The following is a 133,824-nucleotide window of genomic DNA, read 5'->3' as shown; positions in this document are numbered from 1 at the left end:
TGAGTTTGAACTCTGCGCTGGGCTCCATGCTGACAGCTCAGAGCCTGGAACCTGCTTCAGATTCTGTGTCTCCCTCTCTCTCTGCCCTTCCCCAACTTGTGTTCTGTCTCTCAGTCTCTCTCTCTCTCAAAAATAAACGTTAAAAAAAATAACAAACAAATAAATAACTAATAAAATCTTTAAAAAAAAAAAAGATTCAAGCAGGAACAAATTCATTCTACCAAATGGAAGCGACAAAAGAAACTGCATCAGCCAGAGACTGCAGGTATAGGGCATTTGCATATAAGATACAAAAAGGTATTTTCTATAAAAAATAACTGATGCAGACTCATTTTTGAATAAAAACAAGCAAAGATATTAAGTATTCTCTGATGGGGAGCAAACAAGCAGCCAGTCCAGAAAAATCAGAGCTGATATGAGAATCCACATTTGACTTTTTTGGTTTGCTGAATCTACAAGTTTTCATTATTGAAGGTAGATCCAGTTATTTTTTCTTTCCTTCATGAAGACCCTAGTTGAACCACCCCCTTGACACGCGCGTGCGCTAATGCATTTACTCATTGAAACCCCACTTCAACTTAACGATAAATGAAGGCCATCTCCCCACATTGCCAGGGGTGCCGCACCCCACCCTCCCCAGTCGTTTGAGACATGCACATAGTATACCCACCACAGAAGAAAAACAGAAATTCCTAACATAAAACTTCATCCTGTCTTACCTACTGAGGCCACGTGCTGGACTACATGCTCTCTACATGTCTTCCAATTCTAAAAATTTACTCCAACAAAACTGTGCACACAAATAGTTGCTCCAAAACTTTCATAAATGATGCAGCATGTAGCTGGAGGTGTAGTAGTTTGTTAGGCTTCAGGACTCCAAATCTCCATAGCTACCAGATGGATTATTGTGCCTGCACACTATTAATTATGTAATGTGAAGGATATTTTTAAATTGAGATATATTTACCCTATTTCATACATATATATTTTAAAAATATATATGTATATATAATATTTAATATATATATAAAACAAGTCACAGACTGGCAGAAAAATATTTCCAAGTTATAGCTAGTAAAGGATTTGTATATAAAATATATACAAAGAAATCTTACAACTCACTAATAAGAAAACAAGACAATTTTTTTAAAAGTAGGCTCCACACCCAATGTGGGGCTTGAACTCATGACCCTGAGATCACAAGTCACATGCTCACGAGCTGCATGCTCTACCGACTAAGCAAGCCAGGCGCCTCAACCCAATGTTTAAAGTAGGCAAAATAAGGGTGCTGGGCTGGCTCAGTAGGTAGAGTATGCAATGGTTTCATTCTCAATTTTTTTTTTTTTAAATTCTAGTTAGTTAACATATAGTGTAGTATTGATTTCAGGAGTAGAACTCAATGATTCATCACATATATAACAGCCAGTGTTCATCATAAGTGCCCTCCTTAACACCCATCAACCATTTAGCCCACCCTCGCACCTCATTCCATTAACCCTCAATTTGTTCTCTGTTGTTAAGAGTTTCTCTCTCTCTCTCTCTCTCTCTCTCTCTCTCTCTCTCTTTCACTCTCTCTCTCAAAGAGAATCTCAAGCAGGCTCCACACCCAGCAGAGTCCTACACTAAACTAACTGAGATACTCAGGTGTCTCTCATTAAGAGTCTCTCATGGTTTGTTTATTTGTTTGTTTGTCTTTAAAGAACTTCTTTAAAAGATTTTATTTTTAAGTAATCTCTACACCCAACATAGGGCTTAAACTCACAACCCCAAGATGGAGTCACATGGTCTTCCAAATGAGCCAGCCAGAAGCTACCCTCTCCCCCAACCCACCCTATGCAACCCTTGACCTTGGGTTCATTGAGCTGAAGCCTCACGTTGGGCTTAGAGATTACTTTTAAAAAAATTAAAAGTTAAAAAAATAGGCAAAGTGTTGAATAAACATTTCACCAAAGATGACATACAACTGGTAGACAAGCATATAAAAGGATGCAGAGTCAATAATATCAGTAGTCATTAGGAACACACAAAAACCACATTGAGACTCTAGACCCATTAGAATGGCAATAATCAAAATGGATTAATAATTACAAATGTGGAACCTTCTCAGGGGGGAACCCTCAACATCGATGGTAGGTGGTATAATGGTGTGGCTACTTTGGAAAACAATTTGGTAGTTTCTCAAAAGTTAAACATAAATTTACCACATGATCAAGAGAGCTCACTCCTAGGTATATATACCCAAGAAAAATAAAAACATAGATTCACACAAGGACGCACAAATGTTCACCACAGAATTATTCACAATAGCTATAAAGTGAAATTGAATGAGTAAACAAAATTAGTATGTCCATAGACAGGGGTACTATTTAGTAAAAAAAAAAAAAAAAAGAGAGAGAGAGAGAGAGAGAAAGAAAAAAAATGATGAACTCCTGATACATGTTACAACACATATATATGTCAAAAATGTTATGTTATATGAAAGAAGTCAGACTTGGGGCGCCTGAGTGGCTCAGTCAGTTAAGTGTCTGACTTCAGCTTAGGTCATGATCTCGTGGCTCGTGAGTTTGAGCCCCATGTCAGGCTCTGCGTTGACAGTGTGGAGCCTGCACGGGACTCTCTCTCTTGCTCTGGCTCTTTCTCTTGCTCTCCCTCTGTCCCTTCCCCGCTCATGCTTTCTGTCTTTCAAAATAAATAAATAAACTTAAAAAAAAAAAGCCAGACTTAACAACTACATATTTTATGATTTCATTTATATGGAAGGTTCATAACAGGCAATTTTATAGACTCAGGAGATTAGGTTGCCTGAAGCTGGGGGTGGGAATGGGGAATGACTAAAACTGGCCACGATAGATCTTTTTGAGGTGATGGGAATGTACTAAAACTGGATTGTGGTGATAACTGCACAACACTGTCAATTTACCAAATCATGAATTTTACACTTAAAATGGGTGAATTTTATGGTATGTAAATTATACCTCAAAAAAAAAAAAACATTTAAAAATTACATAGACGAAATTATCACTATGCTATGGAAGAAGCTTTCATAGAGTGTTACAGGATTTACAGCACAATGAGGCTGATAGTTTTATTAGTGGTTCCCAACCATTCCCAGGCCGAGAATCCCTTTTTAAAATGAAAAACAGGGGCGCCTGGGTGGCTCAGTCGGTTAAGTGTCGGACTTCAGCTCAGGTCATGATCTCGCTGTCCATGAGTTTGAGCCCCGCATCAGGCTCTGTGCTGACAGCTCAGAGCCTGGAGCCTGTTTTGGATTCTGTGTCTCCCTCTCTCTCTGACCCTCCCCCATTCATGCTCTGTCTCTCTCTGTCTCAAATGTTAAAAAAAAAATTTTTTTTAATAAATAAATAAAATGAAAAACAGTGACAGCCTTATGTATTCTAATTGAACCTTTAGTATAAATCGAGGAAATACATAGTTTCAAGAATACTGTGAACTCAGTAATAATTTGAATTTGCATTAACTAATCACGTCTACTGCATATAAAAACAGGAGACAGATATGCAAGACATATTATTATTCAGTCTACTAACAATGCTGAGTGTACATGTGGAATTCATGGGCTTCGTGCATAATGGCGGAGTCAGAGACCCCATAGTTGAAACTCCCTCAAAATTTTTTTGCCACCCGATGCAGCACTGAACAAAAAAAGCAAAAATACTACTTTAAGTTCAATTCCATGGCGTGTGTGGTCCCCTCTGCAGTCAGTTTACAGCTGGGAAGAACAGGATTGACTTCTGGACCGGAGGCTTGTCCCATGTGTGGGCAAAATGCACTTGACAAGTGGGTCCCAGAAAGAGAGGAAGTCATATGAATGGAAAAATACAGAAAAGTTGACTGGTCGGATGCTTTGTCCAAACAAATAACAGAGCTGCTTTGGGATTCCTGTTTTGTCTCCAGTCTAGCCCCCAGGGTCTGTTTCGTTGCAACCGATATGTCACCACACTTCTACAGTACTAACCCCGTATTCATGACCGTGACCATGCAGAGACAGCATGCCCCCACGCAGCTTCTCTCCTCTGGGATTTTCATTTGCTGGAGGATATCCTCTCAACTTTACTGACCGTAGCACAGCATCATTCGGTATTTCTGGAACCACTGACTGAGGACTTCCCATGTTTAAATCAATCACTTAACAGGATCTGGAATGTACTGTTTTCAATGCCAAGAAATGGATTCCAAAATCGTTTCCAAATTATTTATAAGAAACACTTGTTTGTTTCAGTAAGTCTTGTTTTTGTCACTGTCCACTGGCAGGCCACTCACGCTGCACCTGCCTTGTTCTGCTGGCAGTCACGAGTGTTGCAAAGGTGAGAAACATAGGAGAAACTTATTTTTAAACAGTGTGTAACTAACTGTTCAGTTGCACTTCCAAATACTATGTTCAGTATGCTTTGGGGTGACGCATAATAAATACACTCTTCTTCCTGTGTTACCAGATGTTCTGGACACTCTGTAGTTGTATTAATTATGTTTTTTCCCCCCAGAATAACAATTGGATCTATTGCTTTAGAGTACTTCCCCAGAAAACATACTGAGTATACTATTTGAAAGTGTAAATAACAGGGTTTAAAAGTCAGCTTATCGTCTGTTTCCTGAGTTTGCGGACATGTTGTAATGTCCGCTGCTGAGAGACATCAGTTTCGTCCCATAGGAGAACATCTTCCTAACCTCACCTGGTCCTGGCAATTTCCTCAGGGCCAATTCATTTCCTATATTGGTCATTTAGGTCGTTGTTCCCCATGTTACCATGATTTTTCTTTATTGTGTTAAAAGAAAAAAACTCTCTTAGAGATTAAAGAAAATATTTTCCACAAATAAATCTGGGACTAGATTAAAATAAAAAGTAGATAAAAATAAAAATAACAAGGTCACCTGGGTGGCTCAGTTGGTTGAGCGTCCGACTTTTGACTTTGTCTCAGGTCATGATAAATAAAATAAACATTTTAACAAAAGTAGAATAAATAAGGTCATAATTACACAAAATTTATTTGTAATTTAAACATGCAAATTTATAATTTAAATAAAACTTCAGTGTAATGGAATATGCCTTTCCAATTAACATTCTTTTTCTTTTTTTAATTTATCATTGAGAGTGAGAGAGAGAGAGAGAGAGAGAGCACAGCTGGGGAGGGGCAGAGAGAGAGGGAGAGAAGAGAATCCCAAGCAAACTCTGTGCTGTCAGCACAGAGCCCGACTGGGGGCTCAATCAATCCCCCAGACTGTGACATCGTGACTTGAGCCAAAATCAACAGTCAGATGCTCAACCAACTGAGCCACCCAGGTGCCCCTAACTTTCTACTTTTAATTCATTATGTAATTTTAAAATATAAAATTTTTGATCATTTGATTATCGAAGTTTCTCAGAAAGTTTCTCTGTGTGATATTATAGTTAGCATTATGCCATTACTGAGTTTTATTTATTTTGTTTTATGTTTATTTATTTTGAGAGAGAGGGAGAGACAATGAGAGAGACTTAGCATATGCCGGGGAGGGCAGAGAGGGAGAGAGAATCCCGAGCAGGTACAGTGCTGTCAGTGCAGAGCCCTATAGGGGGGCTCCAACTCACGAACCGTGACATCATGACCAGAGCCGAAGTCAAGAGGCAGGTGCTTAATCAACTGAGCCACCCAGCGTCCCCTACTCAGTTTTAACAAAGAAATGAAAGGCCATTTGTAAACTTGTTACTGTCAGAAATATTATTTCTAAAGCCTGTCATTGCACATGTTTGTGTATGTTGTCACTGAAGGGTCTACCCCTTGCAAGCATTAAAAACAGCCAATAGCAGTTCTGACGCTTCTTGTACAAATGCTTTCATGGGGGGGGGGGGGGGGGGTTGCTTCTTCTCTTTCAGTGCAATAGAATTCTGAATCAAGCTTTTTTTTTTTTTTCTTTTTCCTAATCCAAGAATTTCCAGCTTACCTACTTCTCACCCCAACACAGCCTCTTAGGATAATTTAAAAGAAAATCTCAAAACCAAAATTTATAATATTTATAAACATCATGAATGAGCACCTACTCTACCCAGGAGCTTCATGGATACTATATTTAACACTTCTGGAAATTTTATACTGTAGAAGTCACTATCCTTATTTTACAAATAGGTAACGTACACATAAGGTAATGTCACAAAAGTAAGGCAGTTGGTCCAGGGTCATACAACTAGTAACAGGCGAGGTTGGGATTCAAACATCCTTCTGCCTCCAAGTCACTCTGCTTCCTACTCCCCTGAAGTTAAGATTTATGTTGCTTTACTTCAAGACATGGTTTTGACAACATTATACTATTAAGTGCTTTTAATTTAGTGTTATAATTGTATTCAAATTCAGGTAATGTTTACATACAATAAGTGTTGAATTTTACATTTCTATTTGGGAACTTATGTATAAATAGAATTATATTTGACTATTTTTGAACTTAGGTATAAATAGAATTACAGAATATATAATCTCATTGTGTTTGGACTCTTCTGCTCATCATATCTGTGAGGTTCATCAATGGACAACGTCTACCTTTTAAAATGTTAATTACAGGGGCGCCTGGGTGGCGCAGTCGGTTAAGCCTCCGACTTCAGCCAGGTCACGATCTCGCTGTCCGTGAGTTCGAGCCCCGCATTGGGCTCTGGGCTGATGGCTCGGAGCCTGGAGCCTATTTCCGATTCTGTGTCTCCCTCTCTCTCTGCCCCTCCCCCGTTCATGATCTGTCTCTCTCTGTCCCAAAAATAAATAAACGTTGAAAAAAAAAAAATGTTAAAAAAAAAAAAATGTTAATTACAACTTAATGTTAATTTTGAGTTCAAAGACATTTGATTCCCTTTAAAATAATGAAAAAACTTGGGGTGCCTGGCTGGCTCAGTCGGTAGGAGCATGTAACTCTTGATCTTGGGGGTGTAAGTTCAAGCCCCATGTTGGGTGTAGAGATTACTTAAAAAAAAGTCTTCAAAAAACATACTGAAAAAATCTAAGTAGTATTTAAGAATTTAAATATTTAATAATAAAATTTAATTTATATACTTCATATTAATATTTCTAGAGGTTACAGAAACTTCTAAACCAAATTTTGATGAAATATTGTATCACTTAATCAACTCTGAACACCGAGGTACTATTTATATTTTTACATTGAATATATATCTTAAAATCCTCCATATTAGTACAAGTACTAACTATACATTTTATGATAATGCACATTTTGCCTTTGGAAGAAACCAATTTTAAGAGTATAAAAATTTTTAACTTTTAAGACTATATAGACATAAAAGGTACAACCTCATGTATAATTATTATGTAGTGATATCTTTTTTTTCAATGTTTATTTATTTTTGAGACAGAGAGAGACAGAGCATGAGCCAGGAATGGGCAGAGAGAGAGGGAGACACAGAATCTGAAGCAGGCTCCAGGCTCTGAGCTGTGAGCACAGATGCTCGGCTCGAACCCACGAACTGTGAGATCATGACCTGAGCCAAAGCTTAACCAACTAAGCCACCCAGGGCCCCTGTAGTGACCTCTCTTGAAAGCTTGGTGCTTTAATTCCTTAAAAAGTCTTATGTAAGAGGTTTGGGATAGCATAATCATTTCCATCTGTATAATTACTAACAAAAGTGTAGGACTCATTAGTAGAGAGCGGAGTATGTAATCCCAATACACATCCCTGACTCCAAAAGGGTTGCCAATAAAAACCATGAAAGATGGTCTTCCAGCATCACTATTCCACGCAAATCTGAACAGCGTGAGTGACAAAATTCTAAGCCACAGCTATATGGAAGATATCTACACCTTTGTATTAAAAAATAATGTAGCTTTTGAACAGGGTAATCATTCAGTATACAACTAATGTTACAGGGGAAGGAAAAGACTAGAAAGAGGGAGATAGTAAGGGACAGAGGTGGGTTCAAGTTAGTGATGTTACAAACTTCACTTAAGGAAAAAAAAAGTTTAGGGACATGGAGTATGGGTAATTTTGGATAAATGTGGTTGAAATAATACAGGCTTTGGAGCCATATAGACTTGGTTTGAATCTTAAGTTTATTACTTATTATGTTTTTGACTGTGGCAAGTTAACCTCTGAACTTAGTTTTGCCACCTGAGAAGCTGAGAACACCTAACTCAGAACACTGTTGTTTATCTTACATGATAAAATACGTACACATGTACCAAGTACATATAAAAACTTTCTTTTTCTTCTCCTCATAATTATTAATGTACTAAAAGATAATCACTGCAACCTACTGGATAATTCTAATGCAAGATAATCCCAATACAACCTACCGGATATATTCAGAATTGCTTGCAAACACCTATATTCTTTCCATAACGCAAGTAGGTCTCACAATAAAGTGACATCACCTACTTAGAAAGATTACAGGTATTATGACTCAGATGTGGAAATGTCACAGAAAGGAGTAGTATAAAAAAGTGATTTGAACTCAAGGGCATCAGCAATGAGCACTCGCCAGTGATGCCTAGGACCCAATGGTTCTCTAGAAAGAAAGCTCAGGATTGTCTGAAATAATGGAATACGAAAGCATAGCAGAGGACTGTCAGCACAGCCCTGGAACAGTAATAGTATGGAAAACAGTGGAATTATCCAGTCAGCAACTCACAAACTATCCGTATGCATACTAACCCTAATATCCAGAAGGGTTTCTGGGATCAGATGATTGTATAGGTTCAAAACCTAGGCCTGATGCTTTTTGGTTGTGTGCCAAATTACTTTGCCTCGATTTCTCATCTGTAAAATGTGGACAGTGATTGTTAGCACTACACAGAGCCATGATGAACATTTGATGAGCTTATCATGGAGAGGGTTTAGTTTTGAACGGTACCAGGATACATTCCACACTTAATCCACATGCCTCTTGCCTTCCAGGAGGACACCCTTTCTTGGTTCTCCTTCTGCTTCTCTGGTCACTCCTTAGTCTCTGAAGCTGGCCACAGCCAGGGCACAAGCGAAGGAGTCCTAGCAGAGAACAGCTGCTGAGAGGCTTAGAGCCAGGCAGAGATGACAGAGGTCACACAGTGCTGGAGTCTGAGCTTACCCGCATTAAGATCGCAGGAAATACATTTCCAAAAATAAAGGCCATACTTGAGGAATAAGAAGATAGGAATAAGGAATTCTAGAAATAAGTGCGAACGGAAACAGACCACCCCAGTAAAGCCTACACCCAAGTTCTGATAGGACTAGGTTGATGTGACCAGTAATTTGTTTTTTAGAGGAAGCCTCTATAACATACCATCCACAATTTCTAGCATACAATAAAAATTACTAGATGTGCAAAGCAGGAGAAAGTGTCCAATAATCAAGATAAAAGAAATGAAAGTAAAAAAGGGTTTCTAAATAACTGTGATGAATATGTCAAAGAAAAAAAGAGGAAAAGATATGCAAGATAGGTAACATGAAACACTTCAACAGTTACAATCAGTAAAAAAAGAATTGAATGGACATTTTAGAACTACAAAATCCAGTATCTTGAAATTAACAATTTACTAGCTGGGTTTAAAAGCACACTCAACACCTTAATCCTATTTATTTAGAAGAGAATTAATGAATGACAAGAAAGGCTAACAGAAAACATACAAACTGGGGGCACTCAGCTGGCTCAGTCAGTAGAGTATGTGACTCTTAATCTTGGGGTCTTGAGTTCAAGCCCCACATTGGGTGTACAGCTTACTTAAAAAAAATAATTAAGAAAAATTTAGAAAGGAAAACCTACAAATTGATTTTTTTCCAAATTTAAGGACAGTGACCAACAGATTTGAAGAACTAAGAAAACCTTAAGGCACGAACCAAATTTCATAGTCAAATGGCTGAAAACCAAAGATAAAAAAGAAACCTCTCAAAAGCAGGTTTCACATGATCGGGCCATCCATTACCTCCCTGATGGCTTATGACTCTCCAACTTAATCCTTTCTTTCCTTCCTTGCTGTCCCTTGAACAAATCTGGCAAAATCTTGCCAGATTGTGGCTGTCTCCTCTGCCTGGGACATTCTTCCCCAATGTGTCACTCTGGGCACCTCACTTAACAATCACAGCCCACTTCCCACCCACTTGTACACCCATCCCTAGGCTATCCAAGCTCTTAGAGTCCCAATCACTCAAGCATTCCTTATTTTTTCCCACAGCACTTTCCACCTTCTAATATAATTTACTTCCTACGTTTATTGCTAATTGTCTGTCTCTACCCACTAAAAAGTCGTCTCTGAAATGATAAAGATCTTTGTTTTGTTCATTGTTGTTCCCCACGTATCTTGAACAGGGCCCTGCACACATAGGTGCTCAACAATTATTTGTTGAACGAATGAATGCCATTATTATATTGTCATTATTCTAAGCCTTTTTAGTCACCAAGTAAGTTCATGCCATGTCCTCCATCTAATACAGTTTTCTCTATTTACCTTTGGAACTGCTTTTGAAATGTGATTAAGACTGGTACAGTAGCTCAGTAGTTAAAAAACAGACCCTGAAGCCAGGTAACATGGATTTGCAACTAACAGGATTCCATATATATACATTCTGCATTCTCTCTCTCTCTCTTTCTGTCTATATATATATGTATACACACACACACACACACACACACACATACATATGGAATTTTTATATATATTACATTATATTTATATACATGCAACTTGCAGAATGTAGGCAAACAACTAAATTGCTTTCTCCATTATTAATAATTACTAATCCATTACCAATTTATTTCTACATATAATCAAACAGTAGCAATAATAGCATCAATTGCATAGTGTTCTTATAGGTTCTAGGCATTTCACATATTAATGCATTTAATCCTTCTATCAACCTCATGAAAACCAAGGCACAGAAAGATTAACTAGTTTGTACCATGACATACAGCTTAGTAAATGATACAGCAGGATTTAGACCCATGCTGAGTTCCAATGAAAAGAAATCTTTAGATTGTACAAAATACTTCCTAAACAATATAAATGAACTAAATGTAACAATTAAATTTATGTTTGCTTAAAAAAAACAAGGCAAAACCTTTCTTACCACTAAAGACAGAAATGCAGATATTAGGATATGTCACTAGGTGATGCTCTTTGTTAAATTTCTCTCCTAAGAAGGTAATCTGAGGATTTATAACTTATTCAGATGGGAAAGAATTTATGCTAGGTCTAATAATTAATTTAGTTGGCTCTTTAACCACAAAAGTTACCTCAGCCAGAAAATAATTTTGTATGCAAAAAGGTAAGCCCCACAAAATTATGGGAAACTTTCTGCAAAATTGTAACCTTAGAATACTGAGACTTCCTCACCACGAATACGGTATCTCTTTCTCCAGCATGAATATGGTATCTCTTTCCACTTATTTTTTCTCTTCCTCCATTTATGTCTCCATTTTCCTCAACGTTTTAATAAGATTTTATATTTTTAAACAAAAAAATCCATTAAAAATGGGAAGAGGGTTTGAATAGACATTTTTCCAAAGAAGACACACAGATGGCCAAGAGACGCATAAAAAGATGCTCGACATCACTAACCATGCACCATGACTTTGATGCAAATCAAAGCCACAATGAGACATCATCTCATACCCTGTCAGAAGGACTATCCTCAAAAAGACAAACAGCAAGGTGAGGATGTGGAGAAAAGGGAACTCTTGTGTACTGTTCATGGGAACATCAGTTGGTGCAACCACTATGCAATCGTATGAAGTTTCCTCAAAAACTAAAAAAATAGAAACACCATATGATCCAGTAATTCCACTACTGGGTATTTACCCAAAACACTAATTTGAAAAGATATATGCTCCCCTATGTTTATTGCAGTATTATTGACAATAGCCAAGATGTGGAAGCAACCTAAATGTTCATCCATAGATGAATGGACAAAAAGATGTGGGGGGTGTGTGTGTGTGTGCGTGTGTGTGTGTGTGTAACATATACATGCATACATATACATATAAATTATAAAATTAATAAGACAAAGACATATTACACACTTATCAAACTGACAGAAATGTAAAGATCAAGTGTTAGTTAAAAAGGATACAGAGCACTGGAACTCTAATAGATTGCTGTGGGAAAAGCAGATAACAATTCTTCTGGAAAGATAGCTTGGCATTATACAGTAATCCTGAAGATGTACATAGCTGGATGGCCTGTACCGCTACTAAATATACATCTAATGGAAATTTATACCAAGAAACACATGTAACAATGGTCACAGCAGTATTATTTGTACTAGGAAAATTTTAAAATAACTCAAATGTCCCTCAGCATTAGAGAGGATAAATAAATTGTAGTATGTTAAGACGATGGAATAAAACACAGTATTGCAAAATGAACAAATTAAAGCTCTTACAACAATATGGATCAATTTCACATCCATGTTCTTTATTTCATTATAAAGAGATACAAAATAACATGCATGTATAAGTCTGTTCATATAAAGTTCAAATCCAATGTCTGCCACTTATTTTCAAATGGTTCAGGAAATAAAATATTTATCTAATACCTAATGAGATATAATGAAAATGTAACCAATCAATTGTGAATCTACGGGAAGAATACACAAGGTTTCATTGTAGTAGTTTAATGTTTTCCTTGGGTTTGAGATTTTTCAAAATAAAAAGATAAAAAAAGACTAAAAATCAGACAAAACTAATTTATATTGTTTAAAAGTAGTTTCTTCATCTGGATGACAGATGTTATGACTTTTCTTATAATTATTTATTAAATTACACATATGTATTTTATATATTTTTTCTGTATGTATATTTCACAAAAGAAGAAAGGTTAAAAAATGTGATCCAGTATATAAAAATACTTTCAAGAAAAACTGCTTAAATACACTTATTAAACATTATTACAAAAAATAAATAACAAGTCTTTTATAAGCAAACTTTAAGTAAAGGGACTTTGTTATGTGGGTCATTTACTTGGGATCAATCTATCAAAAGGTGCTGAGGACCAATTTTTGAAGCTTGCACTATAGTTATATCATCTGATTTTTCCATGAGATAGTTCTTACACAAGTAACAATTCTGAATCTTGTTTAGTTTGATATTAGGTAGCACATTCTTCTAAATAATTCCCTTGAACTGCAATATGATAACCTAATATTCACTTTGGCAGGTACTCTGGCATATGCTACTTAAAAGTGTATTATAAGAGGGGCGCCTGGGTGGCTGAGTCAGTTGGTGAAGTGTCTGATTTCAGCTCAGGTCATGATCTCATAGTTTGTGAGTTCGAGCCCCGTGTCGGGCTCTATTCTGACAGCTCAGAGCCTGGAGTCTGCTTCAGATTCTGTGTGTCCCTCTCTCTTTGCCCTCCCCAATTTGTGCTCTGTCTCTCCCTGTCTCAAAAATAAACATTAAAAAACTTTTTTAAAAAATGTATTGTAAGAAAACACTAAATGAAAGTTTCATAATTATCCAAGTATCATGCACATAAGTTATATAGTCCATGTGTGAATTTTGCCTGTTTTCTATATAGGTTTTTGCTATTTTTCTCATTAGGATTTCACAGTATTTTTGTGTAAAACCCTCAAAAGTCAAAAGTTGTTCGGAATTTCATGTTTTCAAACTGACTTTGAATATATTAATCCCCTTGATTGTCTTTTGTGTCATCTAAATCAATATCAAAATCTAAATCATCATCACTTTCTTCTTCATTTCTTCTGCAACTTCTAGGGTTGGAACGTAGATTACATTCAGGATTTTCTGTGTTTTCTGGTTCTTTATTAAACCTAAAATTGAAAAAAAAAATTAAAATTTCTATTTATTTCTCAGGCTTTCATTATTTAACTATAGAGTGACAAGAACTTTATACTACATTTCCTGATTAGGAGGAGCCTAAAAAAATAAGTATAGAGTAAAAAATCCTTGAAGACTAATTCAGTCAAGATCCAACCAATTATAATATTGTTGTCAACAAAATAGCCTCAAAGAAATTAATATATGATGTCCACTAAAGAAAAGCAGTTATATAATGAATGAATTCTTCTGTGATGAGTGATGAATGTAAGCCTTATGGATAAATATTTCCATTTCCTAAAAATATAAAGTTTTATTTTTACTGTAATGATAGAAAATTTTAATAAATAATTAAGACTTTTTTCCTGTTAGGTAGAAGGAAAGAATCTAAACTGGTGTGATAGACTGCACCTTAAGACTCTTAGAGCTACTGAATGTTTCCTTGAAAGAAAATCCATTTATCAATTACTAAAAGAGTAAATCCCAGACATGAAAAAAAAAATACTCACGGAATAACAATGTCTTCTTTCTTTCCACATTTTGCACAAACTTCAAGTTCACAGGCACATGGTCTACACATTATGTGATAAGAATCTTTCACTGCTTTTTGTAAACATTTAACACTACAAGTGGGAAAAAAATCAAGTATTATTTTTTACTAATTTCCTAAGATTTATCTGCTGAAATGAGGGGGTGTAGCTAAATGCATAAGTGAAAAGCCTAAAAATCAAAACTCCTATATTTCAATCTCACTTATCTTATGTCAATTTAGATTAATTATATAGCATTTCTAAATAACAGTTTGTTATTTTTTAAGTAAGCTCTAGGCTCAAAGTGAGGCTTGAATTCATGTCCTTGAGATCAAAATTACATACTCTACCTACTGAGCCAGCTAGGCACCCTAGATTTATCTTCTTTCTTAAAGCTTTTAAAAATGTCATCTGCACGGGCACCTGGATGGCTCAGTCTAAGAGCCTGAGACTCTTGATCTCTCAGGGTTGTAAGTTTGAGGCCCACATTGGGTGTAGAGATACTTAAATAAATTTTTAAAAATGTCATCTGCAAATAGTGACAGTTTTACTTCTTCCTTTCCTATTTGGATGCCTTTTATTTCTTTTTCTTGCCTAATTACTCTGGCTATGACTTCTAGTACTATGTTGAATAAAAGTGGCAAGAAAAGGTATCTTCATCTTGTTCCTGATCTTAGAGGAAAAGCTTCCAGCTTTTCTCTATTGAGTCTAATGTTAGTTATGGGTTTATCATATACAACCTTTATTACATTGAGGTATGTTTCCTCTACCCAGTTTGTTGAGAGTTTTTATCATAAACAGATGTTGAATTTTGTCAAATGCTTTTTCTGTATTTACTGAGATGAACATATTTTTACCTTTCATTTTATTAATGTAGTATATCACACTGATTCACAGATGTCAAACTACCCCTGCATCCCTAGAATAAGTTCCACTTGATCATGTTGTATGATCCTTTTCATGTATCATTGAATTTGGTCTGCTAATATTTTGTTGAGAATTTTTGCATCTGTGTGCATCAGGGATACAGGCCAGCAATTTTCTTTTCTTCTGACATCCCTGTCTGGTTTTGTTATCAGAGTGATATTGGCCTCATAAAATGAGTTTGGAAGTGTTCTCTTCTCTTCTATATTTTGGAATAGTTTGAGAAGAATTGGTGTTAATTCTTTAAATGTTGGCAGAATTCACCAGTAAAACTGTCTGGTCTTGGACTTTTGTTTTGGGAGAGACTTTTGATTATTAATTCAATCTCCTTACTAGTAATCAGTCTGTTAAGATTTTCTATTTCTTTAAGATTCAGTCTTGAAAGGTTGTATGTTTCTAGGAATTTATCCATTTCTTATAGGTTTTCCAACTTGTTGGCATACATTTGTTCATGTAGTCTCTTAGGATCTTTTGTATTTCTGTGGTATCAATTGTAACTTCTGTTTTACTTCCGATTTTATTTGAGTCCTTTCTCTTTTCTAGTGGGTGAGTTGAGCTCAGGATTTGTCAATTTTGTTTATCTTTTCAAAGAAACAGTTCTTAGTTTTATTGATCTTTCCTATTGTCTTTTTACTTTCTATTTCACTTTTTTTCTGCTCTGTTCTTTGTTATCTCCTTCCTTCTACTAAGTTTGGCTCATTTGTTCTTCTTTTTCTAGTTCCTTGAGATGTAAAATTAGGTTAAGTTTTCTTATTTCTTGATGTAAACATTTATTGCTATGAACGTCCCTCTTATAACTACTGCTATATCTCATATGTTATGGTGTGTTCTCTTTCCATTTTCATTTGATCAAGGTGTTTTGTTTTGTTTTCTCTTTCTATTTCTTCTTTGACCCATTGGTTGTTCAGTAGTTGTTTACTTTCCACAAATTACTGAGGTTTACACTTTTGTTCTTGTAATTTATTTCTACTTTTATACTGCTGTGGTTGAAAAAGGTACTTGATATGATTTCACTCTTCTTAAAATTTTAAGATTTGTTTGGTGGCCTAACATAGGATCTATCCTGAAGAGTGTTCCACATGTACTTGAGAAGAAAAGTGTATTCTGTTGTTTTTAGGTGGAATGTTCTGTACATATCTGTATAATATTGTAAAAATGTCCACACTACCCAAAGCAACCTACACATTCAATGCAATGCCTACCAAAGTTCCAAAGACATTTCTCACAAAAATAAAATAATCCTAAAATGTAAATGGAGCCACAAAAGACCTCAAAGAGTCAAAGCAATCCTGAGAAAGAACAAAGCTAAAGGCATCACACTTCTTGACTTCAAACTATATTACAAAGCTACAGTAATCAAAACAGTATGGTGTGGACATAAAAACAAATGCATAAATCAGTAGAACAGAGTTGACAGCCCAGAAATAAAAGCACATATATATGGTCAATTAATTTACAACAAAGGAGGCGCACCTGGGTGGCTCAGTTTGTTAAGCGTCAGACTTCAGCTCAGGTCATGACCTCATGATTCATGGATTTGAGCCCCACATCAGGCTCTGTGCTGATGGCTCAGAGCCTGGAGCCTGTTTCGGATTCAGTGTCTCCCTCTCTCTCTCTGCCCTTCCCCCATTCACACTCTGTCTCTTTCTCTCAAAAATAAATAAACATTAAAAAAAATTTTTTTTAATTTACAACAAAGGAGCCAAGAACAAACAATACTCTACACACACACATACATACATACATAAGAAATGAAAATATACATGCATACAAAAACTTGTACATGAATGTTGACAGCAACATTATTTGTTAATAGCCAAAAGAATGGAAACAATCTAAATGTCCATCAAGTAATGAATGGCTAAATAAGATGCATAGCTCTACAGTGGAGTACTTAGTAATAAAAAACAATTAAGTACTGATAAATGTTACCACATGCTTGAAAAAATTATGCTAGGAAGCCAGCCACAAAACACTGCATGTTATATGATTCTGTTTATATGAAATGTTCAAAACAGGCAAAGTGATCGAGCCAGAAAGCAACAGTAGGGGTGTTTGGGGGGGAAGATGCAGATTGACTACCAATGGGCATGGGGTTTCTTTCTGAGATGATGAAAATGTTCAAAATTGGTTGTGGTGATGATTGCACAACTCTATCATATACTAAAAGCAACTGAATTGTACACTTCAAATGGGTGAAGTGGATGGTGTGTGAGTTAAATTTTCATAAAGGTATTTTTAAAAGTCAAACGGAAGTGTTAGAAATAAAATCTTGGAATGAAAGACAAAAGACAGCAGAAATACACTTTAAACAGAAACATATAGACAGTTAAAAGTAGGACAAGGAAAAAAAACATGCAACTACTAATCAACAGAAAACTGGAGGGGCACCTGGGTGGCTCAGTCAGTTAAGCCTCTGACTCTTGATTTTGGCTCACGTCATGATCTCAAGGTTTGTGAGACTGAGCTTTGCATCGGGCTCTGTGCGACAGAGCAGGGCCTGCTTGGGATTCTTGCTCCTCTCTCTCTGCCTCTCCCCTGCTTGCATTCTCTCTCTTCCCTCTCTCTCAAAATAAATAAACATATAAAAAAAAAAACCAGAAAGCCGTAGTCAATATATTACTATCAAAATATACTTCAAAGAAAATTGCCAGGTATAAAAATGGTTATTACATGACAATAAAGGGATCAATTTTTTAAAAGCACCCAATAATCAGGGTGCCTGAGTGGCTCAGTCGGTTAAGCAACTGACGTTGGCTCAGGTCAGGATCTCACAGTTCGTGAGTTCGATCCCAATCTGTGCTGACAGCCCGGAGCATGGAGCCTGCTTCGGATTCTGTGTCTCCCTCTCTCTCTGTCCCTCCCCTGTTCGTTCTCTGTCTCTCAAAAAAAAATAAACACTAAAAACAAAATTTAATAAAAACACACACACACATAATAATCTTAAATGTTTAGGCACCTAACAACAGGGTGTTAAAATAAATGAGGCAAACTATTGATAAAAAGAGAAATAGAAAAATACACAAGTATAATTAGGGACTTCAACACTTTTCTGTAATTGATGGAACAAGTATGCAAAAAAATCAATGAAGTTATAGAACACCTGGTTGATAGAAGCCTATATCAACCAAATTAACATTTATAGAACACTCCACCCAACAAGAGCAATAAATTCTCTTTAAATACACGTCGTGGAGCGTGCTCCAAGACAGACCATATTCTCAGCCATAAATTAAAAAAAATTAAAACAAATTAAAAAATTTTTTAACCTGAAATTTGTTCTTTTACCATAATGAAATTAATCAGTACACAGAAAAACATCTGCAAAATACCCTTATATCCAGAAATTAAACAAAACATTCCTAAATAACATGCAGTCAAAGAGGAAGTCATGAGGGAAATTAGAAAATATTTTGACTGAATGACAATGAAAACACAGCATTGAAATTTATAGAACAAAGCTAAAATATTCTTCAGAAATTTATATAATTAAATATTTATATTAAACAAGAAGAACTATCTGAACTTCTACTTTAAGAAAGCAGGGAGGGGGGCACCTGGGAAAAAGTGTAAACTCAAAGCAAACAAATGGAAGGAAGCAATGTCAATACAAACCAAAATCAATGAAATTGGGGGGTGCCTGGCTGGCTCAGTCAGCAGACCATGTTAACTCTTGACCTTGGGGTCCTGACTTCAGGCCCCACACTGGAAGTAGAGTTTACTTTTTTAAAAAAATCAATAAAATTGAAAACAGAAAGATAGAGAAAATCGATAAAACCAAAAGGAGATGCTTTTAAAAAATTAATATAATTCATAAACACATGGCCAGACTGACGATGATAAAAGAAAGGAGACAAATTACCAATATCAGGAATGAAAGAAGGGACAGCACTAGGTAAATCTAACAGATATTAAAAGAACAGTAAGAGAATTTGGCGAACACCTCGATGCACATAAATCCAACAACCTCTACTGATACAGACACATTTCTGAAAAGGCATACTATCAAAACAAGAAATAGCACTAATTTAAAAAAAAAACTAATTACACAAGTCCTTTCAGAAAACAAAATAGGAAGGAAAAGTTCTCAACACATGTGATGAGGCCCTAATATTGTGATAACACAAAGACAAAATTACAGACTGGTATTTCTAATGAACATAGATGTAAAAATCTATAACAAAATGTTAGCAAATGAAATTTATCAAATTTCGGAAAGGGTATACATCATGACCAAGTAGGCTTTATCCAAGGGCACGCAAGGTTGATTCAATATTAAAATCAATGAAGGGGCGCCTGGGTGGCTCAGTCGGTTAAGTATCGACTTCAGCCCAGGTCATGACCTTGTGGTTAGTGAGTTCAAGCCCCGCATCTGGCACTATGCTGACAGATGGAGCCTGGTGCCTGCTTCTGATTCTGTCTCCCTCTCTCTCTGCCCCTGCTCCTGCCCCGCTCACACTCTCTCTCAAAAATAAAAATAAACAGTAAAAAAATATATTAAAATCAATTCATATAATTCACTGAATTGATGTTCTAAGGAAGAAAACCCATTTATTGATCTCAATAGACGCAGAAAAAGCATTAAAGTAACATCAATGCATGATAAAAACTCTCAGCAAACTATAAAGGAAACTTCTTCAAACTGATAAAAAGCATCTACAAAGAAATTACAGCTAACATCATATTTAATGATGAAAGAATGAATATCTTCCTTATAAGATCAGGAACAGGGAAAGAATACAGGCCCTCATCATTCCTTTTCAAAAATATACTGGGGGTCCTAAGCAGTGCAATAAAGGCAAAAAAGAAATACAGTAGCATACAGATTGGAAAGCAAGAAATAAAACTGTCTTTATTTTTTTTAAATCATTGTCTATATAGAAAATCCCAAAGAATTAACTAAAGAAGTATTAGAAATAAAAAGTGAGGGAGCGCCTGGCTGGCTCAGTCGGTATAGAATGTGACTCTTGATCTCTGGGTTTTGAGTTTGAGTCCCACATTGGGTGTAAAGATTACTTAAAAATAAAATCTTTTTAAAAAGTAAATAAATAAAACATGAGTTTATTAAAGTTATAGTATATATGGTCAGTAAACAAAAATAAACTCTGTGTTCTAGCAATGACCAATGTCTTTCTGTAGAAATTGACAGACTGATTCTAAGAGTTATAAGAAAACGGCAAAAAAAAACTATAACTGACAAAATAATTTTGAAAAAGAAAACCAGGTGGGAAGACTCATGATTGGATTTCAAGACTTACCGAAACACTGCAGTAATCAAGTTAGTGTGGTATTGGTGAAAGGATAGACACATGGATCAATGGGACAAAACAGAATCTAGAAATAGATCCACACATATGCAATCAATTGATTTTCAGCACAGTACAAAGGGAATTCAATGGAGAAAAAATAGTCCTTTCAACAAATGATGCTATAACAACTGGATATTCATAAAATTAATAGGAAATGGTTCATAAGTCCAAATATAAAATCAAGAATCATACAACTTCTAAAAGAAAACACAGGAGAAAATATTTGTGAGCCTAAGCCAGGCAAAGATTTGTTAACTACAACAAAATCATGATCAAAAATTCCTGATAAGGGGCACCTGGGTGGCTCAGTCAGTTGAGTGTCCCACTCTTGATTTTTGGTTAGGTCATGATCCAAGAGTCATGAGATGGAGCCTGCATCGGGCTCCACACTGAGTGTGGAACCTGCTTGGGATTCTCTCTCTCCCTTTCTCTCTGCCTTTCCCCTGCTTGAGCTTGCTCTCACTCTCTCTCTCAAAATAAATAACTGACTGTAATGGCACTGGGTTCAGAAATCAGGCCCTCTCTATTTTACCTATTCTTTTTTTTTTTTTTTAATGTTTATTTATTTTTGAGAGAGAAAGAGAAAGAGACAGAGCATGAGCAGGGGAGGGGCAGAGAGAGAGGGAGACACAGAATCCAAAGCAGGCTCCAGGCTCAGAGACCAACACGGGATTCGAACTCACGAACCACAAAACCACAACCTGAGCTGAAGCTGGATGCTTAACCAACTGAGCCACCCTGGCACCTCTTACCTATTCTTTCAATACCTGTATTCTTCTCAGGCACAGGATGGCTGTACATGTCATTAGGATGGCTGCCGATCTTAAGACTCCTGTATAAGGTTTCTTCCTAAATAACCAAGCATGATCCCTCAGTGAGCATAAAATCCAAGATACATCTGACCATGTGCTTTCCAAAAGGGACCAGTCAAAACCATGACCTAGTTGGGGCACTCACACAACAGCGGACCACTCCCTTGGGACTGGGTCATGGACAAAGCTCATGAGAAAGTTGCCCAGATTAAATAGAAGTTCCATACTTTCGTTTTTTTCATGTCTCAGATTTGTCCTTACCCATGGGCTGTTCGGTGTTCTTTGTCCTACTCTCAAGGGCGTCTAGCTTAGATATATGACACTCATTATGATATAAAATAACTGCCTCTTCTTAACAAAAGCCAGGACCTTCACCTCATCCATTTATATTAGATCTAGAGTCTTAGAAAAGGGATTATTATTGGTCGCCAAATACATCGACTCCTCCAAAACGGAAAGAGGCAGCCCCAATCTCTGTGGCGATGCAGTCCATTCACCAGCACCTATTGCAGTCTAGAATGCAATAAAGAAGCAAAGGAAGGTTGACATCCCTTCTCAAGAAGTACAAAGGTGTCAGAGTGGTCAAGAAGAGGACACTGGCTGCCACTCTGAATCCCAGAACAATATTCTGGGCAATAATCCCAGGCAATATTCCTGATGAGAATATTCTGTCATTCAGAAGCAAAGGGGGATTTTGGTAATGGACTCCTACTCAGTTAATGTACTCTCCTCATTTTTGTAGGAATTAAATATGGAATCAACTTTCCTCAGTCCCAGAGGACTCTCCCTTGAGCTGTCTCCTAACACATTAGAGTCAATTTGGACAACAGGATTTCTAATCTACCTGGGAAAAGGCCTAAAAAGGAAGCAAGAACTGCTGATTTCCAGACTAAATGCAACCTCAGTATTGGGAAGACTTCTCCTGTCTTCCAAGGAAACCCATGTTGATTGAAAGGAAGGATAGGCAGGGGTTCCTTCTTTGGAAGGCATGCTAGGTCAAAGAGGTCAGCAGGCTGGAGATGCCCACCTCCAGGGACAACGGTTCCAGGGAAATGTCCCCAGGGCCCAGACTATCCAAAGCAATGCTCTTGGGGATCAGCAGGGATGCCTCTAGCCCAGGAGGCTGTCACTATCTTTCCCATCCTCGATCCCATCCAACACTCCCTTGGGATACATCTTGAGAAACTGGAACCAGTTTGACCCTGACACCTTGGATGCTTCCTTCCCAAGTCTGCTTACTTTTGAACATAGTTGGCCTCAATATAAACTAGAGGATGGGGAAATCTGACCGGAAAAATAGACCAAAACCCCATATGGTCAGCTCTTCATGGCCCTGTATCTGGTCTGTCCTGATTCCTTTAGAGGGCATGAGAACACCCATCTTCTCACCCTCTACTCTTCAATCCACCATCGGCTCACCTGCCTCAGGCCCTTCTACTTCTGTTAATCTGCCACATCACCTGTGTTCTGTCCTGTTCCCTACGAGCTCCCACTTCTTTCCTGTAAACAGGTTGCTGCCAAGATCCTGTACATGCCTCCCTCTGTTTTTCCTGAGTTACTCGCCTCCTCTTTGTTTGCTTCCTCTTCCATGTGTCAGATCTGGAATATACTTTGAGAGGACCAGACAAATGTTGCCTGACTCTTGTTGTATGTGAGGTGTTTTTTTTTTTTTTTTTTTTTTCCCTCGTTCATCTCCCTGGTTAATGGCAGCGATAACTGGAGCCAACTGTCTGGTTAGTCTACCTCCAGACAGGAGCTTTAAAGGAATATTCCCAAGCAGCTGCTGACATTCCTTTTGTTTCAGGGAGGTTCCCTGTCTTCTCCAGCCCTTCAGGGACTGCCTATTTTCACGTTTTGTTGTGAGAAAGAAAAAACGCATCTGTTCACCTGTCTGAGCTGATGAGCTTCAGGACCAGGAGTCCTCTTTCCGTGCCATCTGGGCTTTTACACACCTCCAGCCTTGCTGGCGGCACCTCATCTCTTCTGCCTCCACCTCCCCCTCCACCTGTTTCTGCACCACCAGCTTATACAAGGGGCTCCTACACCATTTTCACTGTCCCTGGTGCCACTGGCTCCCACTTCTCCTGCCCTCGGTATCAAGGAGTGAAAGGCACTCCAACCTGCTGGGCCACCTCCGCATGAAATTCAAACGGGAGCGCCTTCCCAGTCAACATGAAGAGATCCAGGGACCCCTCCCTGGGCTGAAACCACCCACTTTACACAGGCTCCCTAGGTAAAGAGGGGCCGTGGGGAACAAATAGACTAACTTTTCAGTGGGCCCAGGTGCAACATGTTCAGTATTTAGACTAAATTTGTTACTTTAAATAAGACAGACATATCTTTAAAGTTATCAGCTTTAAATATAATACTTTAATTCTATCAAGGTTTACCGAAGGTCAAATAAGCTCCTGTTATCACTGTAGCAATCTGTCAGCAAAAAGAGGACTTAAAATCTGGCTGTCTCAAAATTTTCGAGGGGCGCCTGGGGTGGCTCTGTCAGCTAAGCGTCCAACTCTTGATTTGGGCTCAGGTCATGATCTCACGGTTCGTGAGTTCGAGCCCCATGTCAGACTCCACACTCCTATCGCAGAGCCTGCTTGGGATTCTCTCTCTGCTACTCTCTGCCCCGAGCGCCTGCTCGCTCTCTCTCCCTCTCTCTCAAAATAAATAAACTTTAAAATAATAAAAACAGGTAGGTTAAATACATAAAAAAGGTTTATTGCTTTCAAAATATTTGGTAACCTAAAACTTTGAAGGTTTGCTAAGTGAGATGATAAATAGGATTGAATCGACTGGATATCTAAATCTTTTCCAAAAGATATGGACTGCTAAAGCTTTGTTTACCAAACACAGGTTTATCTGCTTTGCCTTCTTGTTGCAGAGAAACTGAAGACACTTGGGCCTGTCGGGAAACATGCTTTATGCTGTATTGAAAGACTGTACTATGGAAAAATATGTTTTTAGAAATTATGAAATGTATTTATAAATTTGCCTATCTAAAGAATGCTGGTGTAACAGTTCACAATCAGTTACTCTTTCATTTCATTGGAAACTAAGGTTTCTAACAGTTAAAATTCTGTTAAATATAATTAAGGATAATGGAATAAGGAAAGTAATTCTGTAGGAGATATATGGGAAAGACAGAAGGAATGGAAATACATTTTGTTGAGGGAAAATGAAAGTACTTTTGTCCTAAAATGAGGCTGGTTATTTGGAGAGAAATGGCTTATGATAAAATTTGAATGAAAAGGAAAGTTGTAGAAGGTTTGTGAAGAGATATCTTTGGAAAAGAACTTCATTGAGTGGTCAGGACTAAGGTTGAAGTGAATGGATTTTAAAAGTACACTGGTATAAGACTGAAATTCTGCTTCTCTCTCTGTTAAAAAGACAAAAAAATTTCAGATTGTTGGTCTGCTCTTGATAAGAAATTGTAAACAGTTTCTTTTTCTTTATCTGTCCAGAAAAACAAAGCTACGTTTTGTCTTTTTCAGGTCTTTGATTACTTAAGGGAATTGAAACTTCTAAATAATAAGGGAGCTAAGGTTTGCTAACAATTGTGTAACCTTCTGTAGAATCTCCTATTGCCAGCTTTGGTAAATATATCATTAAATATTAAATTTTATAATGACCTGTAATCCTATTTAGGCACGTGCTTTAAAACTTTGTGAGGTTACAGCAATTGCACTATTAGGTATTTATCCAAGGGATACAGGTGTGCTGTTTCGAAGGGGCACAGGCACCCCTACGTTTATAGCAACACCATCAACAATAGCCAAAGTATGGAAAGAGCCCAAATGTCCATCAGTGGATGAATGGATAAAGAAGATGTGGTATATCTATACAATGGAGTATTACTCAGCAATCAAACAGAATGAAATCTTGCCATGTGCAACTACATGGATGAAACTAGAGGGTATTTATGCTACGCAAAATTAGTCAATCAGAGAAAGACAAATACCATAATGACTTCACTAATATGAGGACTTTAAGAGAAAATAGATGAACATAAGGGAAGAGAAGCAAAATAATATAAAAACAGGGAGGGGTACAAAACATAAGAGACTCTTAAATATGGAGAACAGGGGCGCCTGGGTGGCGCAGTCGGTTAAGCGTCCAACTTCAGCCAGGTCACGATCTCGCGGTCCGTGAGTTCAAGCCCCGCGTTGGGCTCTGGGCTGATGGCTCAGAGCCTGGAGCCTGTTTCCGATTCTGTGTCTCCCTCTCTCTCTGCCCCTCCCCCGTTCATGCTCTGTCTCCCTCTGTCCCAAAAATAAATAAACGTTGAAAAAAAAAAAATTATGGAGAACAAACAGAGGGTTACTGGAGGGGGTGTGGGAGGGGGGATGGGCTAAATGGGTAAGGGGCATTAAGGAATCTACCCCTGAAATTACTGTTGCACTATATGCTAACTAAGCTGGATGTAAATTGAAAAAATAAATTAATTAAAAATTAAAAATAAATAAATAAAAGCTTTCTAACGTTAACAAACTTCCTGAGATTTAAATGGTAAATGAAGTCTTTTTGACTAATTAGACTTATTTATTTGGTATGTTGCTTGGAAAGCACTGTCAAGCTTATAATGATAAACTTTCTTAGGTTATGTTATATGGGTAAATGCTAAAACTATTCTAGAAAATATATAAAATTCCTTAAGTTTTAATATGTTTAGCACAAGGTCATTGCTTGATATTCTGATTTTTGAAGTGTTATGTGTCACAGAAGTAACTGGATTTCCTAGTCAGCTACATTACAATGAACTCTCACATCAGATCTTCATTTTTTTTATGAGTGAATTTTATTTTTTCATTTATTTTGAGAGAGAGAGAGGGTACCAGCAAGAGGAGGGGCAGAGTGGGGCGCCTGGGTGGCGCAGTCGGTTAAGCGTCTGACTTCAGCCAGGTCACGATCTCGCGGTCCGTGAGTTCGAGCCCCGCGTCGGGCTCTGGGCTGATGGCTCAGAGCCTGGAGCCTGTTTCCGATTCTGTGTCTCCCTTTCTCTCTGCCCCTCCCCCGTTCATGATCTGTTTCTCTCTGTCCCAAAAATAAATAAACGTTGAAAAAAAAAAATTTAAAAAAAAAAAAAAAAAAAAAAAAAAAAAAAAAAAAAGAGGAGGGGCAGAGAGACAGAGAGAGGAAGAGAGAGAATTGCAAGCAGGCTCCATGCTGTCAGCTCAGAGCCCAACCCGGAGCTCGATCCCACAAACTCTGAGATCATGACCTGCACTCAAATCAAGACTAGGATGCCCAAATGACTGAGCCACCCAGGCGCCCCTCATATCAGATCTTTAACCACATCCATTTCTGAGCTTTTTTGGTTATTTATAGTTATTGTTCTGATGCTCTTGCAAAATGTGTTTCATCTTCAAAGAGACTTATGAAAAGGAATATGACAAATACAGGTATTTGATATCTTTAGGATAAAACTAAACTGTGTAAGAATTTCCAGAACTAATAGGAAAGCTGCATTCAAACAGAACAAAAATAACATGGGGCTGAATGAACTAAGGAAGATGATTATCGTTTTTATGACTTTTGTTTGAAATATTGCTTGTTCTCTAATGTTTGCTCTCCTAGATTTAAGGAAACTTTCTCTTAAAATATCCATGGTTTACAGAAATATGATAAAGTATTCCCTTGTGAACAAATTGAAGCATTCAACTTTTCTCTTTACCTGAACCCTCTGAAATTCAGAAACTCAGTTGAGTTCTCTTTCTTCCATAGCCTATAGTTATTTGCATAAGTTCAATGAGAATCTGTTCTTGTAATGGGACACCACTGAAAACATTGGTTATTTTACCACCAAAGCTTTAACCAGAACGTCATATTTGAGAGAGACATGCATAGACTCAGATATGATGAGACAGCTTTAAGGAATTAAGGCTGACTTTATGGAGCCAATGGAACCTTGGAAATGTTGGTTTGATACCCTGCTTACAGAGTTCCCAGCAGCCTTACCAGGTGAATAAAGAAGGTCAATTCCTGGCAGTTGTAGGAACTTCAGGATATTTGGGGACCTCAAGGAATATACCCTAATCTACAGGTATTGCAGCAGTCTGATGACAAACACTTGGCTTGGCTCTGGCCTCAAGAGGCTCCTACAAGTTTCAATAACGCATCCTTAGAGGCATCTGGGTAGCTCAGTCAGTTAAGCATCCGACTGTTGGTTTCAGCTCACGTCACGATCTCATGGTTCGTGGGATGGATCCACACGTTGGGCTCTGTGCTTTCAGGGCAGAATTCTTGGAATTCTCTTTCTCTGTCTCTGCACCTCTCCTGCTCATGCTCCCCGCCCCCAAATAAATAAAGTTTAAAAAATGCATCCTGATGATATCCATAGATTCTAGTTGTTTTTGTTTATTTGGTTGTTTGTTTCTTTTTTTAAAATAGGCTTCACATCCAGTGTGGAGCCCAATGTAGGCCTTGAACTTATGACCCTGAGATCAAGACTGGGACACTTAATGGACTAAGTCCCCAGGTGCCCCACAGATTCTAGTTTTGATCAATTTCTTTAAATGTTTGTTATTTGCCTAAGCTAGACAACTTGAGACTGCCATAATATCTCATATACAGATAATCTTCCTGCTTGTTACTCTGAGGGGATAATAAAAGGGACCCCATGTTGTTCATACGACAAACATATGATTACACAGCTGGACAATGGGATGGACTCCCCAATAACTGTGTAAGTCAGTTGTCACCTTGATCAGTTCCTTGGGGCTAGGATAACAAAATTGCTCTTTAAAAGTCAGAGCACACCCCACTCCATGGGGTTAATTAACTATGAACTTGTACAAATAATGGATAGCCTCACCTTGCTTTTAACTGGATTGGAGAATGCACTGGGGAATGCCCTTATCTCCCAGGACACGTCCTCTCCCACTTGCCAATGAATCCTCATAATTAGAATATTGTTAAGACTAGACATCAGGCAAAGAAGGATTCTTAATGGTTTTATCCCTTAGCCATACTTGTGCTGGAAGCCACCACTATTGATGTAAAAGTGAGAAATAGAGGCTTTAGCCAAGCATATAGCAGCCACCTTTAACCCAACTCAACACACAAGTCACCCATAAATTCAAAAAGTGGCCTCCAAAACTTAATGTCCCTTGACATCCTGACTGCAAGATAAAGGGGAAGTTATTATGCTAATATTGAGATTAAATGTTGTGTGTGTGTGTGTGTGTGTGTGTGTGTATGTGTATATATATATATATATATATATATATATATATATATATATATCCCAGATGACTCTGCTAATGTATCCCAAGTTTTAGCAGATATACACATCCAAATTAAGGTAATGTCTCACTCCTAGCCCTATCAATGTTTGGTTAAATTCTTGGTTGGGAATGGGACTACAGTCTATCTTAAAGGGTCTTCTTATCACACTTTTTTCTTTAAGGTTTTATTCTTAAGTAATCTCTATACCAATTGTGGGGCTTGAATTCACAACCCAGAGTTAAAGTCACATGCTCTACCTACTGAGCCAGCCAGGCACCCCACACTTCTTATTTTTATTGTAATATTAATCCTAGTGTGTTGTCTCTTTTGCTTTATTCTCTCCTATTGTCGAGGTACAGGTAAAACTTTCTAACTCCTTCACCCAGCTGACAGATGATCCTTACTACACAAAACAGTCCTTCCTCAATATCCGCTCTGGACTCTACAGCAATGGGCTTCCATAATAGTTACTTGTAGGGACAGAGAGCAACCAGTTCAGTCCATTAGTAGGGACATCTCTACGGCCCCTGTCGGCTTAAAGAAGTTACAGCACATGGGCCGTTCGGCCTTCAACAGCCTTAAAGATTTTAGGACTGAAAATTGGTCAGGGAGGAAATGATGAGGGATAGAAGCAGAAAAATGTTCACTGTTAGCCCCAAAGGCTGACTTCTAGCCTGCATAGTTTTGATAAGGATCAAATAAGTGCTGGTTGCTACATTCTTAAAGGGTCTTGTAACTGCCTGTGTATCTTATATCTCACCAATAGTTGATATTGAACTGAATGATAAATACCAGAGAAATCTTGCAAACGTACTTTTACGAGTACAAATTCAAAGAAGATATTTATGATCTAATACTCCCTGCACGTTCCACCCCCCTTGAGTACTAAGCGTGTAACCACCAGCTTCATACAACAAAAGTGCAGTTCTTTGTGCCCACGGGTCCTGACCGCTGACCCCGTGCTACTTAAATAAACCTGTTAAGTTGCAGCATACAATGTCTCAAGAATTCTTTCTTGGCCATTGTGTTCAATGACCCCGGAACAGATGGGAGTGACTACCCAGTTTTGGGCGGTGATGGAACTGTCCTATATCTTAATTGTGGTACTAGTCTCACAACTGTATTCATTTCTCAAAATTATCAAACTGTTGTTAGAAACATAAAAACAGGCCCAAATTGGACCAGCTTATGCTAAGCCCCAAGTCACCAAACCAAGACTTAGTTCACTTTCAGCTCTGCCAGAAAGGGAATCCCACACCCATCAGGCATCTCCCAATCAGCACCAGTTAGGTCATCTGCCCAACAGCCCCCAGCCAGCCTCCAGGAGAGGTGCCTGCAGTAACCAACTGGCTTTTTTGTTTAGTAGAATCTCCTTGTTCCCACTCCCTTCTGCCTATAAATGCCTATCGATTTGTGTATCTCCTTGGAGCTGCTTTCTATCTGCTAGACTGTATGCTGCCCAATTCATGAATCAATGACCAAAGCTAGTAAGATCATTAAAATTCACTCAATTGAATTTTGTTCTTTAATACTGTATTGCATACACATCATACCTTCAGGGACTTGACTGAGAAAAATAATTTAGAATTAAAAAAAAAAAAAAACTAAAAAAAAAAACCCTCTTTGATATACAATCTAAGTGAAAATAATTATTACAATTTTCTTGTTAAATTATTTGTATGTTTGTATTTTGGTTTTCCAAAAAGCTTTACTTAATTATTCTGCAATAAAAAAACAGATTTTAAAAATGTGGACCATTAGAACACACATGGATAAAGTTCTAACAATCCAAATGGATTAGGAAAAAGTTTCAGGTTTTCTTTTGGCTTCAATTTTATTTTTAAGGTTTAAAATAATCTAAAGAAAGTCCTTCTTGGTTAGGTTCATCAGAAGCTTCAAGGAAATTAGAATGTTTTCATTTCTATGGATGTGTTGTTTCATACGGAGGAGTCCTGGGGTGAGCCAATCCTTAAGTATTCAAATTGCTAATTCAGGGATAAAACTGTATTTACAGAACTGTTAAATGTTAAAATTTACATGTAAAATAGGCTTGACAATAGGATATCCTGTTTTGGAAGCTGGAGTCAAAAGATCCCAGAATCTACATTCTCTAACCCACTGAGTCCCCAAAACAGTGACTCTTAACACTGACTCGAACACCTGCATAGCTTATTAAAATGCAGATGTATGGGTTACAGCCATTATTTACATACTCAGAATCTTGGGGATGGGTCCCAAGAATCTGTTAAGCTCTTCAAGAAATTCTTATGCACATTACCACTTGAGAACTCTTGACCAGATAAAAGTAATATGGCCTAGACGTGGGGCTTTGCCAGGGCTCCTACTGATGGCTGAGACCCTAATGGCCGATTCAAAGAAAAGAAGGAATTCTATTGCTGAAAGCAATTATGCTCTTTTCAAATTTAAATCCATTCTGAAAAACAGTCAGGTTTTTATTAGGCTAATAACTCTGTGACTATAAATAGACCCATCTTTTAAGGAGACACACAAGTTTAAAATGTTTCCTTTCTATAAATGTGAAATGTTTGTGCAAATGTAATATAAATTTATACACTTACACTTACAACCTTCCAGTTTCCCTTGCACGTAAGTACCTTTGTGTGCCTTCTCTTTCAAATCTCTTAATCCAGGCTGTAGGAGTAGAATAAAAGATGGTCTGAAAGTAATTGAGTTTCTGCATTTTTTTTTTCACCTCAAGACTGCATTTGTGTAACCAAAGAATGTTGATTTTAACAATGAAGGGTTTTGATATTATTTTAATGATAAGAGACACACATTCCAAGCTGCTATAAAATTTGTGAAGTATTTTGAAACATCTTTTAAAATGGCTGAAAATGATTTAATCACTCCTGAGTGTATTTTCTTATAAAATACACAGTAAAGAAAAACTTTAAATTTAACCTAAATACAAATTTTACCTATTTTCGCTTGAAAATGGCTCTATTTTAAATATTTTGTGAGCCCAACACTAAAAGAACTTCAGAGATGTTAAAATAAGGGTTTTGCCTTCTTTTTACTTCTCCATGGAATATAATTCCCAGAAACATTCAAACAATCTTGACCATGCATATATCACAATTAAGCATTTCAGTGGAAACCACGGTCAAAAACACAGGTCACTCTATAAACCATGTTTACTGACAAAGGAGACAGTAGTATACTTAAAAAAAAAAAAAGTTGCCATACTTACTTTTTTACAATGAAACACACAAAAGGAAAGAATAAATAATTAAAAGCTAAAATATATAGTACATATTTAAGGGTGAAAATCAGGACAAAATTTGAAGTTTTCGAAGAACTGCTACAAATACTATTTTGAAAATAGCGCTGACTTGGGAAGCAGGAGACCTAGACTCTAGCCCAGCTCTGACATGCCCTTGTCATATAATCTTTGAAAGCCACTTTGAGTCTCATTCTTCATAATGGATACTAAAACTACTGACACCTTAGCATGAACAAAGAGAGGGGCACCAAATTGTACTAGTAATCACTCTATTTGTAAACTCCTAAAACTCAGTTAAAAAAACAAAAATAAAAACTCAGTCTTTTTTAGTGACATTGTTGTGATATTCACATGATTTTTTATATTGTATAATAAAACATACCAACGTTCGGAAGATCGGTATAACTGAGTGGAATAATATTTTCCAAATTCATTATGTTACAAAATCACACGTAGGGATGGGGGCACCTGGCTGGCTCAGTGGGCAGAACGTGTGACTCTTGATAGGATTTCTACAATTATCTTGAAAAAGCTATTAAAATGTACTTTTAATCCTTTAAGATGTACTCTTTCTTCTACTAGCCAGAAGAAATTTGTAAAAATGTATAACAATGCCACTTGTCTCACTAATATTTTTGTTTCAAAAGTTATTTTTCATAAAAATTATTAATCCTTAATGGGCACATGTTGTTTATATTCATATTATTTATTAAATAATTATGTTAAAAATTTGAGTTCTCATAGCTAACACAATAAATCTTAATAAATACAACCCATATAAACCAAGCTTTCTCAGGTCCTGAGTAATTTTTAAGAGTTACAGAGCGGTCCTGAAACAAAAGGTTTCAGAACCACTGATCTAGACAAGAAATACCAAGGGAAAAAGAATTGAGCTTATATTTCTAGTACTTGCTAGAAGTAAAAGGCTTATTTTACCTTGCCACAACTTCTCTAGGATTGCTTTCATTTCCTGGTTATATTATTACACATTAACCTTTATCATAATTCAGCTCCACTTGTAATACCCTGGCATGTGATGCCTAGGTGCTTTCATAAACAATGAGCTATGGTACTCCACCCTTAGTGTACCAATCATAGAAACTTAACATTGACAGAATTCCATAAAGCCACACTTCCTGCCGTGACTCTAAGTAATCTGCTACGTAGAAAGTTTCTGAAACTATATTAAGGAATTACGTCATATGATATAATTAGAAAATGCTTTTAAGGAAACAGTATCTCCAAATTCTAAGAATTTCGAGTAGAAAAAGTTACAATTCACTTCCTTGTGTCCCTAAATGATGTGTTTGAAAATAAGTGCGGGGGCACCTGAGTGGCTAAGTTGGTTAAGCACCCAACTTCGGCTAAGGTTACGATGTCAACAGTTAATGAGTTCGAACCCTGGCATCAGGCTCTCTGCTGTCAGTGCAGGGCCTCCTTCAGATCCTTGGTTGGTCTCCCTCTCTCTCTCTGTCCCTCCCCAACTTGCACTCTCTCTCTCTCTCTCTCTCTCTCTCAAAAATAAAAAAAATTTAAAAACTAAAAATAAAAAATAAGTGGAGAGATTCTATCTCTTCTCACCAACGTAGATTTGATTAGAACAATGCTTTTTTTTTTAATTTGAGAGAGAGCACGTCAACAGGGGAGAGGGGCAGAGGCAGGGAGTGGGGGGACAGAGAGAGAGACAGAGACAGAGAGACAAAGAGAGAGAGAGAGAGAGAGAGAGAATTTTAAGCAGGCTCCACAGTCAGAAGCTCCACTGACCTGAGCCAAAACCATGAGGAGGAGGTTCAATTGACTGAGCCACCCAGTGGCCCCTAAATTTGCTTCAAACAATTCTTAGAAGAGTACAAAGCATTCACCCTCTGACCAAGAGTAAATTTAGAAAAAAAGAGAAAATGGAAATTATTACACTTTAGAGCAGGCAATTTTCCATCAAAGTTTGCTGTATCAGTCAATATTAATGTCAAAAAGTAGGTTTCATGAACAGGTGAACAACTGGTGACAGTCATGAAAACTCTCCACTTGACATTTAAATATTAAGGACCGAGGTTCTGGGCAAGAATAAAGCCAGGGTTTATAGTCACCATACACTTCGATATCCCATGAAAAGCAACCTGAGACCAAAACTCCACTCTAGGACATTTTAATACTCCTGGAATGTGGTTCCACAACTCTCATATCACTGATTAACCATCAGAGCCTCAACCTATTATAAGAAATGCTGGAGCTGAAGAATAGAAGCAAAGAACCCTAACTATATAGCTAATTGTCACACATTGATAACATGAAGGGACTGATAATACTGTAGTATGTAACAATGTTTAGTCTTTTTAAAATTTTGTTTATTTTTTTTTTTAAGTAAACTTCACTCCCAAGGTGGGGCTTGAACTCATGACCCTGAGATCAGAGTTGAATGGCTCTACCCACTGAGCCAGTCAGCCACCCCTATGTTTTGTTTTGTTTTTCTTTAAGTAATCTCTATGCCCAATGTGGGGCTGGAACTCACAATCCCAAACCTGAGTCTCACACTCCTCTGACTGAGTGTGAACCAGCCAGCTGTCCCTGAACAAATGACAATCTACGTGGAACCCAAAGACAATACTACATATAGAGACAGCTTGAGATTATCCGCATTATCTGTCAAAGGGAACATGGGATTCTTGTTCATTTTCCCTCCATTCTCTGGTGACTTCCTCACAGGGTTTCCTATAAGCATGGTTTACAGCAATCTGTTACCTTTAATTCCTATCTTTTCTAGATCTATCTCTCCTGTTTTCATTTTATTATTCCTCTGCAGTCTCACCATGTATCTCTCACCTTTTACTTATAACTAGCCTTCTCACAATCTGCCCAAGAATTATTTGTGGGCCTGTCTCTCCTAATAGATCAAAAACTCCCTGGTGTTGGAGATTCATTTCGGTATCTTCTAGAGTATATAGCCCAGTGCCTTACATGTGAAAGGTGCTATTTAAAAAAAACTGCAAACAAATGTTGGCAAAGATACAGAGAAAATGGAATCCTTGGGCACTGTTGGTAAGACTGTAAAATGGTGCAGTCACTATTAAAAAAAAAGTATGAAGATTAAAACAATTAAATTAGACCATTAAAAGTAGGACTACCAAATGATCCAGCAATCCCACTTGAAAGCAGCGTCTGGAAGAGGTATTTGCATGATAAGGCTCATAGCAGTATTCACAACAGCCAAGAGGTAGAAGCAACTTAAGTGTCCGTCAACAGGTGAATGAAAAACAAAATGTAGTGATACACACACATACACCAACATTCAATGGAATATTACCCAGCCTTAAAAAAGAAGGGAATTCTGTTTCATGTTATAACAAGGAGCCTGGAGAACATTACTCAGAGATAAGCCAGTCACAAGAGGACAAACACTGTTATGATTCCATGTATACGAGGTATTTCAAGTAGTCAAATTCACAGCGACAGAAACTAGAAGGATGGCTACCAAGAGCCGAAGGAGCGGGGGCAGGAGAGGGAGGAAAGAGGATCATTGTTAAATAGGTGTAGAGTTCAAACTTGCAAGACGAAATGTTTTGGATATCTGCTGCACAGCAGTGGGAACACGCTTCACGCTACTGAGCTGTGCGCTCACAAATGGTTAAAACAGTAAATTTTACGTTATTTGTTTTTTACACCACCACAAAAATAGGTAGATAGATAACTTTAAAAAGAACAGCCCTGCTGTACAAGATTATCTTGAAGGTCTTAGTTTGGCTAATTTGGTCAGAAAAAAAGCTTGGTGGCAAAGAGGAAGCAAGCATATGGTGAGAGGAGCAAGCCAACAGGGTGGCTTGACCCGCCTAGGAGCCTCTCCTCCTCCCCTCTTTCCCCCAAACAGGGTTACTTTTTGTTTTCTCCCACAGTTTAGAGAACCTCATCCCCACCCCCACTCCCTCACCCACTACAGGAGCCATACAAAAGCAGAACTTCCTGGGGACAAAACTCCACTTAGCCTCCTGCTGCTGGAGACTCAACTCCTCCTGGCAGGAGCCCTTGAAACATTTATGTGAAATAAGCCTTTTTTAAAATACTAGTTTATCCAAACTCTGGGCCAAGGAACACATTTGAATAGAGGTGACATAGAGGAGAATTCACTTATTTAATGCAATGAAATATGAAGAGTTAAGGGCTACAGTGAGGCAATAAATCTTAAAAGTTATCAATTAGATAATTTCTGCTAAAAACCTAGATGTGAGAACCAGGGGTAGTGACTTCCATTTAAAAGCAAACAGCGTTTTAAGCACCCACGTGTCTGAAACTTTTAGACCAAGACATCCCTAGAGCAATGCTGGGTGCAAGGCATGTTACACCCGTTCTTCCCCTCCTCACTTAAAATATTTTTTAGGATGAAATACACTTTTAAAATATTTGATTTTTAAGGAATCGCTACACCCAAATCTTCTAGTCAGACAGTCAAAAACGACTCCAAACATTGCCAAATATCCCCTGGGGGGTAAAATCCTCCCCTCCCGGTTGAGAACTGCTAATACAGAGGACTTAGTCCACTTCTTTTTTTTTTTTAATTTTTTTTTAATGTTTATCTTTATTTTTGACAGAGAGAGACAGAGCATGAGCGGGGGAGAGGCAGAGAGAGAGGGAGACACAGAATGTGAAGCAGGCTCCAGACTCTGAGCTGGCAGCACAGAGTCCGACGTGGGGCTTGAACTCATGAACCGTGAGATCACAACTCGAGCCGAAGTCAGATGCTTGACTGACTGAGCCACCCAGGCGCCCCATAACTCAGTCCACTTCTAAAGTCAGACCCCAATTTGTTGTGGCCTGTTGTTGTTTTATACCAGCTTCTCCCCGGCTCTTCGGTTACTATGGTAACGTTAAACATAAGCTCACACTATATTCTTGGTAAACTTTTCTGTTATGAAGAGAAAAGAGGCAGGCTACAGATTCTAACAAAAATATGGGTATTTACCTATAAGGCTTCTAAATTAATGGTTGAAAAAGGCTTCTTGGTTACCTGAAGCACAAGGTGTAAGAAGTTTCTAGATACTAACATAGGCTTTTCAGTGCCTGAACATAAAATCTATTTGTCTAGATGCTGGCTGGCCCACTTAATAGAGCATGCAATTTCTGATCTCAGGGTCCTGAGTTCAAGCCCCACGTTGGATATAGAGCTTACTTAAAAATAAATGAATGAATGAATGAGTAAATAAAGTTTTATACGTTGTAGTCAGCAGTGGATAACATCCATAAACAAGATAGGTAACTATAAAAATTAATACAGCTTTGGGCTCAGATGAAGGGAAGAGGACTTTCTGAATGAATAATACAAGAATGAGAAATCACTGTAGGAGAACAGGATAACATGGCTTTGGAATGGAATCAATTTGCATTTGAATCTGAACTTTCTGATCTTGGGTAAAACATTGAATCCCTCTGAGCCCAGAAAATAGGAGGGAAAAAAAAAGCCTCTTTTGTTTCTTATCTTGAGGAAGGGGATAGTCTTTTACCTATCTGTATTTCCACTATACCTGGAAAATAATGTCAAGAAATGAATTTTAAGTAAAAAATGTCAAGACTCCTTTCTTCTTTAAGAAATCATTTAATATTTGTAAGACCTCTTGCCCTTCCAATAAGTCAGCTCCACACCAAGGTTATTTAAAGGATTCGTGAACGACTTGGGACTGACCAGGCATGGTAATGAATAGGTTTCTTTTTCAAAAGTCAAAAACAGGGCCCTTGAACAATGAGGTTTTATACAAAAAGATTTAGACTCGTCCTCACCCACAATTCTTACATTTGTAAGTAATCTTTAAGCCTAATAAGAATTCTACCATTTGGGTATCACGGGAGATGTTGGTAGAGCACCATAGAAGCCCTCCACCAGAGAGTAGCAGGTACTGGCCTTAAGATCAAAATACAAGCCAAAAGGAGTGGGGGATCCTTCCACAGAATCGCCTTAACCTCCGATTGGCATAAAACAGGGTAGTGGTTAATCTTAACATTACAGAGAAGAAAAGCTGTGAAAAGCTGAGCATTCTCTTTATGAGCCTTTCACTTTATTTCTATAAAGACCTGAAGATCTGAGCATTCAATGATAGTTAAAATTACCTTACATCAAAGGGTAGTACCAGTATGTTAACATCACACTAACAGGCAACCTGCAATTTATCCCCTCATCCCATTCCCCTCCAGCAAATACACAGTTTCAACTCTTCCCTCTTCTAGCTCTGGTGAGGACATCTAGTCTTTTCTGAAAAGTCTCGAGGAACAGCCCAGGGTCGTTTTCAGTAATTAGGAGAAACTGTCATAAAGAACATGCTTATAAAAGTCCCATAGCATATCACCTCACTGAAAAGGAAAAGGAAACATGAAACATTTTCTGCCAAGTACAAATATAATACAATTTTTGCTTCCATCATCAAAATAGATAACCTGGAGGAGTTTAGATGTCTAACTCTTTTTTGGGTCTAAAATTTGGGGTTAGATACCATGGGCAATGGAAATTCGCTAACTGTGTGTGGTTTTGGTAATTTACAAGTATAATGAATGAGATAAAAGGGCTTCGATTTTCCCAAAATTCAGAACACTACTTCATTCCAAAAGAGATGTCACCTATAAATAGCCTCCCTCTTCTTAAATTTTATGTTTGGTTGAACTTTTCCCTATGTACATCATTTGGTTACATAATCTGTGGCAAGAGACAGCCAGACAAGGAATATTCAACACTTTAACCAATGACAATGTTCAGGGTGCTGGAAAATGAATCTTTCCACAAAAGACATCCAGTGTCAAAGCAAACCTCTTATATAGATCCTGACAAAGGACAAATTTAACGTCTAAGTGAGATCGACTTGAACAAAACATTCAAAATTTCTAAACAAGTTATGTTACCATGAGTACCTTTCATCAGTGGACTTCAGTCACTTACAATGTTGGTAAAGTGTTAATATGCAGAGAAAGCCACGTGGATATAGGTGAGTTATACTTTCTACGACACTCCCAATCCTGGGTTGGAGTCAGAAGGCTAGGCTTTCCAAAATGCCTAATGTGTCATGCGTTTGGTGTAATCTGAAATTCAAGATGTTCTGGGCCAGGCTGGTGACTTCCTAAGGAACATGTTCAGACCTTGTTTTAACTAGCAGTTTCTTAGTCTCTTATAAGTAATCATTTGTTCTACATTAGCTTGGGCTTCTTTATTCCTAAAGATCTTCCATTAGGCTTGAATGTCTTGTTATCTGTAATCAGGTATTTACACAGTAATATGTTTCCTTTATTTTGCACTCATCGTTAGCTATTCTGTGGCTAACCCCATCTGCCTTAGGGTGATGTGGAACAGCAACTCCTGAGGTCCTCTTAGCCTTCATCTCCTGACCCACCTGAAGTTTCTCAAAGGGCTCTGGGTCACTGTACTTACTACCTAGGTAATGACAACATTATCATGAGTTTCCTTCACTTCAATGACTCCAAGACAGGCCAGAATTGCTAACCTTTGGGTCTAGGTATCCAAATCCAACCATTCTTTTTTTTTCTTTTCCTTTTTTTTTTTTTTTAAGATTTTTTTTTTTTTTAATTTAAATTTACTTAAGTAATTCCTATACCCAACTTGGGGCTCAAACTCATGACCCCAAGATCAAGAGTCACATGCTCTTCTGAATGAGCCAACCAGACGCTCAAAGTTACACCAACACTTAGAAATCACTTTTTTTTTAAGCTTTTTTTTTTTTTTTTAAGTAACCTCTACAACCCAATGTGCGGCTCAAACTCACAAGCCTAAGATAAAGAGTTGCATGCTCCATCGACTGAGCCAGCCAGGTGCTTCTAGAAAGCTACAAATCTTATAGTAAGCCTATAAACTAAAACTACATGGTTTATAGCACAACCAGCTATAGAGAACACAGTAGAAAACACAGCTAATTCATTCATGGAAATTTAGCATTGGATAGTACAAACAGTTGCCAAATGCTCTACTGCTAATTTGGGCCAGTTAGCATAAAACTCATCGGATTTGTTTAAAAGTATCTTCTTTTGGAAGGAAATGCTAAAGAACATGAGGAAAAGACTGAAGAAGAGGAGAGAGCAACTCATGTATCTATTGAAAAGGGGGTCAATTACACCCATGAACGACTTGGGTGTTCTGCTCTCAACGAGTAAACAGGAAAAAAAATCTAAATAGCTGAAGTCAGACTATCCTACCTAAAGGCTTTTACCTCTCAGTATCAAAAGGAGTATTTCATGCAAAATAAATTGCCCAAACTAAAACATTCAAAAATGTTAAATATTCTCAAGAAAACAATAGCTTGAGCCCTCCATACTTCAGGTAACACTTCTTCCCATAAAGGAAAAAGAAATGAATACATTGAAGGAACATACAACTACTGAATAGCTAAAAGAAAAATAAAGCAACAAGGAGCAAATGTGTTTCAAAGATCTACTATATAGACTACTAAATTAAAACTCATAGTATATGTGTAAAAAAACTACTGCACATACTAATGTTAATTTTTATATTTAAAATAATCACTTTTCTCTTTTAAGCAGCAATTATCCCCCAGTATGATTCTTACTCAGTTGAGCTAAAGGATATAAGGGAGCAGCACCAGGATGTACGTAGGCTGATAAAAGAGAACCCCAGAATTATAGAAAAAGGGTAAGGTACTGAGGGATGAGAAACAAAGTCCAGTACCTTTTCATTTGCACCCAAATCTTCAAAGAAATGAAACCATAGGTTATCAGTCTAGCAATTTATTTGATACTCGATCTAAACCATTTCAGTAATCTTCATGGATAGAATTAAAAGGTCACACCCTTGGGGCACCTGGGTGGCTCAGTCAGTTAAGCATCTGACTTTGGCTCAGGTCATGATCTTGCGGTTTGTGAGTTTGAGCCCACGCTCCCCCACTTGTGCTCTATCTCTGTCTATCCAAAATAAATAAACATAAAAAAATTTTAAAGAAAAAAAGGACACCCCCCACCCCCGCCTGGGTGACAGATGGAAGCTACACTTGTGATCACAGCATAATGTATAAACTTGAGGAATCACTGTGTTGTACACCTGAAACTAATGTAACATTGAGTCAGCTATACTCAAAACGTAAAAATAAAAATAAAAACATCAGACTCCTTTCAAGACTTTGGTCAACTTTGGTAAAGATGATCCACAATAAATATTATTACCTGGTTAATGGGAGACAGAATTTTGCAAAACAAACTCTCTCCTCTCTTCCCTAACCCATCTTTTATGAACAAGAACCCATAAAAATGGTACATTATTTATAGGAGAATGGGGTGGACAAGGATGAATCCACTTTATAAAGCAGGAATAAACTATGATACATATATTATTGGTAAAGTAATTAAGAAATATAACTCACCATTTTTTAGGCTTTGACAATGGTTTATATTTGCTGTATTTTACACGCCATTCAAGAACTTCTTTACAGCGCTGACAAACTCCATCATGAAGCTTTGCATTAATTTTCTTAAAACCAAACAGAAAAACAAATTAAAAATTTCACTTGTGAGCCAGCATTGCAAACCCATGAAAAAGGCACATGAGAAATTTAAGTTTTTTTTAAAATAGTAACCTATGGAGTGCCTGGGTGGCTCAGTCAGGTAAGCCTCCAACTTCAGCTCAGGTCATGATCGCGCAGTCCATGAGTTCGAGCCCTAACTTGGGCTCTGTGTTGACAGCTCAGAGCCTGGAACCTGCGTGGGATTCTGTGTCTCCCTCCCTCTGTGCCCCTCCCCTGCTCACTCTCTGCTTCTCTCTCAAAAATAAATATACATTAATAAATGAATCAATTAATTAATAATAAAATAGTAACCTAAATTTAATCGGTGTAATATTTTAAGATACAATATGTGTTTATTTTTTTACACTATGTATTTTTACATGCATTACTCAAGTTGGTTCTTTTACAAAGGCAAAGATTCTTAATGAGGTGGAGCTCAGAATTAACCTTTTGGCAGGAGTATATGTTTTTAGATTTATTTATTTTGAGAGAGAGAGAGCGCAGGGGAGGGGCTGAGAGAGGAGAGAGAGAGAGAGAATACCAAGCAGACTCCGCAATGTCAGGACAGAGTTTGATGCAGGGTTTGAACCCATGAACTTCGAGATCAATGACCTGAGCCAAAATCAAGACTTGGCAGCTTAACTGACTAAGCCACCCAGGCACCCCGGCAGGACTATTTTACAAAGTCCTCCCCATTGATTCTGATGTGTGCAAGTGTGTGTGTGTGTGTGTGTGTGTGTGTGTGTGTGTGTGTGTTGAATGTTTATTTATTTACTTTTCAGAGAGAGACAGAAAGAATGCAAGCAAGGGGCAGAAAGAGAGGGAGACATAGAATCTGAAGCAGGTTTTGTGCTGATGGCGGGGCTCAAACTCACAAACCGTGAGACCATGACCTGAGCTGTAGCCAGATGCCGAACCAATGGAGCTACCCAGGCTCCCCCTGATGTGTACAAATGTTAAAACTCAAATTTGTACAGACAGGATATGTGCATTTTACTGCGTGTAGGTTATAGTCAATAAAAATATAATAATAAAAACCTAATTCACATTTTAAGCCTACTGTTTCCAACAATTCGAACTTTACCACTGAGAAACAAGAAAATATGCTGAGAAATTATAGTCCCAAATTGTCAACCTGGAGGCGTGTGAGCAGAGACCAGGATACCTGAGAAAGGAGTGTCAGGGAGAAGCAGCTTGAAGCAAAAGGGTACTTAGTCTTCAACTGTAATTCTGTATTCTCACAGAAAGAAAAAATGTTTTAGAACATTTTTTTTAGAACATTTTAGAACATACGTGCTGGGAATATCTGTGGTGGGAAAAGGGCTTTATGAGGGGGGAAAACCCCATTTTTATTAGGGTTTTCTTCTCAAAATGTGTTGGGAAATTAGGAGGATGAAAAAAATTGTAATGTGTCATGTGTTCTCCCCACTAGTTTTATATTTTATAATATATTCGTGTGATTCAGGACCTAGACTCTATATTCTCACTAAGTCCTCTGAGAATTCTCTATCTTACTTTGGCTCTGCAGGCCTGGTCTCTGCCTATTGTTGAAACAATGAGAAGAGGTCATTTTATCTTTTCTTTGCTTCCTTTGTTTCCTTTTTTAATTTCTCAAGAGGAGCAGAAAAGCATCACAGAAGATGCAGAGTCTTTGGGAGGTTATCTGATGCTGAGTCTTTAAAGTTCTACATAAGAAGGTAAAATAATTTGACACAACATTTACTCAAAGAGAAAATATTTCAAGGGTATGTTCAAAAATCATAAATTAAGCTGTGAATACGTTTTGTTTGATTTTACTTCTGTGGTAAAAAACATATTCTGTTACTTATGAATTGTGTGTTGGGTATTCCTTTCTCCCCAACCTAGATGTAGAGTCCCTGGAAAAACAAATTCTGGGGGCACCTGGTGGCTCGGTCAGTTGAGCATCTGACTTCGGCTCAGGTCATGATCTCTCAGCTAGTGGGTTCGAGCCCTGCGTTGGGCTCTGTGCTGACAGCTCGGAGTCTGGAGCCTGCTTCGGATTCTGTGTCTCCCTCTCTCTCTGCCTCTAACACACTCGCATTCTGTCTCTCTCAAAAATAAATAAACATTAAAAAAAAATTTAAAAAGAAAAAGAAAAACAAATTCTGCATGAGGCTGTATTCTTCACTTATTGTGGTCTGTTACCTGTTGCCAAAAAGAAGAAAATCTGTGTCCAATACTAAACTCTTATCAAACTCGATACTTAGCTGTCCCACATAAGGCTTGCTAAGGAATACCCAGAACTAAAGTTTACATCTCATCATTTGCTCTCACTGCCCTCTGGTGCCTGGAATTTCTTACTAAAAGCATTACTTATGGCGGGGGGGGGGGGGGGGGGGGGGGGGTGTGTGCGGGATGACGCCTGAGTGGCTCAGTTGGTAAGCAACCAACTTCGGCTCAGGTCATGATCTCGTGGTTTGTGAGTTCAAGCCCCGCATCAGGCTCTGTGCTGACAGCTTGGAGCCTGGAGCCTGCTTCTGATTCTTGTGTCTCCCTCTCTGACCATCCCCTGCTCTCTCTCTCTCTTTCTCGTTCTCTCTCTCTCTCAAAAATAAACACTAAAAAAAATTTTTTAAAGCATTACTTGTATTTGCCCAACTCTAAGAGTCATGGGAACAAGCTAATGACTTGAATTATGACTATAATATGAATGTGACAGGAGCTTTCTAACTAGAATATTCTTAGAATGCAAAACATTTTGTTATTGTAATTTTATTATATATAACACATTCTGCTTGTTAATCAGGGAGCATTATTTAGTTTCTTGTTTGTTTCTGTATCCAATTTCTGACCAGTTCATCTTGATTTACAAAGCTGCACATAGCTGGGCAACTGGTTTCTTCAGGGTGGATCGGACAGTAGAACAAAACAGGTCTTTGTGGAAACTTGTCCTGTGAGGGATGTGTGAAGCAGTGTAAATGGAGATGTGGTAGAGAGTTCACATGACTAACAGGCACTACTACAAAGTTAAACTTGATTTTCACGTGTTAAGAAATGAATGAGAGTAAGAATACATATGCATGGTACTTTCACTTAAAAATAGTTGCAAAAAGAAAATTACGTACTTCTGTTTTACCATATTTTGGCAAACCAGAAAAAGTAAAATCCAGAGATTTGAGCAATGAAAGCTAATCCTAGTTCTAGGAACCATTCTGCCTAGAGCAAAGATGGCGATCTTACCTTACTCACACCTATGTTTACAACTAACCCTGTTTTGGCAATTAATTTTAGCATATCCCTCCTGGTAGAAATCATAGGTTATTAAGGTTCAGATTTATGCATGCCCAAATATAAAATCAAAACTTAGTTTTGTAAGTATAAAATCCTTTAAAGATCATTTTGTTTAACAAGCTACTTTCCAGATCTTTGAAGGAAGAAAACTTCATGAGATTCCACTGAACTTAGGTGGAACTTAGCTAAAGAAGAAAACCTTGTTTATCAACCTTTTTTTTTTTTTTTTTAGTCAGAATAAATTTAAGGTGTATCAAAAGACACTAGTAAATGTTATTCCTGCAGTAAACATTCTATTGTCAGACAATGCATCTTTTGTAATATAATACAGCAATCTCAAGAAGAAATTAGATGAGGACATTACCACCCAAGAGGCAAACTGCAAATATAATATCTGTATCAACATGGTAATACTGAAAAATATTGTATAAAATATAAAGTGCGATTTAATAGAAGGAAGATACTATTATGGGAGAAAGGAACTTGAATACCACTCAAGAATAAATAACTAATAACTTTCATTAGGATTTTTTTGTACATCATATTTCTTTAAGAAATGCTAAAGGTAGGGGCGCCTGGGTGGCTAAGTCCATTAAGGGTCCAGCTTCGGCTCAGGTCATGATGTTATGGCTCATGGGTTTGGGCCCTGCGTCGGGCTCTGTACTGACAGCTCAGAGCCTGGAGCCTGCTTCAGATTCTGTCTCCCTCTCTCTGCCCCTCCCTTGCTCACGTGCTCTCTCTGTCTCTCTCCCTCATAAATAAATAAACATTAAAAAAATGTTTTTTAGTGTTAAAAAAAAGAAATGCTAAAGGTAAACGATGGTATATTTTTCTTCCCTTCATTAATTAAAAAAAAAAGAATTAAAAAACTATTTTTAAAAATTTGTTTTGTTTTTGTTTTTTTTAATTTATTTTTGAGACAGAAAGAGACAGAGCATGAGCAGGGGAGGGGCAGAGAGAGGGAGAGACAGAACCTGAAGTGGGCTCCAGGCTCTGAGCTGTCAGCACAGAGCCCGATGCGGGGCTCGAACTCACGAACAGAAGAGATCATGACCTGAGCTGAAGTCAGACGCTCCACCGACTGAGCCACCTAGACGCCCCAAAATCTAAATTATTAAAAAGAATAACAATTCTAACTGTTGCTGAAAATCCATTTCCATGAAATGGCCTTGTTTTCCCCGGCATTACCCCTTCCTCCAAAATAAGGTTGTGGTGCTAATATAGTTACAACAGTATTACTCCAGAAAACAGGATTTTTATATCCTATTTATATTTAAAAGTATATATTTTTAAAATTTTCTATTAATACCCCTTAGACAGGATTAATAATCTCTAGATTTGGGAGCAAGAACTTATATGACTAATAATACCAACATAAAAATGTGTCTTTTAGGTTGTGACTTTCAAATCAAAAACTGTTTTAAATCCTTTTAATAAATACGGCCAGAACATTGTTGGTCATACAGTATCTTCAAAATAAACACAACCAAAAGTAGGTGAGGGAATCAAATTACAGGGAAAGTGAGGGTAGAAAGGGAAGATGACGAAGCCGGTCAAGAGCACAGCTAGGAAACGCACCATGAGTGATGGACCACAAGTGAGATCCAAGGTTTCTTAGCCAGAGCTTTCTAGCAGCCAGTAAAACATGAGCTTCACTCCCCTACCTGCTTCAATGTCTGTAACATGCCCAAAATCCAATTTCTCGGAGGTAGCACAACTATTCTTGTTACTGAAACCCAAAGTCTGATCTTTCCCAAAAAGGAACTCATAGGAATAAGCCATGGTCTCAAAAACACCCTTACAAGATAAAGCGGTTCACAGAGCTGTTTTCTACCAAGGTTCTCAAAGTAGTCTGGTGTTACGTAACGTCAAACACAGTGAGGTAAAAGTTATTCTCAGGAGTACAGACGCCTGATATCAATAGGATCTATAGGAATGCACTGCATATAATAAGGCCATCATAAATAGTATTTCTCTTAAATGAGTTCTAAAAACATTCACCTTTATTATGAAAAATTTCAAACATGCAGAAAATTTAAAGCAATAGTAATGCATAGCCACATACACATTATCTAGAGACAATTATTAACCTTTTTAACCTGTTTTTGTGTGTATACTCTTAAACTAAGTTGCAGACATCATGACCCTTTACCTCTTGACCATAATATATCCTAGAATACTTTCTCCTAATTAACCACACTGCTGTTACACTTCAGAAAAAGTGAAAAAAAAAAACTCTCCAATGTCATTGAATATAGCCAGACTACCTTGAAATTTCCTCACCTGCCCCCTGCTACCTAAATCAGTATTCAAGTACTGTTTGGCTGTTATCTCTCTTTTGTTCTAGAAGGATGTCCGTCTTTTGTCCTCTTTTGCACTGATGTTTTTCAAAATTCCAGGCAAGCAAATTTGTCTGATTCTGGATTTATCTGATTCTTTATTCCTGACATAATTTAACTCATTGTTCTTTCTACCATATTTCCATAAAATGTAAGTTAGGTTTAAAGGCCTGGTTAGATCCAGGTTTAACAATTTTTTGATAACGCTGCTTCTGCACAATTCATATTACTCCCACCAGGAGACACAAAATATCCAGTTCTCATGGAGTCAGGGATATGAAATTGGACTTGGATAAGATGGTGACTGTCCTGAGCACTTCAAATTATAAAGATTAGTAACAATCTACGTGGTCATATCAATATACTGTTCCACAATAACATTTCATTTCATGGTTTTAGCACCCACTCAAGACCCTTTGCCTTGGGACACCTCGATGACTCAGTCCACACTGCCAGTATGGAGCCTGCTTTGAGTTCTTCTTCTTCCCCTTTTTCTACCCTTCACTGCTAAAGCTCACGTTCTCTCTCTCTCAAAATAAATAAACTTTAAAAAAAATTTAAAAAGAACTTTTGCCTGAATCAATAATTTTGTTTATTTAGTAACCTCTATACTTACTTGTTTATTTAGTAAGTTATTTAATCAATCAATTAATTAATTAATTTACTTATTTAGTGAGAAAGTAAGCAAACAAGTAAGCTGTATGCCTAATGTGGGGCTTGAACTCACAACCCTAAGATCAGGGGTCACATGCTCTACTGACTGAGCCAGACAGGTGCCACTGAATCAGTCACTGTAAATGCTAATTCTATCATTCTTTGTATACTCATTAAAATTTTTTTTAATTTTTTATTTTTAAAAGTTTTTTTTTTTTTTTAAGTTTATTTATTTTTTAGAGCGAGAAAGCACAAATCGAGGAGGGGCAGAGAGAGAGGAGACAGAGAATCCCAAGCAGGCTCTGTGTCATCAATGTAGAGCCCAACGTGGGGCTCGAACCCATAAACCATGAGATCATGACCTGAGCTGAAGTCAGAGGCTTAGCCAGAGTGCCCCTTCATTAAGTTTGTTAAAAAGATTGCCAGCTGGGCACCTGGCTGGCTCAGTTGGAAGAAAATGTGACTCTAGATTTCAGGGTCATGAATTTGAGCTCCACTTTGGGTGTAGGGAATACAAACATAAATAAACTTTAAAAAATAATTTAAAAAATAAAAATCAAAAGGTTAGCAGCAGAAGTCAGCTAACCTAACTCACCTAACCTAGGTCAATTCTTCATTTTTTTCTTTTACAGATCTTACTTTTTGTGTCAAATCTAAGAAGTCATTGAAGAATCATGAAGTTTTTCACCTGTATTTTCTACCAGAAGTTCAATAATTTTAGCTTTTAAATTAAGTCTATGATCCATTTTGAATTAATTTTTGTATGTGATGCAAAGCATTGGTAGAGTTTCATTTTAAATTAAACATGTATGTCCAAGTTCCAGCACCACTGATTTGCATTTGTACCTTTGTCAAAAATTAAGTATGTGTGCATCCATTTCTGGACTCAATATTCTATCACAGTAATCTATGTTTATCCTCTTTCCCCAGTACCACCATGTCTTGATTGCTTTAGGGTCTTGAAATCAATACTGTGCATCCTCCAACTTTGTTCTTTTTCAAAACTGTTTTGGCTATTCTAGTCCATTTGCTTTTCCATATACATTTTGGAATCAGTTTGTTGATTTAAACAAAAAAGCTTGCTATGACTGTGATTAGGATTACACTGAAACTATGAATACATTGGGGGAGAATTGACATTTTTACAACATTGAATCTTCCAATCCATGAATACTGTATTCCTGAGATAAACCCCACTTATCTGTGACATGTTGTATTTTTATTTACTGGGGAATAAAATATGCTAATATTTTGTTGAAAACTTAAAAATTGTCTAAGTTCAGTGAGAGATTCTGGTCCATAGTGGTTTCAGGTTTTTTCTTGGTGTCTAACTCAGTTTCTAGAGAATTCATGTGCAGAGTATAAAAAGTTAAAATGGTAGTAAAAATTTTATATCTTGGAAGAATACTAGAATATTAAAAATCTTGTGGAGTCAGTGCAAAGCCATATTTTTAAATGTTTAAAAGCACACTTACATATTTAAAAGTGTTTTTGTCACAAACCTAGGAAAGAGAATTATCCTAACTATAATGGAACTCAAATTTCTTACAGTTATAACTAGCCATTGGTTTGATCATATTTACCAGAACACTTTCAGGAATAAACTTTTTAAGTGGATAAATATGAAATGGGACAGGGAGGGAAGAGGACAGAGCTCAAACTTTATTTTTTTTAATTGGTTTTTAATGTTTTATTTATATTTGAGAGAGAGACAGAGCATGAGTGGGGAAGGGGCAGAGAGAGGGAGACACAGAGTCCAAAACAGGCTCCAGGCTGTAGCTGTGTCAGCACAGAGCCCGACACGGGGCTCAAACCCACGAACCATGAGATCATGACCTGAGCCAAGGTCGTATGCCCAACCGACTGAGCCACCCAGGAGCCCCAAGAGCTCAAACTTTAGATAGAAATCCCTTTTGTATTCTGTCCAGTAGTCTGTAAACTTTGTTCATCTCCTTACTGCTTAGTTTTGCAACTATAGTGATTATTTCCCCTCAATACTTTTCCGCACTATGTATTAACAATGGTATACTATACTATACCATTTTCTTTTTTTTTTTTAATTTTTTTTTTTTTTAACGTTTATTTTATTTTTGGGACAGAGAGAGACAGAGCATGAACGGGGGAGGGGCAGAGAGAGAGGGAGACACAGAATCGGAAACAGGCTCCAGGCTCTGAGCCATCAGCCCAGAGCCTGACGCGGGGCTCGAACTCACAGACCGCGAGATCGTGACCTGGCTGAAATCGGACGCTTAACCGACTGCGCCACCCAGGCGCCCCTATACCATTTTCTTATGATAAGAATTACTTTTGTAGATGAAAAATAACTTTACTGATCAAGTCCCAAGACAATGTGCATTTACATCTAAATATTCATATTAGAAAACATTATAATATGGATAAAGAGAAAAAGACAAGTCTCAACATTCAGAGATTCTATACTTTCCAGCATTTCGAGTATATTTACAAAAATTTGTGTTTTTTTCTGTCCATGTTGTTTCATAACTTGTCATTATTTTTTTTCATATTAATATAGACTTTGGAAGCTTGTTTTTATTGGCTGCATCACATTCTCTTGGAGTTAAGTATCACTTAACTTACCCTATTTCCTATTATTTGACAATTTGGTTGTTTCCAATTCCTGACTGAATATATATTTAATGTTTATTTTTATTTATTTGTTTTGAGAGAGAGAGAAAGCAAGAGAGAGACCGTGCGCACACTCGCATGAATCAGGGCAGTCACAGAGAATGAGGGAGAGAAGGAATCCCAAGCAGGCTCTACACTGTCAGCATATAGCCCAATGTGCTATGTTAACTGCCTCAGATGCTTAACCGACTGAGCCACCAGGTGCCCTTATATATATATATATTTTTAAGTAAGCTCTAAGCCCAACTTGGGGCTCAAACTCATGACCCCAAGTTCAAAAGTCGCATGTTCTACTGACTGAGCCAACCAGGTATCCCTGAATGAATGAATATATGTGTGTGTGTGTGTGTGTGTGTGTGTGTGTGTGTGTGTGTGTGTATGTATATACGTATATATATTCATATATATATTAATGTATTACATTATAAATGTCAGGAAACTTCTAATGAACTTGCAAATTCTCATCACATTATATTTACACATAACAAGTTCTAGTCCCATTTTAATAAGAGGGTAAAACTAACAGGAATTTTCTCAGAGGTAAAAACCTGCAGGGGTGCCTGGGTGGCTCAGTCGGTTAAGCGTCTGACTTCAGCTCAGGTCACGATCTCGCGGTCCATGAGTTCGAGCCCCGCGTCGGGCTCTGGGCTGATGGCTCAGAGCCTGGAGCCTGCTTCCGAGTCTGTGTCTCCCTCTCTCTCTGCCCCTCCCCCGTTCATGCTCTCTCTCTGTCTCAAAAATAAATAAACGTTAAAAAAAAAATTAAAAAAAAAACCTGCAGTAAAGAAGAATTATCTCTTTTTTTCTTTATATATTTTTTATCTTTTATTTAACTGTTTAAGAGAGGGAATACAAGCAGGTAGGGGCAGAGAGAGAGAGAGAGAGAGTGAGAGAGAATCTTAAGCAGGCTCCACCCCCAGTGTAGAGCCCAACGTGGTGCTCAATCTCATGACTGTGAGATCATGACCTGAGGCGAAATAAGAGTCGGCTTATTACATTAATGTAATAATATATTAAAATATAGTTTTAAATTTTTATTTTAGGTAGTCTCCACACCCAACTGGGGCTTGAACTCACAAACGCAAGATCAAGAGTCACATGATCCACTGACTGAGCCAGAGAAGTGCCCCTAATTATCCCTTTCTTGAATCAAGTATATAATTACATGGGTATTATTAGGAAGCAAATGTCTGTAAAATTGTCTACAAAAATTTGCTTTTTTTTAAATCCAGGTAAAGATTTTTAAAAGCATGGGGTGCCTGGGTGGCGCAGTCGGTTAAGCATCCGACTTCAGCCAGGTCACGATCTCGCTGTCCGTGAGTTCGAGCCCCGCGTCTGGCTCTGGGCGGATGGCTCAGAGCCTGGAGCCTGTTTCCGATTCTGTGTCTCCCTCTCTCTCTGCCCCTCCCCCGTTCATGCTCCATCTCTCTCTGTCCCAAAAATAAATAAAAACGTTGAAAAAAAAAATTAAAAAAAAAAAAAAAAGCAAACATTGCCATTTTCCTTTTTCAAAAGGTAATTAAAAAACACTCTTGCTACAATCAACTTAATATCACATTGAGACCATCACTACTATATCATCCAGGATATCAATACTGAGTTCTACTCACTTCACACTTTCAAACCTACAAAATCTCTTTTTAACGTGATAAAGAACAGTCTGAATGTCCATTAGTCTCAGAAATACCTTATTTGGATTAAGTTACTGAGTCTTAGTATTTTTATGTATTATTTCACAAAATGAGCTGGTCATGTAAATAGCCTAGAAATACTTTTGAAGTGAGTTCTGATGGTGAAATTGGTTTTATTGTCATTTAAGGAAAACTGTAAAACCAAAGTTACTATAGGCTTACTTCTTTTTAGGAAATCATTGGCTCAATATAGCTCATTACAGATTAGCTGCCAACATTTACAACAATCTGTCACAAAAAAATCAGGCCACGTCTCCTTTAAGCAAAATAGTACCCTAGAGTTCTAAAATACTTAGGCGGGTGCCTTCGTGGCTCAGTCAGTTGACCGTCTGAATCTTGATTTTGGCTCAGGTTGTGATCCCAGGATCATGGGATCATGCCTGGTGGCAGGCTCCACGCTGAGTGTGGAGACCACTTGGGATTCTCTCTCCCTCTGCCCCTCTTCCCTGCTCGTGCTCTCTCTCTTCCTCTCTCTCTCTCGCTCTCTCTAAAATATAAATAAATAAATAAATAAATAAATAAATAAATAAATAAATAAATAAATACTTGGTATACGCACATATGTCAAACACATGAATATTTGAGCTACCAATGGTTAATTTTTTACCATATAAAACTCTAATTAAAAGATACCAAAAGCATAGGGGTGCCTAAAGCATAGACTTCTGGCTCAGCCAGAAGAGTGTCTGGCTCTTGATCTTGGGGTCGTGAGTTCGAGCCTTACGCTGGGTGTAGAGATTACTAAAAAAAAGGAAACCAAAACAAAACAAAACAAAAAATACCTAAGGCATGAAATGAGGTCTATTTCTACTACAAGCTAAAATAATTTTCTTCCCCAAAGTCTACTCCATCTTCCATTCACTCTGTGTTAATTCTAAATCCTTAAAGCACCAATACCAAACTGAAAGCAGTGAAAATATACACAAGAAATATTCAAACTGTTCCTCTTACTCAATATACTTACAACGTAAGTTTTTATAGTGAAGAAATAATATCTGATTCCCTCTCCCACTTTTTTTGTTACTGCTGGAATCTTTAACAAATGACATCTGTGAAAATAAACAATTGCATTTTCATCCAACGACTGAATATAAAATGAGTCCTGATCATCCCAAACAGAGGACTATTATCTCAGTAAGTGGGTAGAGCTATTGTAGGTTACAATTATACAGAGAGGGCCTATGTACAAACTACCTACTGATTTCTTTCAGCAGCCAAGCAAACTACCCAGATTTTCACTGACAAACTTAATCCTAACACTTAAGTGGAATCACACCTGCCTACACGCAGAAACGTGCTGGTGCAATATCTTCTGGCAGCAGAGAAACCTATTAAAAAACACATTTCTTCCCAAAGTATATTTATTCATTTACTCTAAGAAAAAATTAAAATAAGGTAGTGCTATGCATTTTTACAAGCAAATATTTCTAAAAGGTACTAACAACCAAAACAATGCATTGATAAACTGATCACATCTTTAAAAAAATTTTTTTAACGTTTATTTATTTTTGAGAGAGAGAGAGAGAGAGAGAGAGAAAGAGAGAGAGACAGAGCGTGAGCAGGGGAGGGGCAGAGAGAGAGGGAGATACAGAATCCGAAGCAGGCTCCAGGTTCTGAGCTGTCAGCACAGAGCCTGACACAGGGCTCGAACTCAAGAGCTGTGAGATCATGACCTGAGCCAAAGTCAGACGCTTAACTGACTGAGACACCCAGGTGCCCCTAAACTGATCACATCTTTAAAAGGTGTGGTCAGTTGGATCAAAGAGCACTCTGGTATGAAGATTTTTAATTCTCTCCATTTTGTTCTAAATGGCACAATTTAGGAGGATATGTTATGAATGTTAAAAAAAAAAAAAAAAGATTTTTATGGAAGGACCCACAATGCAATGCTAAAAACAAACGATAAGCAGAACATTAGAAGGAATAAACTCCCGACAAGAGAAATTTTGCCTTACGATTAAAACATGGGCACTTAGTATTTTAAGATAATGGGCCGCCAATTATCTTTGAGCCAATTAAGTATGGGGCATTTTTAGTAAATAAATAACCCAAGAACACCTTCTCTAAATAGAAAATAAATAGCTTTACTATTGGAGCAGTTCTGTGGGAAGTAAGCCTTTTCTTCCTCAAACTTTTGCCGTAAATGATCAAAACGTCAATGGTTTTATCTAAGAATAATTTTTGTATTTCCTGAAAAAAGACCTCACAAAGTAGAATTGAAGCCCCAACTCCATTTGCTCCTTCTCAAGATCCTTTGCTAAAGCTTCTTCCTCTGCTTACCCCTTAAAAGTATCCATTCCCTAATATTTATTTAGTCATCCATTCACTCACTCACTTACTCATTCTCTGTCTCTGTCTCTTGAACCTAAGTGCCTGTTCAGCATTCCTTTCTTTTCACATTATGTATTTACTCTTGGTCAACAGAACCTGTAACCCCAGCCTCAACCATGAACTCAACGAAGATTATATGCAAAACCAATACCCAGTCCTACTGTCTCTCTGGAGGTCCCGCTCTCTCTGACTGCACGCACAATATTCACTTTCCTCCTCGTGGAAATCCTTGAAATATCTCAAATTCATGGACTAAATAAATAGCAATCCCTATCTTAGCAATAAAATCTGTTTCTCCTTTGTCCCAAACATTATCGTTAGAAAGTCTTCTTGTAGGCTCAGATTAAAAAAAAAAAATCTCAGGTCACCTTTGACCTTTGATTTCTCCCTCTCCTTTTACCAAAATGCCAATACTGACAAAATCAGTTTTCCCACCATGTCCCCAACTGTGTCTTCTACTCTACATCCCCCTACTTCCTCATATCAGGTCCTCATTTCCGACCTGAAGTAGCATCCCAAATGGAAGATGGATTAGGGAGAAGATAGAGAATGGGAGACCAAGCCACCAACAGTTACGTTTTAATGGACATCCCTCCGTAACTCTCTGCTAGTCAGAAACCTACACTCTTTAAAGGCATTCCTAAGGCTGATACTCGGAACTCTCCACAATTTGATCCCTACTTTCCTTTCTGGTCCTACCTCCTCATTTTCCTGTCTACCTAAGCACTCCCCAGTAAACAAATCTGGCAGGACAGAAACTGCACTGTGCCTCCTCCTGTCTTTGCTCTGCCTGCACTCTACCTCCTTTTCCTCAGTACTGGTGGGCTGAAGTTTCATTCTTCATTCAAATTCCCGTTCTGCTTTCCAAGCAGTCATCCAAGATCCACTGTAGTATCTCCCACCTCATTCAAATTGAAGATGTACACAACACCTACAATGGCCAGGCAATATTAGATACTAGATGGTATCTAATGTGATACAGGTTTAAAAAAGAGCGAGTTAAGGACCTTGCCCTGGAGCAAGTAAGCAGGCAAATGGAAAGACAGCTTTAGCACTGTGAAAATTATGACAACAGATAGACAGATAGACCAAAAGTGTTCTGGGATCATCCTATGCCTAACAACGTCCAGTATACGAGGAAGACCTCGTGAAAGCATGAGAAAGCTTATGGCCCTTCTGGAAAATGGCAAGCAGTCAGAACAGCTGAACAGGAAGGTGTGAAGAGAACGAGAGGAATGAGCTAAACTATCAGAGAAATTATTTACCAAGCTAAAGAATTTTGACTCTTATGCAGGGAAGGGACCTGATTGGATAAGATCCTAAGGTATAACTTAAAGACAAGACTAGAGGGAAATAGGGAGATTAGTATGGAAGTTGCTACAGTCATCCAGAATTATATAATAAAACACTAAATTTGGTTGTGGTAGTGGGGATGAGAGAGATGGGCACAGGCATGGGAGATAATAAAGACATAGAAATGATCTGGATTCAGTGCAGAGAACAAATGACTACAACAGAGTTAGAGCAAAGGCAAGACTCCAGGGAAGAGGGACTTTTAAATCAGTTCTCAAACTCTTGGGTACATAAGACTCAACTAGAAAGCATATTAAAAATCAGACTTCTAGGGACGCCTGGCTGGCTCAGCCGGAAGAATATTTGTCTCTGGATCTCAAGGTTGTGAGTTCGAGTCCCATGCTGGGTGTAGAGATTACAAAAATAAATAGATATAAACAAACAAATAAATAAAATAAAAATCAGATCTCCAGGCCCCACTCTCTGAGACTGTGATTTTTTTAACTTGGGAGCTTCTGTGGCACAGATCATGCTTTGAGAACCCATGATGGAAGGATGGGTGAATGCTCTGGTACAAGAAAGAGCCCAGACAGAGTGGGCTTCTGAAATAAAACCCCTCCCACATTCCCAATGTAGACTTAAATGTATAAACAGAGAGAGTCTGATCCTTGGAAAGCTAGTCACACGGACTAGAGTATAAAGTATGAGGGAAGGTAAGTAGCAGAATAGTCTGAGGTGTGGTTTGAGGCCTAAAGAATGATGACTCGTGGGGGTGCCTGGGTGGCTCAGTCAGTTAAGCATACGACTCTTGAACTCGGTTCAGATCATGATCCCACAGTTCATGAGTTCAAGGCCTACGCTGACAGAATGGAGCCTGCTTGGAATTCTCTCTCTCCTTCCCCTTCCCTGCTCATGATCACTCTTGCTCACTCTCTCTCTCAAAAGAAATAAACTTAAAAAAAAAAAAAAATAAGAATGAACCTGGACTCAACCCAAGAACTACTGATTGAGAATTTCTCGCAAATGGGATTCTGCATTTTACATAAGCTTTCCAGATGATCCTTAAGCATGCCAAAGTTTAAGAAGCATTGCCGGAGGCAGCTGAAGCAAGTAGACATTTCTAGGGAAAAAAAGTATATTCCCTACCTCACCTCTGCTACTGAAAGTGCTAGTCCAAGGGAGGTGATATACTTTTCCTTAGAAAGTTGTAATTGTTATGGTTGAGACATGATGATGATCATGAGAAATGACACTTATGCAGTGTCTTCAGCTTAAAACTCAGTATTTACAGCTAAGTATATCATTTCCTCACAACTATGTTGGGGGATAAATAGTATTATTCCTACTTTACAGACGAAGAAACAAGTCCAGGCAGGTTTAATCATCTACCTACAATTGCACATCTACAAAATAATACCATGGGGGCTCAAGACCAAGTCCTCTGACTCCAAATACCATGTTCTGCCCTATTATTGTATATTGCCTCTCTTTTAGAAACTAAATCTTAGTTTGACTCCTAGTTTCACTGTTGAGAGCATCACTTCTTTGAGAATTTACACTTTGATTTCCAACCAAGTGAATGAAAGAAATATTTGAAACATACAGTGTTACAACTAGACTACTTGTATTACAGAATAATGCAGCAAATATCTGAAAGAGTCTCCAGAATGACCTCAAAACTGACAGAAAAATCTATGTTGGAGACATAAATCAGGAATCCAGAAAAGCTCCAGGACACTTTGGTGGCTCAGTCAGTCGACTGTCCCACTCGTGATTTCGTCTCAGGTCATGATCTCATGGTTTGTGAGATCAAGCCCTGTTTTGGGCTCTGTGCTAACAGCATAGAGCCTGCTTGGGTTTCTCTCTCTCTGTCCCTCTCTCGCTCTCTCTCCTTGCTCTCCCTGAAAATAAAAATTAACATTTTTTAAAAAAAGGAATCCAGAAAAGCTATTATTTAAGAAGCATTTCCAAAATTTTATATCAAAAGACATCACCTCAAAACATATTTTATCCTCAATTCTCACTCATCTTGTTCCTTAATTCAGACATGGTCACACTGATACAGCACTATGCAGAAACCATGTTTCCCACCCTGATTTCCTCATGGTCTATACAAATAAATAGAATTTATATCAGTAGTTTCTGACCTTTATTCCTATTCCAGGAATTTAAGCCAAATCTAAACATGATGAAAACTGGGAAATTATTTCTTTATTCTTCCCGATTTTTTTTCCAGTTTTATTGAGAAATAATTGACATACACCTGTGTGTGAGTGTAAGGCATAGGGCATGGTGGTTATATATATATATATTCTGAAGTAATTACAATAGGCTCTGTTACCATCCATCTTCTCACTTAGATACAATAAACAGAAGAAAGAGGGGGGAAATCACCCCTGTTTTAACCCTGTCTTAGTCATAGAATCAAATGGCAGAACAAATCTCAATTAACAAGGGAATCTAGAATTAGAGACATCTAGGAAATCGTGTAATTTGTGGATCAGTGATTCTCAACCGTCCTTTCTGCCTCTACTGTTCACATCCCCCGGTTACCTGCATCATCAAATACAGGAAAAATCTTAATTAACAAGAGTTAAGAGTATTGGGGGGAAGGACAGGGAAGAAAGATGCCGATACATTCCCTCCCAACACAAGATGTCTCTATCAGAATTAAAGGAGGTAAAGTGTGTTTCTATCTTCTCAGGAGATCTTCTACACTTCTCACTTAACTCTATGCTTAGCTGTTTACAGTTCCTAGTCACTATTCTTTCACTTACTCAAGTCTTTGAATGATTTCACATGCAAGGGACATGTCTGTACTTTGTTCAGGTGTCTGGACAAAAGCATACTTAGGGAAGAGTTATTTGTTTATGTGGTTTATTATAAAACAAGTATTTTTGGTGTTCACTATAAAAATAAGGCCAAACTAAGTTTTACACAGAAGACTGCTATCATAAATCTATAAATCGCATGTCTAATCCTTTATAAAGATTCTCTCTGCTGCTATTCTTAGAACATTCCTGTGGCTAGGGCAGGCATAATTATCTTCATTTTGCAGATGAGAAACCTGAGGCTCATAGAATTAAAAGATTTGCTTGAGGTCACACAATTAATCAGAAGCAGCAGAGACAGAACCCATAAAAAGATGCCTTTTAGTTTAGAGCATTCTACTAAAGTTACAAGTAGAAAGTGTTCTCCTACAACTTTCAAGGTATTCTACATATTAAAAGAAAAACACATTTGCAGAGTATACATTTCAATTTGTACTCTGTTTTGACTCAAATTCTAACATTGGTACATTGTTTTGCAAATATGGCCAAACCTGCTGGCTTATTTGTAAGGTAACCTTGAAGTATTATAAATCATTTGTTTAAAACAAAATGAAATTCCAAAGCTAAAACAAAAAAAACTCATTTAGGAAAGAAATAATCAGGAATAATTTAGGAAAGATAATAATCTTTGCTAAGCAATGTTCTAAAAGAGGAGGATTTACTTTTCTACCCTGCTCCTCGGAGATTTTCGAGGCACTGAGACCTAAACAATAAGGGTAACTAAGTGGTGAGCCACAAGGACTAACTATGTACGACTGGAATGCAAAAAGCCTATTCAAGCAGCAATTGCGCAGTGTCATGTGGCAACACACGTTTTTATAAGCACTCATTAAAAGTTAGTCACAATTTAAGATCTTGTCCAACCGGTATGGTATGCCCCAAGTTAGTGATCTTAAATGAGACAAAAATGACTGATCATTGTTTAATGTGTATTAAACAAAAAAGAAGGATGGTATTCATTTCCTCTTCATAGCATATTTTGAGATTTTATGGATTTAACTCTTTGAAGCATAATAATTGGTAATGTCCACAAACCAAACGATTTTATCTTTTAAAACAAATCAACATTGTAAAGTCACTTACTTGGGGGCAGATCTACAAGGACAATTACTATATTGAAGCTGGTTAGTTCACTTCTTCAAAGATAGCCCCCTTGTCCTGGTCATACAACATGTCGTAAGAATAACCTATATATATGCTGATAACTGATTCAGGAGCCAAGTCACTTACGGAAAATATCAGGTTTGTGCCGTGATTCATTCTGTTTAGAGCTCAATAGTCACATATGACTTACCTAACTTGAGTTGGGAACATTTTCTCATTCTTAAAAGGAAAACAAAGATGTTTTTGATGACAAGAATATAGAAAACTAAGGGATAAAATTAAGATATATTCTGAATGAAGGATGCAAATCACCCATAACAAAATACTACATTTTATTTCTACAGATTTTTAAAAATCTGAATCTGTCCTATAATCCTTCTCATTTTAGTCTCCTATCATCCCTGTGTGTAAGCAGGAAGGTGGTATTGTTAGCCTAATTTGTAGCACTGATATCACTTACCTATGATCACAGACAGAGTGACTCAGTAAAGTCTGAAGAATACTCGTGTTGTCCTGACTCCAAGCTTAGGACTTCTTCCAACATGTCAAAGTATAAAATGTGTCATGGATTAGAATTAAATACAGCATGCATTCTGATTATCTCTCCACTGTCTGTAGAAACAATCCAAAAAAGTGTGTGCTAGTATGTACTCGGCACTATGCCAGGCATCTCAAGGATTCAGGAGATTTATGATGTACAGTCCCTTCTACACAGCGCTTACAGTGTAGTTGAAGAGACGAAAATAATGGGCATGAAGTAAAGATGGAGAGTAAGCAGTATTTGTGAGAGTTAAAATGGTGTTTAAAATAAGAGATTAACTGGCTGGCATCTTCCAACTGAGTTTCGAAAGACTTGGATTGAGGGGGAGTCACTACAGATCCAGTGCTCATTGGTAAACTTGCAGATTTCAAAACACTATCCTTTCATTTAGCCCCAACCCAATGAGACAAAGTGGGGAGTCATTTCTAATACTCTACTATTTCTACTACTTATGACAAATATGCAAAGGTGTCACAGAACGGGTATTGCATTTTATGTTTTCAAAGGCCGTTGTTTATCTTAAGCAAGTCCTCAAGAGGTATCAGATCAAAAAAAAAAAAAAAAAAAACCAATGTGTCATATCAAAGTCTAAAGTGATACACAGGCTAACTTAAAGCAACAGCAACCCATCTTCCTTCCTTGTACTTCCATCACTCATGTATTAAAACCAGAAGTGGGGGGACACCTGGGTGGCTCAGTCGGTTAAACATCTGACTCTTGGTTTTGGGCCAGGTCATTATCTCATGGTTCATGAGTTCGAGCCCCACATCAGGCTCTGAGCTGACAGTGTGAAGCCTGCTTAGGATTCTTTCTCTCTCCCTCTTTCTCTGCCCCTCCCCTCCTCTCTCTCTCAAAAATAAGTAAATAAACTTAAAAAAACAAAAACAGAAGTGGGTTTCAGTCACTAGCAGAAGCAGGAGAGAATATGTGCAGGTATGCACACTGTGTTTCAGCCTTTCCTGAAATGTGACTTGATAATGGAACATTAAATCACCTAGAGAATAAGGTGTTCAAATAACTGCTTCTATGGAGAGGAGAAATACCACGTTTTTTGAGATTTTATTTTTAAAGTAATCTCTACACCCTACGTGGGGCTCAAATTCACAACCCCTAAACATCAAGAGCTGCATGCTCCACCAACTGAACCAGCCAGGTGCCCCCAAATCCCACATTTTTAATACTAGATTGTATGAACAAATAATAGGCACTTAGAGTTTACAACTTGGATGTTGACACTGATTTTCCTTCTCTGGCTTTTCTACCACCTCAAATAAGACAAGATCTTCAGCTTGCTTTTATTCTTAATTCCCAGGTTTGGTTGAAATCGGCAACAATGGTATAGATTTTGTCTTCCAGAAAAATTACCTCCCTTATTACGTGATTCACAAATATAACAACAGCATTAACTTTTACCACCATCCCATCAATGGTTATTTAAGGTTAACTCAGTTTTATTAGGTTCTTAGTTCACTACTATTTCTTCTACTACATATCTTCTTGTATTCTGGAATACATCCTTAGGTATATACATATGTTTTTGACAAGCTTTTGGTTTGGATGATTCTTTGATCCTGACAACTGAGTCACAGCTTAACTCTATAAAGAACTCTAAATTTAATATACTTCCCTTACAACCCTTTGTAGATCTTGTCCTATTTTTTTTACAAGTAGCAGATAAGAAGTTGATGCCTACAAAATTATAGTTGTTTTATGGGTAACCTCTCTTTTTTCCCCTCTCTAGAAGCTGGTAGGCATTTCTTTATGTTGTGGAGTTCAAAACTTTCACCAAGATATGTATAGAACCCTTCTATCTGAAGGCTTATGATTTTCTTCAAGTTTGGAAAATTTGTGGGGGGTTTTTCCTTTACTTTTTATCATTGCTTCCTCACCCTCATTGTCTTCTGGATTTCCTTTGGAAACATAGAGGCTTTCCTACCTCCATCCTCCATATCTTAAATTTCATTTCATAATTTTTATCACTTTGGTCTTTCAGATGAGGCTGATCAAGCACTGGTTTGATCTCCCAAATCACAACTTAGTTTTTATTCCTGCCACACCGCTGTTTAGCCATCCCCTTAAGAAGTTTATATGTCTGAAACCACAGTTGCAGTTTTTAAGAAATGTCACAGGCAAGAATCTTCTACTTTTCTTTAACAGCAGTCTTTGTTTTATGGATTTTGAAAGCTTTTTGAATGATTAACGATGGGTAACAATTATACTTTTTAGTTTTTTTTAATCTTTACTTTTGAAAGAGATTGCAAGTAGGGGAGGGGCAGAGAGAGAGGGAGACACAGAATCAGAAGCAGGCCCCAGGCTCTGAGCTGTCAGCACAGAGCCCAATGTGGGTCTTGAACTCACAGACCGTGAGATCATGACCTGAGCCAAAGTCAGAACAATTACACTTTTAAAAGTTCTCTTCTGTGTCATATATTACCTCTGTTAACTAGGTACAGAAAGTAGGGTTTCTAGTTATGCATCACATAGTTTTGGTTTTCCTAACAGATTTTGTGCTTCTTAGTAGTAGTCTGCTCATATGAATAAATGCAGACATAGATCTGTACTGTATAATATGATAGCCCCTAACCAAACATGGCTATTTCGGTTGAATTAAAAATAAAATTTGGTTCCTTATTTGTACTGTACGCATTTCAAATAGTCAATAGGTACATGTGGCTAGTGGCTACCATACTGGATAGCACTAATATAGCACACTTCCATCATCATAGAAAGTTCTTTTGGACAGTGCTCATATAGAATATGGGATGGGTTACTAAAGCGGAATTGAGTATCGCTGTTGCTCTGGAAGTGAATTCAGATGTCCACTATATAATCCCTGGCTCTGGGTAATAGAATGAAAATGAACATCTTGGATAGCTTTTGCTCTAGTAAGCACAAGAAGTTTACTGCTTCCAAGTACAGGGGTTCCTTGTTACACTCTGGGACCAAAAATGATGAGGAATATTGCTCTGCTTGGTCTTTCATGGCATCTCCTCATTTTAGAGAGTTGTTCTTCTGACTTTATCTGGAGAGCAAATGTTAGAGAAAGCCACTTGATATAAAGGATTGGTACAGATCTTATTAATTCTGATGATGGCATTATTCTAGAGTTTTACTGAAAAAATGCTGACTTCTATCTGTATTGTGTTACAGATTAATAAATTGTGTGCCTGCATCAGTCTAACCCTATCTACTTTACATTTTAATTTTCCTTAGTGTTCTTTTCTGTTTTTTCCATTTTCTAATATTGTAGTTTTATTGTCTTCTGTCATTCCACTGAAATTTAGCAAATTGGGAAGATAAATGCATGTTTTGAGTCATTCTGAATTAGGGCCTTAGTAAAATTTAACTGATTTTTCTTACTGGGTAACAAAAAGACCTTAATAAAGGTGGCCCAGAGAATCACTAAGATTAGAATTAACCACCACAACAAACCAGAGAGTTTTTTATTTAAGTACACTAGGAAGCAGCTGACTTTAGAAATATCATATGAGAGGGGAGCCTGGGTGGCTCAGTCGATTAAGCGGCTGGCTTCGGCTCAGGTCATGATCTCACGGTCTGTGAGTTCGAGCCCCGCGTCGGGCTCTGTGCTGACAGCTCAGAGCCTGGAGCCTGTTTCGGATTCTGTGTCTCCCTCTCTCTGACCCTCCCCCGTTGATGCTCTGTCTCTCTCTGTCTCAAAAATAAATAAACATTAAAAAAAAATTAAAAAAAAAAAAGAAATATCATATGAGGGTCAAAGGACAGCCCATGGTTCAAAGAGAGTTTAAATGAAAGCAACAGCATCATATATGGTAAAAGTGACCCTAATATTCTTTTACATGTATAGAAAATAGATGACAACTTATCCCACAGGACTATTCTAACTTTATTAAAAACTAAATCTAGGGATACCTGGGTGGCTCAGTTGGTTAAGCAACCAACTTCAGTTCAGGTCATGATCTCGCAGTCCGTGGGTTCGAGCCCCACATCAGGCTCTGTGCTGACAGCTCAGAGCCTGGAGCCTGCTTCTAATTCTGTGTCTCCCTCTCTCTCTGCCCCTTCCCCACTCATGCTCTGTCTCTCTCCATCTCTCAAAAATGAACACACACTAAAAAAAAAAAAAACTAGATCTGGCATTACGCCTTATAAGCATTCAAATTTACAAGAAATATGATATCATATTACTATAATGTCTTGTGATAAAGGTTAATGATGGTACACAGAACATTCAGATATACAAGTATAAACCATGATGTCAAATATATTACTCAAATTGATGACTTCAGTGACATGAGTAATTTCAAAACAAACAAATCAGCCACCTGGTAAGAGAGGGCTGAGCATTTAATAATATAAAAATCTTCACGGAATAACAAAGCATTTAAAATAATCACCAGCTTAGCTTGGTATTTCATACCCATGATGTTGTAAATGGCGAACACCACCAAATGACCTGCAAAACCAGACCTGATTAATATAAAGGTGCAACAGAATTCTACTGCTGATACACCATCACTGAAAATTATTACACATTTATAGTTCCATCACTTATAAGAAATACTTCCTTGTAGAGGCCTGGGTGGCTCAGTCGGTTGAGCGTCCGACTTTGGCTCAGGTCATGAACTTGCAGTTCGTGAGGTTCGAGCCCCGCGTTGGGCTCTGTGCTGACAGCTCAGAGCCTGGAGCCTGCTTCTGATTCTGTGTCTCCCTCTCTCACTACCCCTCCCCCGCCTTTCAAATATAAATAAACATTAAAAAATTTTTAAAAATTAAAAAAAAAAGAAATACTTCCTTGTTAACAACATACAACTCAGACAAAACAAAAACAAAAAAGAAAGTCTATCGTACAATTTAGTTTCAAAAGACAATGTGAATAATTAACTTTAGAATGTAAACCCAACTATTCCAACTAGAAATGAACTTGACAAAATATCCAAGAAAATGACTACCACGAAGTTCTAAAAATGTCATTCAACCTCATGAATAAACAGATAAATTGGAAGAGACTTAGGACTGAGGCTGAAATAATCAGCCCCAAAGCTATGGGAAAGTTCAAATTTACTACTGATATTTTTAAAAGTTAAATATCCAACAGGGGCCAAATTAATCACTGTTGGAAAATCAAATCACACCAATTTCTTTCAGCCCAAAAAAGTATTACATGAAGTTGTATTGCAGATTTAAAGAGCTGAGATGATCCATCAGGATGCTCTTCTACATCCACTACTACTATCTCTGAAAAGAGAGGATGGTCATCAGGTACCTCCAGCTTTCTCTCCCTTGCTTCCAAAAGCTGGGACGTCAAGGTTGTTTTAAAATATTTCATATGCATCAAGACAATGGTTAAATTTGAGAAATAGGAGAGCCTGGGTGGCTCAGTCAGTTAAGCATCCAACTTTCATGACTTCACAGCTCATGCATTTCAGCTCCACATCGGGCTGTGTGCCGACAGCTCGGAGCCTGGAGCCTGCTTTGGATTCTGTGTCTCCCTCTCTCTGCCCCTCCCCTGCTCATGCTCTGTCTCTCTCTCAAAAATAAATAAACATTAAAAAAAAATTCAGGAGGAGAGTGGTAGTGACTAAGAGAGGTGAATAGCATTCTCTTGATCTGTGTATTGGTTACATGACTGTGTTCACTTTGTGAAACTTCACTGAACTCTCTGTTATAATTTTTGCACTTTTCTGTACATTTGTATGTTATACTTTACCAAGTTTATTAAGTGAAAATGCTCCATATTAGCCTTTTTCCACTTTTTAAAGTAGTTACTAGTGTAGAATTCCTGAATGAAGGATTCATATCCCACTCACCTTTTTGTTGGTGTTTGGTACATATTAGGGGTTTAATAAAGACAGGTGACAACACAGATCAGTAATCAATTGTACAACGTCAACAAGAATAACTTGATTTCCATTCTCTCAACCCACATCACAGAATGGCTGCTACAGGACCATGAGTAGTTCAAAATGCTGAAGTCCCTGTCCTCTGAGACAGAGATAGTATTTTGTACACACGTGTGACAGAAAGGGAAAGAAGCCAAGCATGTATGCTAATAACCAGTATGACACGCACCCTATGTGTGGTGAGGGCCATAAATGCCTAGGGAAGGAGGGAGACATTCCAGTGGGACTAACCAGGAAAGGAATAACTGAAGGAGCAGCATGTGAGCACGATAAACATTGCTTAGTAAGATGAAGGACTGGACGAGCGTTCACAGAATGCTTAACGCTGCGTGCCAGGCACCATGTGAGCGTTCCCACAAACCTTACTCAACCCTCACAGTACGGCTAAGCCCACTAACAGCCTGATACACTGAAAACTTTGTCCAAGGCCACACCGTCAGTAAACGGCAGAGAATTTGACTTAAACTTGTGACTCCAAGATCAGTGTCTTTCTTCTACACCATGCTGCCGCTGTCCTGAACAAGAGCTTGATAACTTTGGCTAAAAATCCAAAAGGTCACACATGAAATCTGACAAAAACTGACAAGGAATTTTTTTTCCTACCCAATGTATTCACTTCAAAAAATGTTTTCATGTTTGTTTGTTTGTTTGTTTGTTTGTTTACAGACAGCATGGGAGGGGTAGGGAGAGAATCCCAAGCAGGCTCTGCACTGTCAGCACAGCCAGACATGGGGCTCGATCTCACAAAGCACGAGATCATGACCTGAGTCGAAATCAACAGTCGGATGCTTAACTGACTGAGCTATCCAGGCCCCCAAAATATTTTTACTCTTCGAAGTTACCTGACCAACACCAAATCAAAACAGACCACATTCACTTATAAGAATGATAGTCTAAATTGACAGCACTGAAATTTTAATTCACAGCCTGAGATCAATCCATTCAGCTCTTCTCTTTGGTTAAAAGATTTTAGCCAACCAGTTTTCTAGCCAGAGAGTTTATTACCTAAGAGTCACTTTCATTCTTATGTTTTTGCCACCACATGGTAAATATAAATACCTATTTATAATCTTACTTTAGAAAAAGACTCACAGACTCACAGCCTCTTCTTGCCCTTCTCTCTTCATTTTAAGATGATCTGTACATATTCACTCCAACATTACTGAGGAGTCTTCAATGTGTCAGGAACTCTTCCCTCAAAAATGAATAAAAGAGGGGCCCCTGGGTGGCTCAGTCAGTTGAGCGACCGACTTCAGCTCAGGTCATGATCTCACGGTTTGTGAGTTCGAGCCCCACGTCAGGCTCTGTGCTTGTGCTGACAACTGGGAGTCTGGAGCCTGCTTCGGATTCTGTGTCTCCCTCTCTCTCTGCCCCTCCCCCACTCATGCTCTGTCTCTCTCTGTCTCAGAAATAAATAAACATTAAAAAAAATTTTTTTTAATGAATAAAAGAGAAGCCTTATTTTCAAAAGATTTCTTAATGTCACAACGATTTTTACTGATCCTATTTCACTTTGTTCTGTTTCCAGATTAAACTCCCTCAATTCCTTGACCCACAACAAAGTCATCAGTACTCATTTTTCCTTTCCACCTTATTCTATTCTTCTATCTCTTTCCATTCAACTTCTCCTTCACCCTCCATCCCCAAGCTGTACTATCTCTTTGAGGGTCACACTGTATTAATTATTCTCTTTCCATCCCTTTATTTCAGAATTACTATAGAACTCCCCTGTACTACCCTTGTTACAACATTTAATACGTTGCTAAAATCATTTATTTACTTCATTCAATCACCAATTACTTACTGAGTAATTCCTATGTACCAACCCCTGGTCTAGGTATTGAGGACATAAAAAATATATATTTGCCCGGGTGAAAATCATATTGCAGAGTGGCCTATAAGCAAGAAAAACAAGTAAAAAAATATTATGCCAGAATGTAATGAGATTACAAAAATTAAAATTAAACGGTTCATAGTTTTGTTGATAAATTGAAACACAGAATGTGAGAAAAGGCCAAGAATCAAGGATGATTCTTATATTTTTGGTGTGAGAACTGGATGAATGATGGCACTGTTTACAGAGTGGGGGAACACTGGAGGAAAAGGTTTGAGGGAGAAAGATTAAGAGTTGTGTTTGCCATGTTAAGCTTGAGATGCCTTGTTGATATTCAAGAATAGAAGTAGACGGTTAAATATGCAACAACTCCACGGCTCAGCAGAGAGGTTGGCCTAGAGCTCCAGGTATGGAAGGTATCAGCATAAAGACGGTATTTAAGGCCATGGATTGAGCTGAATGAAGAAATTATTTCAGAATTCAGAAGAGTGTTCAAGAGGCAGTGATACTGAGTGATTGAGAAAGATGAGGACAGAGGATTATTAACCAAGGATTTGGCAACACAGACATCAACAACTTGACATGAGTGGTTTGAGTGGAATGAGGAATACAAAAGCTATTTGGATAGGGAAGGAAGCAATGGGATGTAAGAAGTTGAAGAGCTCTTCCATAAAGAAGAAGAAAGAAAGAGGGCAAAGCTAGGAAAGAATATGGGTTTTACCTAAGGAGGGTTTTTTTTTTCCTTAAGAAATTTAAATAACCCGTTGGAGATGGAAAGACTGATGATGCAAGACAAAGTGGACAACGGAGGCACCCTAAGCCTTTAAGCCCTTAGGAAGGAAGGCAATAGGGACGAAGGTCCAAAATACAAGGGGAGAGCCTAGTCTTTGGGAAGGGCAGGCATTTTATCCACTGTCATAGGAAGGTAGAGTATACGGGTACTGATGCAGGTGGTTTGGTAGATGTGATGGTGGAATAATAGAAAACTGGCTCTAAGCAGGGATCCCATCAGGCAAGTACCACAGAAGGAAGAAGGATAAGGGAGCTGAGGTATATGGACAAAAAAAAGAAAAAGAAAAAGAAAAAGAAAAAGGTATACTGATAGAACATGAACTCCTAGGTAGATAAGGAAGGAAGCACATGAATGAGGTACAGTAAAAAGTAGAAAGGCTGGTGAACAGGAGCATCCAAAGGAGTTAAAAAACTATTTGAGACATAAGGAAACCAGGTAAGTAGATGGTGATTCATTTTTCTAAAAAGTTTATAAGTGGAGCAGTTCCCAGCACTGAGAAAGTTTAAGGTTGGACCATGGAAGCAGATTTCTGATGTGGGTGGAGGGTGGTCTATAAGGTGAGAGATCAGATGTTGGACGATCCACGTGGATGTGGTGATCACTAAGTCTGATGACAGGAACTGTGGAAAGGCCATGAGCCAGGGACTGATGAGGAGGTGTAACTAGGAGGCAATGACAGACCCAGAAGGGATAACAGTCTGACGGTGTGTATTTCAGAAGAGGCGGGGTTTCGAGCAAAAAAACAAAACAAAACAAAAAACTGAAGCAGCAAACGGGAGAAACGGGGGGCAGAGGTGAGGCTGAAGATGTGGGGTGAACAAACATCATAACTTAAGGACTATAAGGAAACAGAGTTCCTGGAAATAGTCAGGTAGGACAAGAAAGTAAACAGTTTTATTCAAGACTATGTCTCTATTTGATGATAATAAACTATCGATTCCAGGAGGCCAACTGGAAGGGTGAGGGGAGGGGGCACAGAAAGACCGGAAGACTGTGTCGGCTTAGGATATGTGTAGAGCCAATTGAGGATAAATTTCCCAGTAATAACAGCTAACCTGGGAATCATGGACACCGAAAAATCAACCAAAATAAACACCTTTTCTAAGTTTAATGAGAGTAGCTCAGTATCTTTCCAATACATTTTCTTTCTGTTTAAATTAGCAACTGAAGAATCCTGATGATAATCACCTACATGTAGCAGGCCTCGCACCCTTCTGAGAAGTTCAGAAAAAGAAATGTTTATTTAATTTGTTCAATACGTTCAAGGACTAGTTGGCCTGGAGGGGAAAATCCCAGAAAGGAATCTCAGGCATGTCAGCTTTTCCTTTATCCCCTTCTCATTTCATTTCTTCCTTTCACAAAAGTCAGGGGAGAGAAAAAGAACAACCACAGTTGAGGATGGCGTGAGCCAGGAGCAGGGTTGTTCTGAGGATAAGCAGGACTCTCCACACACCTACCTGCCTGTGACCTCACAGTAACACTTGTGCAGGTGTGGAAAGACTCTGGCAGCTTAAAATAACAAATACCGCAACAGCCTGTAACTGTCAGCCCTGAGGTTCGTTGTCCAACTGCACGCCACTCCCTAGACAATCCTTCTCTAAACAGAAGAATGTCCCACTTCGGAGAGAGTTCATATAAATTATGACTTTCTCGCCCTCAGATGAACTAATTTACCCGGATGAGGAATTCTGAGACTACTTTTTCTAACAGTGTGTATTCAACTTTCTGAAGAAGCAAGGGCTGTCCACATAATTACAAAGCTCCATAATCCAGTGGTGAGCATAGTACTATCCCCTAATACAATGGATCAAATCAAGACAAATCAATTCTGGTCGTCACCGTACATAAATGAAATGTCTAAAATATATGACTGACGTAGAAAAAAAACAATTATATTGTTACAGCCCTCATTTTAAGAAACATGCAGAATCACCCTATTGGCTTCAAGTGGAAGCACCATGGGAATACAGACATTCGGAATATCCCCGTATGAAACGGAAAAGAGAAAATAAAACGTAAATAACAAAAACACAACACTTCTAAATACTGAAAATACCACAAAGGAAAAGTAAAGAGTGTCATTAGCACTATGACTTTTATTGAGCAATAAGATTCTCACGTACGTCGCAATGCCCAATATACCATAGATTGTCAATTGTCACCTGGTCAACTGAAAAATCATGTTGAATTTAACAAATCAATTGGGGGAGGACAGATTTAACATAAATCCATCTGATAGACAGCATTGGTGAAACCTATCCAAGAACATTTCCTAATTTGGAAAAAGATCAAAGGGATCTCGAAGAGTCCCAGGGATGGTTAGCTAGAAACTACAGTGGATCATAGATTGTGTTATCTGCCCAACTGTAGATTTGTTCAATGGCTACCACTTGTTTAACCCTTCATTGTTGATACCTATTGACTGAGAAATAACATCTGTTCCCGTGACTAGCGCCAGATCACTCACAAGGAAATTACTCACACCAGGGATTATCTGAACCAATCTGGGACTGTGCAATATTGCACTACAGTGCAATAGCTCTGGGCTAGGGGAAATAGAACAAAGATCCCATACCACTTGATTGTAAGCTATCTGGACAAAATGAGACTTACAAATAGCAGGACATCCTTTTCCACAGCAAGGTTTTATTCATTATTTAGTGATTTATTAATATGTATTCATACACTAAGTAATTATGATTCTATCCAAGAGTAAAACTAACAAAAAAAATGATACCCAGGCTCAGTAATCTTATACACAAGGTCCACTTTGTAAAGATCATCTGTACTTTGCTGACAGAAAAAAGTAAACTCAAGGGTCATGACTAGCACTCATACATAAAGGGAAAATATTAAAATGTAATTATTAGAATTATTTTAACCTGTGGTCAGCTAAGATATTCAATATATAAGAATGTCAACTTTTTTGTTTTCTTTCTGGAAAAGTTAATCATTTTCTTTTTTTTAAAAGACTGGTAGAAGTAGTGTTTCTATACCTTCCCCAAACAAAAAGTAATCAAAGAAGAATACAACCTCATGATATCAATTTTTTAAAGAAAAAGCAGTATTTATTTTTTCTTAAGTTTATTTATCTTGAGAGACAGAGAAAGCACATGCAGGTGTGCAGGATAGGGGCAGAGACAGGGAGAGAGAGAATCACAAGCAGGCTCCACACTGCCAGCACAGAGTTGAACAAGGGGTCTGATCCCTGAAACCATGAGATCATGACCTGAGCTGAGATCAAGAGTCAGATGCTTGGGGCGCCTGGGTGGCTCAGTCGGTTAAGCGTCCGACTTCGGCTCAGGTCATGATCTCACAGTCTGTGAGTTCGAGCCCCGCGTCGGGCTCTGTGCTGACCGCTCAGAGCCTGGAGCCTGTTTCAGATTCTGTGTCTCCCTCTCTCTCTGCCCCTCCCCTGTTCATACTCTGTCTCTCTCTGTCTCAAAAATAAATAAACGTTTAAAAAAAAAAAAAATTAAAAAAAAAAAAAAAGCAGCCAAACTGTTAAAAAAAAAAAAAAGACTTAAAAAAAAAAAAAAAAAGAGTCAGATGCTTAACTGATTGAGCCACCCAGGAGTCCTTGTAGTATCTATTTTTAATTAAGGTAAAATTTACATTTATGTCATGCACAGATTTTAATGCCCAATCCAATGTGCTCTGATAAATGTTTTCACTCTTGTGACCCTCACGTTTCCATCATTCCAGACAGTCTCCTGAGCCCCTTCCAGTCAATCCCCCCACCAGTGAAGGCAACTGCTGCTCTGATTTCTGTAGATGGAAGAAACACCTGGTTCATTTCCCTCCACGCATTTCTGAGATCTGTCCACAATGCATGCAATATATGCAAACGATGCATGTATCAGTAGTTCATTGTTTTTTTATTTGATAGAGAGAGTGGGGAAGAGGGGCAGAGGAAAAAGAGAGAATCTTTTTTTTTTAGGTTTATTTATTTATTTGGGGGGTGGGAGGGGCAGAGAGAGAGAGTGTGAGAGTGCGAGACAGAGACAGAGAGACAGAGACAGAGAGAGAGAGAGAGAGAGAGAGAGAGGGAGGGAGGATGGCAAGCAGGCTCCACACTGTCAGCACAGAGCTCAATATAGGGCTTGAACTCACGAACCTTGAGAGTATGACCTGAGCCAAAACTGAGAGTTGAAGGCTTAACCAACTGAGCCACCCAGGTGCCCCTAGGGAGACAGTGACTCTTAAGCAGGCTCCATATGCAAGGCTCAATCCCCAACCCTGCCATCATGACCTGAGCTGAAATCAAGAGTTGGACATTCAACTGAGTGAGCCACCCAGGTGTTCCATTAAAAAAAAAAAAATTTTAAGTTTATAAATTTTGAGAGAGAGAGAGCATGCATGGGACAAGGGGAGGGGCAGAGAGAGAGAGAGAGAGAGAGGGAGAGAAAAAATTCCAAGCAGGCTCCACGCCATCAGCAAGGGGCTGATGAGGGTCTTGAACCCCACGAACCATGAGATCATGACCTAACCTGAAATCAACAGCCAGGTGCTTACCTCACTGAGCCACCCAGGGATGGTGCTTTTTTAATAACAAAGTAGTATCCCAATCGATGACTGACACAATCCATTTATCTACTCTCCTGCTGATAAATATTTGGGTGCTTTGTTTTTTTTTTTCCAATTTTTGCCTATTGTGAATAAAGGTGCCTGTAAACACAGAATCCTGTTCTGCTGTAAATGTAATCATACCACCTTAAACTTAAGATAGCCTTCCACCCAACCAGAAGCTGAAGGATCTGACTCTATTGGCATTACAGTGAGGGAAAGGACCCTTACCTCTGCCAGAGCCCTGGCTGAAAAGATGAGACCCACTCCAAGCAGCCCATACCTGTGCTAGGTCACACTACAGTCAGCTAAATAAACCTTGTGAGGAGAGACCTTCCCCTGGAACATTTCAAATAGGTAATAGTTAGGGGCAGTAGCAATAAAGCACATCTCTATTCTGACCCTAATGTGGCGTCACAGTGTTTCTATTACACGCAAAAATACAGTACTAAAAAACAACATCAGGGTGCCTGGCTGGCTCAGTCTATAGAGCACCGGACTCCTGATCTCAGAGTAGTGCGCTGGAGCCCCACATTGGGTGTAGATCACTTAAAAACAACAACTGCAACACACATACACAAAAAAGGGGCTTTGATTTACTTGTCCTTTGAGGTCTCCTAACAGAGACATCACCTAATCAGCGGACAGCCATGTGCTAATTATGTAACTATCACTAAGTCCTAACTTCCCAATACACAGAATGGGATAATTATAGCATCTATCTTAGGGTCATTTTGAAGAGCAAAATTAGATGATGTATATTAAGTATGCATAGTGGCTAACACATTTAAGCACACAAATATTAGCTATTACTAATAAAATTTTTTTTCCAAAATGATTTAGAGAGTATAGCCTCCAATTTTCATATTCCTTTTCCACTTCAAGATAAAGACCAGAGTTTCCCAAATGAGTTTCTTGCTCCCGAAATAAGTTCAAGGTCAGTAGGTATTATGGAAACCAAAGGGTTCCATAACCAAGCAAGTTTTGGTTAAATAACTTTATTTTAAGATTGTATTTTTAAGTCATCTCTACACCAGTGTTGGGCTCAAACTCACAACCCTGAGATCAAGAGATGCACACTCTACCCACTGAGCCAGCCTGGTGCCCCTAAACAACTTTCTTTTTTTTTTAATTTTTTTTTTTTTTAACATTTATTTATTTTTGAGACCGAGAGAGAGAGAGCATGAACAGGGAGGGTCAGAGAACGAGAGAGACACAGAATCCGAAACAGGCTCCAGGCTCTGAGCTGTCAGCACAAAGCCCGACGCAGGGCTCAAACCCACAGACTGTGAGATCATGACCTGAGCCGAAGTCGGACGCTTAACTGACTGAGCCACCCAGGCGCCCCCCTAAACAACTTTTAGAGAGCGAAACATCTTAGTGTTGTATGCCAATGCACACTATGACCCCTAACAGTGAGATCCGGTATATACTTATTTCCAAAGTAATTTGACCACGAAACTAACTCCTGCCCTATCGAGAAGATAGGATCCTGGGGCACTTTGGGAAATGCTAGTAGAAACAACACTAACTACACATATAAAACAAATAGTATTCTTATCAAAAAGATATACGCTCTTCCTATTTCATTTAGTTAAATGCTATCCATCTGTCAGATCTCAAGGAAGCCTTCTTTAAGCCTCCAAACTTAATCAAGACTTCCTGCTTGATACTCAGGTTCCCTGAGACTTTTCCTTCATCATCCTTACTGTGATTTGTATTAACATACTTGAAAGATTGATTACTGCTTTCATCTTGCCCACCAAACTATATTACGTTCAGCCCTATATCTCTAGCATCTAGCACAGTGTTTGGTGCTAGATAATAAATGTGAAACACATATGTGAATCTAAGAATTTCACTGCAGCTTTGTCATAGTGAAAAACTGAAAATAACTCAAGCGTTTACTAACAGGAAAGTAAGGTAGTCTACATTTATATTATACAGCCATTAAAAAGAGTAAGTTTAATTTTTGTGTTCTGACATACCTACCTTAATTGAATGAGGAAGAAAAAATGTTCTTTTATTACATATATACCATATTGTGCATAGATGTCTAAAAACATATATAAACTGTTAAAAAAAAATTAACAGTGACTACACTTAAAGAGGAATAGGATTGGGAAAAGGTAATTTTACTTTTATACTATCCACATTTCTCCATTTTCAGTATTCTCCAATAAGTGTATTTCTTTTCTAATTAATTTGCTTTGAGTATGTCTACATAAATTCTCATCTGCTTTATGCTCAGTTTGTATTTGTATACTATTTCGTAAAGACATTTTTATAATGATCCCTATGGCAATCTTGAGAGGCAAATAAGACAAGAGATAGTATTAACTCCATTTTGCAAATTAAAATCTAGGTAAACTGCCTAACATCACAAAGCAAAATAAACAACAGAGGCTAAAATGTAGATCCTTTTTCTTCATCAATGTTCTTTTCATTACACATCACTGCCTTTCCAGGGACACAAGGCAGTCCTGATACAATCAACATTTTAGTATGAAATGACTAGAAGAGATTTAAATCTATTTTCATCTCAGCAAGTCATGAGAGGACACTGCAGACCAATGGCCATAGAGGCCTCTCTTAAATAATCCCAGGGAAAGGTAGGTTACAAAATCCTAGTGCATGTTCCTATCAGACAACTCTCTTACATTAAGCTGAAATCTCCCTCTGTAACATTGACCTTTTGGTCCAAGTTTGGCCATTTAGAAAACCACAGAATGGGCTTCTCTCTTGTTCTGGAATATGCTCAAGCACATGAAGACAGCTATCACCTGGGTCCTTTGGAGAATGAGTCCTTTGCTTAGACAAACTTCCCAATAAAACATCTGTCATTATTCAACTTCTAATCCCAGTCGAGTCTTGACGAACCAGTTGGCAGAAAAGGGAAGCTATCGTGCAGGACTCTTACAAATGAGGTACAAATAAGCAACTGTCACTACAGTCCCTTAAGGAGAGTTACAGACAACCATGCACTCTCACCACCCTTTTGTTGGATGGCACTGAATCAAGCAGCTTTTTGGTATAAAGCATAGGAATGAAGACAGGGTCAGATGTTTCTGACAAAATCTTGGCTTTAGATAGATGCACATAGCTGGATCAAGAGAATTTGCTAGGAACACAGCCAATTATTACTCCTCCATCAGATGAACAATCAACCTAATGGCCTTTCATCAGTAAAATATTTCTTCTGTTTTTGTCAGATTCTCCAATAACAAAACACCTGCTCATTCTATCAACAGACAAGTGAGACTTCCTCATGATTTAAAAGAGGCAAAGAAATTAATGATAAAAATTATAAAGTGAAACTTAGTGACTGAATTTGAGACTCATGGAAAGATCTAATGACATGGTTGTTAGAGAACATCAGGAAAAGGAACAAAGAAAAGTACAAGGAGTCTAGGGAGAAAGGCTAGCACAAGAAGTACAAGTCCAAGAAGTCTCATACTTACAAGAGGTATAGTAAGCTACACTGTAGGTAAATACTAAAATTGCTTTTTATCATCTCATGAAAAATAATCAGAATTAAATGCTTGCACAAAACCTTACCGCAAAAATACAGGACAAGGCAGACCTCTACTTGGAATAGCATAGCTTTTTATCCTGGTTTACCTATTAACAATGAGCAAAAACTTGCAAAAGTCTTCTCAAATGCTGCTTCAGGTTTTCTTTCTGAATTTGAACTTAAGTAAGGGAAAGAAGTCCATTGAGCACCCAATTGAAACTATCCCTCCTGGGAGGCCTGCATGGCTCAGTCCGTTGAGTGACCAGCTCTTGATTTCGGCACAGGTCCTGCTCCGAGGGTCATAGGACTGAGCCCTGCATCAGGCTCCGCTGAGTGTAGAGCCTGCTTGGGACTCTCTCTTCCCTCTACCCCTCTCCCCTACTCCCGCACACACTCTCTCTCTCAAATAAAAAATAATAATGAAAAAAAATACCCCTCTTTACTCTTCTTACTGATCTTTCATTTCATCAGAATTTACCATAATGATATATATCATATACATTATTGTGCTTGCTTGCTGTCCAATGATGCAGAAAACTATATGATCCCTGAAGGCAGAGTCAACTCTTTATAACACTGCAAATATATGCACATATGGCTTTGTACATGGAGGGTGCTCATTAAATATCTGCAAGGTAAGTAAGTGAAGACAGAAAGAGAAAAAGGAAAGGAGATCAGAGGTGACCACGAACAGTTCACTTTGCTTTCTTAATTAAGGTTGAGACACTTACTATGATCCAGACCAATTACCTACATCATTTAGTTTAGCCTCACAAGAAGCCTAGGAAGTTTCCATTTGAGACAAAATAAAGCTCAGAGAATTAAATATTAAATGATGCAAGCCACACACTTTGTAAATCCAAACTCTCATTTATGTGAAATCAGTTTTATCTAATATGATGGCCGCACCCAAGATGCCCATGACTTCAATTATCTCCTTTCCATAAAGCTATGGGAGAAGAGGGAGATACCTACAGCAAATTAGTTGTGTACAATCCAATGCCTCTGGGCATCTATAAAAAGTCTGAATTTTCTCCCAGGTCACAAAAAATCCTCCTAAATAAGTAAAAGACTGGGGCAGCTGGGTTGTTCAGTCAGTTAAGCCTCTGACTTCTGCTCAGGTCATGACCTCAGGGTCCATGAGTTCGAGCCCCGTCCCCTCCCCCAACCTCCTGTCAGGCTCTGTGCTAACAGCTAGGAGCCTGGAGCCTGCTTGGGATTGTGTCTACGTGTCTCTCTCTCTCTCTCTCTCTCTCTCTCTGTCTCTTCCTCTGCCCCTCCCCCACGCATTATCTCTCTGTCTCAAAAATAAATTAGCATTAAAAAAATTTTTTTAAGAAGTAAAAGACTTATAACCAACAAAACAAGCGTTTTTACATTAGCCAAATACTTTGATCCTCAAAACAATCTTGCAAAAGAAACAGATGCTCCAATTATGTTGGTGAGGACACTTGGGGCTAAGAGCACTTAAGCCTTCACATTCTTCCTACAAACCTATGGACTTGGAGCTTACGCAAAGAAATAGTGGTGGGCGTTTGGGTGGCTCAGTCGGTTGGGAGTCCGACTTTGGCTCTGGTCATGACCTCACAGTTCTTGAGTTCAAGCCCTACATCTTGTTCTGTGCTGACAGGTTGGAGCCTGGAGCCTGCTTCGAATTATGTCTCCCCTCTCCGCTGCTCGCCCACTCACTTGCTCTCTCTCTCTCTCTCTCTCAAAAATAAACATTAAAAAAAAAAAATAGCGGTTGTATAAACTTGGTGCAAACTTTGAGAGACACTCATGACATTATCCTCATTTCCCACTGCAAATATGTGATCGACATGGGAACCCTTCAACAACTCAATTCTCCACTTGCATTCTAGGTTCACTGTGCAACTGGTTAATTGTTGACCGCCAAATATATTTAGGAGGAGATAACACGTCCTGGTCAAAGAAAGGGCGTGGGAAAATCATTTTAGAAAAGGTTGTATTGCAGCCAAAACTAACTCTGGGCGGCGGTCCACAATCGCTCGCGCCAACTCCTCGCATTTCCTCTTTCCCCTCCACTGAACCATTCTTTTCTAGAGTCAGATTTGGTGCAACAGGCAGGTTCCTACCTTGGTCTGAATACTCTTATCAAACTTGTCATTTTTGAAGCTAAACGTATTCTGGTGCCTCTGAGGCCTGGAACGAGCCACGTTCCCTTTCTGGGAGCTCATCGTGGAAACCACAATCACCTCGCGTTGATACGAGGAAGACGCGGAGCGGACCAAGACGCCAGCAACTACTCAGCGGAGTCCACGCTTCTGTCACTGACCCGGAAGGAACTTATCCAGCCTTTCCGCCCCGCCCCCGTCAGTCCACGTGACTCATCAAGGCGGTCAAAGGACATCCTCTGGTGCCTCAGAACCTTCAAGGTTCTTCCATGCTAACCAGTCTCGACCCATCCCCCTCCGCGCAACCTCTCTCTCAAACCTGGCATCTGAATCCCGCTTCCTTCGAAGCGACTATTCCCCCATTGGTCCGAACATGGCAGTCCATCAGGGCGGAGAGGCGGAGAGCATTTGCTTCTATTGGCTCTTCTTTTCCGCAATCCCCGCCTCCTGCCGACTAAGCTCAGCCTCTCCCGGAGCCCGACTCCGCTGTGCGGCTTGTGATTGGCGGAAGGCCGGCTAAGCTAGGCTGCGTCCCTCCCCCAGCCCGCTTGGAGGCTGGAGCCCGGGTCAGCTTGGCATCTCCCTCCAGTCAGTGACCAACTCCTGCCTTAGGGAGGCTTCTGCTCGCCCCCCTCGGTTCCCTTCCAGCCTTCCTCCCGCCACCAGACCTAGCCCCGCGGTGGCAGGCTGAGGAGGAGCGAAGAAAGGAGGATTAAAGAGAAGAAAGACCTCGCTGGGTCTGGGTGGTGTCTGCAGTGCCAGAAAGGGAGGTGGCGGCGGCGGCTGCGACCACGGCCGCGCGGGACGTGAGGCCCGAGAGCAGCCGACGGCGGCGGCCGCTCCAGAGCCTCGCGCCGGGGCCGTTAGTCAGCAGAACGCGAGCCCGTGTGCGGGAGCTGGGCCGGCGCGAGGCGAGACTCCAGAGCGCGAGCCGGCCCCCTCGGGCGCCGCCGTCCCTCCTCGTCCCGGCGCCGGGGGCTGCAGCCCTCGTCCCCCCCTCCTCGGCCGCGCCCGCCCGCAGGCCGGGAGAGTCCGGCGGTGGCGGCGGCAGCAGCGTGGGTCGCACCTTGTGGAGGACAGCGCGTCCGCACAGGCTCTCTGCCGGCCCTTTCTTCCCGACACCTTGGCCGCGGCCCCTCAGGTGCAGGTGCGTGGGGCCGCGGCGGGCCGGGCGCTGCGGCCGGGCTCGGGGAGGGGGCGCTAGGCCCGGAGCCGCAGCGCGGGAGGGCCGAGCCCGGGCCGGGAGGGGGGAGGGGAGCGGGAGGCGTCTTTGTTGTTGGCGACCGGGATCTCTCTCGGCGCCGGCGAAAGGCGGGGAAGCCACTTCGGATCGGCTCTGGTTTTGAGAGGCTTCTCCGGTGGTTCCGGGAGCGAGAGCGGTAGGAGAGTCCCTGCGATCGGAGAGGCTGCGGGGGTCTGGGGGCGGGAGAGACACGGACAGACAGACCGGGAAAGGTCTTGGGTCCTCCTTGCAGAAAAGGGTCTCGTTTCACTTGTTTTGCTGGTCTCCCTGTGGACCGCAAGATAGGGTCAGGTTCACGTTCTCCTCCCCGTCTCCCTGTGAGGTTGGCGATGCCTGTAAGCTTTCTCCTGAATGTCCTCGTGTGTGCCAGCCTCGATCTGAGATCGAATCGGCCCCGTTCTCGAAGATTTGTGTGTTCCCGGCGGGCCGTCGCAGGGTTCTTTTTCTCTAGGTGGCTCAGCTTGAACTGTTTCGAATTCTGTTTTCGAGCCCTAGGGTAGGCTCATCAGTAATTGCTTTGAGTTGGAAAATGAGAGCTTTTGTTTGGATTTTTTTTTTTTTTTTAACCCTGAAACGAAAGTTCTGTCGAGTTACAGTGTACGGTTGTGAAGGCTTTTTTTTTTTTTTTTTTTTAAAGAAGTGTGAGTTTAACCCTCGCTTCTTGTTTAAAAAAAAAAAAAAGTTAAGCGCTCTGATCCTTGGGGAGATTTCTGCCAATGCCAGAACACGGTTGGATTTTTTTTTTCCACGGTGCTTTGATTTCATTCTGCGTGAGGTGGGTTTGATAAGCAAAAAAGAGGAATAACGGAATACAGAGAGGGTGACCTTTAAATTTGGCTGCTTATGAAAAGGTATTTTTGTGTTTTAATATGTTTCGTAGTATATGTGTATATAATACTTGATGCGCAAGATGATTCATTGATTTTTTTTTTCCTAAGGCTCCAATAAAAAGAATTTTGGAGAGCTTGTGTCAGCATTTGGAACTGCCTAATGTGTCTGAGTAAAAAAATCAGGTACATGTTGTAATAGTATCTCCTTACGTTAACAGGAAAACTTAACAAAAAATGAACTTTTCTCCATAGTTTGTCTCTTTTATACGTTGATAGCGTAAACTCATTTGTGTATAGTATCTAATCGTAATCAGTATTTTAATAATCATAATTATGCCTAAGTCTTTGCTTGTTGGTTAATTTTTATTGTGAGAATAGAGGTGGGGGCTTAAAGAACAGTGGAGATAGCCATGTTCCTATTTACAAAGGAAATAAAATCCCTGTTGTAAAATAGTTGCTGTATTATTGGAGGTCCATGAGGTAATGAATAGCACCCTCACCCATATTTTGACCTCTCTTTTCTCCTACTCTAGTATTAATAAGGTTAATTGGGAAGGATAGGATTAGATTTTTAGCAGGCTAGGCAGTTTTAATTTTGTCCCTTGCTGTGCAGGACTGTACTGGGTAAGTGGCTTGTTTCCTTGAGTATCTTTGCCTGTTTTGAAATATGGATGCAGTGATATCTGACAAAGAATTTTCTGTATCCTGTGACAAACAAAATTATCATAAGTCATCATGGCAAAATAATGTTTTTGGTAACTTAATGAACACAGAAGTACTGGGCAATTAGTGTCTGTTCTAAGTTCTGTCACTGAATTGGTTTAGGACAAGCAAGCTATCCCACATCTGAATCAGTTTCTCCATCTGTGATATAAGGCTAATCAATGTGCCACCTGCTCCCTTTGTAGAAAGGGCAACGAGAACCAAGTTACTTTGGTTATATGGCATTAATTGTTTTAGTTTAATAAGAGTACTTTTTAATGCAGTTCTCTTATTTCGGTATCCTTGAAGAATTAGCCTAAAGAAATAGAATTGTAATAGGGAGACTGTCTACCCTTGTGCCATCATCTAAGAATTGATAACTCAATTGCCTCCTTGTTAAGATTGGTGTTAATATCTTTAGAATCAGTAATGACAAGAACATAGTGACAAATTTGTTGCTTTGTTGGTTTATTTACTGGTAGATTTTATTTCTAATATATCCAAGGTTTTGTTCTTCTCAAAAATTACTCCTTTTCCTACCTTGTTAAAAAATTCTCGTATACGTTGCTCTGTGTTTATACTTCTCAAGCTCAGCCTTGTGAGTTGGGGAGGACAAGTGATGTTTTATGACATTTTTACAGATAAAGCCCAGAGAAGTTAATTCTTTGAATTGCCTAAAGCTACATAATTTTTAAGAAGCAGAACTGAGACTTGAACCTGGGTTTTCTGACTTCTAGCCCTGAATTCTTTGCTTTGGAGTAGTGTTTTCCAAACAGCTGTCTGGACCCAACAGTTTTTGCCAATTCGGATGAAATGAGAAATAGCACAGCAGTTTTAAGTATTGGCAACATATGATATCATGAATATTCATGCACTCATTACTCAGTTGAAGAAACAAATACAAAATGAAACGAAGCTTTCTTTGTACTCTGTACACCCCTCTTAAATCCTCCTTCCTCTTTCCCCCACTCCCAGCCACTGACCGGAAATTAAAATATATCCTTCCTATGTTTATACTTCACTACATGCCTTTATGTCCATGAACATATATAATATTTCTTTGATTAAGACTATTTAAATATGTTTGTATTTGTAGTTTGTTTTCTAAACTCAATTTTCCAAGATTTATCTATGTTTATTCAGGTTACTCTAGTTTATTTTTACTGCGGTAATGGTATGTGTTCCATTATGTGGCTGTCACATTCCTTTGGTCATTTTAGTTTTTTCCAACTGCTTATTAAACACTGACGTAGGGAATATTCTTGTATATGTTTACTTGGGTTCACGTGCAAGACTTCCTCTAGGGCAGTGGTTCTTGAGCCTGTATCCCATTTTTATAAAAGTATATTATAGCTTGAGGTGCCTAGGTGGCTCAGTCATTTAAGCACCTGACGTCAGCTCAGGTCATGATCTCAAGGTTCCTGAGGTCAAGCCCTGCATCAGACTCTCTGCTGTCAGTGCAGAGCCTGCTTCAGATCCTCGGTCCCCTTCTGCTGTGCCCCTCCCCCACACTTGCATACCTGCTCACTCTCTTTTTCAAAAATAATAAATAAATTAAGAAAAAATATTTTATAGCTTTCCCAATACTGCCCTAAAATGAAATTCAAAATAATACACTCATTTAAAATTTAAATGACCTTACAAACTTATTAGTAACATTAAAACTTGTAGTAAATTTACATTATATTTTAAAGTAATGCTCTTACTAAAATATGAGAATTTATAACAAAGTAGTATATTTCACTGTGTAAATGCTCAGACCAAACCACACTCTAATCTTGCTACTGAGGGTGATAGTAGACTAGCAAATCAGATTTCTGGGAGCTTGTTAGAAATCAGAATTTCAGGCCCTACCCTACTGACTGATGCTGAATTTTAACAAGATTCCCAGGTGATTTGTGTGCACATTGAAATCCAAGAAGCACTGCTAGAAGAAACAGTAGTACCCAGATACTTTGCATCCATGTTAGTATCACCATGAATAGAGTAAGCTGCTGATGCAAATTAAGATAGGCGTGTTGAATGGGTTTAAGTACCGATGGTGGCACTATCATTGATAAATGAGTTTCTGAAGTAACTATTTTCGGTAAAGTTTGGACAAAAATAAAAGTGCGGTCTTCTCTCTTTATATACTGGTCACATTCTTTAAAATCTTCATCTATATTAAAGCAATACAAATATACTTTGTGTTAAGTCCTGTTTATAAATATCTGACCTTATTTCCCCCACCCCTCCTCATCCCCTTAAATGAGTGTCAAGCAGAATATTCAAAAGTCACAAGACATGGGGCAGCATTATTATCTGTTTGCACCGAGTGCCTGGTGTCCCTGGCAGCTGTTCAGTAGTGCCCCCATTTGTTAAACTAAAAAGCCCTCATTGAGGAAGATTGCCCTGAGATGTAAATCTAATGGTAGAGTGCTAGAACAAAGGGTAGGAGTAGCTTCAACTTTATTGGATAACTACCAGTTTTCTCTCAAGTGTTTCTATCAGTAATGGATGAGAGGGTCTATCTTCTCACCTTCCAAATAACTTTATTAGACTCCTTATGGTTTGCCATTCTGAGGAGTATATGAAGAGGTACCCCACTGCAGTTTTCATTTGCATGTCACCAGTTAGCCCTGTAGTTGAGAACACTCATTTATTTTTTGGCCATTTTTTTTTCCATTCATGTTCCTTTTCTGTGAATTGTTTACTTGGGTTTTTTAAGTTTTATTTATTTACTTAGAGGGAGAGAGAAAATCCCCAGTAGGCTCCTACTGTCAGCACAGAGCCTGATGCGGGACTGGAACCCACGAAAGCCGTGAGATCATGACCTGAACTGAAACCGGGGGTCGGACGCTTAACCGACAGTCACCCAGGTGCCCCTGTGACTAAACATTCTTAATTCTAGTCAAATATATTATTTTTTAAAAAAGATTTATTTAAGTAATCTCTACACCTGACGTTGGGCTGGAACTCAACTCAGCGACCCCATGGTCTACCAACTGAGCCAGCCAGGAGGAGCCCCCAAATATTTTCTTTTATGATTGTGCCTTTTCTCTTAAAAGGAATTATTTTCTATCCTGAGGTTATAAATATTTTAATACACCTTTTTAAAGTTTTACATCTCCATATTTAGATCTTAAATTCACATGGGACTATTTTTATATAAGGTGTTTGTGAACCTAAATTTACTCAATAAAATCACTACTCTCCATAGTGAAATTATGTCATTGCTTATGCTAATGTGTTCTGATGAAATGAGTGATAGTAGATTGTATTTAGTTTTTAGTAACTTTGTGGCAAAATTAAAATTTGGGAACTCTACCATTCCAACTTTTAAAAAATTTAGGAGTGCCTGGGTGGCTCAGTCGGTTGACATCCAACTTTGGCTCAGGTCACTATCTCACAGTTCCGTGGGTTCAAGCCTTGCATTGGGCTCTGTGCTGACAGTTCACAGCCTGGAGTCAGCTTCGGATTCTGTGTCTCCCTCTCTCTCTGCCCCTCCCCTGCTCATGCTCTGTCTGTCTGTCTGTCTCTCTCTCTCAAGAATAAATTAAACATTAAAAAAATTTTTTAAATAAAAAATAAAAATTTAACTGGTTTTTGAAATTCTTAAGTTTTGGGAACCACTGCTGTAGAGTATTCTAATTCCCATGTTCCATTCTGTCTTACATTAAGCTTCTGAAGCATCATAGAAAGTGAGCAGGCACTCATTAAATACTGATCTTTCTCATCATTTACACCCTACACACTTCGGTTTGTTTTACATGTGTTTTCATCACTTTGTATTTGGGCTAGAATTTTTTTAATGGTTATTTATGACCCTAATTTTTAAACAATTTTAGAGTAAATTTAAATATTATTTTAATGTTAATTTGGCTCAGATATAGCTCTTAACTATTTTGTTTTCCCTAGAATTGGAAGTGAGAATGGTTACACAAGTTCTTGGATACAGTGAAAGGTGGAAAGTGGTAAAGGGAAATTAGGTCAGTGTCTGTTGTGTATTAGTTTCTATTACAGATTTTGGGGGTACATCTGTAAACAAGCAAAGATCCCTAGCTTCCTAGGGCTTGCCACCTAGCAGAGGACCATACGGAATATACAAAATTTTTTAAATATCTAATATTTAGAAAGTGATAAGTACTTCTAAAGAAAAAGTAGTGAAAGGTAAGGAGAAATCAAAAGGAGGCAGTTTGACACATTAAATAAGGTGGTTAGGGTAAGCTTCACTGAGAAGGGGAGCACGAGCAGAAATGTGCAGCCAGGGCAATCGCCATGCAGATACTAGCAAAATCTTGGAAGAATGGACAGAATATAGTCTTTAGGTTAAACATGTATCCCTGGTTCTGCCACTTAATAAGTTGTGTGAACTTGGACAAATTAACTGAAGCCTTGATTCCCTCCTGTATCAAAGGATGATAACCTGAGAAAAGTATTATTAAGATGAGAGAAGATAACAAGTGAAAACACCTACCTCTTGCCCCCACCTGGTTCTCATATGGCACTCTGTACTCTAGTTTCATAGCATTTATCACCATGTAATTATCTGTCTCACCAGCTGATAAATTTTATCCCACCTATTCTGAAATACAAATGGGAAGAACAAGTCAGTGTCATAATATATTTTATTAACATACATTCATTTGTAAACTACCTGTAACCCTTTTTATATGTGAAAATCCTCTCAGCTTGGTTGAGAAAGTGTTTTGTATTTATATTGTCTTTGTGCTAGAGCTTCAAATTGTATTACAGGCATTAGCTCATTGATCACCACGTACCATCTTTGTGATGGAGGCAGTGGGTATGTATCCTCTTGCACTTGGAAAGAATTGAAGCTGCTAAATGGTATAAAGTGACACAGAAATTCAAGGAGAATTTGGATGAAATCTGATTACATTTGGTTACATTTTCCCTGTGCTTTTTTTTCCTTTCTACAACATTGCTAAAACTGACTGTATAAAAGCAAAAATATGTAGCTTATGTTATATTGTTAAACCGTGGCCTTTGGAAAATCATTAGGACACAAACAATATTCTAGCTATGACTTTATTTTCAGTTTTCTTCCATGAAGCTTCTCGTAGTATCTAAGGATGCGTTATTAGAATTGGCACCTGGGTGGCTCGGTAGGTTAGGCATCCAACTCTTGATTTCAGCTCGGATCATGATCTCACTGTTCGTGGGATCAAGCCCTGCTTAGGGCTCTGTGCTGGCAGTGCAGAGCCTACTTGGGGATTCTCTGTCCTCTCTCTGTCCCTCTGCCCTGCTTGTGCTTTCACTCTCTCAAAATAAATAACGACAACAAAAAGAACTGGCAGTAGAGGTCTTTACTCTTAAAAATACATACTGCTAAAGAAATTCAAACATTATGGTTGTCTTAGATTATTAAACATTTATTTTTAAGAGGTAGTCACACTAAAAGAATAGGATTAGGGTAATAAGTATATGCTTAGTATAGGTCAGGGTGAAGAAGAAAGGGGGTTGAAAATAACCTCATTAACTTGGTGTAGTAAGCAAGTATATGTTCTCATCTCAACAAACCCAGAGTGAAACAAGAATGCCTCTAGGAACAAAAATAGAAGACATTATCATTTTATCACTTGCACTAAACTTGTTATGCTTCTGAATTTAGATTGTTCTTAAATGTGTTTTTAAGTTAAAATCAATGGAAATAATTCCTCTAATAAACCTTTCCCAAAAATACTATCCACTGACTGTGACCTAGATACTTTGTTTAATTTTTTACTCTGTAGCTTAGCCATCCCCAACCCCAAAGGTATATGTTCTCTGCATATCAGTTATTTGGTAACTGGTTTGGACACAAGCTTATAGCGGAAATGAAATGTACTACAAGTTACATTTTGTTCAGAGCTTTTTAACAGACTTTATTTTTTTTTATTTTTTTTTTTTTAATTTTTTTTTTTTCAACGTTTATTTATTTTTGGGACAGAGAGAGACAGAGCATGAACGGGGGAGGGGCAGAGAGAGAGGGAGACACAGAATCGGAAACAGGCTCCAGGCTCTGAGCCATCAGCCCAGAGCCCGACGCGGGGCTCGAACTCACAGACCGTGAGATCGTGACCTGGTTGAAGTCGGCCGCTTAACCGACTGCGCCACCCAGGCGCCCCTTAACAGACTTTAATGTTGCTTTTTATTAATAGAGATTTAGGGCAGTAAAGTTATTAAGAGTGAGAATAACTTTTTAAAATTATACATTAAGGACATTCAGGTATAATTCTCTAGGGTAATGGTTTTCAATTTTTTTGTTAGAATACATAAAGACATTTTGCTTCATGACTTGATACATGCATATGCACACTCAGAAAGTTTCACCGAAGAGAATCTGTCAGCTCAGCATGAACATTGTTCAAGGGAGATTTTTTCCCCCTAGGGAAAGGAGTAAAACTTAAACAGGGGCTTTAAAACAGTAAAAGTTGTTTCATTTATTTGTAGGGGAAGTGATTGAGTTGGCGGGGTGGGGGGGTGGAATCAGCCAACAGAAAAGAAACAGTATGCACAAAGGCATAGAGGGAAGAAAGAACAGGTCTGTCATTAAGGAATAGTATGATGTTCAGTAGAACGGATGAATAGGGAAATGCTCAGAAATAAGGCTAGAGACTGGGAAACAGAGGATGAGGAAATGCTGTATGACATACTAAAGAATTTATTCAAAAGGGCTTGTAGGGCCCATTGAAAGATGTTAAACAAAAAAGTGACATCACCTGGCATCAGTATAGAGTGTGGATTAGAGGGATAGGAGATAGATTTTAGTGAGTGATTTTTCTAATGTTAAATAAAAAGTGATTGAGCAAAGGGGCACCTAGGTGGCTCAGTCTGTTGGCGTCTGACATCAGCTCAGGTCATGATCTCACCCTTTGTGAGTTCGAGCCGCACATCAGGCTCTGTGCTGACAGCTCAGAACCTGGAGCTTGCTTTGGATTCTGTGTCTCCCTCTCTTTCCGTCCCTACCTCCCCCTCCCTGCCTCTGCCTCTCTCTCTCTCTCTCTCTCTCTCTCTCTCTCTCTCTCTCTCTCCTCTCCCAGTAAATAAACATTAAAAAAATAAACATTAAAAAATTTTTTTAAAGTGATTGAGCGAAGATGTGGCTGACGGAGTGGAGAGAGATACATAGGAGATGATGGGCCTTGATTGAACGAGAGGAATGAAGAAAGGGAAAGGGAGGAGAGGGCTATACAGAAGGAAATATTCAGGGTCTGTAGCTTAGGGGAGATGTCTGTGCTAAAGATTTAAGTTTTTAGATTTAGGCCTTGTTACTGTGTAAGAAGTAGTTAAAGCCATGGGTATGATTGAGATAAAAAGACTGGAAGACGGGGGCGCCTGGGTGGCTCAGTTGAGTGTCCGACTTCGGCTCAGGTCATGATCTTGTGGTTTGTGAGTTCAAGCCCTGCGTCGGGCTCTGTGCTGACAGCTCAGAGCCTGGAGTCCACTTCTGAGTCTGTGTCTCCCTCTCTCTCTGCCCCTCCCAGGCTCACACTCACTCTCTCTCTGCCTGTCAAAAATAAATAAACTTAAAAAAAAAAAAAAAAAGACTGGAAGACAAAAGACCAAAATACTAGTTAAACCCATGGGTTTGGGTGAATTAAACTTAAGGTAACTAAGGTGTGGGTTGATTGCATTTATGTCTAATTCTAAAGCTTAGTACTAAAACTTTATTTTTTTAGGGTCAAATTTCCCCAAAAAGGAAAGAACAAGAAGAGGCTACCAATTTTAAGTTTTGAAATTACTTCAAAAAAATTTTTTGACATTAGTGCCTGTTACAATTTTTTACATAAGTTTTCTTTTTCACAACAATGTGTATTTTAACAAAAATAGAAAGGACATAATGTCCAAATGGAAGGGAAACCTTTAAAATTATTAAGCCCACTACTCTTATCCTTAGTTTTTCTCATTTCGCCAAAGAATGATAACTTCATCATAGACCAGTACCAGTCCTCAAACAACCCTTCCTGAAAGACTTCTGAGATGACAATTTTATACACAAAAATATAGTACATTGTTACTGTTGTATAACAAACTTCAATTGTTATAGCCGAACACTTATGTTAAAAAAGAAAAACTAAATATTGTATTTTTCCCTTGTTAGAAACTCTTTCATACTTTGTTTCGCAGTAAAGTGATTTCTCAGTACCAAATTTCTAAGAAATTAACAAAATTTTAAACTGAAGCAACTCAGAAATACACAGCATTAACTCATGAACTATTTCCTTTTGTTAACTTACTAGATACTTCTGGGTTTTGTTTATTATGACTTATTTTTAAAATTGCCAAAAGTCATTGTAAATCCAAATGTTTTTATTATTCTTTTTAAGATTTTATTTTTATGTAATCTGTACACCCAACATGGGATGGGGCTTGAACTTTGAACCCTGAGAACAAGAGTTGAATGTTCCATGGACCAGGCCAGCCAGGTGTCCCCAACTGTTTTCAGAAATAGGGCATCAGATTGCTCTAACATACCACCGCTTACTCTCTTACCTTGTCCCGGTTTGGGAATATTCTCCTGTATGCATAAACTTATTTGCTTATAGAAATGTAGCTATTGCCTAGTCAGCTGTAACAGCACATCTTTAATGAACACATTTTTGGGGGTTCCTACCAAAGTGAAGAACAGAGCTAAGTAGGCTCCATGTTCTTTAAATCTGAAGTTCTGCTTCTGCCTTTAATAATACTGGAAAGCAATTAGAGTAATACAGAAAAAAATCAAGGTTCAGAGACTTATAGCCACCATTCTTGCCAGCATTCTCCTCCCCTAGGTCCTGAAGGGTATGGACATGGTTAGCAAGACATTTGCTGATATTCCCTGATGTTGATGCTAAAAAAGGAAAAGGGAAGGACTCGGCTTCTTACTGTCTGGGTATCCTGGTCACTGGATAGTCTACTTTCAAATTTGAGTGAGGGTAGTCTCTGCCACCTGAGGCCTTCAGCAGCTGTCAGTTGACTACCCTAAGTAGATGCAAGGCAAGTCGCCTTTAAAGATAAACTTGCTGTTTTTATGGGTGTGTTAGGGCATTGATTGGTACCTTAGCACTTAAAGACAATATGCTGCACCTGGGGGCTACAGGCACAAATCATTTATTTTAAATGCCTGAACAATTTAAAAATGAATACTTCAGTGTCCAACTCTTGAGTACAGTTCACATCATGATCTCACAGTTCACTTCATGGAATCGTGCCCCACATTGGGCTCTGTGCTGACTGCAAAACCTGCTTGGGATTCTCTGTCTTCTCTCTCTGCCTCTCTCTCTCTCTCCATAAATAAACGGTTTTAAAAAAATGAATGCTTCAAGATGTAAATCCTTCTTGTTAGCACACATTTTATATCAAAAGAAACCCTCAAACATAACAGAATGTTGTTCCATTTTTGCCAAAAGGAAACTTAAATTATCTCTTCAAAATAATTCATGAGTACTAGCCTCTTTACAGTGGCCTCCCAAATTAATCAATTGGGAAGCATTTCAACTTTTTTTCTTTTTGGCCAGCCATCAAATAATCCTTTAGATAAAGTATTTCCCAACATTTTCAAAAGACACTCATGATATAACTTGATATATAAAAATATTACAGTTTTATAATCAGGAAATTGATTTGCTGTGTTGCATTTAATGGGAATTGGCCAGATAAAACATCTTTAGCTGGCAGATTAGTAATTTGTATGTGCAGTAATTGTCCTCAACTTAATGGTCTGTTTATTTAACTGCCTCTCTTAAGGATTTTAAATATATCAAAACGTGTTTTAATGCATAGAGTGCAGTGTAAATAGAAATACAGTTTGCTAACCATCATGATTTCCAGAAAGATTCAAGCCATAAGTTACATTAGTGTTGTGAATCCTGGTTCAAAACAAAATAAAATCTATTTTGATTATATTTAGCATGAACTCAGTTTATATTCTATCAGGTCTTTAGGTATAACTGTAAGTTCTTATTTTCTTTACTCTTTTTCATTTAGATTGTTATTGATCAGGTACTTCCTATGTAGTGCTAGAGAAAACACATGGTCACTGACCTCATAGTAAAGACCATAGGCATTTATTGAGTAAGCCCACAGGTGAATACACGACAGGGATCACAATTTTCAACTGAAATGGAAAAGAACTGGGTGCTATGAAAAGGAATAACCTAACTTACATTTGGGGTTGACAAGATCTCTCTGAAAAGGGGGCATTTGAGACTGGAATAATGAGAAATCAGGTAGAGAGTGTGCAAATCCTGAAGTGGAAACAACTTTCATGCTTTTAAAGAAATGGAAGGTGAGGAGAGCATCCACAACCATAAGTGATGAAAGGAGCGGTATCAAAATAAATTTGGAAAAGCTAACAAAGGCCTGATCGCGTAAGGTCTTTAAGAACCTGCGGAGGGGCGTCTGGGTGGCTCAGTCGGTTGAGCGTCCGGCTTTTCGGCTCAGGTCATGATCTCATGGTTCGTGAGTTCAAGCTCGGGGCCTGGAGCCTGCTTCGGATTCTGTGTCTGTCTGTCTGTCTCTCTCTCTCTCTCTCTCTCTCTCTCTCTCTCTCTCTCTCTCTGCTCCTCCCCTGCTCACACTGTGTCTCTCTCTCAAAAATAAATAAAGATTAAAAATAAATAAGTAGACATTCAAAAATTTAAAAAAAAAAAAGAACCTGTGGAGAAGTAAGATTTTCTTGGAAGTACTGAAGGAAGCCATAGAAGAGTTCCTAAGCAGGTTATCACCTTGTAGGCTGTATAGAAAAGAAATTGTAGATTTGGAGAACATATGGGAGAAATTCACACTTACTCTCAAATACTTTCCATTTGTTTGTTTACTCACACATTTTGAATTCCTTCTGTTGTCTTATTCTACATAACCCTGGTCAGTCCTTTCATTTGCGAAAGCTGGGAACTGTAGTAAAGCATAGAAAAGTAACTTAAGAGAATTGTGTGTCTTATCCACAGTTAAGGATAATAGAAATTGAATGACTTCTCCATTGAACTCTCTTTTTTGTATTTTTACTTTAAGCTATGGAGGCCAGTGTAAACTTCTTGCTATTTGATGCTGTTTTGACTTGTATTTAGTAATGCTCCATAGGTTTCCTTTTTTTGGAAAGCCATATTTAGAGACTATTTTTATATTCTTGGTATTATTAATAGAATGTACAATCAGATTTCTCTTTCTGTGGGGGCAGTGAGAGGAAGAGAACTGTATTTAGTTGTATAAAGAAAGATATGTGAACATAGGATATGATGCCAAAAAAATCCAGGCAGATTACAAAGGAAAAGCTTCCTTTTCCTTTGGGATTCAATATAATAAAATATTCTTGGGGCGCCTGGGTGACTCACTCAGTTAAGCATCTGACTTGGCTCCTGATCTTGCGGTTCGTGAGTTCAAGCCCCTCATCAGGCTGTCTGCTGTCAGCGAGGAACCGACTTCAAATCCTCTGTTCCCCCTTCCCCTCTGCCCCTTCCCTGTTCATGCTCGCTCGCTCTGTTTCTCTAAATAAATAAATAAGTAAATAAATAGAGATTTAATAAAATAAAATATTCTTGCTGGAAAGCTCCAGCTCTCTCATTAAAATTGACACACTTAGGGATATAAGAATTCATTTTAAATAAAATTATAACTACAACCTGATTGGTATGTAACCCAATTAATGAAGGATGAATGGACTACCCATATTTAATGCTTGCTTTCTCTTTCATCCTAACAAGTATTTACGCCAGAGGTACACTACACATGTAGATCACCAAAAAACTACCTATCGGATACTTCTCAAATCAGATATCAAAGATTTGCTCCAGCGGTTTTTTTGCAAGCCTCTGTTCCTCTTCTCTAGTTGCATTACTTGGCATTAAGCATCAGAAATGTTGTTCTCTGTCAGTTTTGACTAAGACTTTGTAGATGTCGTGTAGAAATTTTCTCTAAAAGGAAACAAGTCTGGAATATTCACTTATTTCTTTGCTACTTGCCTCTTTAAAAAAAATACAAGATGAAATTTTTTATTAACAGAAACATCCAGTAAATCAAGATTATCTTTATTTTGCAGAGTACATGTATGTACTACTAATGTGAAGAAACATTACTTTTAAATGTAGTCAAGTGTTGGAGCACCTGGGTGGCTCAGTCGGATGAGTGTCCGACTTCAGCTCAGGGCATGATTTCACAGTTTGTGGGTTCGAGCTCTGCTTTGAGCTTTGTGCTGACAGCTCAGAACCTGGAGCCTGCTTCACATTCTGTGTGTGTGTGTGTGTGTGTGTGTGTGTGTGTGTGTCTCAAATAAACATTAAAAAAATTTTTAAATGTACTCAAGTGTTGATATTTAACTGAACGATGTGGTTTATACATTTTGCAATATGATAACCATTTGTTGATTTTCTACCTTCCTAATAGTGTGTTTCACATGCCTCCATGTAGTAGGTTGAAATATGTGCCTTTTTGAGGCTTCTTTTTGATATTCTTAAATTTGAAATCTTAAAATTTAAATAAATTCTTGGGGTGCCTGGGTGGCTCAGTCAGTTAAGCATCTGACTTTGGCTCAGGTCATGACCTCACGGTTCGTGATTTTTGAGCCCCACATTGGGCTCTCTGCTGTCAGTACAGAACTTTGGATCTTCTGTCTCTCTCCTCTCTGTCCCTTCCCTGCTCACACTCTCTCTAGTTCAAAAATAAACATTATAAAAAAAAGTAATTCTTCAGCAGTACCATAGTTACCAAGTCACTGTGCTCCGCTTAAGTCATTGGTATGCAGTTGCCTAAATGACTGTATCATTCTGTCTAATGCGTGTGTAAAGAACTACAGTCGTTTCTATACGTTGTTGAACAGAGATTTGTTTCTAAATTTTAAGTTTTTAAAATGTTTTCATTTATCTAATTCTTCCCTTTTCCAGTTTTTCCCCCTCCTTTCTACTATGCACCCTTTGCTTTAGTTCTTTCTTATGATCGTACTCTTACCTGTATTATTCTCTCACCCCGGAGAGTTTTTTCTCTGCTTTTGGAAATCACATCCTAGTCTCAGTTCTAACTTCACAAAGTTTCTTCTAATTATTGGTATCTACGTTTGATTTCTGAAGCTTAAAATCTACCCCATGTTCTGTAAGTACTTAATTTTTTATAAGATGAAAAGAGCGTTGATTTATTAATAATAAATTATACGTATCATTCATTATAATACATTTAATATATTGACTACCAATTTACAAAAGAACACATGAATTTAGGATAAAAAGAGACTTGAATGAACATGAAACTAGTTGCCATATGTTTTCAACTGAAGAAAAAACCTCAGAGCCATTAAATGATTTACCAAAAGTCTGAAAGAATTTAAATTGACTCTCAATTGATCAGGTGTGCTGTTGTTTTCTTTAATTAGGCATGTAAACTTTTTTTTTGAAGTAATTCTAGTTCTTGTTATGTACTCCTGAAGAAAACGTACACAAAAGGTAAAATTTTCATGTTTGAAGAAACATTGACAAAATGTTGATTTGTTGAGATAGGAAAGGTATTAAGCACAAGTGAGGGTGACAAGTGGTGATTACACATTTTCTAGGAGTAGTGGTGTTTCTTCAAATCTGTACTTACTGATGAGTATAGCTAAGGAAACGCAGCTGGCAGGAAGAGGAAAAGGAAGTGGTGGAGATGGCAGCGTGTATAGATGGCCAGACTGTTGGTAGACCGACTGAAGGCCATATTAGTGAGGACTGACCGACTTGTTACAGTCTGTGTAAAGAGAGGCAATGATGTTGTTCAGGAATACTACTCTTGACCTCATAAGTGCCATAATCCCTCCCTGTATCCCCACTAAACATAGAAATTATATAGATGGAGAAGGACTGATAGACTAATAGGAGGAATATACTTACGTGCTGCTTATCATGCAGTTCTGTTGTTCTTTTCTCCACATGGTTGATAAAAATACCTTTTTCAAAATGAATATTTGGAGGGACAGTTGAAATTCTACTCTCATCCACTCTGTGGATCAAAACCACCATGTCATTTGGTTTGGTTTTGCTTCTTATTTGCTGAAACAGATTTATATCTGCTTTAATGCTTTATTAAATAAGTGGTAGGGTAACACTGACTTAATTTAAATAACTGAAGTTTCACTCCTTCACCAAATAAACATTTTTAAGAGGTTATCTCAGAACTGGCCTAGTGAAAGAGCCTATTCTTTTGAGAATTAATGTTTAATACATAAATGCTGATTTGGACCACTTCCATTTTCAGTCTGTCAATAATAGAGAAGAATGTCATCAAAACAAGGCATTAGAAATTTCTTTCCTTTCAAAAGGGAGTCTTTGGGGGGCCGCCTGGGTGGCTCAGTTGGTTGAGTGAGTGGTGGAGCATCCGACTTGGGCTCAGGTCATGATCTTGTGGTTCGTGAGTTCCAGTCCCGTGGACAGTTCCAGCCTGTGCTGGCAACTCAGAACCTGGGGTCTGCCTCAGAATCTGTGTCTCTTTTGACCCTCCCCTGCTCACACTCTGTCTCTGTCTCTCCCTCCATGTCTCCCCCCCCCCCCGTCTCTCCCAAAAACTGAATAAAAACATTAAAAAATGTTTTTTCTTAAAAAAAGGAGTTTTTGGACAAAATGTTAAAGTAGAAGATAAAAGCTAAAGAAACTAAGGGAAAAGGTAACTGTCAGAGAAAAAAAGATAAGACCCTAGGTACATTTAATAAGAGGAAAGTCGAAGAGTCCAAAAAACCTTTTGGAATGAATAAATTATTACTTTGTTCCCATTATATTCAGACACTTACTCCATTAGTCGTTCTTAGCTACTTTATACTTACATTCAAGATTAAGAGGCCTGTATCCTAGAATGTAATTTAAGTGCCATTGAATTCAAGCCTTTGATGTTAGAGATAAGGAGGCTGAGATCCAGGGAAAGTGACTTCCTTAATGTCTCAGAGCTAGTTAGTGTGAGAGTAGGGAATAGAATCCAGCCTTTCTCATTCATAGACCAGGGTTCTTTATACTATACCACAGGCCAGTTATGGAAAAAAAACATTTTTAAAGGTGGGAGGATGAAACCTGATACGTAGTTAAATTGACAGTAGTCATTGTGTATACTTTTATATGTTCTTCTGATTTTTAAAATAAATGATAGTTGACATTTCTTCCTCACTGTAAGGAGAAGCTCATGATTTTTTCCAGCCCTTGACATTGTTAGAAGTTTTGTGTCTTAGGAAGTAGTTTCTTTGCTAGATGATTTCATATCCTATATAACAAGGTTACAAGAAGTTAATAATATGGATCTGTTAAAGCCCTCTAAGCCAACTGTTATTAATTTTATAACTTATTGGAGCTCCTCTTTATAGGGAGAAAGAGAGCTGTAACTTTTCTTGAATTAATCTTTAGGTAAGAAGCGTAAATCAATCTATTAGCATTAATTGGCATTTAAAATTATTTCTAGTTATAAATTTATGTGTCTTCCATAAAAATTTTCTTATTCCCTACTTTGTGGAGTCTACAAGTAGATATCCCAAGCCTTATTTTATTCTAAGAAGTTTTCCATATAACAGCCCCAAAGCTTCTGGAAGTATACACACACACACACACACACACACACACACACACACACACACACAATATTCCTAACCCAAAAAGAACCCTTTATGTATCAACATGAAAATGTATACATAGACTTGATGAATTTTCTCTTTTCTAGTTTTCTTTTTAATCATGACATTTGCCTTTTTTTTCTTTAACAGGCTTTAATTATCTTCTTTCTTGTTTAAGACTATGTGGTAAACACAACTGGAGCCTGTGCCCTCTGCACAGAGACTCTGGTGTGTGTCTTTACAAGATGGTCAGTGAATTCCTGATAGGGAGACTTGATGAACATTCTCTTTCCAGAGGTCAGGGAGGGGAGACAGGTGTAGGTCTTGGGAATCAAAAGTGTCCTTGGTGAAGTTGCCCGGGGGGCAGGGCAGACCCTGGCTGGCGTGTAGCAGGCGTCAGTACTGTCATCGTCCGCATCTTCTTGGGCTCAGGGACGGAGACAGTGCCAGTGCCCCTGGGGCTGAGGATGAGACCGACCAGCACAGAGCGACAGCGGCTGCTCACCCTGCATGGGACAGTGTGGGGCCTGATGATCTTGTTCCCCGAGTCACCTCGCCACACAGGTCACTGGAAAGCTTGGCGGAGATTATGGCCTCACGGATAGCAGTGGCTACCTCCCTGGAGCACTTAACACCCAGTTAAGTCCACAATGGACATGTCCATTGTCCTCTCCGATGACAACAAATACCTAGAACCTGGTCCACTGGGAGTCTGCTTTTGTGCCAACATAGTCTTCAAAACCTTATCCTTGAGGGATGCCCCCAGGAAAAAGTCAGTAATATCATATTCCTTGGTGGGCAGGGAGAAGAGATAGATCTCCTCCAGGAAGTGATCTTCATGTCTTTGACCAGGCGGCACAGCTTGGTCATGGGGATCCACTCCTTTTCCTCGGCCTTGACTCTGTGAGCTCTGTGGTCTTGGCGGCTTCGACTCCCACCACGACCCTGACCCCTGGATGCTGCTGTAAAAGCCACCAGAAGCTACCGCTCTGGCCTCCCATCACAGGACCCTTCCACAGCACTGGTGTCTTCCACCATTTGGTGTTTTCTCTTTTCTCAGGGAAGCACATTTGCCTTTTAAAAGGTGGGGATAGGGGTGTCTGGGTGGCTCAGTCCATTAAAGCCTCTGACTTCTGCTCATGTTATGACCTCAGTGTTCACAAGTTAGAGCCCAAGCCTTATGTTGGGCTCTGCTGACAGCTCAGAGCCTGGAGCCTGCTTCAGATTCTGTCTCCCTCTCTCTCTGCCCCTCCCTGGCTCACACTCTCTCAATAAATAAACAAAGAAACAAACACACAAACATTTAAATAAAAGGTGGGAAGAAAGTGATAGTCCTTTGTCCTCAGGAAGGAGTTTGTGTATGTCTTTTAGGAGAAGAGAAATGTGTATATCCCTGTTTCTTCAGTTGATATTAGCGTGATAATTTTAGTACCTTTTTACAGATCTTCTGTGAAAAGCTGGCAGCCTTACTCTAAAACTCTGGCATCTCATTATATTCACAGACCAGAATTCTAATCCTCTCCCCTCCCCAGTTATCTGTAAATCTACCTCCAATAAGGGCTCAAGGTATTTTTTTAGAAGTATAATATCTTGACCAAGTCCTCTGGAACCTCCACTGGGAAGGTGAAAGAACTAGGGGTATTCCTTAATGGCCAGGTGAAGGCATATTCCCAGACCAAGAATAAGAAGTCTGCTACCAGAATTGTAATTTAGTTTGTGTGCAGTGCCAAAAGAGAAAAAAGAAATTGAAGTCAGGAGTACAAAGTAGAAATTCCTGCCTAGAACTGAGACTATTAATCATATGAGAAGTAAAGTTCGGGACAGAATGAGTATTTACAGAATCAAGGTATAGGTAGGTTAACATCCAGGTTGGTTTCTTTTGTGACGGAAAAGCCTCCGTGCAACTTTGGAGATCTCCGTCACATACATGCAAAAGGGATGAGTTTTTATAGCTTTTCAGATACTTCTATAAAAAGTAAGATGCCATAGTCATTCTAGATTGGGTGCATGGTAAGACTTGAGGATAAAATGAATATGTAACAGAAATCTTAACTGAAGAACTTCCAGACTTTTGAGAAGATTGTTTTCAGGGCACTCTGTTATTAAATGTTTTGGATGCTGCTTCTACAAACTTTGCATACAGTTTTGGCAGTTCTAGAACCACAGATGTTCTTTTTCTTTTTTTAATGTTTATTTTTGAGAGACAGACAGAGCATGAGCAGGGGAGGGGCAGAGAGAGGGAGACACAGAATCCGAAGCAGACTCCAGGCTCTGAGCTGTCAGCACAGAGCCTGACGTGGGGCTCAAACTCAAAAACTGTGAGATGATGACCTAAGCCAAAGTCAGATGGTTAATTAATCAACAGAGCTACACAGGAGGCCCTCTTTTTTTTTTTTTTTTTAATGTTTATTTATTTTGAGAGAGAGAGCTAGTGGGGGAGGAACAGAGAGTGGGAGAGATAGAGAATCCCAAGCAGGCTCTGCTCTGTCATCACAGAGCCTGAAGTGGGGCTTGAACTCATGACCTGAGCCAAAATCAATAGCTGGACGCTTAGCTGACTGAGCAACTGAGGCATCCCCGGATATTCTTAATAGTGGTGCTAGCTCAGGTGATTTTCAGGTTTGACCCCAAGCTGATAACCTACTGATTTCAATTTTGCATGGGATTGATTATAAAGAGTACCTAGCTCAGAACCATCCACATAAGGGTTTGTCCAACGTCAAGTCTGAGAGCAGTATATCACTGTATTGCCATTTGGGGTAGAGGATGTTAATAAGAAACAATTTATTAAGCATTAGAGTATTGACTAGATGGCATGGTAGAGGGTAAAGGCTTGATACATTCTTCAGATTACCCAGACTTTTCAAAGAAAGGTAATGTAGCACTTTCCTACTTTACAGATCAACATTGGCTTATAGCCTTCTTTTTTGTTTTTAAGTTGTATTTATTTACTTTGAGAGAGAGACAGAGAATCCCGAGCAAGCTCTGCCTTGTCAGTGCAGAGCCCAACATGGGGCTCGAAGTCATGAACCATGAGATCATGACCTAAGCCAAAACCAAGAGCTGGTCACTTAACCAACTGTGCCACCCAGGTGCCCCTGGCTTATAGCCTTCTTAATGCACCCCTAGTTCAGTCAAAGCTGGTCTAAGAGGGCAGAACAAGCAGCAGTGAGAACGGTTCCTGAAATGTCACTTAAAGTTGGCAGAGCTGAAATTTTCCACACTGCTCTTCTGCAAAAAGCAGGAAAATCTTGAGTAAGATGCAAAAAATAGTTAATTCAGCCCTGGGAGACAATATGCCCATTTGACCAGGACATAGGCCTTAGGCATGTAACTAGGTCTAGTCAGTCCTTGAAGGGTTATAGTATCTTGGCTTCCATATCTAAGAACACCTTCCTGATGGCAACCACTGAAACTCAAATTGTTGTTGACATGGTGGGGGAGACAGAGGATAGGACTTCTAAGCAATGTGTAATCATGGGGTTGGTGATTTGTACTTGGCCCCACAACTGACAGAGAGTAAAGGAGCAACATAAACACATGCTCTCCTCAAAGCCCCTGTCAGAGTCTAGGTCAAAGTTCCTGTGTAACATCCTTGTGCATTTATCCACCTACTTTCCCTTGATAATGGTACTTCATTGGATAGGGATGACTTTTGGTCTCACTGTGAATGTGTCCATTGGGTTAGTACAAGGTCTACCAAGCTTTCCATTGCTCAGGAGTCTACCATATCCATGCCTCCTAACAATTCCAAGAGACGCTCTTCTCAGGGAGATGAAAATTCTGAAATGAAACATAAAAAAAAGAGGGATGGATTTGGATCCAGCCACCCTAGGTTTTTTTCCTGTTTAGAACTGAGACATTTTAGGTGGCCTACCTTTGTTAAAATGGTCTGTCACTCTGAAGCACAAGCAGAATTGTCATCAGGCTTCCTGCCAGTAAACTCAATTATCATATACGTTGCCTTCAGATCTTTTTCAGTTACAAGCCACCCAGGGTCCCCAGTGGACCCAATGGCTCTCAGACTGGGGATTAGTCTGCCGTCTCACGAGGTACACTGGGCAGCCAGTTTGCCTCCCTTTACAGTGAGTGCCTTCTGCACATTATTATCTTTAGCCCCCTCTACCCAAGTAGAAGCTTGGATTTAGTGTAGGGGTTGGGTGGATGATTTATGTGCTTGTAAGCATGGAGCTAAGAGTGATTTGAAAGTGAAATAAAGCACATAACCAAGTCTTAAAAATTGAAGGGAGAATTCAGGCATAAGGAAACTGGACAGAAACTCAAACTTCAGATAGAAGGTAACAGAATAAAACTCAGAAATATCAGGCTAGAGAAAGAGGGCTCAAAAAGAAAGTAAAATATAGGGGCGCCTGGGTGGCTCAATCGGTTAAGCATCCGACTTCCCTCAGGTCATGATCTCATGGTTTGTGGGTTTGAGCCCCGCATCAGGGGGGCTGTGCTGATAGCTGTCTTTGCTGACAGCTCAGAGCCTGGAACCTGCTTCGGATCCTGTGTCTCCCTCTCTCTGCCTCCCCCATTCACACTGTGTGTGTGTCTCTCTCTTTCAAAAATAAACATTAAAAAAAAAAAAAGTAAAATGTAATACAACATGTATTACAAACATGTAATACAAAATGTATTACAAAATGTAATACAACAACAATGGCCACAAGTACCTTAGTGGGAAAGGAATTATTCAAGGGCTCCAAAGTGGCTCACATTCCAAGCTGGTTTATGTATCACCAATACCAATTCCGTCTCTGTTTCCATGCTAACGCATAGCCCAGGGAGGTTGCCAAGCTTTCATAGAAACAAATCATTCAGGGCGCCTCGGTGGCGCAGTCGGTTAAGCGTCCGACTTCAGCCAGGTCACGATCTCGCGGTCCGTGAGTTCGAGCCCCGCGTCGGGCTCTGGGCTGATGGCTCAGAGCCTGGAGCCTGTTTCCGATTCTGTGTCTCCCTCTCTCTCTGCCCCTCCCCCGTTCATGCTCTGTCTCTCTCTGTCCCAAAAATAAATAAACGTTGAAAAAAAAAATTAAAAAAAAAAAAAAAAGAAACAAATCATTCAACAGCACATTTAAGGCTTGGAGATAGAATTCTGGTACCAGTGACTGATTGGATCTCAGCTCTTAGTGTTTTCTTGGAACAGAAAACCTCTCAGTTTGAATTTCAGATTTGTGTTAGGTCTTGCTTATTTTACTTAATTCTCAAAGCAACCCTGTGAGATAGGTAGTATTCCCATTATACATCATTGCAAGGACAGACCTCTTCATCTGTCCTCAAGTAATTGACACTGAATGGTGAATCTATTAATTCTAAAAGTCTGACTATCAGACATTGTTCAATAGACTCATTTTATTAGCAGTTTCTGTGCGGTAGGCAGCATTGTTTTGTGAGGTATCATCCATTTCTCTGACTTCATTGGGGTAGACAGCTACTACAGAAGTGTTTGTTTTTTAAATACTTTATTAAGGTGTAATTGACCATAAGCTGCACATATTAAAAGTACACAATTTGATTTTTTTTCAGTTGAAGTATAGTTGACCATAAGTATTTTTAAAAAGAGTTAAAAATAGGGGGAAAAGATAGTAAGAGACAACAGATCAAAAAACTTTAAAACAAAAAACATGTTAGTAAATCTAATTATTGACTATAAGAAAATACAACTAATTTTTCTTTAGCACAGAGAGAACACTCCCCAACTAAATTATATGAGGTTAACATATAATCTACAAAAACCTGACGAGTGTATGAAAATAGACCATGAAAGGCCATTCTCAATCATTAAATATAAATGAAAAAATTCTATGTAAACTATTAGCAAAGTGAGTCTGGTAATACATTAAAAAGATTTACATTATCACCAAATTAGGATTATTCCACGAATGTCAAGTTGGCTTTTTGGAATTTATCCTGTTAAAGCTCTGAAAAACTAGGAAAGAAGGAAACTTCCTTAATCTCTAAAGGACATCCATAAAAATTCTGTAGGAAAAGTTATCCTTAGAAAAAGAATACCATCAGTGTTTCAACATTAAGAAAGTGTGCTGGAATTCTGGTAGTAAAGTGCCGTAAAAGAAGAAAAAACAATTAGAGAATAAGAATTTACAAAAACTCACATGTGTATTGTCAGTGCACAAAAACATTGCATTTCTATACATCAACAAAGATAAGAAAGTAGAATTTTTTTTTTTTTTTTTTTTTAATTTACATCCAAGTTAGCATGTAGTGCAACAATGATTTCAGGGGTAGATTCCTCAATGCCCCTTACCCATTTAGCCCCCCCCCCCCCACACACACAACCCCTCCAGTAACCCTCTGTTTGTTCTCCATATTTAAGAGTCTCTTATGTTTTGTCCCCCTCCCTGTTTTTATACTATTTTTGCTTCCCTTCCTTTGTGTTCATCTTTTCTGTGTCTTAGAATCATATGAGTGAAGTCATATGATATTTGTCTTTTTCCAACTGACTAATTTCGCTTAGCATAATACCCTCTAGTTCCATCCACGTAGTTGCAAATAGAATTTTTAAAAAGCTGTAAATAGGGATATCTTGTTCAAGAATATAAATTATACACTGAAAGATTTCAGTTCTTCCCAAATTAATTTCTAGATGCAGTACCATTCGTTGACATCTTAACAGAGTATCACTTACATTCATTAACGTATCAAAGTTAATCCAAATGATAAATCCCCATGGGTTGGTAGTACAGATGTTACTACAAACTGATGCCACCTTTGAGAACAGTTTGGTGGTCCATTTAATAATATTGAAGGGTAGATCCAAAGACTTGTGAAATCCTTACACATTTGAAGCTCACTGAAATAATATTATTTTCACATAATAAGTAAAATTTGCCCTTTTTATTTTATTTATTTATTTAGTTAGTTTTTAGTTTTATTTAAGTAATCTCTACACCCAACGTAGAATTGGAACTCACAATCCTTGGTTTAAGAGCCACATGCTCTTCTGATTAAGCCAGCCCCAAAACACTCCAAAATTTGCCTTTTTAAAAGAGCGACCTCAATCTTCAGAAAGAGCAAGCAAAGCTGTGAATATATAGATACCAGTTCAGATTTTACTTATTTTTTGCCGTCTGGTAACCAAAACCACTTCCTCTTTCCCCAGATACATTCTCTCACATTCTGAACCACTTATTTTCTTCATCCAGTCTTAGTTTTTTTTAAATGTTTATTTTTGAGACAAAATCTGAAGCACATTCCAGGCTCTGAGGTGTCAGCACAGAGCCCAACGCGCGGGGCTCAGACTTAACGAACCCTGAGATCAAGACCTGAGCCCAAATCGGGCACTTAACCAAGTGAGCCACCCAGGTGCCCCTGGATTTTTTTTTAACTTAATATTTGTTGGGGTTTTTGGATATGAAATGGGAAGGTCTTTCATCCTTATTTTTCTTCTGCTGCTGGATTTATTATTCTCTCTCCATGTTCACACCATAGCAAAACGTTTCATTCTTACACACTAATTTAACTCTGTGATTAAAGAGCATGTCCCCTGGACCCAAACTGCTGAATATGAAAACTGGTTTTACTATTTACTAGCAGTGTGATCTTAGAAGATTTAAACTTCTCTGTTTCTTCTTCTCTAAATTGGGCCAGGGGGAGGATAATGGCATCTGTCTTATAGGGTTGTTCTGAGGATTAAATAAGGTTAATACTTAGGAAGGTTTTATAGGATCTAGCTACATATAATTGTATTTTTATAAATGAACAGTAGCTTGGCTTTCATAACCTACCACAGTTTCAAACCTGCAAATTTAGATTCTTCAGTGTGAAAGTTAGTGATAATACTATTTGATTTGTCTTGTTTTATGACCTTAAGCTCAGCTAACATGGGCTTTTGAGTGACTTCTGTGTGACAGCCATTGCGAGAAGTAGATATACTTGAATGTTAAGTATATGAAATGAAATATGTATGTAATAAGGTTCAAAACGTTGGTAATTTACAAAGTAGTCAGTTGGCTAATTATACAAAAAAGAAACATTTTTAAGCCCAGGAAGTCTAGCTCCTTGAAACCGGACTTCCTGGGCCCTTTCTATACATTTCCATACTTTAAAAAATTTTTTTTAGCATTTATTCATTCTTGAGAGACAGAGACAGAGTGGAAGCGGGGGAGGGGCAGAGAGAGAGAGGGAGACACAGAATCAGTAGCCGGCTTCAGGCTTTGTGAGCTGTCAGCACAGAGCCGGACGCAAGGCTCAAACTCACGAGCCGCGAGATCATGACCTGAGTCGAAGTCGGACGCTCAACCGACTGGCCACCCAGGTTCGCCATACATTTCCATACTTTCAGAAGATACTTTTCTGAAAGGTGGCTCAGTCGGTTGAGCGTCCGACTTCAGCTCAGGTCATGCATGATCTCACGGCTCCTGAGTTCGAGCCCCGCGTTGGACTCTGTGCTGACAGCTCGGAGCCTGGAGCCGCCTTCAGATTCTGTGCCTCCCTCTCTCTTTGCCCCAACCCACTCGCATTCTGTCTGTCTCTCTCTCTCTCAAAAATAAATAAACATTAAAAAAAATTTTTTTTAAATAAAAAGATGTATGGAGTGGAATTTAATTTTCTAGTGATAATTCAGTGTACTGTAGATATAAAATGTTAAAAACTTTTTAAACTTAGAGAATTTGCAGGGTAAATGTTTAAATATAAATTTAAACTGGGTGGGTCAGTTGGTTAGGTGTCCGACTTAGGTCCAGGTCATGATCCCGTGCTTCATTGGTTTAAACTCCATGTCCGGCTCTGTGCTGACACCTCAGAGCCTGGAGCCTACTTCAGATTCTGTGTCTCCCTCTCTCTCTGCCCCTCCCATTTGCACTCTGTCTCCCAAAGATAAAAATAAATATTACAGAAAAATTTTTTTAATTGAAATACATAAAGTTTTATTATAGGACCTTAAGTATTGTTGTTGTTGTTGTTGTTGTTAAGTAAACTCCACCCCCAACATGCAGCTTGAACTCAAAATCCCAAGATCAAGAGTTGCATTCACTCCCGACTGAGCCAGCCAGGAGCCCCAGGAACTTTTTTTTCTTTTTTTGAATACTTGAGAGCTCACATAATTTTCATGTATCATATGTTAAATTTTTAAGTATATTTACCTCCAACTTTAAAATTTACTTTGAAATATTAGCCAGTTTTATTTAACTATACAAGTTGCTGGATGTGACATCTCTTTGTTTTTGATTGATGGAAAGTAAGAATTCAAACAATAAATCTACATTAGAGTAAAACTAAAAATATTTTTATGCTTTTCGAAACATTATTCCCTACCAAAAGAAATGAAATCAGAGACTGTAACAGATGTTTATTCACCCACGTTCATAATAGCATTGCTCTCAGCCAACAAGTGTCCGACAGATTAATAAATAAGGAAAATGTGGTATATACATAAAGTGGGATATTATTCAGCTTTTAAAAGGGAAGGAGATTCTAACATGCTACAATGTGATAAACGTAAAGATACTATGCTAAGTGGAATAAGCCAGTCTCAAAAGGACAAATAGGATATTTTATATGACAAATATCATATGATCCAGCTGATGGTGATGAGTGCAACATAATGTAAATGTACTAATGCCACAGAATTGCACACTTAAAAATGCTTAAAATGATAAATGTTATGTATATTTTACCACAATTTTTTAAACTAAGCATTGTTTCCCCACAGTGGCCAGGAGATAAAGAAATCACTAATTTTGGAAGATAGTTATAAGATTCAGAAATCTCTCTCACCCCCTCACAAACACCTGCACATTCCTCCTCTACCTTTATTACCTCCCCCTCTCCCAAATTATAAGTCATTAACTATAACTTGCCTAATACAAATTAATGTCCTTGAGGTGCTTTGTTTTTAGTTGTTGGGGGGAAGCTTTGAGCATATCTGAAGTTTGTCAAATTATAAATTTCTTTATTCTTTTACATGCTACAGAATATTGAATGAATCAGAAGTGAGAATTTAAAAGCATCTTAGTCATAAAGTTGCATAAGGAAGAATCCTTAATATCTAGTCCAAACTTCTCATTTTAGAGAAAAAGAAAATTGTATATAAAGAGCTTGACTTTCCTAAACTCCCAACTTTTTAGTAGTAAAATTAGAACTGAAAGCCAAAGCCAGGTCTCTTAATTGTTAGCTTAGTGGTTTCTGGCCCACCTTGTACCTGTTAGAAGCCCTAATTGCATTACTAGATCAAATAGTTTGAGCTAAACTATTTTGTGTCCTTGAGTATTTATAAAGTATCTTCTATTCCCATTAAGCATGATAAACAGAAGACACTTGTTTGTGCCATAGGCAGAGATAGATGGATGGTGGGTGGGTGTGTGTGTGTGTGTGTGTGTACAAGGTGTATGTGAGAGAGAGATTTGAGACTTGAGTCCTATTCTCACATAAGGTAGTATATCCCCAGTAATCTTCTTTATTTTATTAGAATGAACAGTGAAGAACCAATCCCACAGCATGAAAATCCAAGATGAACAGGGCAACAAACATTATCCAAAAAACACAGATGGACAGAACAACAAAAATCTGTCTACATTAATATTCTAAGACAGATTTGAGAGGATGATATTGCACCCATAAAACTAAAACAGAATCCTAATGTTAGAATTGATTCTACACTCTAGAATATTAAAGTAATGATCTGTAAGATGAACTTACAAGAAATTCCCTAGAGCACAGAGCTGAAAGAGATGGGAAAAGGAAAGAAAAGTAGGTATAATAGATGATCCTAGGAGTTTTAAATTGGAATTCCTAATGGAACAGAGACAGTAGAGGAAATAATTTTTAAAAAAATAATAGAAGGAAAAGTCTTTGCTAAATCAAGTCCTGGGGTTTTTGATCAAAAGGACCTGCTAAATGCAAATAGAATGGATGAAAAATAACACACACGTTGATTTCAGAGCTAAAGAAAGATAAAGGAGAATCTTGTCAATTTTTTGTGAGATAGAGAGGGCATCACTTCAAAAAACAAAAATTAGATTGGTGTTACACATCACCATAGGATGCTAGAAGATGTGAGACAATAATTTAAATTTTGAGGGAAAGTTTTAAAAACAATCTATAATTGTGAAGCATGCCTACCTAGTTTCTCCTAGGTTTGAAACCAAAATAAGAGCTTTTTGAAAGTATCTGTGTAAAAATCTGTTTTTCTTCCCCAGGTCCTTGGGAAGAAGGCAGGGCAAAAGGCTTGGAAATATATTACAACAAAACCAAAGAATCTCACCAAAAGGTTAAAATGTGAGATTAAGAAACAACACAAATACGTAATGAAAAATGAAATTCTGGGTAGACCAACAACTGTGCTATGTACTGGCCCAGATCATAATTGTTTCAGGTTAAAACAGAACTCACTGGGGTCTGAGAATGTCTTCAAAAACAACATGGATTCTGTTGGCACAGATTCCAAGAGTAAGAAGTTAGAATGTGTTAAATATGCTAAAAAGGGGCGCCTGGGTGGCGCAGTCGGTTAAGCGTCCGACTTCAGCCAGGTCACGATCTCGCGGTCCGTGAGTTCGAGCCCCGCGTCAGGCTCTGGGCTGATGGCTCAGAGCCTGGAGCCTGTTTCCGATTCTGTGTCTCCCTCTCTCTCTGCCCCTCCCCCGTTCATGCTCTGTCTCTCTCTGTCCCAAAAATAAATAAACGTTGAAAAAAAAAATTTAAATATGCTAAAAAGCTTGTGGGGTAAAATTAGTCTCTTCAGAAAGTCCAAATATGAAGCAAATTGACATGTGCCTTATTTTTGAGCAATTACCTGAGTGTAAACACCTCAACACTTGGAATTAAGTGATCTAAAATAACTATTCATTCTCTGGGTTTTATCGCACTGCTTTGATGGCAGTGAATAATATTATAAATAGTTTTTGTTGTTATTCAATTTTTAAAAATCAACCTAAAGAAAAAACATAGGAAAACATAATAGTTGTAAAACAAGCTGCAAATGAGGTAAAACTTAGGTATGTGAGTACATGAGGAGCCAGTGGAAACTTCCTAAATTTGATGGAACAAGAAGTAAAGGTTCAATTATATAAATATAATTATTTATAATAATTAAAGTTATTAAAATAACCAATGAAAACTATAAATATACAGAATAAGCAGAGATGAAAGAAAATAGGGTAAATTTTCTGAATCTTTTAGAATGAAGATACATCATAATAAAGGTTAAATGAGTACAGTAGGAAACACCAAAACTAAAAACAAATTTCTGGATTTGATTTGAACCCAGTTTGGGTTTGAACTGGAATTAGGAGATTTCTTGTCTTAAGTTATTTTTTTTATTGAATTCATATAAGCACATGGTTAAGAAGCCGAATGATTTGTTTGTTATGAAAATTGGCAAGCCCAGGCCCCCATTCTATCTCTTTGATATATCCTTTCCCAGGGCATGTACTTATTTTTGAAGGATTCTTTGTATGTTTACCTCTGTATCTTTAGATAACGGTATTATATCACTATTTCTCACAAATTGACATCCGCTTACAGAAGAGGATCTAGCTCTCCGTCACCGTGACAACACTCATGCTTCCCATTCTCCCAATGATCCATGGAACCTCCCATATTTCTGGATCTTTCCTTCAGATTAGCCTAATAGTTCCTCCAGTGTAACTTCTGGTCTTCTTAGTTGGGGAGGATATCTAGGAAACTGAATTTTTCAATTGACTTTTAACCAGTCCCTATTTTAGCCTGGCAGTGAGCCTTATTTTTTTTATTTTTTAACCTCCTGTGTGGTTTGATTTTTTTTTTTTTTAACTCTTAGGAATTCAGTTGAGATACCAGTAATATGAATCTTCTTTGTGAAAAGATTGTGTTTATCATTTATAGTCAGCAATGAAGTAGTCGTTAATTTTGATTACTAAATGAAGTAGTCATTTAGATTTTATCCTACTATAGATGGGTATTATATACTGTGGAACACATTGAGTAAGTGTTCACCTGAGAATTTTCCCAGAAAAAGATCTTACTGCTTATAAATGGAGGAGAGAGGGGCGCCTGTGGCTTAGTCAGTTAAGCATCTGACTCTTGATTTCAGCTCAGGTCATTATCTCACAGTTGGTGAGGTCTAGCCCTGCACCAGTCTCCGTGCTGACATTGTGGAGGCTGTTTGGGATTCTCTCAGCCCTTGTTCTACTCGTGTATACGTGCTCGCTCTCGCTCTCTCACTCTCAGAATAAATAAACTCTTTAAAAAATGAAGAGAATAATATGTATTTGTGGAATATGTATTGGTATATAGTACCAATGTATTATGAAGCTTTTCTATGAACTTTGAGGATAATCATGTTTTGGAAAGTCTTTCAGGAGTGGTGCCAAAAACTGATGATTAAGGGGGGAAAACATGTGCCTGTTCATGTTTTAGTTTATGCTCAGCAACATGTACAGGTGTGACTTTGAAAGCTAAGCTATAATTCATTTTCCAGTCACCAAAAGCTTTATAGGAATCTGTGATAATGACATATATAAAAGTCAACAAACTATCTTTCTACTTAATTATTAGGAAGGCTTGATTTGCTTGTTAGGGCTTTACTTAAGTGCATCATCAGGATTGTAAGTGTTTAGAATATTGGATGGACTACATTCAGAAATAAACATTAAAAAAAATTTACTTGGCATATAATCACAAATTTTTTTTTTTTTTTCAACGTTTATTTATTTTTGGGACAGAGAGAGACAGAGCATGAACGGGGGAGGGGCAGAGAGAGAGGGAGACACAGAATCGGAAACAGGCTCCAGGCTCTGAGCCATCAGCCCAGAGCCTGATGCGGGGCTCGAACTCACAGACCGCGAGATCGTGACCTGGCTGAAGTCGGACGCTTAACCGACTGCGCCACCCAGGCGCCCCACAAATTTTTTTTTTTAACGTTTATTTATTTTTGAGACAGAGACACAGCATGAACGGGGGAGGGTCAGAGAGAGGGAGACACAGAATCTGAAACAGGCTCCAGGCTCTGAGCTGTCAGCACAGAGCCCGACGCGGGGCTCAAACTCACGGACCACGAGATCATGACCTGAGCTGAAGTCGGCTGCTTAACCGACTGAGCCACCCAGGCGCCCCTAATCACAAATGTTTTTATAGTTTCTTATGGTTTGCTGGCAGTTCCAGCCCATGGAGAACCTTTCAAGAATGTGAATCCCTTTGATACATCAAAAACATGCATTGAAATGTATAAATGTCTTAACTGATTTGTATTGATCTTTTTTTTTTCTAACACATTTTTTTCCCAAACGTTTATGTTGAGAGAGTGCGTGCAAGCAGGGGTAGGGGTAGAGAGAAGAGAGAGAGAGAATCCCAAGCAAGACTCTGTCAACGTGGACCATGATGTGGGTGGGGCTTGATCCCACAAACCATGAGATCATGACTAGGACTGAAATCAAGAATCGGACACTTAACCAACTGAATCCACCCAGGCGCCCCTCATTGCTCATTTTTAATAAAATGGCCTTTACGTTAAAATTGGGTTTGATGCAGAGAATACAAAAATACTAATTCAAAGGGATCCATGTACCCTGACATGTATAGCAGCATTATTACAGTAGCCAAATTATGGAAATAGCCCAAGTGTCCATCTACTGATGAATGGATAAAGGTGTGTGTGTGTGTGTGTGTGTGTACGTGTACACATACACAGACACAATTACTCAGCCATGAAAAATAATGAAATCTTGTCATTTACATGGATGGAGCTAGAGAGTATAATACTAAGCAAAATAAGTTAGAGAAAGACCCAATACATAATTTCACTCATATGTAGAAGTTAAGAAGCAAAACAAATGAGCAAAGGGGGAAAAAGAGAGAGGGGCAAACCAAGAAAAGACTACCAGAGAACAAACTGATGGTTACCAGAGTGCAGGTGGGTGGGGGGAGGGGTGAAATAGGTGATGGGGATTAAGGAGTGCATTTGCTGTGATTAGCACTGGGTGTTGTATGGAGATGTTGATTCACTATATTGTACACTTGAAAACCCCTGTTATACTGTATGTTAACTGGAATTTAAAAACTTAAAAAAGAATTGGGTTAGATGTTGTAATATTTTTCCCAAAATACATTCTTCTAAAACAGTATTATGTAGGTAATCTCATTTTGTTGTGTGACATTTGCAGTATTCAATAGGATCTACAAAAATTGCCCATATATACTTTGATGGACAGGCCAGGAAGGAAAGCACTCCAGCATTTCAAGCTAGTATGCATTGGAAGCATGTAAACTCTCATTCTTGATTGCCTGAGTTTGAAAGATTCTAGTTCAGCAGTGCCCAATAGGGCTTTCTTGCAGTGTTGAAAATGTTCATTCTTCACTATGCATTTTGGTAGGCACTAGTCATATGTGGCTAGTATGACTCAGGGACTGATATTTAATTTAAATAGCTATATATAGTTAATGGCTCCTATATTACAGTAAATATTAAGAAACTGAGGGAGAACATAAGTATAGAAGTGGTCACATTGACTTACGTTAGGACTTCTGGTCCAGATAAGTTTGTTTGGAATAGTTTATAGGCTCTCCAACTTCCTCACTTCTGATCTTCCAATCCTTACTGCCTGTTTTGTTTTGTTTTTTAACTAAAAAAAAAAAAAATAGGTTCATAATGAAATGCTAGGATTGAGACTTTTGGTAACTCTGGTAGATTGTTGTCACCTTCACCTCAACTTTTTTTGTGTATCTAACCCCAACTCTTCTCACCAGTGGGAAAGGAATCTTATTTTGTCATGACCTGGTAAGTTTTTCCTATAAACTTTTCTAAACTCACAGTTAATTAAGGCATCTATTCCATTTACCACTAAAATTACATTTCCTAGGGTGTTTTCAAGTGACTCATTGACCCAGTTGTTCTCCAAGTATTTCTAGAATCTTACTAGTATTTAAAAAGGATAACTCTCCTGAAATCATTGTTGTACTGTATGCTAATTTGGATGTAAATTAAAAAAAAATAAAATTAAATAAATAAAAAGTATAATTCTACCTTAAAAAGTAACTGACATTCCTTTTAAAAAAATCGTTTTACTAAAATTTCTCCTTTTGATTTGAAGTAAATATAGTACTTCAAAAAATTTTTTTCCTTAAGGTTTCAAGTTTCTATTCCCATGTTAGTACAGCTCTTGTAAGGTGTCTTTAGTCAGAGTTGAGTTTTCCTACCAAAGTCACCTCATCGAGTCCTGTGATCTCAGACAGGGGAGTGCCTTTGCTGCTGAATGCTATATAAAATGGTCCAAAAAAAGAAGGAAATGCAACCTACACCCCCAAAAATGTTTTTTTACAAGCTGTATTTCCACATAAGACTTATACAAATAAGATAGAAAATGTGTTTAAAGAAATATCCTAAACACCTAGTTTCTAAATTACACTTATTTTGATCATCATAAGTATTTTGGATGCTGTCTTGACTGAAAAAGGAGCATGTTGCCAGACTCATTTATTTATTTATTTTTTATTTATTTATTTGAGACAGAGCATGAATGGGGGAGGGGCAGAGAGAGAGGGAGACACAGAATCGGAAGCAGGCTCCAGGCTCTGAGCCATCAGCCCAGAGCCTGACGCGGGGCTCAAACTCATGGACGCTTAACCTACTGAGTCGGACGCTTAACCTACTGAGCCACCCAGGCGCCCCTTGCCAGACTCATTTAAAGGTGAACGAATATGGGGCACCTGCATGGCTCACTTGGTTAAGCATCTGCCTTTGGCTCAAGTCATGATCTCCTGGTTTGTGAGTTCAAGCCCCGCGTTGGGCTGTCTTCTGTCCGAGCAGAGCCTGCTTCAGATCCTCTCCCCCCTGCCCCAAATATAAATAAGTTTTTTAAAACTTCAAAAAAAATAAAGGTGAATGAATATTCCACATCTTTGTATGCACTAAAGTCTGTAATGTATACATTATAACATTCGTAGTTTCACTTGCTGTACTTTTTGTAAATGCTGCTACAGATTACTCACTTGGTATCCTTGAAGTTGAAGTTCAGTTTCATTTTCCTTACTTTGGTAGTGATAACACCCGTAAGGCTACTGACTGTTACATAATTAACCACCTTTGTGTGGTATCATTGTGATTTCCTTTGGATCAGTCTGTTGGGATATATTGGACTCATGGCCCCATTGAACAGAATTGACCTAAAATCTGATTTTTCCCTCAGCTTTTTCATAGTTAAATATCTTTTCTTTCATCACTTCTGACTTTAATCCATTCTGATCTTTGCTGCCTCTTGCTGTTAATAATTAAGCATCCACTTCATGTGTCAATTTCTCGTGTTAGGGTCTGCTGTAAATCTCATTATTTTGTTTTTTTCTTTCAGTGTATCTAAGAAAACATCAGGCTTTAATTTCTGTACCCAAGGATAAGCATCGAAAATGGATTGGTGGTTGTTTTTTGTTTTTATGGTGGCAAATGGACCAGTCTTTACATTTTGTGCAGACTTCTCATTTTCAAATATTTTTTACTTTTGAATGCTCACGGATTTATTTAAAAAATTATAAGCTCTAAGAAGTGCTGCTGTTTAAGTGGCTTATTATATACCTACCTACACTCTAAATTGGATGAGACTTTAAATCAGCATATATCCTATTTAGAGCATAGTTGTCAAAATATCTCTCAAAATGAAGAAGAGATATAAGCATTTTTAAATGTTTTTAAAGGTTTTAAAATGTTTTAAAAGTTTTCTTGTGTGTGCCTGGGTGGCTCATTCGGTTCACTGTCCGACTTCAGCTCAGGTCATGATCTCATGGTTTGTTCATGGGTTTGGAGCCCAACGTTGCGTTCTGTGCTGACAGCTCAGGGCCTGGAGCCTGCTTCAGATTCTGGGTCTCCCTCTCTCTGCCCCTCCCCTGCTCATGCTTGCTCTCTCTCTCCAAAAAAAAAAAAAAAATTAAAAGTGTCTTCTCGGGGCGCCTGGGTTAAGCTTCCAACTTCAGCTCGGGTCATGATTTCACAGGTCCTGAGTTCGAGCCCCACATGGGGCTGGCTCTGTGTGGTCAGCACAGAAGCCCGCTTCTACCCTTCCCTTGCTTGCGCTCTCTCAAAAATAAACCTTAAAAAAAATAAATAAATAAAAATGTTTTCTCTAAAAACACTTAAGTACTAGTTCAGTTCATCACAACATCTCAAACCCAAAAAGAATCAGTTGGGGGTGCCTGGGTGGCTCAGTCAGTTGAGCATCCGACTTCGGCTCAGGTCGTGATCTCGCAGTCTGTGAGTTCCAACCCTGAGTGGGGCTCTGTGTTGACAGCTCGGGGGCCTGGGGCCTTCTTCCGATTCTGCCTGCCTCTCTCTCTCTCTCTCTCTCTCTCTCTCTCTCTCTCTCTCTCTCTCTGCCCCTCCCCTGCTCATGCTCACTCGCTCTCCCTCTCTCTCTATCTCTGTCAAAAAAAAGAATCATTTGTAGTTTGTAGATGGTAGTAATGTGAATTGATGTGTGTTACCAAGAAACTGTTACAAAGGAGACCAGGGGTGCCTGAGTGGCTCAGTCGGTTAAGCATCCAACTTCAGCTCAGGTCATGATCTCACAATGCCTGAGTTCGAGCCCTCATCGGGCCCTGTGTTGGCAGCTGGAGCCTGGAACCTGCTCCTGCTGGAATCTGTCTCCCTCGCTCTCTGCCCCTCCCCCACTCATGCTCTGTCTCTCTCACTCTCAAAAATGGATAAATGTTAAAAAAATGTTTTAAAAAAGGAGATCAATCAAAGTGAAATTTTTTTCAGTCAACTGTTATTACATCAGGAATTGACAGGAGTCACTTCAATAATTTCTTCTGTGAAAAGAGAGGAAGGAGATATAGTAGGTCATTCTATTTAAAGACATTTTTTAACATTAGTCTTCCTGTTTTGCTGAGAAGGGACTCAGATGTTCATCTTTTATCCTTTGTCATCGAGCAGGAAAAACTTATCAGGAGAAGCAGGTTCTGAAATTATTAATTCATACAATTTTAGGAAATTCCTCTGGCTATAAGTGAAATAACTTTAAGTCTCCTGCCAAAAGGAAAACCTTAATTTTCACAATGGACCATCTGTTTAACATTCGGTTGACCTTTTATTTTGAGAGGGGCCAGACTGCCTCCTCCCCAGAAGAGTGCCCTATTCTGTGCTTCATAGTGCGGTGACTGATTTGGTTAACTAGCTGTGCTGTTCCCTCCTGCACTCCCTACCCTAGCTCAGGTTCCTAGGTTTTTATTACACTGGTTCTATTTTGCACCTATACAAAAAAAACCTAATTATCACAAAACATTTGCTTTCTTTTTTAACATATGATTTAGTAAACCTTTTTTCCTTTTGTGGGAGTTTCTTAGGTGCAGAGAATTGAGTTAATCTTATTAATTTACTAACTCATTCATCCAAAAAATATTAGAAACCCTATTATGTGTCAGGTGTCCTGCCTTGGCACTAAAGGTCCCGTGATAAGCAACCAGATGGGATTCTTGCCTCTGGAACTTGTGGTCTAGTTCATGGCACGTTATCATCATTGATCTGTGAACATAAAACCTACTCTTGTTTTATTAACTTTTTTTCTTCTTTGCCCTCAACCTCTTTACCTATTCCCCTTCCACAAGCATCCACTCAAATACACATGTCCTTCGATATATAACATTTAATGCATGTGTTTAATTTACATTAATGGTACTATAGATCTCAGTTTATTCCTTACTTCTTCACCCAGTACTATATTTTTAAGCTGTAACCATCAAAGTCACTACTTCAAACTGCATAATATTCCATTGTCTGCATCTGACACATTTATGTATTCATTTTCCTGATGATGGGATCTATGTTCCTTCCTGTACCCTGATACAAATAATGCTGCAGTGAGCAAGCACCCCGTACATATTACCTCAAGGACCTCTGCAAGTGTTTCTTTGGAGTACTTACCTAAGAGTAGAATTCTGGGTCATTGGTTAACAGAATGGCTTATCAAAAAGTTCACAAAAAGGTTCCTACTTTCCCCTGTTCTCACCAGTACTTCATATTACTCAATTTTCTACTTTTTATTTTTCTTACACTTTTGAAATGATATTTCTTGCATTTCTCTGATGGTTGGTGAGAGTCCTTCATATATTTGATAGCCTTTTAACCCTCTATAAGTTGCCTGTTAGTATCTTCTGCTCATTTTTTCTCCTGAGTTTTTGTTTGTTTGTTTTTGTAGAAGTTCCTTGTACTTAAGATATCAATTCTGTCAGCTTTGGATGAAGAAATCATTATTCCTGAAGCATTTTTCACTGAATAAAAATCTCTATTTGAATGAAGATAAATCGACCAATATTTTATCTCTTGTGGATTTTGGTCTGTTTATAAGCTCTGTATTCTATTACTACTAGGTCTGTTTGTTTGTGTCAGCACTAGTTTGTCTTTATGACTTTGGCTGGCTTTGTGTTGACTGTCTCAATACCTGGGAGGGAAAATTCCCAGCTACCCCCACAAACACATACATACTTGAGCTCTTGGCAAAATTACCTTAGCTTCCCATTGACTTACATGGGATGGTAAACAGCTTTCTTTTCTTTTTTTTTTTTTTAACATATTTTTTTTAAGTTTTTTATTTATTTTTGTGAGTGAGAGAGAGAGAGAGAGAGAGGGAGGGAGAGAGAGAAGATAAGTGGGGGAGGAGCAGAGAGAGAGGGAGACACAGAATCTGAAGCAGACCCCAGGCTCTGAGCTATCACCACAGAGCCCAACATGGGGCTCAGGGCTCAAACATACAAGCTATGAGATCATGACCTGAGCTGAAGTTGGACACTTAACCAACTGAGCCACCCAGCCACTCCTGAAGATTTTATTTTTAAGTAATCTTTACACCCATAATGGGGCTCAGACTTAACAACCCCAAACTCAAGAGTCACATGCTCTCCCAACTAAAGCAGCCAGGTACTCCAGTAAATAGCTTTATTAAGATATAATTCACATACTATACAATCTACTCATTTAAAATATGCACATCAGTGGTTTTTAATATGTTAATAAGTTTCTGCAAGTATTACCCAAATAAATTTTAGAGCATTTTTATTACCTCCAAAGACACTTTATATTCTTTGGCCGTTGCTTCCCAACCCTCCCATCCTCCCTAGCCCTAGACAGCCACTGATCTCTTTCTGTCTCTTTTGATTGCCTGTTCTAGATACTTCATATAAATGGACTCATATAATAAATGATCTTTTGTGACTGGCTTTCACTTGGTATAATTTTTTCAAGATGTATCCACTGTATAGCATGCGTCAATACTTTGTTCCTTTTTATGACTGAATAATATCCCATTATGTGGATATACCACATTTTGTTTAGCCTTTCATCAGTTGATGGATGTTGGGGTGGTTTCTACCTCCGAGTGTTACAAACTACACCACCGTGAACATTCATGTATAAGTTTTTGTGTCAGCATAGGTTTTTTACTTCTCTTGGGTATTTGGTTATTGACCTAGGATTGGAATTGCTTGGTCAAATGTTAACTGTGTGTTTAAACTTTTTAAGGAATTGCCAAACTGTTTTCCAAATTAATTGCTTCCCACTAACAGTGTATAAAGGTTCTAATTTCTCCATATTCTTGTCAACTTTGGTCTTGTCTGTATTATAGCCATCCTAGTGGATATGACGTGGTATCATGGCTTTCATTTGCATTTCCCTAATGACTAATGATGTTGAGCATCTTTTCATGTTAGCCATTTGTATCTCTTTGGAGAAATGTCTAGTCAGATCTTTTGTTCATTTTTTAATTGGGTTTTTTTTTCTTTTATGTTACTCAAGAATTTAATGCATTTCATCAAACTTACCGTGTTTATTGACACAGTATTTTTTAATTTAGAAATTATGTATGTCTTTTCATTTAGTATGTGAGTTTTTTGCTTATCTCTCTCTTCATCAGTCTTGTGTGGGTACTCTTTTTACAAAGCAGTGGTTATGAGTTCAGGCTCCAGAATCATTCTGCCACATATCAATTCTGTCACTTTCTAGCTGTGACCTTTGGTAGGTTACCTAACTACTCTGTGCCTTGGTTTCCTGAAATGGAAAATGGGTGAATTGATAGTCTCTACGTCAGAAGGTCGTGAAAGGGTTAAATGAGTTAATAAATGAAAACTGTTTAGAATAGTGCCTGATATAACTGCTCAGTTAATGCGAGTTGCTATTGATAGTGGAAGGTTTTTCTAAGAGTCAGCTTTTGGTTCTGTTAATATCTATTGTTTTTTATTCTCTATTTTGTTGATATCTGTTCTTTAATTCTTATTTCTTTGTGTTTACACTCCTTGAGTTTAACACACGGACAAATATTCAAAGCTGGACATTTGTAATGAATAACTATAACTACTTCAGATGTATCCTACAACCTGTAATTTTATGGTGGTATATCTGACTTCTTAATAGTCATAGGTATGTTCTTCCATGTCTGAAGTTTATTAACATTTATACCATTCTGAACAAGTGACAAGTACCTCAGCACATTTTTCACTTTTAAATCCCTAACTCTTTCCAATTCTCTCTATATTGGTATTCCCCAAAGTTATGACTCTGGATTGTTTAGGGGTATACTTTGCTGCTTTTTTTCCTCCATTGCTTGCTTTAAACACAGACACACACACACACATTATATTAACTGTTCTTTATCATATCTGAGATACTTCATACATAGAATTCCCTTGGATTTATTTTGTTCTTGCTGGAGTTTCTCAAAGAGGGTCTCAGTTTGGTAAGCCTTCTGAGTTTTAGTATGCTTATAGCTAAATTTATTTTATTGTTTTATTAAAATGGTATTTTATCTCTATGTAAAATTCTAGGTTCAAAGTTTTGTGCGTTTTTATTTTTTCTTTCTTTAAAACTATCTCTCCAGGGGCACCTGGGTGGCGCAGTCGGTTAAGCATCCGACTTCAGCCAGGTCACGATTTCGCGGTCCGTGAGTTCGAGCCCCGCGTCAGGCTCTGGGCTGATGACCCAGAGCCTGGAGCCTGTTTCCGATTCTGTGTCTCCCTCTCTCTCTGCCCCTCCCCCGTTCATGCTCTGTCTCTCTCTGTCCCAAAAATAAATAAACGTTGAAAAAAAAATTTTTAAAACTATCTCTCCAGTGTCTTCTGGTTTCTACTGTCAGTTTTGCAAAGTCAGATGTTCATCTGATTCTTGTTCCTTTGTAGGCAATCTGTTCTTTTCTGGAAGCTTTCATATTTTTGTTTCTGGCAATCTTAATATTTACTATAATTTGTCTATGAAAATTTCCTTAAATACCTGTTTGGCACTCTGAGCTATTTCAGTCTGGATTTTTTCTTTAATTCTGAGAAATTCTTAGATTCTTATCTTTGTTTTCTCCTCTTTTTCTTCCCTCTGGTACCCCCAAAGTATTGATACTGGTATTTCTACTTTTGTCCTTCTTAAAGTTTCTTTCATATTTTCTGTCTCTTCATCCCTTTCATCTTAAAAAATTCCATTTGGGAATTCCTCAATTGGATTGTCCATCTCACTAACATGTTCGTAAGTTATTGATTCTTGTATCCAATCCATCAGGTTCTTTATTTTAGATACTGATTTCTTTATATCCGGGATTCCAGTTGGATTTTTCTTTAGGACACTTTTGCATTTCATCTTTAAGTACTGTCTCTCTTTCTGTCTCTCTCTCTCTCTCTCTCTCTTTTTGAGAGAGAGAGCACATGCCAGGAGGAGGGGCAGAGGGAGAGGGAGAGAGAGAATCTTAAGCAGGCTACCCACCCAACTTGGAGCCCAATGCAGGGCTCAGTCTCAGGACTGTGAGATCATGACCTGAGCTGAAATCAAGAGACACAGACACATAACCGACTGAGCTGCCCAGGTGCCCCAAGTATTCTTTTTTTTTTTTTTTAACAGGTTTATTTTGATTTATTTTAAATTTTAAAAATATTTTTAAGTAGTCTCTGTACCCAACCTGGGACTTGAACTTAAAACTGTAAGATCAAGAGTTGCATGCTCCATTGACTGAGCCAGCCAGGTACCCTATTTTAAATCTTTGTTGTGTCTGGTCTAAAAGTTCTGCTCTAAATTACTTAATTTGTTGTTTGTCTTTTATGGCTGTTGTGTACTCTCAGATGTTTATCATTATTCACTGCTTTGTCTCCTCAAGATTTTGTTGCCAAGAAATAACTGGCAAATGATACATTTTTTACTCAGGTGATTTTTACATAAAACACAGTGGACTTAAAATTATCTAAATTTAGCAAGATATTTCAATGGTTTTTAAAATTCCTATCAAGAGGGGCACCAGGGTGGCTCAGTTGGTTAAGCGTCCTTGACTCTTGATTTCGGCTCAGGTCATGATCACAGTTTGTGAGTTTGAGCACCGTGTGGGGCTCTGTGCTGGCAGACCAGAGCCTACTTGGGATTCTCTCTCTCCTCTCTCTGCCCCTCCACGCTTGTGCTCTCACTCTCTCTCTTGAAAATAAGTTAAGAAAAAGTAATTTTGAAATAAATCTGGGGATGAACACCAAAGGAGAGAAGCAGGAGAAAAGGTGCAGTGCCAGGGTCTAGTCTAATGAAAGGACAACCTGACCTTCTTAATGGTGGTGGCAGAAACTATTCCTTCCTCCACTGCCCTAAACCAGATAACTGGTATCCACCAAATAACTTGCAAATTACCACTTTTCTAATAACAGGACTGAGAGAGCAACATAGACTTCCTTAAAAAAATGTATAAATAAAACAAATAACCTTAATATAATCAGAACTAAACAAATTACTGAGGAAAAACATTTTATTCTTGATAAAAATTAAAATTTTTTTAATGTTTTTATTTATTTTTGAGACAGAGAGAGACAGAGCATGAGCAGGGGAGGGGAAGACAGAGAGGGAGACACAGAATCTGAAGCAGGCTTGAAGTGTGAGATCATGACCTGAGCTGAGGTTGGACACCTCACCGACTCCAAGGTGCCCCCAACCTCATCTATTTGTTTTTTTCCCTAGATTGTCTCCTCTCGAACTGACCCTTTGAGCTTTCTTTCTTGCCATCCTCTTCACCAGGTCCTGTATCCTCATGACCAGGTTAATTCATAGCCAAATTCTATAGTAGACATAACTAGTTTATTACACGTTCTTTGCCTGCCAAGCCTTGGGCATGCCCTCAAAATGCTTCTGAGTACAATATTTCAGGGAGCCAATTAGAGCTACCACTAAAGATGATACCTCATTGTCATTTCTGTTCTATCAGACTATTTTCCCTTCAGGCTTTATTTGTTTTGAAGGTTGAAAAGGAAATAAAGGTAGAATAGCAAGTAAAAGTGTTTTCTAATATCCAACGGACACTCTTCTGCCCTTCTCTTACTCCTCTTTTAGAGAGCTTTTTTTTATCTCCTATCCTTGTTTCTCTATCTGTGCTGTTTCTTATTCTCTCTACCTAATCAGTTTACACTGGGAAATTAACACATGTATATTGAGCATATGGATTAGATTTTGGGAAATCAGTGTATTCGTATTGAGCATATAAACTAGATTTTGAATTTTGATTGAGTAGATATAAAGGTCATTTCTTTCTTTCTGAATAGTCTCACTACTTCAGTCAGTCTCTTGAGGTAATTTCTTCTCTTATGTAATTGCATTTGGCATAATGGTATGGTAGACATTTTTTTCTGTCCTTATATTAGATTTTATTTGTAAAAAATTACGTGTCACCAAATCTCTGGAAGGTGTTTTGAATGCCTTCTTCCTGGAACTAAGTAATGGTCACCTGTTGCTAAAAAGGATAGGAATTTGAGAAAGGACAAGATAGAAATGCTGGCAGGGAAACAAGTATTAATTACTCTAGTTTTGTTCCTGGCTTAATATCAACTAGAAACTTTAAAAATATTAATATTTTAAAAAGACAGGAGAAAGTGGACCATCCTTAAGTGTGCCACCTATATCCATACTAAAAAAACTATAAGCATTGTATTTGTTCTTCACAATCACTCTGTTCAGTGAAGGTATTAGCTTCGTCTACTTATGAAGACAGTGAAGATTGTAAAATAAATAATTTACCCAAGGGCAAACAGCTAGTAAGTGGTAGAGTTGGGATTCCACCCCAGCTCTCTCTGACTTCAAATCTTATACTCCTTCCAATCTAACCATAGAAGAGGAGAAAATTTTAGCAGATTTTACCTTTTTTCCATAATGGACTTTATATTGTAGCCTTTTAAATTTGGGCAGTAATTACATATAGACATATTTCAAAGTCTTATACATGATTTGCGCCACTGGCACCATGACTAAAACGATAGGCTTCTGAGACAAATAGTTTTCTGAGCCTCTGAGGCAGTGTAGCCCAGGGATGAAAGACAGTGGTTGAGTCTGGTGTCAAATCCGGGCTGCATGAATCTTGTATAGGTTTCTTAGATCAACATACAGAGTTGTTTTGAGAATTAAAACACATAGAATATGTAGCACCATGCCTGACAAATTGTAAGCACTAAAAAGGAATAATATATGCAATATTGTTATATCTTCACTCTATCATGTTAAATATCTAGCTTCTCCCTGAGATTCTGAGAATTTTCACTAAGTTAACCCAGAAATTGTGCGCTACTCTAATGATATCACACCTCCTATGTTGTTATCGGTGGAGAAGTAACAAATATCACCTCTACTCTTCATATTTTCATGTTTTGGTTAAATATTATAATATATAATAACTACTATTTGAAACATCCTATACTGTTTGAGTGTCTCCTGGTCAGGAAAATTTGCCTCACCACAGGATTTAAATTATTTCTAGAAAGATGCCAAAAAATGTGTTTGGGCAGAGGATTCTTGAAATAATAGTAGACACTGAACACCAGTAGAATTTACTGGTGTCTCTGTTTTAACCTTCTATTGTATGAAAATGCAGAATCCATATTTAGTAATTAAAACATTTACTGTCTCCTTTTCTTTTTCAGAAGATGAATAATCTTTCATTCAGTGAGTTATGTTGCCTCTTCTGCTGTCCACCTTGCCCTGGGAAAATTGCTTCAAAATTAGCATTTTTGCCACCTGATCCAACATATACACTGATGTGTGATGAAAGTGGAAGCCGCTGGACTTTACACCTATCAGAACGAGCAGACTGGCAGTACTCTTCTAGGGAAAAAGATGCTATTGAGTGTTTCATGACTCGAACCAGTAAAGGCAACAGAATTGCCTGCATGTTTGTGCGCTGTTCACCCAATGCCAAGTACACTTTACTCTTCTCACATGGAAATGCTGTTGATCTTGGTCAGATGAGCAGCTTTTACATAGGACTGGGATCACGGATTAATTGTAATATATTCTCATATGATTATTCTGGATATGGCGCAAGTTCTGGGAAACCAACGGAGAAGAACCTCTATGCAGATATAGAAGCTGCTTGGCTTGCTCTTAGGACAAGGTAAATGGTGATTGGGAGTATTTTCCACAGTTATTATGATGTTTAATTGAAATTGCTTTATATAAAAAAAAAGAATAAAAGTAGTTTTTATAACAACGTGTTTTGAAGTAGTAAATAGAGATTATATGTACCAAAATATACCTGTGGAGAGTTAAGCTCTTAGAATGTAATTAAAAATTTTTACAAACAGCGTAGTTTTTACACAGATCTAATTTGTGTCTGTTAGTGCACGTGGGTGATTTTCTTTAAAATTTAAGCCAATGACAAGTTTTGGTTTTATAAACTTACTAGAGTGTGATATAAAAATCTTTATTCAGGGGCGCCTGGGTGGCGCAGTCGGTTAAGCGTCCGACTTCAGCCAGGTCACGATCTCGCGGTCCGTGAGTTCGAGCCCCGCGTCGGGCTCTGGGCTGATGGCTCGGAGCCTGGAGCCTGTTTCCGATTCTGTGTCTCCCTCTCTCTCTGCCCCTCCCCCGTTCATGCTCTGTCTCTCTCTGTCCCAAAAATAAATAAAAAACGTTGGAAAAAAAAAAATTTAAAAAAAAAATCTTTATTCAGAGTAACCTGGGTGGCTCAGTCAGTTGAGCATCTGACTCTGGATTTCAACTGAAGTCACAATCCCAGGGTTGTGGGTCAAGCCTCACATCAGGCTATGTGCTGAATGTAGAGCCTGCTTAAGATTCTCTCTCTCCCTCTGCCCTTCTTCCCTGCTTGCACTTTCTCTCTCTAAAATAAAGAAAAAATGTTGATATGAATTAACAGTGATTAGCTAATCATTTACTTAAGAGTGTAAGAGACTGGATTGTTTTGGTGAATTGTAAGCCTGAGTCCTGAGTTTGCATTATTTTCTATAACAATCTCTTAGACAATGTGACTTACAGATATCTTATTGGAACTATTTTTAAAGTATTCATTCTGTAAAAGTGAGATTTTTTACTTTGCATTCTGGACTAATAAAATTTGGAAAGATGATCTTAAGCTAAAAAAAAAAGGGGTAATGTTATGATAAATCATTTAAGCAGATTCTCTCATCATGTCAGTTATTCCTTGGTTATAACAATACATTTTTGGTAACTAGAAATTGCTTTAATCTTTCCTAATCACCAAGATACTTAGAAATTTTTCATGAAATACATTGCAGTTTTGTAGACTTCAGGTGTTTTTTTTTTAATCAAATGGTTCCCGTACAATAAATAAAGATATCTTAGCTCAAGTTATTCTTCATATTATCTCCTGAAAAGCTGCCTGACTTCCAAAGTATTTTAGACTAAAGCTAAAGGACTTAAATTTACCATTTCTAATTTAATGTTTAAATATTAATGGTTTCGATTAGAACCTCAATTTTGTTAGCAGGCATAACCTTTGTTAGAAAATACCTTTAGAAACATTTATTCCTTGGGACACCTGGGGGTCTCAGTGGGTTAAGCATCCAACTCTTGGTTTTCGCTCAGGTCATGATCTCATGGTTTGTGAGTTCGAGCCCCATATCAGGCTCTGTCCTGATAGCACAGAGCTTGTTTGAGGATTCTCTCTCTCCCTCTTTCTCTGCCCCTCCGTTACTCGCTCATGCTCGCTCGCTCTTGCAAAATATTTCATTTTTTTTTTAAAAAAAGAAACATTTACTCTAAGATATAATAAAACTATAGTCTCTGAGGTCCATATAAAGGGGATTCTTAAATCATTTGCAATTATATGAAAACATACCTGATAAGTAGGAAAAAGTTGATAAGTAGTATAAGAAATAAATAGTTGGGGAGGGGGCAGGGAATGATAAAAATTTATAAACTTAAAAACTGCCTTAAATGACCAAAGTCAAAATCGTCTCAGTCCTACAAACCAAAATAAATGAGTGCGCACTTTCCAGACCCAGCCAATTGAATGGAGTATAATACCTGTCAGGGAAGTATGATAGTAGATATTTTTAATAACAGATTTATTGAGATATAACTCTTTTAAAGTACAACTTCAGTGGATTAGTACAATTTTTAAGGATGCTAAGTTAAAGCAGATAGCCTTTATTGTTAGTGCTTCTCAAAAACATGAAAAGATAACTTATTCAACCAAAACACACTAGAATCCAATAGAGTGTTCTCTGCCTATGTTAAAAAAAAAAAATCCACTCTTGTAAGTGGTTAACTTTTATTTTTCATCTTGTCTGATATCAATTTGAAGAAATATTTATGAAATTATTTCTAGTCTTGATTAATTAGTCTTTTTAAACATACTTAATGAGTGAAGCGCCTGGGTGGTTCAGTTGGCAGAGCATCCGGCTTCAGCTCAGGTCATGGTCTCAGAGCTTGTGGGTTTGAGCCCCCGCGTCGGGCTCTGTACTAACGGCTAAGCCTAGAGCCTGCTTCAGATTGTGTATCTTCCTCTCTGCCCCTCCCCCGCTCACTCTCCATCTCAGAAATGAGTAAATGTTAAAAAACAATTTTAAACATACTTAATGATCATGCATACTTGATGAATGAGGAACAAGAGCAGAATAGATACATTTCTAAATAGTCCAATAGTCTTTGAATTCATTATCTGTGTGCTATAATGGAAAAGGCGCTGAACTGGGAGTCAGGGTACCTGGGTTCTAATTATAGATCTGCCTCTGACTTACTCTGACTTTGAACATCTGCTCAGGAAGCAGCTGAACTAGATTAAATGGTCTCTGAAGTCCTTTTAACTTGTACTGTTCTGAAATTCTGTTATTGCTTTGAATTCTCTGCTAAACTGGCAGCTGCTTCTACTCTGGAGCCTTGCCATTGCTAGCATTAGCCTAAAACCCATAGTTGCCACCAACAGTGCTGCGATTCAGCTAACGGCAGCCTTACAGCCTCAAGAGTTAATGCTGTGCTGCAAATGTTCATTTTCATAAAATTTCTTTACTGTTTGAAATATGTGCAGCTAGGTCTTTTTAAAGAAAAGGGTTTTCTGAGTTTATTTACATTTGGAGTCAGTCTGGAGTAGATATGTCCAACCTCTGGGACATATCCAAATGCTTACATAGGACTGATTGGAAGAAATTATGGATGGTCATTATTACCTGGATGGTTCAGAGTCTTGCGCCCCTGGAAAGGGCCAGAGGAAGCACGTAGGGTTTGTCTTGCTATTTTTTTTGTGTTCAGATACTTGAAAAGCTCCATTACCTTTTCAGAAGACCAGAGGCTGTTGTGCAAGTGGCCCTTCCCATCCAGAAGTGACTTCTTTCAGATTTCTAGAGTGGAAGGGCATGTTTGATCTCACTCTAACCCATAATTCTGTATTTATTAGCTCCTGTAGCACCTCCTTTCTGTTTGGAGTACTTTACAGTTGGGACAATTATACTATAGGTAGTAAACAGTGCTTGAAGCACAGTATATACCTGATATTGATCAGTGAGTTGATACATTTAAGTCTGCAGCATTTTTAAAGGGGGTAAGGCAGTTCTCTTGAGGTTTTAGCATGAAGTCTATTCATAATTAACTGAATCATAAGGCATTTGGAATTCTCATTCATCTGTTTATCTTTCCAATCATTAGTCCATTTCTATGAGCAAATAAAGGCAAATTTCAGGAAAAATAGTAATTTGCTTTTGGCTAAAATGATACATATTTTTTATTCATAACATACAGTAACTGTATGTTAAGATTTTCATCACTGTGACTGGCTTCAGAAAATAAAATGAGCCACTTTTAATATCTAGACAAAGAAAGAACTTTTTGTTACTTTGAATGGAAGATAGATGGTAAATGTCTATGAAGTGTCAACCCATTAAAATATCAATGATACAATATGTTCAGCATTTAGTAAAAAATACGCCACATTGAATTGCATAAATGATATAATGAATTCCTTTAAGTTTAAAATTTTAAAAGACCTCAGCCATTATTTTTCTAAAAGATGAAACAGATGAAAAATGCTAAGAATAATAGCATTAAATATAATGATGGCTAAGAAAATGTATATTTTAAATATAAATTTGTTGACATGGTCTCATTCTGAGTCATTCTATTATAAGATTAAGTCCCTAGAAAATGATTGAATATTTCATACCAGTCCAACTCTCCACTTTATTTTTTCTTTTTAACTCCTGAACTTTGTAGATATGGCATTCGCCCTGAAAATGTGATTATATATGGCCAAAGTATAGGGACAGTACCATCTGTGGATCTTGCTGCTCGGTATGAGAGTGCTGCTGTTATTCTTCATTCTCCTTTGACCTCGGGAATGCGAGTCGCTTTTCCTGATACCAAGAAGACCTACTGTTTTGATGCATTCCCAAAGTAAGTATCGATATTCCAAATCAATTCAAAGAAATCTTGTGGGAATTTTTTTCATCACTTAAGGAATCCATAATATGATTCATTCAGCCATGAGCTTCTATTTTACACATATTATAGAAATTGTGAAAAACTAGTTTTTGAAGAGGATGGTGGCAGGAGACCAGTCAGGAGGGTGTAATGTTTGAGCAGTTGTAATCCGAGTGAAAAGTGCTAAGGGCCTCACACCCCAGAGAGTGGCACCAATAGTATTAGAGATAAGGGATGAATTTGAGAAATAAAATTGACAGAACTGCATGTCACAGTGAATGTAGGATGCAAAACAAGAGAACTTGAATTTGATTCCTAAGGTTCTGACTTGAGCTGCTAGTGGATAATGATACAATTCAGTGAGACATGATACTGGAAGAGTGGAGGTGTAGAGGAGAAATGAGACACGTGTGCATAAAAATTAGTGAATGATGTCTAATTAAGGATTGCTGATTTACAAAAGAAGTGAATTGCAAACAAGTTGAGTCTTAAGAATAAAGTATTGCCATCCTAGAGGCACCTGGGTGGCTCTGTCAGTTAAGCGTCCAGTTGGCTCAGGTCATGACCTCACCGTGAGTTTGAGTCCCACATTGGGCTCTGCATTGACAGCACGGATCCTGCTTCAGATCCTCTTGTCTCCCTCTCTCTCTGCCCCTCCCCAGCTTGCTGTCTGTCTTTCTCTCACTCTCTCAAAAATAAAATAAAAACATGAGAAAAAAAAAAGTATTGGGGCACCTGGGTGGCTCAGTCAGTTAAGCATCTGACTACAACTCAGGTCATGATCTCACAGTTTGTGAGTCGAGCCCCGCGTCGGGCTCTGTGCTGCCAGCTCGGAGCCTGGAGCCTGCTTCGGATTCTGTGTCAGCCTCTCACTCTGCCCCTCCCCTGCTCGCGTTCTGTCTTTCTCAAAAATAAACACTAAAACAATTTTTTTAAAAACGTGTTGCCACTGCATAGTCTGCAAACACACAGTATTATACAAATTTGAAAGAACTACTTCTGCTTCTCAAGACAAGATAAATGGAAATTCCTCCAGCTCCTCTTCATAATTGGGAAAAAATGGATGGCCCTTTTTTCTCAGAGGGCAAAGGCAAGAAGTGAGAAGCTGGCAAATTTCAGTCTCGCTTCTTTTCCCCAACTGGCAGCTATACAAAGAATTTTTTTGTGAATGATAGATGGGCCCAAGGCCAGAGTCCTCACTTGCTTCTTCATAAAAACAACAAAGGTCATTTCAAAAGCAAATTTTTTCATCATTAGCCAGTAAGGGGTCATTTTTGTAGGGAAGCTAATGATGGGAGCATAAGATCTTATCACCAGAGCAAGCTGTGAGAGGGTTTTGTTTTTACATTAATTCAGGGTTTTTGTTTTAGAGTATAGTGTATTGGAAGGTATGTGCATTATATTGCTTCTGTCTAACTGAACAGTAGGAATGGTAGGGAGTATTTGGGGTAATGCTGTTGCCAACTTATATTCGCTGTCCAGCTCCCTCTTGAATTTCTGCTACACCAACAAAGAAAGCAGCACTTAACTGCAAACTGTCTGAAAAAGGTCATAATTTTGTTAAGTTTTAAAATTTGTTTGTAAGAGTTCTTTGTGTAGCTTATGTCTCAGTGTTGCCTTTTTAAAATTGCTTTGATCTCTGATATTTAAAATGTTCTCTGATATCTGATAATTCTTAGTTGTCTGTTCATGTGTAAGAGAGGAACTAAAGAGCGGACCTGAAGCAGGTGACAAAGGCTTGTTGACTGAGCTTAACTATACAGGGATCTGTTCATATCAGTTAGTTGGGGATCCCACCCCATGTCACTATTTTCTGTATCTTTCCTCTTAATGTGGATGTCGTCTTCAACAAAGATTCTAAAAGTCCCCTCTGGGTACACCTCGGTGGCTCAAGTCGGTGAAGCGTCCGACTCTTAATTTCAGCTGAGGTCAGCCTCTGAGCTAAACAAACTTTGAACAGATTCTGTAGACTCCCATCACCTGCTTTCATCCCCATATCAATTCCTGACCTTCGGGTGTATGCGGTGGTATAAATTGGGTTGTGTCTTCACTTTATCTTCTATCCTCTTAAAATTGGTTTTCTCTTATACTTTTAATTTGTTACCCAGCTCCAAAATTATGTATTTTTTTATATTCTCCCTATTTCAGGGAGTTGATGCCACAAGACAAAAAAACATTTTGTTGTCATTTTAGTAGATTAAGAGGCAGAAAAAAATACGAGTACAGAGAGGTATAAAGTTAGCATATGTTTGAATGGTCCTTAGTTTCCTCTTCTTCCAAACTAAGTTTTCTTTGTGCTTAATATTGTAGAAAGGTACAGGAGGCTAACAGTAACTATTGAATGATTCCCCTGAAACAGAAGTGCCTAAAGTTAGCTTCCTCAGATAATCTTAAGAAAAGGAGTATGTAAAGTGACTTTTAAATCTTATTTGAAATCCAAGAGGCATCTGTTTCTTCTGGTTTGATTCAAAGACTATTCTGGTATTCAGTATGGCACAAGAGAATTTGTTTTACGTTTCTTTTCATAGATAATTCGTTGACTTCCTTCTGCCTTCTCTTCTCTTACAGCATTGACAAAATCTCTAAGATAACCTCCCCAGTATTAATAATTCATGGGACTGAAGATGAAGTCATTGACTTTTCACATGGCCTCGCATTATTCGAGCGTTGCCAAAGACCTGTGGAGCCTCTGTGGGTTGAAGGGGCAGGTCACAATGATGTGGAACTTTATGGACAGTACCTCGAAAGGTTGAAACAGTTTGTGTCACAGGAACTGGTAAATTTGTAAAATATTCTGTAAATTTGCATACTGGGTTTTCTTTCCTTGCTGAACTGCACTCTTTGGTAAATAACATAAAACCTGAAGGTTTTGTTTGCAAATCATGTCAGTTGCCTTCATAATTGTACAGGTAATGATTTGTTAACAGACTTAATGAAGGTTTTAATTACCAGAACTAGAAACTGGAAATAACAGTATCATGCAGTCAAGCTGTGTAATTTATATTTTTTCTGTGAATTTTTTTTTAAACATCAAAATGAGTACTGTATGAAATTTTAATTCTATAAAATCAAATGCTGTAAAAGTATTGCCAAATGCTTTTGCATATCAGAAACAGATTTATAAATATTTTTAAAACATCTCAATGTACTAAATCTTATCCAGGTATACAAATGTAATATTCTTTCAATAAAAAGCTGTATATCTAAAACAATTCAAGTACTCATAATAGAATAAACTGTATGAAAATGTGCAAGTTCACTAGAGATGACCTAAGCCCTGTTGTACAGGGATAAAGGTTTAAACACTTATTTTATTGTAAAGTACATTGAATTTTCTGTATTCTCTGGTTATCATACATTTTCTCCTTAAAAAACAAATGATGTAAGTCTTAATTTTTATGCCATCTATTAATTTACCAACTAGTTACCTTGTAAATGAGAAGTCATGATAGCACTGAATTTTAACTAGTTCTGATTTATAGGTTTGGTACTATGAGGCAACTACTTAAAATTCTCATTTTTGTTTTTTAAAAGGCATTTAGAGCTTCAAGAATGATTTTGTATGCAATGTTGTTTTAAATTTTGACTAATCTCATAGAATTGCTGTACTCTCCATTATAAGAAAACCTGAGAGTCCGTTCATTAGATGTTCTTCAAGACCACAAACAGGCTGGCTATTTGGTCATTTTTCACTTTGGCTATTTTTAATAGGACCTGTTGTTTTAGATTACTATCTGAGAATTTCATGGATTCACTCCTGATACAGGAGATAAGAGAATATTTAATTCATAACTTTTATATTAACCAATGTAGTAAAAAACAAAGCTCACACACAAAAACTAAGTTGCCTTTCCTTGAATGAATCCTGCCTGAATAAAACAATGAAAGAAAAATAAAAATAAAATTAATGGTATGTAGTCTAATTTGTAAATGAATGAATATTGAAATAATACACACTGTGGATATATTTTAAGGCCTTATGTAGTTTTAATTGTTCTGCTTGTTCTGTGGTTATGTCTAAGACTATAGTATATGATTCTCTTCAAAGTATATCAAGTATTGTGAATGCTTTGGTTCAGATGTGTCAAATTAACAGTAAAACAACAAATATAATACCACCCAGCTGTGCCTGTTTGCCTTCTTCCATGTTTCCCATCCCTTACCATCAAGTCGGGAAAAAATTACCATTCATCTTAATAGAGCATAGTTCTGTAGTTTTCTAAATTTTATCATCACTTCTTTTTCTGGAGAGAATTTTTTGCTTCTCAAGATTGTTATGAAGCCTGTACAATTCCTATTTTTGTACAACATAGACACCAGAGTGTAGCTAAGTGTTTTCTTTGATTACCTGTTAAATTTAAAATATTGATCATACCAATTCAGTATTCATTCATTCATTCAACAACTGTTTATTTAGTCATGTAGAACCCTGTGCCAGATAAAGATGGAAGTCAACCATGTCCTCATAGACTTCATGGTGTATGTAACCAAGGACACAGACACCTTATTGCACAAGTATTGCTATTTGGATAAGGGCTGAAGGATATTTGTAGCTTATATATAATAGGTAAAAGGTACTCTTGGGAGGGGAACATGGTGGGAAGGGCAAGGAAGAATTTGACAAAGTAGTGATCTTTGATCTGAGCTTTAAGGATGACTAAGAAATGACTAAACTTGGTGGCCAAGGGAAATCCTTGCTGCCTGAAGGGAACAGTATATGGAAGCCTAAAGAAAGGATAGTGCATGTAAAATGTAAAAAGACTGCCCAGAGGTCAAGGGGAATGGATGGCATAAAGATGAGGCTGGCAAATTAGTTAGAGGCACAATCATACATGGTATCATGGGCCCTGATCATTATCCTAGACACAATAGAAAGCCATTGATAGGATTATGAAATTGGATTTGTCAGGAGTTTATAGATGAAAAAAAAAACCTGGGTATTTTTAGTTTGCCAAAAATAGCATGTGAGCCGGTTATAATTGGCTGTAATCTTAGGATGCTGAAAAATCCATCATGGGAAGATAATCTCATACAAAATGCCAATCAGGCCACATCTGTAAATATTAATTTCATTTCAGGATCCAGTGAAAGGATATTCACAAACTAGTGCAAATTCTGGAATGTTTTACCAAGTTGGAAAGAGTCCCACAAACTAAAGCGCAAACCATGTAACTAAGGAATGATCGCTATGTTCAAGTATTTGAGAGACATGTATAATTGATTCTTTTTGACTCAAGAGTAGAACTAGGTAAAAACTGCAAAATGGCAGGTTAGAGCTCAGTATAAGAAAGAACTG

The 133,824-nt window shown here is 38.2% G+C and overlaps 2 protein-coding genes and 1 pseudogene across 4 annotated transcripts; 1 reads left to right on the top strand and 2 right to left on the bottom strand.

Moving 5' to 3' along the window:
• Positions 1–12,353: 12,353 nt before the first annotated feature.
• On the bottom strand, positions 12,354–79,167 carry CD4H9orf85 (chromosome D4 C9orf85 homolog). Its single transcript, XM_025931683.2, has 4 exons — positions 78,637–79,167; positions 41,132–41,238; positions 14,245–14,358; positions 12,354–13,728 (listed from the first exon to the last, which is right to left on the bottom strand). The coding sequence occupies exons 1-4, from the start codon at positions 78,736–78,738 to the stop codon at positions 13,581–13,583; spliced, it is 471 nt and encodes a 156-aa protein (XP_025787468.1). The 5' UTR covers positions 78,739–79,167; the 3' UTR covers positions 12,354–13,580.
• A 42-nt stretch (positions 79,168–79,209) lies between these two features.
• On the top strand, positions 79,210–132,646 carry ABHD17B (abhydrolase domain containing 17B, depalmitoylase). 3 transcript variants are annotated; one of them, XM_086685011.1, is made up of 6 exons: positions 79,210–79,822; positions 80,857–80,931; positions 91,399–91,497; positions 123,779–124,248; positions 128,322–128,501; positions 131,097–132,646. In XM_086685011.1, the coding sequence occupies exons 4-6, from the start codon at positions 123,782–123,784 to the stop codon at positions 131,314–131,316; spliced, it is 867 nt and encodes a 288-aa protein (XP_086541137.1). In that variant the 5' UTR covers positions 79,210–79,822; positions 80,857–80,931; positions 91,399–91,497; positions 123,779–123,781; the 3' UTR covers positions 131,317–132,646. The 3 variants fall into 3 exon arrangements, with proteins under 3 accessions (XP_086541137.1, XP_086541135.1, XP_086541136.1); XM_086685009.1 differs by lacking the exon at positions 91,399–91,497; XM_086685010.1 differs by lacking the exons at positions 80,857–80,931; positions 91,399–91,497.
• Positions 97,138–103,587, bottom strand: LOC147574726 (small ribosomal subunit protein uS5 pseudogene; annotated as a pseudogene).
• Positions 132,647–133,824: the final 1,178 nt, after the last annotated feature.

This window comes from Puma concolor, chromosome D4 (assembly GCF_028749965.1).
Source record: "Puma concolor isolate L17-30 chromosome D4, mPumCon1.1.hap2, whole genome shotgun sequence".
Lineage (NCBI taxonomy): Eukaryota > Metazoa > Chordata > Mammalia > Carnivora > Felidae > Puma > Puma concolor.
Note: the sequence above shows the minus strand (reverse complement) of the source record. Positions and strands in the feature narration are given on the sequence as shown.

What these genes read in the sequence shown, in the direction of transcription:
- CD4H9orf85 (XM_025931683.2), bottom strand. Translation starts at nt 78,738, where the DNA reads ATGAGCTCCCAGAAAGGGAACGTGGCTCGTTCCAGGCCTCAGAGGCAC. An exon ending in ATAAGAGTATTCAGACCAAG is followed by an intron (nt 41,239 to 78,636) that starts GTAGGAACCTGC and finishes TTTGGTTTTAAG; the next exon opens with AAAATTAATGCAAAGCTTCA. An exon ending in TTGTCAAAGCCTAAAAAATG is followed by an intron (nt 14,359 to 41,131) that starts GTGAGTTATATT and finishes TCCCACTTGTAG; the next exon opens with TGTTAAATGTTTACAAAAAG.
- ABHD17B (XM_086685010.1), top strand. Translation starts at nt 123,782, where the DNA reads ATGAATAATCTTTCATTCAGTGAGTTATGTTGCCTCTTCTGCTGTCCA. An exon ending in TGGCTTGCTCTTAGGACAAG is followed by an intron (nt 124,249 to 128,321) that starts GTAAATGGTGAT and finishes TGAACTTTGTAG; the next exon opens with ATATGGCATTCGCCCTGAAA. An exon ending in TGTTTTGATGCATTCCCAAA is followed by an intron (nt 128,502 to 131,096) that starts GTAAGTATCGAT and finishes CTTCTCTTACAG; the next exon opens with CATTGACAAAATCTCTAAGA.